Below are 144,179 nucleotides of genomic sequence, written 5' to 3' on the forward strand. Positions count from 1 at the left end.
GTCATGCCTACAGTTTGTACACCCATACAGGTGAAAGGCCTTTAACGACGCTATAGCAATGCATCACGGCTACCTGCTGGTCGACTTAAAAAATGAAACTCTAGAAGACTATATACTGAGGGCTGATATTTTTCCCCCTGAGCTACTAGTCGCTTACACCCCAAAGACCAAATACCGGCCCTATAAAAAGCAGCTTTGATGACTTTTAGAGTTATTTACAGCCATGCCCTTATAATACAAGGTGTTGACCATGTCGGCCCGCCTATACCACAATTTAGCTCTCCTAAAAATGTTTGTTACAGCCAGTCCCCAACACAGAAAGACCATCCTGTGCGCTGCTTCTGACGACTAAGTGGCTGCTATTTCAGAAATAGCCCTAAACACCCTAAAAGGCAACATCCCTCTATCAAGGAGTCAGCTACAGGTTTTGAAGCAGAAGCATCATCTTATCAAGAAGCTCGGTAATAAAAGGGCCTCACTCATTACCAAGAAGAATCTGGTGAAACAGTCTGGGCGTTTTATAGGTTCATTGCTGTGCATAGCTATACACCTAATTATAAGCCTCCTCACGGGACGGAGATAGAGCATACCTCAAAGATGTATTTGGTTCTTAGACAGCAGCTGGAAAATGTGGGTTCTTCTACGGACAACACCTGGGATATACAGCGAAAGGAGACTCCACGACTGGATGTTGAAATTAAAGACATTTTGACCCTGACAGATCTAAATCCGTACGACATAGATAACCTTTACACCCACACCCTTAAAAATGTTCTAAGCTATTACAAGCAGTGGGATGCTGAAAAAAATAAGCTGACTCTGTATACCCCGGACTCTGAACAACAAGTCGAACCATCGACTGCTCCGCAATCCTAGCAGCCTCAACCGGCCCCTGCACACCCTCAGATATCTTTGTTGACGACCTCTTAAAAAATATAAGTCAGAGGCACAGGGGGGGCACGCAAATGCTAATGAGTTAACTATCAGCTTCTAAAAACCGAACATCTTGGAAAGAACAAGGCAAATTTCTCTACAAGGGCCAGCCGGTTGCAGGGTCGCACATGTACGATCTAGACATAGGTCTCACGCGCCCCAAAAATCCTAATGCCTCAAAATGCACTGCGCGGTGGGACCATTTCCTGCAAGCCGCTGCTGAACTCAACATCCCTTCCACGCTAGTGGGTAATAACGATCACCGATGCCTGCTTGAAAGTTTGAAGGCTCCCTACCCCCATTGCCTGCAGGCTCTGACGCACTATGGCTAACCCCGTCTTGGACTACCCCAGCTGCAGTGGATGTACAGCGAAAAAAAACGTTGTACAAAACCCACACATGGATTACACCCTAATGTTTCTACAGACTTTTTTTTTAATAACTGTGCCGTGTATAAACGTGTCTGGTTTTTCTTCATATGTTTCTTCAGCAAAGTTTGTCTATGTAATGACCACCCTGCATAACAGTTTGTAATAAACCCTTTTATAACTGGTCAGCCCGTCTCTGGACTCTTTTAAAAATTAGTTTTTTAATTATGCTGCATGTTTACGCAATGAAATACAGAGTCTGAATGCATGTTTTTTTAAAAACAATGTCTTTATTTTAGATGTTCATCATTAAACATACACAAGTTATAAGCCCTTTCAATTTTGACAAGCTACATATTCTGTTTTAACAGGTCTGACCGAGGCCCTTGTGTTTTCTTTTACAAATTTCACAATATTTAAATGCATTTCTCAGACCTTGAGTAGGAGGTGCACTTTCCCAATATATCCCGGATACTTGAAGGTTCCTAAGATTGGCAAGGCGTTGCTTAAATACACAAAACAGTACTTCGTAGAAAATGAGATATCGGTAGATTCGCCGAGCGTATTATGGGAGGCATACAAATGGTTAGAGAACAGGCCATATCGTTAGTCACGAGTCCTAGGTGGGTACGTAGAGAAAATATGGAGGAGCTGGAAGAGAAACTCCGACAGGCGGAAGAGGCACATGCAGCAAACACCATAGACATCACTACACATGGCCTAGCGCTAGCCTGCCAAGAATTTAAGACATTCCATGCGGAAGAAATTAAAGCTAAACACACAGCCATAAATCATCTGTTATATGAGATAGGGGACAAAACAAGTAAACTGCTGGCTTGGCTAGAGAGACGGGAGAAGGCAAGCCGTTGGATTGGCCAGCTGACAAGGACAGATGGCACCACTACGACAGACCCGCAACAGATAGTGGTAGAGCTAGCCTCCCAATCTGAAATAGTATATACGCCTACGGCTACGGCCACTGTGGATGAAAACCTAGACTTTCTATGAGACAAAAGGCTGGCCACGATGTCACGAACGGAAAGTCTGGATTTAGAAAGGGCATTAACTACAGAAGAATTGGGTAAGGCGCTAAATGCACTCCACACGGGGAAAGCACTAGGGCCCAATGGGCTGCCGGTAGAATTGTACAAAAATGCAACAGTGCCACTCCTGCCCCGACTACTAAATATGTATAACGAGAGTATAGAAAAAGGTATACTACCCAGAGACCAGCGCTTGGCTACCATAGTAGCAATCTATAAACCGGGCAAACCACAATTACAATGCTCGTCTTATCACCCGATATCCCTACTGAATGCAGAGGCCAAGATTTTAGCAAAAGCCCTAGCGTCCCGCCTGCAACCTTACCTTGCGACATTGATTTACCGTGATCACTCCGGGTTCATGCTGGGACGCAATACTGCTTTAAATTTAAGACGTCTACACGGGGTATTGGCCCGGAGATCGGACATAAAGGAGGATGCTGCGATCCTATCGTTAGACGCAACAATTGCATTCGACCTCGTTGAATGGCCGTTCTTGTTTGCAGTCCTCCAGAGGGTAGGTTTTGGTCCAAAATTCTGTGCTTGGATAAAGTTGCTGTACACAGCCCCTTTGGCGCAAGTGGTAGTAAATGGACGTATCTCCAGGGTATTTGCGTTAGGAAGAGGCACAAGACAAGGTTGCCCCCTGTCACCTCTCCTGTTCGCACTGATACTAGAACCCCTAGCAAGTTGGATAAGACAGGACGAAGTGATCCGAGGGATAAGATGGGAAGAGACCTGGGAAGACCGCATCTCGCTTTATGCGGATGATGGCGTGATATACTTGACATCACCGACACGATCACTGAGCTGCCTGCTGAATAAGTGCACTGCATACGGAAAGGTGTCGGGATACACAATTAATTGTACAAAGTCTCTTCTGTATGTAATGCACGGCCCCACACCACAGGTTTCGTAGGGATGTGAGCTACAGGTCACAACCCAGGGATTCAAATACCTGGGAATCTATGTTACGACACAGCAAACATTGTTCATAGACAAAAACCTTATGAAACCACTACTGAAGTTCCGACAAGATGTCACACACTGGAGGGCTCTCCTGTTGACACTTTTGGGCAGGGCTGCCCTCTTTAAGATGTTGGCTGTGAGGGAGTACTAACCCAGGCCACGCCCCTATGGAAGACCCAGAAATAGGGAACTTGTCCAGAACGAAGGGTTCCAAACAATGGGACCTCATTGGTATTAGCAAAATAGGAGACCTATGATCCAAAGGGGAGGTGCTGTCCTCAGCAACACTGCAGGAAAAATATGAACTAGCAGAGTCCGAACTGTATAGATACACCCAAATCAAACACACCCTTAATAGTGCCATTCCTCCAGAGACTCAATTACCGGAGACCGCTCCCCTAGAAGATAGACTACTCACTGACCACATGGACAAGAAGGCTATTTCCCTAACGTATTGTAAGATCATAAATAACTTACCTGACCCAACGACAGCCCTAAGGGAGCGATGGCAGACAGACGTGGGCGACAAGGAAGACTCTGACTGGCATGATGCATTGACATCACTACGCGAAGGGGCAATACCATCAAAACTTAAACTAGTACAGCTAAAGATACTTCACCGCATGTACTACTCACGCACCATGCTACATAAAATTGGCCGCGCACCTGACTAACTGTGCTTGCGAAACTGTGGACTCCCAGGTACATTCTTCCATATACTATGGGAATACTCACGGATACAGATATACTGGGGGAAAATTATGAGTGTGCTATCACAGGCGGGGGGGGTGGAGGTCCTGCCAAACCCAAAGAGATGTCTCCTACATATGTTTGAACCCACGGACTTGACCCTGCAAATGCAAAACTGGGTACATTGGGGATGACAATTGCTAAAAGGAATATAGCAAGGAACTGGGGAACAGATGTACTACCCACATACCAGCACTGGAGAAACAATTTAGATGAAGCAATGATGTTGGAAAGGGCAGTTTTTATACACAGGGGATGCCCCAGGAAATGGACCAAGATTTGGGGGAAATAGAACGAATTTAGGGGATACATATGCAAACCCCCACAAACAGAGTCAAGCCCTGACACAAGCCCGGGATAATGGCAATGGAAAGATCAAAGCCCGGTCCAAGTATCTGACACCATAGCAAGACAGGAGGGGGTGAAAAAGAAAAGTCTGATGCAAGTTTGGTAGGGTGGGACGAACTGATTATCCAGAGAACCAGTATGACTTACTGTAACGAAATTACGGTCAATGTAATGGAGCATGATGTAATGGAGAATGTTTTGATTTATTGTGCAAAATTGAATAAAAGTGTTTTTTTTAAAAACATGGTAGCTAGGGGATAAGCGATCGTCGCCACTTTAGCATCTGCTGCTATGGCGGACCCATCCGCTTTTATGATTTTACAAACAAGATGCAGCAACGTGTTGTTGAGATCCAAGTACATATCCGTGGACCCTGACACAAAAAACTCTATAGGGGTCAGAGGTGTCAATGCGGCTAAAGACGATACTTCCATGAAGAAGCTGTTTTTGATGCTAGTCTGCGGGGGTGTTTGAGTGAACAAGTCTACCACGGATTTGGCGCACTCTCCAGATGCGCAATGTATGAAGGACATGGGTTAGTTTATGATGCTTTTAAAATATTTACTTTAGAGCCGTTTCTGTTCTTCGCAGCTCTCTTTCGTCTTGGAGCTCTTCTTTTCTGAATGCGTTTTGAAGAGCTTCTCCTTTTTAGGTCTCGGCTAGCGTGGCTGCGCACATGCACAGCTTGCTCGGCGAGATCTTATGTTTAGGAGTAGCTTTCAGTAACGGGCTTTAAGCCCCTCCCCTCTTTTGCATTGGCCCCTTCACCATTTATTCTAAACAGTGGCCAGCCATTGGAAAAGAAGTCAGTGTGACGTAGACTTTTCTCTTTTTCAGACATCCCACTTGGACGGCCTCGCCTGCATTAGGGCTGTCGTAAGCGATTTCTTGTCATTATGGGGCCATGTGTTTTAAACACATGGCCCCATAAAGATAAGAAATCAGTGGACCATGCTTGTTTTGATCTGCTTGTTTTCTTTGCTCACCGATGAAGGTATTGCAGTAATTTTGCTCTGTATATTCTAGATCAATTTCTCCTCTCAAGGGCACAGTTGCGGAAAGATATTTGAAAACGGCCCCTTGATAGATTGCGTAGTTAGACGGCGGCGGTGACAAACAACCTAAATCCGCACAAATTAGTTGGGCTGCCAGCAATAGTTTTATACAAAGATGTAAATTATTTTGTCAAAATCAGTCCCTTTCTAGCTTGCTGTTCAGCTAAAAAGAAACCACTTTAGCTCATAAAGATGAACATGTAGCTTTCCCTCTCTGACAAATCTGCGGATCTGCGGACTCAGCGTTCCCAGGGAGGCGTTGGCCTCCTCTTCCCCTGCTCCAGCCGGCGCCATCAGCCACCACAACTACATGCGCCGCACTAATTGTTTTACTGCCACCGGTACATTATTCAACGTGTTGTGTTATCTACTCGAGTGGCGATAATGACTCGAGATACCCGTAAGCAGCAGCTGCTCGCTGCGGTACTCAGCTCCCAGGTCATGGCAGGAAAAAAGAGTCGGGGGTCAGACGGTGATTCTCACATGAAGTTGAGAGGCACCCGGATGGCACCAGGCAAGTGAGAGAGAGAGAGTATGTTTTCAAAAGTGTCACTTGAACTACCCAATGTCCAGACAATTAAACTGTTATAAGTGATTTTGTAAGATAATGGATAAAAGAGTGTTTGGATGGGCACCACTTAAGAGTGTGAGGGGGTGACAAAGTGACTGACTGATGAGCTAGTCACTCAGTGAGCAAGCAGTGATTACGTTGAGAGTGTAGTGTAAACTGAAGAGCCTGAATGAAGCCTTCTGGGTGCGTGCGCCATGATCCAGGCGCACTTTACTGTTCTTTATCAGACAAGTTGTTTTAACAGAAGGATTGGGCATACTCGGGGTAGGTCGAGGGGTTCGACCCACTCAGTGGAGAGGCACAGCGTAGCAACTAGCAGTTCTATCCATATCTATAACATGCCTGGACCCGCCAACATTCCCAGTCGTGGGTCTGGGATGAAAGGTACTTGGCGAACAATTGAATTCTGGGCAACAAAGAAAACTCGACTCACCCTCAGGTCACGGGATGCGAAGCAGAGCATTTACATCTATGAAGACTGAAGAGCAGGAGATGACGGAAGGGGGTCAGTTTCCTAACCCAGTCAATCTTTCTAAACTCGAGGAATCTCCCTAGCGTACCCTTGCTTTATTCTGAGCGCCTGTATCCTTACATTTGTTTATTTGCGGTTTTGTTTATAGTGAACCTAGCCCTGTGACCCATCAGGGCGATTTGAGAGTGATCAGTGACAAAAACAAATTTACCAAATGGGTCCGATTGAGAAACAAAACAGGCCCAGTTACGAAATAAAAATGGCACCATGAGCGAACCAGATAGCTTAATAAGTGTCCCATAGTTGCAAATCTTAGCAGTTTTGAACTTATGAAAGCATGCTGTATAAGGTATTCTGCAAATGTATGTCAGACTGCATGAATCTGTGCTTTCTGCAGGCAATGCTTATTTGATATTGTAGAAATCAACAGTAAAGACCGGCCCAGCAGACCATTAACAGCCACACAAAGGGCAAGAAACCCGGCTCACACAGCGACGTGTCAGGACAGCGTTTCTGGCACTGCCCAATTGCCCTACACAGGTCAGGAACACAACATAACATGCATAAGGAATACTTTCGTTACATAATACGCATGTAGATTGCATCAAAGATGTGACAGAGAGCAATATAAAAGGTGTGCGGAGTGGCTTTTGATAGCCCTGAAGTGCAAACCTGCTTTCGAACTGGGATTATTGACCATCGTATTATTTTCACTATGTACATCGACCCATCTTAACAGCGGCGAGTAACTATTGCCGATCCTCTGGGCCTCTACAATATCACTATACACATAGAGCATATAGAACCCCCCGAAAAACATTAACTCAGGCTTACCATTAGCGATTCGCAATTCCGCATCCGCCAGGCAGGCAGTGGACAGTGTGTCTGGTCACCAAGATTGATTGACGGAGCGTCAGATGGAATGGAGGAGCACCCAGAATAAGAGGAATGGTTGGATGCATGCAACTTCCCAAATTGAACAGGACAACTACAACATACAGTTACAGTATCCTCTTCAGTTGTCCTTATCTTTTAAATACCCTATTGTTGTAACCTTCTATGACTGCGAATCTGTGCGTTTGCTCTCTGCTTCAAATTCATCCCTTCAGCTATTTAATAAGTTTCTTTGCTATTTTTTAAAACTAATGTAATGTACTACTAAGTGTTTATTCTCTCTGAGGGCAGATAGGCAAGTGAAATTGCGTAATTACTTCTGCCCTTTACTGTCTAATTGTTTAGTACTACTTAGTAAGTTGTAGTAAGTACTACATTTCAGTAACCTAACCATCCATTTAGCAAACAACTTCATGCATGCACTTCCTGTATGTCCCTTAAAAGATTAATGGATATCTTTGTATCCAAATATTTGCTTTTCTTCATTTGTTGTTTGTCTATGCTGTGTTTTTTTTTCCTCTCTCCACAAAACTTTCCCAAAACCCCCCATTCCCATCCAATTTTCAAACCCTAACCCTCTTCTCCCAGGCTGTGTGGTTTTCATTGAGTTGTGACTAAATGACAACAATAATTCCACACACTTGCTGGGGAGGATAAGGTCAAAGCAACAGAATATCAATTTCAAGGCTGGTGAAGGAATCCGAGGATATATTCTTATTCTTACTCTGCTTAACACAGACCCATGACTATTTGCAAATCAAATCTGAATTTCATGTGCACCATCAAGTGGATTGTTCATCAAGTACATCCTCCTCCTACACGTGGCGAATGATTACACTGCTGTGTCCTTCACCTTCTGTACTATTTCTTGTAGTAGCCAAAGCCAAACTCCACGCAACTAGTAGTTATACTTTGAATACTTTAGCATTGCTTAGGCTAAATTATGGCACTGTTCTTGTGTACTGTACTATCTATTGTACTGTTCTAATGCTCCGCTCAGGCCACTCAATGTTTTATTTCCTTTTTTTCATATACTGCTACTGCCAGTGTGCACCACCACTACTACTACCACCACAATGATGCCATTTTATCTGCCCTGGATTCAATAGCCAACCATAATCGCCATTTGCCCTGCAGCCAGCCCTGTGCCTAGCCCTATTCTCAAACACGAATCACAGGTAAGATAAGCGTTTGGGGGGGAGGAAGAATAATGGAGTAGAGAGGAGAGACTGACGGTAGTAGTACTAGTAGAGTAGTAGGACAATTGAATTCACTAAGGCTGTCAGTGGCACTTTTGGCAATTAGACAATTTGAATTAATCCGCCAGTTAAGTTTCAGGAAAACAATATGTACAGTTAACCCCGCCTCCCCCACAAATCAGTAAAAAAACGCGTATGCTATGTTTAAGTTGAAATAAATATTTATTTTAGCCCTAACAAAAATGAACTATCCCACAAGAAGACCCGACACACCCCCTCCCTAACCCCAACGAATGTCCATGTAATCAAAGTCCCCAAAGTCCAGAAACCCCAACGCCCATTTCCCACCCCCCCAAAAGTCTTTAAAAAGGGGCAAGGGACAGTCTCTCCTCTACTACCGCCGGCGGTGTCATTTGGCCAGGTGGTCCCGCTGTTCTCTGCGAAGGGCCTTGAGCAGGGTTTTCAGCCGCGCCACCTCCTGCTCAAGGTTGGACACTCTGAGGGTTAAGCGGTGCAGACATGCCTTGCACCTACTGTGGGAGGCAGCTGATTTGTTTGCTGCTTGGCGGTGGCGGGTGGCTGCGGGACCACGGCTCCGTACCGCTGAAGGCTTGCGCTGACTGGATGACCCAGGGTGAGCGGAGGAGGATGCAGCTGTCGTGGATGTTGTTGATGTCGACTGCGACTGCGTGTCCTCCTCCTCCTGGGCCACCAGCCACCGATATTCGGCGACAATTGCCTCCAGCTTCCGTTGCCTAGGCCCGTCTAGCCAGCTCCTTCCTTGCTCGTTTGGAAGGAGCATCGATATGAAGAAAGAAAAACATACTGTAACCAATGCTCTTTGAGATTAACACAAAATAATTCAGCAGAAAGTTGTGTCACAGTAGCACTAGCAACTTGCAAGCACAGTACATAACATTTGTGGCCTGTATCTATCTAACCTCCCACATCGTCGGCCTCTGCTCTAACATTAGTGGGAGTTTCAGGAATTCTACTAGCACTATATGGACTACATTAGACTCAGACAGTACACCAGTCTTCTTCTTCTTCTCTCTTGTTTAGCGAAATTGGTACGTAAACTTGTGGAAGCCGGCATAATGCCAGAGCAGTCAACTTGCACCCGAGAAAAACAGACGCAAGCCATGATGACACAGACTTGCTTTACTGTACCAGTCCAGTACATGCAGGTGTTGAAGCTCTTACTTTTCTATTACGGGTGGCACTGGCCATACTCTGTTACAAGGGCTACTGCTTAATTACTTTAACTTTCACCCTGCCCTGCCCCTGACTACTACAAAAGGAAAATGAAGAAGATAAATATTATGATCATCGATCCCTTCACAGGATATTTACTTACATATTGTTTGACTTTAGGTCCTTTATTTTTTATTGAGTGAACACCGATAGGCCACATATGAATGACAGAGTAGTAATAAAATTATTAACAGAGGTAGTGAGTGGTCCCCGTAATCGCCGGATAGATGCTGTTCTTGCAAACTACTGTTACTAGTCATGGTAGTATTCTGAAAAATTACAACTTCTTTTCCTCTGCTTTGCTACTCTGGCAGGGACGTGCGGTATTACATGCTCTTCAAAGTAACACTTCATCCAGTGACCGTCTCCTCTGTCTACATACACCTATGCTATCTATGAGGAAGATAGTACCATGACCCAGACATCCATCCATTCAAAGTAAATGTCAATCATTCTTCTTAATGTCTCAACTGGACAAACCTTACTTTTTCTCACGGAAAAACAACCTTTTTATTTTATTTTGGAAACCGCCAGCCATGCATCCGTGCTTGACTTGCATTTGAATTTGAACCAAAGGAGATATTGCGCACACATACCGTTTCTGTTTCACCCACCCAGGGTGGGTGAAACAGAAACTGTATGTGTGCGCAATACATCCTTGTTTCTTTCTCCTTCCATCCATCCTTGCTTTAGCCTTCAACCGGCCATGCATCATATTCCCAGCCACCTTGGGCAGCATTCAAAAACACGTATCATTATTTGCCAGTCATTACTTTTAACTCGCTAGTCCTTCCTTACACCCTTCTTTCCGTTTTCGTTCATCCCATCCATCAAGTTCAACTCTGATCTGACTTGGCTACTCGATAAAACTTTCACAGCTGAGTTGAAGTCAAATTTAGAGGAGGCCATTGGTTACTCATTAACTCCCGCTGCTAATGCTATTGCTAATGAGAAGTCAAGGGTGAATGTCTTCTACCTGGTTGACAAGAACTTAGGGCCATATTATCAAGCATGGGCGATATAGTATCGCCGCTTTTATCAGCAGAAAACTGCGGATAACGCGGCGATAATGGGCTTGATGATATGCCCTTGTGAATTCCCATAGAAGCCCAGGTTCTGGTGTTAACCTGGGCTTCTATGGGAATTCACAAGGACATATTATCAAGCCGATTATTGCCGCTTTATCGGCAGTTTCCTGCCGATAAAAGCGACAATAAATTATCACCCATGCTTGATAATATGGCCCTTAGTTCTACATTTGTAAGTCTTCTTAACAGTAAAGTGTACTTGTACTGTACAACATATAAACCGCTGCAGAGAGCCCACTTTGCGGTCTGCAAACTCAATAAGTAAGGAATATAATAGCTTACCACTGCCCGCCACTACCGTGGCATCCCCCACAGCCGTTCCTGTTGGCTGTGGCACCGCATCCGCCCCTGGAGTGCCCACCTCTGCGCCGGCCCCGGCACTGGTAGTAGGCTGTGCCGATGATGTTACGCCTAGAAAATACATTTAATATTTTTAGATGCCTTATAGACCACTCCCTATTTTGTCTAGGAATGAAAAAATGGTACTAGCACTTCATAAACAAATTTAATATTTTGTGACTCTCTAGTCTAAACTACAAATTTCCCTTTCTTCAGGGAAGGGTGTTTTTTTATTTATGCTTGGCCATAACATGTGATGCTACACTTTTTGGCACAACTGATGAATGCTTACTTTTTAACACGCACCATTTTTCTCATAACAGACAGAAGCTTCCCTTCCACGAACAAGAGCAAGATCATCATCATATGTTCGTAATCGTCAACGATTCATGCCCACCAAGTCTTTAAGTTCCAACCAGGTGAGGGCTCTCCCACAATTAATGTGTGAAATCAGCCACTTTTCAGTTTTCAATCCTTTACCATTTATCCTATATGAAATTGATTTTAATAAATGTTTTTACTTTTAATACAGCTTTAAAACTTACATAGACTCTGTGGTTTTTGGTCATTAGTGAGTGAGCGAAAGTGTTTGCAATTTGCAAACATGAGTCCGTGACTCAGAGAAGTCGGGACTCTGACGCCGTAGTCTTATGTTATGGGTTGTATAATCATTGGGGATCATCGCTGCATTCGGGAGCTAAATAATGACTCTGCCACACTAGCTAGTAAGTAAGGTGATTGGGGATTCAACTTCTGTTATGACTGAGGTATGTGGAAGGTCTAACTGCGCCAAATGTAACTTATAACCAATGCCCTATTTCTTGTCCATATTTCTGTATGTGCAGAATAGTCCCTGCAACAGTAGTAGTATGGATCGTCCTCCTATCCAATCAAAAAGTAAACTAGTATCTTATTCTTGGTAGCCATTGACATTTAATTGTTGGGAATTGTCAAAGCATAAACATTTAGAAGACTTCCATGGACATTATGGACAACCTAGAGGACTGCACTCAGTGCATAGAACCATTGCTGAATAGAATAGGAGCTTTGTTTAACACCTTTTGCCAATTGTGCAAGCTTAGCTAGCTACACAGACAGACTAATAATAATCTAGTAGTACCACAGAGAGTCATAGTAGAGGCAGGATCAGAATTTAGAAACAGTCTACAAGAAGATCAAAGACGATTTAGGAAAAAATAGAATTATGAGGAACGTTTGGAAAAAATAGGTGCTGTAAAAGATAGGGAAGTATAATTATTAATTTTAACAGGAAAACTCACTGGGGCCAGCAGAGGAGCCCTCGGCGGACCTCTCCTGGCCTTCCTGTTGTTGTTCCTGCTTCGCCGGCACTGCTACCTCCTCCTGTGTCCTCTTGCCCCTGGGGAAGCTGATGTACAACATGAAAGAAAGACACAAACATGGATGATTATTGTCAACCAAATCAAACATTTCAAAAAAACAATAACAAATTATTTCGGAGAAATAGACATCAATTACACTAAATTTATTGACCTCTCTGCTGTGGTCTACTAGGATCTTTGTATTGCTGGATTCGCGGACCGTCTACTTGGAAAGTTATGTAACTCACTAAACCAACTACAGAAAGGTTCTACTAGGACTGGCAGGCAGCACTCCGCAGCACGCGAAGTGACAGACCCAGTCCGTCATGATTGCAGACCACTAAAAAGTTTCCTACTAAATAACCAGTCATAATAAACTCAAACTATTAATCCACCACCACTATCTCTTCTTAGTGGCAGGAGTACAAAGGAAGGACTGGACTTGAGTCTCTAGTGTCTAGCATTACGCAGTTCTGTAAAGTACACTGATACATAATGATCACCCAGGCCAAATGAGCAAAATATTGAAAACAAGTAAGCATAGTAGCACCGCCAGTGAGCAGTCGAGTACCTGCAATCACAGAAGCTTTTGAAACATAATTTACCTGCAATGTAATCTCTAGTGTCTAGCATTACGTAGTTCTTTAAAGTGCACTCCACTCATACATAATCACTCAGGCCAAATGAGCACAAAATTGAAAACAAGTAAGCATAGTAGCACCACCAGTGAGCAGGCGAGCACCTGCAATCACAAAAGATTTTGAAACATAATTTACCTGCAATGTAATCGGCAGCATTCTTCCTCTTCGGAAAAAACAAACATTTGCAATATCATAACACAGAGCAGGAGAAAACAAAGTAGTGATTAAATAGCTACTACTACTCACCAAGCCCAAGGATCTCGAAGCCTAGCAGGTCGAGCAGGTCTTCCCGGTCCAGGATGTCGGACCACCGGAGCGTCGCCTGGTTGTAGGTGTGCCGGACCCCAGACTCCCGATACATGTCCCGGCACACCTTCCCACATAGCTTGCGACGCTCCCGGAGCCTGTACCCGGTATCGGGCCTGCCGCCTGCCGCCTGCCCGACGGTCTTGGGGAGGTGGCCTGGACAAAGAAAACCAGTGCAGCCACCTCCACCCCGCTGAAGATCTCCCGGGCTGTTACTGCCTCCCCCCTTAAGCGCCCATATGGGAGCCGGGTACGGGGTGCGGGACCCTTCCCCTTGAGGTTCTTCCCGGCTCCCTTTGCCATGGTCCTGGACAGGAAAGGAAAATAAAAAATAGGAAAGAATAGGGAAAAGGTAAATAAAATAAACGAGTTAAAAAAAGTAGTTTTTAAAGTAACCAAAAGTTGAAGAAAACACAAAATATAGATGTAGAAAAATAGAGGGATCGATAATGAGTAAAAAAGATTAAAAAAAGTTCAAAGAAACAAAGGATTGCAAAGATTAAGGGAGGATTGGAAAAGCATGCCCAGAACCATAGCAATGAATGAAAAACAAGATGGCCACGCCCATTGCGACCGCGTGGGTAAGTTTGCGTGATATTTCCCCCGCAAGCACGCAAAAACAGACGAGAACACGCAATTGCGGCCCGCACGTGTGAAATGCACAACGCGAGCATGCAACTGCCACCCGGAAAGGAAATACGCAACGCGAACACTGAAAACAAGATGGCCACGCCCATGTACGACCGCGGTTAACTACGCGGTCGCCGCGCTGAAATAAACCCCGCGAACACGCAAAGCACCCCGCGAACACGCAAAAAAACGAATCCACAAATTCGCACAAATTCGCGGATTTTGGGGACCGCAAATTCACTTTCGCGCGAATTCGTCTACTGCGAATTTGCCAATTTTGCCCATACTTAGATGTAGGGAAGAATATAGGTGAAAGGTTGCAATGTTACCTGTGCCTATATAGGGTATCTATATGGAATATAACAAAACAGCTGCAGAGGTGAGGAGCGTAAAAAAAAAAGAGATGCGTTAGTTCCTAAGACAATGGGGTGGCGATACGACAGTTCTGCTGCACTCAGGAGAAGTGATGTGTTGAATACAGTCTGTAGGGGGAAGTGTTGCATTGATTCCAAGACAGTTCTGGTCCGTGGGTGATGCATCAGGAAAACTTGCTGCACAGTTACGATGTTTGGAAATCCAGGATGCGTTGGCGCTCGATGCGGCATCGTCGAGCAGTGCTGAGTTGGTTTATTCAGCCGTGATACCTCGATGCATCAGTTCCTGCAGCAGTGTCAGGCGCAGCGATGCTTGGAGATTCTTCTTACACAGCGGTGCTGCATCAGAAAAAACAGCCGCAAGAAGAGCTAAGGGTTGAGTATCTTGTAGGTGTGTTGCTTTTCCAGCTCTCAACAGCAGGAGCAACCTCCAGAGGCCCAACACAGTAACAGGCACCTCTTGGCAGGTCAGAACTCTTAGCAAGGAAGTTCAGGGGAGCTAGTGGTGCAGTAAATGTGTGTCTGAGACTTCATAAAAGGAGGCTAACACACACGGGCCCTTAGAGATCTTCCTCAAGCAAGGGACACAGCACACATCAAAGTCCTTAACCTTTCCTAGACAGAATCAGCTACTGCATGCCAACCCCAGACAGCAGACAGCAAAGGGGCTGTACCTCTCCTCTAGTTTTTCCAGCTCTTCCCCTTGGCGAAGGTTCCTCTTGAATTCCATAAATGATCTAAAGTTCTGGGGCTTAGGTCTATTACTTTTACCCCAAAATATATTTGTTCTCTTTGTGCAAAGGTCTCTGAGCCCAGTCCAAACCAGTTCTGTCTTCTCTGGTGCAGCTGCCTGGCAAGAAGTGGAGACAGCATTGTGTAAGGCAGATGGGCCCTATTCGGGTGCAAGGAAAATCTCCTCCCACCACTCTAAATGGAGACCGGGTCTATTAAGGCCAGCCCTGACTCATTCAGGAAAGGAAGGACACACATCAACTCCCACAGTGGCTGTCTGAGAGCATTCACCTCCCCAGACCGTGTCACTCCTAAAGCAGACAGTCAGTACACAAACAGGCAGAGGCACACAGAATGGTTAAATAAGAAAATGCCTACTTTCTAAAAGTGGAATTTGCTAACACAATTTAAAAAACATATTTTTTCAAAGATGTGTTATTATATTCTGAGTTCAGAGAGCCTAAACTTTATTTCTCAATCTAGTCCCAATGGGAAGTTATATTTATAAGATATAAATAAACTCCCATTCTATTCTTTGGGACAGATATCCTTTTCAAAGTAGAAAACAAACTGCACTGTAATTCACTACCAGGATATGTCACACACACCAGTACATGTTCTACCTTTAACATACACAGCACCCTGCCCACAGGAGTACCTACGCTAACGGAGCATGCAAAGTTTGCACTAATTCACCCTTTGCAAATTGCACGTAGTACAGTACCAAACCTGTGCTTAATCACATAGCATAGCGTAGCGTAACAGTTAAATCAACAATATCCTCAGATGCTTTGCAAAAGCAATTTTACATGCTTAAAAGCATATAACCAATTCACAAAAGTGAACTTTACAATGAAAACATTATGCAATGAGCGTGCTGATGATTTTGTGGTCCCCCTAACCTCGGGGGAGGACCAAGTAGATGCCTTGAACAGAAAGAGCATAAAAAAAAGAACATTTTGTTGAATTTCAGTGGTGGTCCCATCATCTTAGGACCACCCCAAGCACAGTTATTGGCAAAAAAACAAAAGCAACCAAAGGCCCTGCAAAGCATTATGGGACGAGATTAGCAGTGGGCAGTGAATATTATAGTATCCAATATCAAAATAATTCTACAAATAGCTGCAGTTCACTTGTTGTTACTAGATGTCCCTCACGAGTCAAATGCAAAGCATTGAAATTATTCTCACATCAAGCAGCAGTTCCACTGGTCGTCCCTAGATGTCCCTCACGAGTCAAATGCAAAACCATTGAAATCCTTTCATCAAGCATTTGCATTTGACTTGTGAGGGCCATCTAGTAACCACCAGTTGCACTGCAGCTCTTTGTAGAATTCTTTTGATATTGGATACTATATAATATTCACTGCCCACTGCTAATCTCATCCCAGAATGCTTTGCAGGGCCTTTGGTTGGGAATGTTTTTTTGCCAATAACTGTGTTTGGGGTGGTCCTGAGAGGATGGGACCACCACCAAATCGTTCAATAAGATGTGCTTTTTTGTTTTCAAGGCATCTGTTTGGTACTCCCCCTAGGTTAGGGAGGATCCCAAAATCATCACCTCTCCCACTACTTGTTAATTTTTCAGTTTCACAATTGTGAAAGTACTATATGAATTTCAGCATATAAAGATAGAGATACTTATTATATCATAACTGGCACTGAACGGTATGCCTTTTGTAATCATTCTGCAATTTTATCATAGTGCTGACAAGTACACAGTGTCATCAGCTACCCTATGCAGACTACGTGTACCACGTGAAGTTAAAAGTATACTTCGTGAAGCTACGTGTAGTGCTGCTACGCAAACTTCACCCAGGCCTACGGCTGTCTGGCCCGTGCGGTCCTACTTCCTGAGGTCCCGTAGCAACCCTCTGCTTTCCCACTATTACAGAATCTGAAGTCACAAGTCTCATTATTACAGTGGCCTGCACAGCTCTCTGGTCCCACGCCTGAGGGCCCGTAGCAACCCTCTGCTCTCCCACTATTACACAATCTGATGTCACAAGTCTCATTATTACAGCAGTCTGCACAGCTCTCTGGCCCCCCTAGTCCCAAGGCCGACATCCCGTAGCAACCCTCTGCTCTCCCACTATTACACAATGTGATGTCACAAGTCTCATTATTACAGCGGCCTGCACAGCTCTCTGGCCGATGTGATCCCACAGCCTGAGGTCCCGTAGCAACCCTTTGCTCTCTCACTATTACACAATCTGATGTCACAAGTCACATTATTACACCGGCTGCACAGCTGTGTGGCCCCTGTAGTCCCACGGCCGAAGGTCCTGTAGCATCCCTCTGCTCTCCCACTGTTACACAATCTGATGTCACAAGTCTCATTATTACAGCGGCCTGCACAGCTGTGTGGCCCCTGTGGTCCCACTTCCTGAGGTTCCGTAGCAACCCCCAGTATTCCCACTATTACACAATCTGATGTCACAAATATCATTATGACAGCGGCCAAAAGGGAAGATTAGGGACTGGCAAGTGGGTGCACTTGCCAAGTCGACATGACAGTGACAACTGCGCACAGACACTGCAGTGGCAGGTCTGGGTTACCTTTTAAGAGCTACTCATGTGGGTGGCATAATCAGTGCTGCAGGCCCACTAGTAGCATTTGATTTACAGGCCCAGGCACACTGAGAGCACTTCACTAGGGACTTACGAGTAAGTCAAATATACCAATCATGGGTAACCAATCATGTTCACATTTTATACAGACAGCATTTGCACTTTAGGACTGATAAAGTGCAGGTCAGGAAAACATTGGAGGAAGAAGCAAAATGTTTGGGGATAACCCTGCAAAAAGGGCCAAATCCAATAGTCACTCATGTTTCAACCCTAATTTCTTAAATGATGCTGAACTGATTTACACCAACTCACACTTTCTGAATAGATATCTAGCTTTCTGTAAATTTGGTGTACTTCTGTTCAGCCGGTTTTTCAGTATCCATAGCTAAAATTTCTTTGGGCAACTAGCATGGAGAAAACACATTTTGGGACCCCTTTTTCACAGCCTCCCACTTGAAGGAACACTCCCAAACTTTCCTGAAGGGGCCTGAGATGGATGAATATTTTATTGGAAACGTTTGCGAAGATTCATCAAATAGCGCCAACGTTATTAGCAAAAAATAAAGTGCTCCTTTTATAAAAACTCTGACCTAACTAGAACTACTCTCCTTAAAATATCTGTCATTCCATCAAGCAAACCCTACTTTACCTGTGTTCAACCATTTGGTAGCTTAACACAACATCTGGCAGGCTTAACTTAGAACCAAAGTGGAAAGTGCAAAACTCTAACAGAGTACAAATACAACACAAAAAAAATCCCACACAAATTTAGAAAAAAGTACTGAGATGTAATACAGTCTGTGGTTGGAGTCTTTTCTCTCCCTGAGTCTCTGATTAGGAGGCCAGCCAACTAGCCCTTGGAACCCTTGTCTACACTGTCCTGAGCCACTGACCTGACTCATGGGGTACCCTCCTCCTCTCTTGTGGACCCCTTCTGTGTAGCACCTTACCTAAACTTGCTCAGAAATGCATCCTAGTAGGCAGACAGTACCACCATATGGCCCATCCCACTAAGTGGATCAGACTTCTGTCCTCAACCCAAGGAAAACTCTGCCCATAAGGATATAAACAAACTGTGGCCACTGACAGATGTCAGTGTCAAGAATCAGAACCTGAATCCTTCACTGTGAGGTGGAAGCACCAAGCGGGGACATGAATAGGCCTTTCTTCCAGCCTTGGAGATGGCAAGGAGCTCCCTATAGGCTTCTGAGGATTCTTTAACCTCTGTGGTTTCTCAGAGTGGGAGGCAACAGCCACAGGTGTCAGGCACCCTCCTTCTACTCTACCTCCCCGAGTCAATAGCTGTTGTGGTGGAATATGACTCATTACAACGTGTAATAATAACACCCATTTGTCGTGTTTAAGTAAGAGGTAACATAGGAAACTTGAAAATGGCGTAATATCCCGCGTGTGGATTCTGAGTATCAGTCACAAAATATGGAGATACAACAAGAGTTGAATAGATGTTTAAAAATAGATTACAATGGAGAAAAAATTAACTATTTGCCAATGTGGCCCAATACAGCTGTGCGGCCGGTTTGGGGCAAGAGAATGCCCCACCCAATTATGTTGTCAGTAACTAAGGTACCCATTGGGCATGGTACCTCACTGACAAGCACGTATTCTTGGACAATTGTGGATAAATATAGATAAATATAGAGAAATATGAAAGTAAGATGTGCACCCCACCACTTCAATTGAATGTTCTAATACCACGCATGCCATTACACGCGGGCATTACTAAGCATTGCAATTACAACGACATGCCATTACATCGCATAATTTTAACATGCATATGCTCTTACCACGCATACCATTACAATGCAAATACATGCGTGGTAAAGCTATACTCATGGTAATAGTATGCAATGTAAGTGACACTACTCTGCCCTGCGCTAATCCTTACCTTAGTACCCCTGCACAACCCTCCCTCACCCCCAGTACTCTCCCTACATTAAGACTACCCAGTACGACCCACTGACACTACCCTAAACCCAACAACACTACCCTGCACTACACACACACCACGGCACTACCCTAAACCCTTAACCACTACCTCCAGCACGACCCTCCCCAACACCCAGTCCACTCCCTACACTTAAACACTACCCTGCACAACCCCCTGACACTACCCCAAACCCTAAAAGACTACCTCCTGCATGACCCTCCCCGACCCCCAGTCTGCTCCCTACACTTAAACACTACACTGCACGACCCAACACTACCCTATACCCTAAAATATTACCCTGCACTACACACACCACAGCACTATCCTAAACCCTAAAACACTACCTCCAGCATGACCCTCCCCTGACCCCCAGTCTGCTCCCTACATTGCCTCCCTACCCTGCATGACCCCCGACACTAACCTAAACTCAACAACACTACCCTGCACTACACACACACACCACACCACAGTACTACCCTAAACCCGAAAACACTACCTCCAGTATGACCCTCCTTGCCCCAGTCCGATCCCTACGCTGAAACACTACCCCCAGCACAACACTCCCTACCCCCAATCCTCCTTACCTCTCTCCCCTCATGGTTCCTCTCTCCTGGTTCCAGCGACGTTTGAGGGGCGGTGCACGTCGTTGTGAGTAAATGGAAGAGCTCCAGTTTCCTCACAACGTTGTGGATAGCCATTACATCGCAGGCGTTGTGAAAGCTCATGCGATGTAAAGGTATGCGTAGTAATGGTATTACGTTGTTACATTGCATGCGTTGCTTGCGATGTAATGGTATGCAGTGTTAAAGCTGCGCTGTAATGGCTGTTTAGCATTGTGGTGGGACCCAATGAGGGGTCGGGACAGACAGGGCTCCATCGGACCTCCCCCTCAGAGACACCAGAGGCCAATGGGAACCCAAACCATGAAAATGTGTGTTAACTTTCCACTGCTAACTTTGCCCTTAAGAAACCTGTGTACCATGAATAAATCCTATATATCAAACATAAAACAAAGATCAAACAGATGAATCCTGTCACCTCAATCTTAAGACAGAGATAGAGCGCTTTAAATGGGAAAGTTGTCAGTCATGTTTTTATATGATTTATTTGTACTTGGTTATCAATGGCCATCATTTTACTATTTTTTAACACCATCTGTACCATTTATTAAACTAGTGGTGGTGCACAGACTACACTTCTCAAAAGTGCACCAGCGCTAGAAAAAAAAGGAAAGGAATGCGATTTATATTATTAAATATGGAACGTTTGTACTCTTTCATGCAGTGCTGCAAAGCAGCAAGGTGACTTCTGTGTGAAAAACTTATAAATATCAGCTCAGGGGTATGGAGCAGGCTGGAGAGTGTGCAAGAAGGGCTCTTGGCAACTGGGGCACCGTTGTCCTAGGAAGCAGTATTAATCACTTCCGGGTTGGGGCAGGCAATATAAACACATGAACTTACTTCCCAGTTTTTGTCCGCTTGGTCGCTCCCCCTCCCCCCATGTAAATCCCCGGCTCCACATTGGCTGTTTAAGCTTCTCTAATTTGGCACACTCAGTCCTGTATGCCTATTTCTCTTGTTCTATTTAGAAAGGCTCTCTCCTGATTGTTTCTTCAGGGTCCTAGGACGATTTCTGGTGATCAGCTGCTGGGCTTCTCGTGGAATCAGGTCACTCAATGTATCTGTCTATGTATATTATTGCCAGTTCTGTTGCTTTTAATGCTCAAGTGTTTTACTGACCCCATCAATTACTGCAACACAAAAAAGCACACTGAAACCAAGCTTTGTCCAACATGGGCCCAAGAGGGCCGGGTCCTTGCCATATTTTTAGAACAACTTTGCCTTTGTGAATCAGTGGGCATCTGACGTAGATACAGGAGGGCCAGATCAATGCCAGATTTGAGAATAACCACATACGATATGTTTACCCACAATTATTACACATATTGATGTTTAACCAATGGCTAGTATAATGTTGAACATCCTGATATATGTATTTTGCATTTCAATGAATTGCACATAAATGTGTCTAATGTAAATATATCCTAATAATCTGTTGTGGAAATGTTCTTGATGAATAAATGTTGAATACTCTTATTTTGCCTCTCCACTCCTGTTGTAAAAGTGAGCACAGCTCAATTGCCCCAATTTTACTAGCTGAGGAGAGTAAATAACTGTAGTCCCATATATTATCTACAGATGTCCGATGTTTAAGAGAGATGTACCCTTGGGCCAAGAGCCACTATGCTCACATTTTGGCTAGTAGTATATGCAAATACCAATCATCACCATTCGTGTCCCCAAAAGTGAGAGGTCCCCCCGCCGGTCCCCTGCCCCTTCGCTGTGTCATTAAAAGTGACAGGTCTGGCTGCAAAAGTGACATATCGGTGTGTCCTTAAAAGTGCCAGCTGCTTGTCCTTAAAAGTGACAGGCATCAAGACCCTGGAAATACAAGGGTGTGACACAGGGTTTGTGTCAGAGTGTGAGCGCTGAGCACATGTTGAAGCCCATGCTAGGTTAGCAGGTCATTTATGGGTGTGTATAAAAAGTGTGTTCCTGTAAGAGAGAAATTTCTAGGTCTGTTTAAAAATGAGGGCTGGCGTGCGGTGGCAGTTGGTGTCTGAGCAGGCATCCGCCAAGTCCCCCAACCGCGGGCAGCATGGCTGTCTAACTCATTGGTTTACGGTGCAGAGATTTTTTTTAAAAGGGTCTTTCTTTAGAATCAGATGTTGCAATTTGAAATGTGTTACTGCCACAGAGCTGGAGTCAGAAAACTAACCATTAGGCTCACAAGTCACAACGTAAAAACACAAGAACAAAAGTCACAAGTCACAACGTGAAAACACAAGAACAAAAGATCAGTTACCCCGACAGAGCGCCGTTGAGAACAGGAAAAACTAATTAGCCAGTTCCAAGCTTCCCACGAGCCTTAAACTGTATAGTACACAGGTTGTTTATAAAACATCAGTCCATCCCTCCAAGGAGCAGGAGTCCCAAACATAGGTGATTAGGTAAACAGGCCTGTTGGTTTAATTAACAAATGTCAAATGCTGAAGTGCGTATCTAACAAAAACAATGCAGTGGTCAGAAACGTATTCGATAATGACCCTCACACGGTCATACACCATGTCCCTAAAACTTCTGCTGGAGTTCTTCCCAAAATAGGCCGCAGGTTTAATTAACATCTGTCAAGGGGGGCAAAATGGCACATAACAAAACAAGGCAGTGGCCGGAAAACATTCTAAACAATCTGCGCCATAAAGGATGTCGCCCTTTCAATTAGCATGCCAGTACCCTAACACTTCAGGCGGAGCTCATCCCACAACTGGCCTGAGGTTTAATTAACAGTTGTCAAAGGTTAAAATGTCATCTAACAAAATGAGCCAATGGTCAGAAAACGTTCCCAATAATGACCCCCACTACAATGTTGTACTACCAAAAATGACCCGTACTACAAGATTCTAAGCACTCCCCATCCATAAAGAGGGCATCCTTCCAATTAACATGCCATGACTACACTTCCCAAAAGTGCACTAGCACTAGAAAAAAAAAAGGAAAGGAATGTGTGTATAATATTAATTATTGCATGTTCGTACTCTTTCTCTTTCACGCAGTGCAGCGCAGCAAGGTGACTTCTGAGTGAAACACGTAAAAATATTAGCCCAGGTGTATGGAGCAGGCTGGAGAGTGTGCAACTGGGTCACCCTTGTCCCAGGAGGCAGTGTTAATCACTTCCGGGTTGGAACATGAACTTACTTCCCAGTTTTTGTCCCCTTGGTGCCCCCCTTCTCCCCCCCATGTAAAGACCCGGCCCCACATTGGCTGTTTAAGCTTTTCTAATTTGGCACACTCAGTCTTGTATGCCTATTTCTTTTGTTCTATTTAGAAAGGATCTCTCCTGATTGTTTCTTCAGGATCCGATGCTTGGGGCGATGCTTGCTGATAGTTGTCCAATACCCTTATGTATGAGGTTCAAAAATAAAAAATAAATGTTCCCGAGCCCGCTTGATGCAGGCACTGCTCGGGTTTCTGGCAGGGTCTTGCGTGTTGCTGGGGGCTGTGAAGGGTTTGAGGCCCCGGTAAGTTTAAAATAAATGCCTCATAGCCCGTTTGCGGAACGCGCTGCTCAGGGCTCGTGCGGCAGGGGGGCTCCTATCGCATGTGTGCGCAATACCCAGTTTTTTTTTTTATTTAAAGACCCCCCGGAACCCGATGTGCTTCCCGCTGAGCTCCGGGGGTTTGTACGGCAGGAGTGGGGGCTCGGGTGGCACCTGTGGGCATAGGCACGAGGCCCGGTATTTATTTTAGAATTGTAGTCCCCCGGGAGCCCACTGTGCTCCATGTGGACCTCTGAGAGTTTGTGCGGCAGGGGTGGGGGCTCCTTTGGCACCTGTGGGCGCGGGCGTGACACCCATTTAAAAAAAATATTTAATCCCACCCGGAGCCCGCTGAGCTCCACACGGAGTTCCGCGGGTTTGTGCGGTAGTGGTGGGGGCTCCGGTGGCACCTGTGAGCGCAAGGCCCATTTAAGCCCCCCGGAGCCTGCTGTGCTTCATGCTGAGCTCCGGGGGTTTGTGCGGCAGGGGTGAGGGCTCCGGTGGCACCTGTGGGTGCGGGAGCGAGGCCCAGTTTTTCAAAAATTTAAGCCCCCCCGGAGCCCGCTGTGCTCCATGTGGTGCACTGGGGGGCTTGTGCTGTAGTGGTTTGGCCTCCTGTGGCCTTGGGGCAGTGTGGGGCCTGAGACCCAATTTTTTTAAATTGAAGCTCCAAGAGTACGCGTGTGGAAGGTGCTACTCTGGGGGCTGGGGCCGATGGTGGCATTTCAAAGCAGCCCACGAGGGTCCCAATGGCGGCTGCAGTGGTGTAGGGAGCTTCCCCCTCTGTGGCTGCTGCAGGAGGACCCGCCCCTTCAGTGACATCACTGGGACTCCACTGACGTCTTTGAAGTGGTGGGTCCTTCCGCAGCATCCATGGAGGGGAAGCTCCCTGTAGGGATTACCCAATGAAGCAGCATTGTTGGGGTGTCACCAGGGCTTTAAATGGAAGCTTTTTCAATATTATATACACGCCTTAGTTGCTGCTCATTTATCTTTTGCAACTACCAACCAGTGACAAAGTCAATAGTCCTACCTTATACACCTACCAACCAGTGACAAAGTCAATAGTCCTACCTTATACACCTAACAACCAGTGACAAAGCAATAGTCCTACCTTATACAACTAACAACCAATGGCAATAGGACTCATGATGTTACTTGTTGTATCATATATCTGGACACATTGTCAGAAACATTTCATGCAAAAATAAATAAATAAATAAATAAATATATTCTTTAAACGTGAATGGCCACCCATAGCGTAAGAGCTTATTTATTATGAAGGCATCAGATACCCCAATTTTTGTTTCCTCTGCTTCCAGGTTAAAATAAAATAAATAAATCAATTTCTGGGTAATTCCTGTGATTAATACACATTCTAGAGAAGGATATATGATTTTGTATAGCAGATGCTTTGAGGATGCATCCAATACCCATATGTTTAATTTGCAAGCTGTAAAGAATGTGCACAACGCCATAAATGCACAGGTTTTGTTTTCAATTTTGATTTTTATGTTTTCCCAAACTAAAACCAGGACGTTTAGCTGTGGGTCTGACATGTCATGCCTACAGTTTGTACACCCATACAGGTGAAAGGCCTTTAACGACGCTATAGCAATGCATCACGGCTACCTGCTGGTCGACTTAAAAAATGAAACTCTAGAAGACTATATACTGAGGGCTGATATTTTTCCCCCTGAGCTCCTAGTCGCTTACACCCCAAAGACCAAATACCGGCCCTATAAAAAGCAGCTTTGATGACTTTTAGAGTTATTTACAGCCATGCCCTTATAATACAAGGTGTTGACCATGTCGGCCCGCCTATACCACAATTTAGCTCTCCTAAAAATGTTTGTTACAGCCAGTCCCCAACACAGAAAGGCCATCCTGTGCGCTGCTTCTGACGACTAAGTGGCTGCTATTTCAGAAATAGCCCTAAACACCCTAAAAGGCAACATCCCTCTATCAAGGAGTCAGCTACAGGTTTTGAAGCAGAAGCATCATCTTATCAAGAAGCTCGGTAATAAAAGGGCCTCACTCATTACCAAGAAGAATCTGGTGAAACAGTCTGGGCGTTTTATAGGTTCATTGCTGTGCATAGCTATACACCTAATTATAAGCCTCCTCACGGGACGGAGATAGAGCATACCTCAAAGATGTATTTGGTTCTTAGACAGCAGCTGGAAAATGTGGGTTCTTCTACGGACAACACCTGGGATATACAGCGAAAGGAGACTCCACGACTGGATGTTGAAATTAAAGACATTTTGACCCTGACAGATCTAAATCCGTACGACATAGATAACCTTTACACCCACACCCTTAAAAATGTTCTAAGCTATTACAAGCAGTGGGATGCTGAAAAAAATAAGCTGACTCTGTATACCCCGGACTCTGAACAACAAGTCGAACCATCGACTGCTCCGCAATCCTAGCAGCCTCAACCGGCCCCTGCACACCCTCAGATATCTTTGTTGACGACCTCTTAAAAAATATAAGTCAGAGGCACAGGGGGGGCAAACAAATGCTAATGAGTTAACTATCAGCTTCTAAAGACCTAACATCTTGGAAAGAACAAGGCAAATTTCTCTACAAGGGCCAGCCGGTTGCAGGGTCGCACATGTACGATCTAGACATAGGTCTCACGCGCCCCAAAAATCCTAATGCCTCAAAATGCACTGCGCGGTTGGGACCATTTCCTGCAAGCCGCTGCTGAACTCAACATCCCTTCCACGCTAGTGGGTAATAACGATCACCGATGCCTGCTTGAAAGTTTGAAGGCTCCCTACCCCCATTGCCTGCAGGCTCTGACGCACTATGGCTAACCCCGTCTTGGACTACCCCAGCTGCAGTGGATGTACAGCGAAAAAAAACGTTGTACAAAACCCACACATGGATTACACCCTAATGTTTCTACAGACTTTTTTTTTAATAACTGTGCCGTGTATAAACGTGTCTGGTTTTTCTTCATATGTTTCTTCAGCAAAGTTTGTCTATGTAATGACCACCCTGCATAACAGTTTGTAATAAACCCTTTTATAACTGGTCAGCCCGTCTCTGGACTCTTTTAAAAATTAGTTTTTTAATTATGCTGCATGTTTACGCAATGAAATACAGAGTCTGAATGCATGTTTTTTTAAAAACAATGTCTTTATTTTAGATGTTCATCATTAAACACACACAAGTTATAAGCCCAATTTTGACAAGCTACATATTCTGTTTTAACAGGTCTGACCGAGGCCCTTGTGTTTTCTTTTACAAATTTCACAATATTTAAATGCATTTCTCAGACCTTGAGTAGGAGGTGCACTTTCCCAATATATCCCGGATACTTGAAGGTTCCTAAGATTGGCAAGGCGTTGCTTAAATACACAAAACAGTACTTCGTAGAAAATGAGATATCGGTAGATTCGCCGAGCGTATTATGGGAGGCATACAAATGGTTAGAGAACAGGCCATATCGTTAGTCACGAGTCCTAGGTGGGTACGTAGAGAAAATATGGAGGAGCTGGAAGAGAAACTCCGACAGGCGGAAGAGGCACATGCAGCAAACACCATAGACATCACTACACATGGCCTAGCGCTAGCCTGCCAAGAATTTAAGACATTCCATGCGGAAGAAATTAAAGCTAAACACACAGCCATAAATCATCTGTTATATGAGATAGGGGACAAAACAGGTAAACTGCTGGCTTGGCTAGAGAGACGGGAGAAGGCAAGCCGTTGGATTGGCCAGCTGACAAGGACAGATGGCACCACTACGACAGACCCGCAACAGATAGTGGTAGAGCTAGCCTCCCAATCTGAAATAGTATATACGCCTACGGCTACGGCCACTGTGGATGAAAACCTAGACTTTCTATGAGACAAAAGGCTGGCCACGATGTCACAAACGGAAAGTCTGGATTTAGAAAGGGCATTAACTACAGAAGAATTGGGTAAGGCGCTAAATGCACTCCACACGGGGAAAGCACTAGGGCCCAATGGGCTGCCGGTAGAATTGTACAAAAATGCAACAGTGCCACTCCTTCCCCGACTACTAAATATGTATAACGAGAGTATAGAAAAGGTATACTACCCAGAGACCAGCGCTTGGCTACCATAGTAGCAATCTATAAACCGGGCAAACCACAATTACAATGCTCGTCTTATCACCCGATATCCCTACTGAATGCAGAGGCCAAGATTTTAGCAAAAGCCCTAGCGTCCCGCCTGCAACCTTACCTTGCGACATTGATTTACCGTGATCACTCCGGGTTCATGCTGGGACGCAATACTGCTTTAAATTTAAGACGTCTACACGGGGTATTGGCCCAGAGATCGGACATAAAGGAGGATGCTGCGATCCTATCGTTAGACACAACAATTGCATTCAACCTCGTTGAATGGCCGTTCTTGTTTGCAGTCCTCCAGAGGGTAGGTTTTGGTCCAAAATTCTGTGCTTGGATAAAGTTGCTGTACACAGCCCCTTTGGCGCAAGTGGTAGCAAATGGACGTATCTCCAGGGTATTTGCGTTAGGAAGAGGCACAAGACAAGGTTGCCCCCTGTCACCTCTCCTGTTCGCACTGATACTAGAACCCCTAGCAAGTTGGATAAGACAGGACGAAGTGATCCGAGGGATAAGATGGGAAGAGACCTGGGAAGACCGCATCTCGCTTTATGCGGATGATGTCGTGATATACTTGACATCACCGACACGATCACTGAGCTGCCTGCTGAATAAGTGCACTGCATACGGAAAGGTGTCGGGATACACAATTAATTGGACAAAGTCTCTTCTGTATGTAATGCCCGGCCCCACACCACAGGTTTCGTAGGGATGTGAGCTACAGGTCACAACCCAGGGATTCAAATACCTGGGAATCTATGTTACGACACAGCAAACATTGTTCATAGACAAAAACCTTATGAAACCACTACTGAAGTTCCGACAAGATGTCACACACTGGAGGGGTCTCCTGTTGACACTTTTGGGCAGGGCTGCCCTCTTTAAGATGTTGGCTGTGAGGGAGTACTAACCCAGGCCACGCCCCTATGGAAGACCCAGAAATAGGGAACTTGTCCAGAACGAAGGGTTCCAAACAATGGGACCTCATTGGTATTAGCAAAATAGGAGACCTATGATCCAAAGGGGAGGTGCTGTCCTCAGCAACACTGCAGGAAAAATATGAACTAGCAGAGTCCGAACTGTATAGATACACCCAAATCAAACACACCCTTAATAGTGCCATTCCTCCAGAGACTCAATTACCGGAGACCGCTCCCCTAGAAGATAGACTACTCACTGACCACATGGACAAGAAGGCTATTTCCCTAACGTATTGTAAGATCATAAATAACTTACCTGACCCAACGACAGCCCTAAGGGAGCGATGGCAGACAGACGTGGGCGACAAGGAAGACTCTGACTGGCATGATGCATTGACATCACTACGCGAAGGGGCAATACCATCAAAACTTAAACTAGTACAGCTAAAGATACTTCACCGCATGTACTACTCACGCACCATGCTACATAAAATTGGCCGCGCACCTGACTAACTGTGCTTGCGAAACTGTGGACTCCCAGGTACATTCTTCCATATACTATGGGAATACTCACGGATACAGATATACTGGGGGAAAATTATGAGTGTGCTATCACAGGCGGGGGGGGTGGAGGTCCTGCCAAACCCAAAGAGATGTCTCCTACTTATGTTGGAACCCACAGACTTGACCCTGCAAATGCAAAACTGGGTACATTGGGGATGACAATTGCTAAAAGGAATATAGCAAGGAACTGGGGAACAGATGTACTACCCACATACCAGCACTGGAGAAACAATTTAGATGAAGCAATGATGTTGGAAAGGGCAGTTTTTATACACAGGGGATGCCCCAGGAAATGGACCAAGATTTGGGGGAAATAGAACGAATTTAGGGGATACATATGCAAACCCCCACAAACAGAGTCAAGCCCTGACACAAGCCCGGGATAATGGCAATGGAAAGATCAAAGCCCGGTCCAAGTATCTGACACCATAGCAAGACAGGAGGGGGTGAAAAAGAAAAGTCTGATGCAAGTTTGGTAGGGTGGGACGAACTGATTATCCAGAGAACCAGTATGACTTACTGTAACGAAATTACGGTCAATGTAATGGAGCATGATGTAATGGAGAATGTTTTGATTTATTGTGCAAAATTGAATAAAAGTGTTTTTTTTAAAAACATGGTAGCTAGGGGATAAGCGATCGTCGCCACTTTAGCATCTGCTGCTATGGCGGACCCATCCGCTTTTATGATTTTACAAACAAGATGCAGCAACGTGTTGTTGAGATCCAAGTACATATCCGTGGACCCTGACACAAAAAACTCTATAGGGGTCAGAGGTGTCAATGCGGCTAAAGACGATACTTCCATGAAGAAGCTGTTTTTGATGCTAGTCTGCGTGGGTGTTTGAGTGAACAAGTCTACCACGGATTTGGCGCACTCTCCAGATGCGCAATGTATGAAGGACATGGGTTAGTTTATGATGCTTTTAAAATATTTACTTTAGAGCCGTTTCTGTTCTTCGCAGCTCTCTTTCGTCTTGGAGCTCTTCTTTTCTGAATGCGTTTTGAAGAGCTTCTCCTTTTTAGGTCTCGGCTAGCGTGGCTGCGCACATGCACAGCTTGCTCGGCGAGATCTTATGTTTAGGAGTAGCTTTCAGTAACGGGCTTTAAGCCCCTCCCCTCTTTTGCATTGGCCCCTTCACCATTTATTCTAAACAGTGGCCAGCCATTGGAAAAGAAGTCAGTGTGACGTAGACTTTTCTCTTTTTCAGACATGCCACTTGGACGGCCTCGCCTGCATTAGGGCTGTCGTAAGCGATTTCTTGTCATTATGGGGCCATGTGTTTTAAACACATGGCCCCATAAAGATAAGAAATCAGTGGACCATGCTTGTTTTGATCTGCTTGTTTTCTTTGCTCACCGATGAAGGTATTGCAGTAATTTTGCTCTGTATATTCTAGATCAATTTCTCCTCTCAAGGGCACAGTTGCGGAAAGATATTTGAAAACGGCCCCTTGATAGATTGCGTAGTTAGACGGCGGCGGTGACAAACAACCTAAATCCGCACAAATTAGTTGGGCTGCCAGCAATAGTTTTATACAAAGATGTAAATTATTTTGTCAAAATCAGTCCCTTTCTAGCTTGCTGTTCAGCTAAAAAGAAACCACTTTAGCTCATAAAGATGAACATGTAGCTTTCCCTCTCTGACAAATCTGCGGATCTGCGGACTCAGCGTTCCCAGGGAGGCGTTGGCCTCCTCTTCCCCTGCTCCAGCCGGCGCCATCAGCCACCACAACTACATGCGCCGCACTAATTGTTTTACTGCCACCGGTACATTATTCAACGTGTTGTGTTATCTACTCGAGTGGCGATAATGACTCGAGATACCCGTAAGCAGCAGCTGCTCGCTGCGGTACTCAGCTCCCAGGTCATGGCAGGAAAAAAGAGTCGGGGGTCAGACTGTGATTCTCACATGAAGTTGAGAGGCACCCGGATGGCACCAGGCAAGTGAGAGAGAGAGAGTATGTTTTCAAAAGTGTCACTTGAACTACCCAATGTCCAGACAATTAAACTGTTATAAGTGATTTTGTAAGATAATGGATAAAAGAGTGTTTGGATGGGCACCACTTAAGAGTGTGAGGGGGTGACAAAGTGACTGACTGATGAGCTAGTCACTCAGTGAGCAAGCAGTGATTACGTTGAGAGTGTAGTGTAAACTGAAGAGCCTGAATGAAGCCTTCTGGGTGCGTGCGCCATGATCCAGGCGCACTTTACTGTTCTTTATCAGACAAGTTGTTTTAACAGAAGGATTGGGCATACTCGGGGTAGGTCGAGGGGTTCGACCCACTCCGTGGAGAGGCACAGCGTAGCAACTAGCAGTTCTATCCATATCTATAACATGCCTGGACCCGCCAACATTCCCAGTCGTGGGTCTGGGATGAAAGGTACTTGGCGAACAATCGAATTCTGGGCAACAAAGAAAACTCGACTCACCCTCAGGTCACGGGATGCGAAGCAGAGCATTTACATCTATGAAGACTGAAGAGCAGGAGATGACGGAAGGTCAGTTTCCTAACCCAGTCAATCTTTCTAAACTCGAGGAATCTCCCTAGCGTACCCTTGATTTATTCTGAGCGCCTGTATCCTTACATTTGTTTATTTGCGGTTTTGTTTATAGTGAACCTAGCCCTGTGACCCATCAGGGCGATTTGAGAGTGATCAGTGACAAAAACAAATTTACCAAATGGGTCCGATTGAGAAACAAAACAGGCCCAGTTACGAAATAAAAATGGCACCATGAGCGAACCAGATAGCTTAATAAGTGTCCCATAGTTGCAAATCTTAGCAGTTTTAAACTTATGAAAGCATGCTGTATAAGGTATTCTGCAAATGTATGTCAGACTGCATGGATCTGTGCTTTCTGCAGGCAATGCTTATTTGATATTGTAGAAATCAACAGTAAAGACCGGCCCAGCAGACCATTAACAGCCACACAAAGGGCAAGAAACCCGGCTCACACAGCGACGTGTCAGGACAGCGTTTCTGGCACTGCCCAATTGCCCTACACAGGTCAGGAACACAACATAACATGCATAAGGAATACTTTCGTTACATAATACGCATGTAGATTGCATCAAAGATGTGACAGAGAGCAATATAAAAGGTGTGCGGAGTGGCTTTTGATAGCCCTGAAGTGCAAACCTGCTTTCGAACTGGGATTTTGCAGGGTTACACAAATTCACATTTCAATATATGTCATACTGTTGTTCAGTTTATTTCTAAGAGCTCCCAACTTGCACCACAAAGGGGCCCTAAGTACGGGGATATAAACCATCAGTCAATCTCACCATGCGTGGAAAAGAAAAAACATATGACATATGGCAAAAAATTCTGTCTCATAAAGGAAGCAAATGCAACCATGTCCATGACTTAGTGAAAGTACATTTCGTAGTAGATCAAATCTGTTGTCACAGTAAAACCAGATCACATCTGTTATCACAATAAACGTCCATTTCAAAGAGGAAAAGGGCGTCTTTGCAGTGCGTGTGTAGCAGAGTAAACATAGCTACAAATGACAATAAGTTCAAAAGGCCCACAGGAAAGTAGAATAAAAGTAGTACCTCAACCACAACTCGATCAGTCGAAGGACAGCAATCAAGCTGAAACAATCAGTACTTGATCCATACTCTGGCCAAAAGAAGAAGATGTGCAGCCAGCACGCACAGGTCAATTAGAAGGCAGTGCTAATAGTCACAATGAAACCAGCAAGTGTTCAGTAATGGGTGGGATGCAGGTCTCTTGTTTTATACAATATATCTTGCAATCCAGTTCATGTGTTGTCACATGTGAGACCTAAAAAAGGTACCTGAAAGTGTGATGTGGTTGAATGCAAAAAGCAGCACTTTTATTCTGAGTCACTGAGAGAAGCCTGTGTCCTGTATTACAATATTACTCAAGATACAATGTGTCAAGTGCGAAAAGTCCCCTAGATCACTACTATATTAAACAAGTATTGAAAATGCAATAGGACTCGCCTTTAATTAAGTTAAAGCCATTTGCTTTGCTAATGGTATTGTATAGCAAAGCAAATGGCTTTAACTTAATGAAAGGCGAGACCTATTGCATTTTTAATGCTTGTTTTATAGGGGGCCGGAGGGCCCCTGCGTCTCGAAGCATGGCGCTTCCTTTTAACAATCGCACGCGGTGTGTACACCAACCCCGTTCTGTCTTGCGGCTGTTTGTTCATGCGATCTGCAACAGCCTAAGTAACAGACCCGACCACATCTTGGGCAGTGTTCCTAGCAGCCGCCTTAACATTCGGTTTTGCAATTTCATAGCCTCTTCTCAAGAATAGCATAGCTCTTCTAAACAGACTCCTGAAGAAGCCCCCTAAACCCCCCCATACATAACCGGCGACCCTTGAAAGAATGGAGGTCCTCCATATACGGCTTGGTTTCTGTAAAAGTCCCTGTACATAGCAGGGTCCCCGTATGTTTTGTCGACCACCATGAGGCCTGCTTAATAACCGCTGTCGTGTCTCAGTCTTAAATGAAGCTTAACAATAACTGTCCCGTATTTAAAGGCCAATCTGATCAACGTAGATCATAATTGGAATAGTGTCAAAATGTTTTTTAGAAACGTAGTCGGGTTTATTAAATTGATTATTGACCATCGTATTATTTTCACTATGTACATCGACCCATCTTAACAGCGGCGAGTAACTATTGCCGATCCTCTGGGCCTCTACAATATCACTATACACATAGAGCATATAGAACCCCCCGTTAATATCGGGACAAGCGTGATCCTGTTCCACCAGACTTTTCGCATGCAACACGGTGCCTAAAACCCTTCTTAATTTACCGGAGCTGTTAACCGTCGTGCCGCGACTCAGGGCTTTAAAAGACACATTCTTTCTGACATTATCTAGCAACAGATAAACATTTGCATATGTTTGGATGCTGCCTATGGATTTGTTGATGGCGTCGACAACACTTGAAACGGTTGAGTACTAACCGTACGGGATGCCTGCGTTCATGTTCACATTGTCCTGATCACACTTTATGTAAAACTTTGCTTCGCTCAGTGTAAATGTATTCCAAGTTCTAGGGTATTGGATTTCTGTTAGGGCCACCTCCCAATCCCCTTTCAGGTCGATCGGCTTAGCCAATTTCAGTGTGTAATTAGAAATCTGATTGTCCGGGAAAATTTCCTTCGAAGCGATGGATGGTAAGGTAATATAAAAGGGCGTTGTCTCCATCTTATCAGCGGTTTAGAGATGGTCCTTAGCTCACACATCCTTCAGGGAGCTGGCCAACACCCAACTGTTACATTTCTCCGGCCAGCTCCTCCATTTGACATATGCCTGGCTGTTAATCCCTCTACCTTTCCTTTTCAGAACCTTTTCAATCCTATACACACGATTCGGATCATCAGGTACCATTTGTAACTCTTCCTTGTAAAAGACCCCCGACACCTCCTCCCCATTGTAGTCCTTTAACCTATAAATATACAGCCCTTCTTTAAGCTCCACACTTTCCACTATAAATATTTATTCGCTAGAAGTCTGTTGGTAGCCCTTTGTAAAGATACCTTTCAATTTTGAAATGCTCACATGATCACCTTTTTTAAAAATAGGCTTCTTTACCTTTGTAGCAAAATTACGCCTGTTTACCGTTCTCCAAACAGATAAAGAATTACTCTGAGTCACCTCTAAGGGGGATGTTTTGACGGTCCGATAATAACTGGCATTATATACATCTTAAAAAGCCTCTAGTACAACCATGTATCTGTATGTGTTGTTGGCCGTAAAATACCGCCACATCTTAGACTTTAAAGTTCTGTTAAACCGTACTACAACCGCTGCTTTTACCTCCATGTGTGTTACAAAATGTAGAACACCTTGGTGATTTAATAATTTCTGAAATGCCTTGTTTAAGAATTCTTTACCAGCGTCTGTTTGTAGTTTTTGAGGAATTCGACCCTTCTCAAAGATGGCTTTAAAAGCAGCTGTGACGCTAGCCCCACTTTTATCGCGTAGAGCTTCTGCGTAGGCGTACTTGGACACCACGTCTATGACGGTTAATATATAACAAGCGTCATTGTTATGTTTTGCTATATCTTGAAGGCTGATTTTTTCTGCTTGCCACTGATAATCTATTTGCACATTAACGTTTGTAGGACGTCTCTTAAAACGTCTTCTGGCCAGTTTATGGAGTGAATACGCCTCCTCTCCTGATTGAGGATTAACACATAGCCACCTTACGGTGTGACACTCCACTAGTTTTATTCTAAATACACGTTATCCTGTATCGTTACATAATACCTTAGTTAAGTAGTCATCGGGAGGCCAAAGCCCCTATTTTTCTATTTTTTTTTATACATATTACATATCTTTCTACGAGTCTTTCTACCAGCTTTCTATCAAAAGTCGTGCACATCTTCTGCATACCAGGTAGTTTTAAGCTCGGATCATCGGTGTATCGTATATCAATGAGAGCAGCGGTCAAGATCCTCAACATGGTGGACATCTTTCTTTTCAGCCTGCAACCCGTACACAACCCTTAGCAGTTTATATACCTTGTACGGGTCTAACAAACTGCAAATATAGCGTATTGTTCTTGTTCTGTATGATTCACACAAACATTTGTGAGCCGCTTGCTGTGGATCATTCATTTAGTGGCCGTGACAAAGGCTGTAATAGTCACGCTTGACACAGTGTAGTACCACAGCCGCGGCGAAACCCTTAACTTCTTGCCTCTCATAGCAGGACAATCCTTCATCGTCCTTTTCACACATGCCGCCGGGAACGGAGGGGGGACCTGTCACTTTTGGGGACACGAATTGTGATGAACAGTATCTGCATATACTACTTAGGCTTCTACTAACAGCAGGCAAGGCACCACTAAATGAAGCAATGGTGCATAATGTATAGAAGTGAGACATGTTATGAATGCAAATTACACTGTTGTAGCAGTATGAAAATACCACAGTGTCATTTACATTATTTGCTGACAAAACCTGTACTGGAACAAGTGTGCTCCACATTGGAAGCCTCTCATGCCACTTTTCGGCTTAGGGGCCAACAGATATATCCACTGATGTATCATTTTTCTCTGATTTTTGGTATAAACGCCACAAAGATTATATTTATGAAAGTGGTTAAATTGTGCCTAGGCACTGGCAGCTCTATAAAGGGGTCTGTGAGCCTTTTCCACCACTGCAGTGTCTGTAATTTTGCCCTCAGCAGACATGGATTAAGTGCAGATGATTTCCGTCAGTTCTTTCAGAGAGATGACTTGTTACAAGATCTCTGGTAGGAAGACAAGTGAAAGTTAAGGGGAAGAACATTCCCTACAGTTGTCTCAATTTGCTGGAAGTGGCAAACACTGGACATTCAAGGACAGGTATAGGGACTCTTGGATAAATCCCCTTCTAATGCTAAATATGAGTTATAATATGGACTTTCCTTTAGTATGAGCCTTGCTTCAACTAAAGTGTCTCGTCTTATTCTAGGGTGAGGGGGTCATAGGAAACCATTGTGGTTCCTCTCCTAAAAAAAAATGGAGTCGACCCCATGATTTTTCCCAACTACCGTCCCATCCCACTGCGTTCTAGAGGGCCATGTAGCTAGATGTCTGTCCAACTTCTTGGAAGAGTCTAAAAACCTTGACCCCCATCAGGCGGGTTTCTGGCCGGCACATTCCACTGAAACTGTAATATTGGCAGTCCTGGACACCCTCCGCGATAACGCAGGCAAAAGTTCCCCTCAGGCACTGCTACTACTGGATTTTTACGCTGCCTTTGACACGGTCGACCACATCATTCTGGTAGACTGTGTCAGGCAAGCCGGCATCTATGGGGTAGCCGCTAGTTGGCTCACTTCCTTCTTGGAGGACCGATCCCAGGCCGTCCACAAAGGCCACTATACTGCCCCCCGATGCAGAATTGCATGCAGCATTCCACAAGGCTCCTCCCTTTCCCTTCACCTCTTTAATCTTTACATTCTCCCCTTAATCAAGTCCCTAGAAAAGAGGAAGGCTATGGTTTTCAATTACGCGGATGACCTGCAATTGGTCTTCACGGTCGACAACTCAAATAGCTCAGCCACCGAATTTCAGTCCACCATGTTGTTCATCCAACATTGGATGGACCTCAATCATCTCAAGTTAAATCCTGGCAAGATGGAGCTAGTCCTCACTGGGGATGGCCATACGTTCTGGGGCCCACACTATTGGCCACCAGAGCAAGGAGCTCCTCCCACTCCCTCGGCTAAAATATTAGGTGTTACCTTCAACAGTGATCTTTCACTTAAAACACAGGTTGGCTTGGTCATCTCTAAATGTATCTTCCAACTGCGGAAGATCAGGAAGATCTACCACTTCCTCAAGCAGGAAGCCTTTCTACCCCTGCTTTCAAAAGGGCACGTCAGGGAGGACGCAGATTTGCTACCCTCGCCCCTAGACTGTGGAACTCATTTCCCCTTGAGATCCGATCCTGCACTGACCTTCTGAAGTTCAGGAGGTCCCTCAAAACCTGGTTATTTATACAAGCATACAACGGATGTCTCCACAGGTAACGGACAGAGCCTATTACAGCGCCTTGAAACCTCCCAGTGAATGTGCGCTCTATAGGTTATTCTTCACATTTACATTAACATTAACATTGACATAGGAGCACAGAACCAGTTGAGACAGGGTAGGGAGGTCTTGCATACTATGTAGGTGAGGGTATATTATTATAATAAAATTCCTACCATGAAATCAGTATTTTGCTATGCTCACAGGCCCCTGGAATGGTGCTACTGGGAGACTAGCTGCTTACATGTACACAAGATCCACATTTAAAACTCCCTCACTGTATTTTTTTCGGTAGCCAGGAGCTCCAGATCCTACTCTTCTCCAGATAAGTAGTTTTAGTTGCTTGTTGCTGGGTAGGAGATTGTGGCTGGGATTCCCACCTTCTTCAGTACTCGAGACTATGGAAGTGATTCTCAGGAGTGAGACTAGCTGCTTCCTTTCCACTGGGGTACTGAGGAAAAAAGAGCAGTTTAAAGTAAGAATTAGGAATCCCACATGCACTTGACATTTGGCTGTGAACTAAAAGAAAGGTGCATCTTGGAAGAAGGCATCAACAAGTCCAGTGAAAGTGCACTCTTGCCTGAGGCTGTCGAGGAAAGGTCTTCTTGATGATCACCTGCAGGGACCCAACTCCCTCCCTCCCGACAAAATAAATGAAAATGTAGGCGTATTTGACACGATTTGGTGGGACTGTGTCGGGATCGCAGTAAAATGTGGCCTGCCTCCCAGAGCCTCATTAGACCCTGGGAACCCAATCCCCTAATGCTGGATTCATTTTAAAGGGGAGGGGGACACCCCGCTCAAGCTTATTATGGCCAGAGGGACCTCATTCCCTGCGACCTTCTTTAATGTGGGTGGGTGCCATGGTGCCAACCTAAGGTACCCATATCACGCTGGTGGACCACAGGGGAGGCCCAGGGTCCCAGTGACCCCAGCTGGCTTCATGCATGCTGCGGTAGCCAGCATTGCTCCGCCCCCCAAGGTGCAGCTATTTATGCTGCTCCATCCTAGCAGGAGAAATCTCTTTTATTGTTTCCCTGCCCGCACTGATGCAGGGAGGGAAAACAAAATAGATTGTGCCTGCTCCTTGCGTGGCCTTTCATGGCTTGATAAAACTGGAGTAACGCAAGGCAGCGCAAATGATTTCCTTGCGTTAATCTACCCCAGGGTGGAGCGTGGGTGCTCCCATGCATCCACCATGGATGTTGGCGCATTCCCATTTTTACCATAAGTGGTAGACCTGGGAATACATCAAAATGCTGCGCCTCCCCAGGTGAGGCGTAACAAGGAGAAATAACTTTATTTCTCCTTGAAATGCCTGTGAGGACTGTTTGTGTGCAGGAAGGTGTCCCTTCCTGCACAAAAACAATCCTGTCTACAACACAGACAACCTTGCACCGTGACACAAGGGTGCTTGTGTTGACAATGGGCAGCCAAAGGTGCACCAGCGCTATCAAAGAAAGGAAAGGAATGCACTGTATAATGTAAAATATGGCACTTTCCCACCCTTTTTCTTTCACTCAGCGTAGCGTATGGGCGCAGGTGTAAGGAGCACGCTGTAGAGTGTGTAAGAATGGCTCTAGACGACTCGAGCACTCCTGCCACAGGAAGTAGTGTTAATCACTTCCAGGTTGGGGCAGGCAGTATAAACACATGAACTTACTCCCTAGTTTCTGTCAGCTTGGTTCCCCCCCATGTAAAGCCCCTGCTCCCCATTGGGTGTCAAAGCTCCACTCATTTGACGCGCCTAGTCTTGGATGCCTCTTTCTTTTGTTTTATCTAGAAAACGTTTCTCCTGATTATTTTTTCAGAGTCCCAGGACGTTTCCTGGTGATGAGCTGCTGGACAACTCCTCGCTTTTAAATTGATGTAATCAGATCACTCAATGTATCTGTCTTTTTATCTTATTGCCTGGCCGGTTGCCTTCATTAGAACATTTGCTCAAGTGTGTTACTGACCCCGTCAGATCTCAGTTGAAGCAAGCGTAAACTTGAAATGTGTCCTCCTTTCGGGTTTCGTCTTTGCAGAATAAAAGATGTTTCTGTAATTTCTTTACCCTCACTCCTATTTTTCCGCAAAATAAACAGCTCTCAGGTGTTTGTTTCGACCAACCTCTGGATCCGTCTTTGCAACGAAGTTGTGGGATAGACACCAAAATCCATCTGGGTTCCTTATGCTGCAACACATGCTTGTTAAAATAATTTCGCCAAATGAAAGTAAAGAAGACGGCAATACAGAGAATGCATTTTCTTGTACTGTATTGAATTGTATTGCATTGAATTTTGTTGTATTGAATGGTGTTGTATTGTATTGAATTTTATTGTATTGCATTGTGTTGCATTGAATTGTATTGAGTTGTATTGTATTATAGTGAATTCTATTGTATTGCATTGTGTTGCATTGAATTGTATTGAGTTGTATTGTATTATAGTGAATTCTATTGTATTGTATTGTGTTGTATTGAATTGTTTTGTATTGCATTGTATTATATTGTATTGCACTGAATTGTATTGAATTATATTGCAGCTTTCTATAGCACTTACTACAGGTGTGTGGTTGGAAGGATGTTGTCTTTGTTTTCATCCTATGTGCAAAGTGTTTGTCAAATGAAAGCCCAAAATTAGAGTTAGAAGCGCTGTCTCCAAATACATGATATATGGGGACCAATAAACGTAATATATACATGCGTAAATTACGTTTTGTCAAAGACAAAATCTAATTTGCACTAGTGTAAAGTTTAGTTAATTTGCCTGCTTTTGTTGATATTGACATAAAAGCGTTTTAACAACATTGTCATGGGCAGTAAGCACTATATAAATGCAATTACAATACAGTACTATGTCTGTATGACTAACCATAAAAATAATCTAGACGTGATTGTATACAGTGGGCGGGAGCACTGCTCCGAACGCTAATTTAAAACATTATGCAAGCCATTGTTTTTCTTTTTTTTTAATTAAACAGAGAAAAGCATCCATAATACAGCGGTGGTCCATGTGCCCTGCTTGGAGAGCCGCCATCTCAGCGGGGTGCTGGGGTTAATTGCTTCCAGGGCTTAGTTAAAGAATCATTTGTATTCCTTTCACAAAGGGTGTGTAGCAGAGCAAGAATGCGCGCAGGCTTGTAAACACAAGAAGCCACCCCTGTTTCTACAGGGACAACCCCATTAGCTGCATCTCCTAAACAACCTCCTGGCAGTGGTCCCTGTGATGGGGAGGGTGGCGGCGGGTCTGCGCATCATTCCCCAAAGATGCCAAGCTGTACCTTGTCATTACACATTCAGAGTCCAGGCTCTTTTTTAGCAAGAAGCAGGTGTCTTTGTCAACATGTTTTTTTCGTGTTTGGAAGTTTCTGTGTTAAGTTACATTATTTTCTAAAGTAACCACCTCAAATGACATTAGATGCAGAGACTCCAGCTTTCACTCTTACAATTACGGGCTTGAACTCCCAGCAGGCCAGACTAAGGGCCAGATGTAGGTAATTTTATTTTACCACTTCTTAAATACCGAATCATACCGAATCGGTATTTAAGAAGTGGTAAAATAGAGGGGGGGAGATGTAGGTATTTCTGAATCGGTAAATACAAAATCGTTAAGATTCGGTATTTACCGATTCTGTAAATACCGAATCGGTAATGCCCATTGATTCCTATGGGCATTGAAGCCCATAGGAATCAATGGGCATTACCGAATCGGTATTTACAGATTCGGTAAATACCGATTACAGCAAGGGTGCAGGGGGTGTCACTTTGACACCCTCTAGCACCCCAAATACAGGCATGTGTGCCATGTGGCACACAGACATGCCCTTAGGGCATGTCTGTGTGCCACATGGCACAGGTGTGCATGCACAGATGTGCATGCACACCTGTATTCGGTATTTTACCACCCAATTGGATTGGGTGGTAAAATACCGAATTCTGAAGGCCTGTAGCACTGTCAACAGTGCTACCTACATCTGGGTTTTACCGAATCGGTAAAATTACCGATTCGGTATTTTACAGATTCTGTAAATTTACCGTTTCGGTAAATTTACCGAATCTGTAAAATATTTGCCCCTACATCTCGAAAACCAATTACCGGTCGGTAACGGCCGAAATCGGCCGTTACCGACCGGTAATTGGCGACCTACATCTGGCCCTAAATAAGGTAACTCTGGAAGTGCACCTTCGAACAAAACTTTAAGGATAAGATTGGATTTTAGAATATTAAATACAAAAATAGACAAACTAGGATTGGAAAAATTGTTAAAAGCAAAGATAGTAAAGCGTATTTGCATACATGTGTAAGTAAGTTATTTATCTTTTTAATCAATTGTGTATTTGCAGTTGCCACAAGAGTGAAAAGATACTCCAAAAGTTATGATGGGAGCCTGAACGCATCGAGGGAAAATCAGTGAAAGACTCTGTAGGAACAAAAGCACAGTGTAGCACCCACTGAAAATTCTCATGTGTGTTTCCTTCTCTTTGTGCTCCTGCACCGCGTGGTAATGATGACAAAGAGATGTGTCAATGTGTGTGTGTGTGGTATGGTATGTAACCCTGGGCTTAGTTCACATAGTCGCACTACGCGTAGCTGCATGAAGTGCACTTCGCACTATACAAGCTATGCGTAGCTACACGAACTGCATAGTGCAGTAGGGAAATTGCTGTTCGCACAGATTGCACAGTGCTGGATGCTTGTCCGCACTGTGCAATCATTACAAACGGCATCTTGCACAGTGCAAGCAGTCGTTTTCTGCCGCTCGAGTAGATTTGTACTCACGAGCAGTGAGAAACCTGATCTCCCTGCATTGAGAATCTCGCCGGGAGGTTTATTTTCCATTCTCGCGATCGGCAACTTGATGTTGCTGTTCAAATATGAGGAAAAGGTCTCACCAGGATGTAATTTTGCTCGCTCGTGGTCGCCAACTTGACGTTGAGGACTGCGGGCAAGCAAAAAATGTCCGCTACGCTACAAGTTTTTGCACTTTGCTATGTGCAATTCGCGTAGTTGCGGAAAGTACGCAAGCTAGGCGAGCGTAGCATGGTCCTACGCCCAGGGTTAATGGTATGTGTATGTTTGGGTGTGTATGTGTGTGTGTGGGTGTGTGTACGTGTGTGTGCATTATTTTTTTTGTATCATAGGGAAATTATTCAGGCTTTATATTGTAATGTATATTACATACCTACTCCTCTTTTTTTGCATTTTATTTACATGAATTGTTTTTATGTAGTCCCGAGGTTCCTGTTCAGCTGCTTCAAAGCACTTTTTTTTAAGTTTAATGCTACATTTATTTGCATGGTGCTCACGGCAAGCTAAACTGATTTAGGTACTTTCGAAGCAAGTGTTACTGAAGGAGAAATGCTATGTGAGGTCTTGTACCAAATGTGTCCGTTTTCAAGCTGATAACAGGGTCCCTAGGCTATAAGTTTGCGCCCCCCTCCCCTTGAATCGTTACTTTAGTACCATTGTGAGGTCTTAGACCCTGATTTAGATTTAGGTGTCCTCACATCACCGGCGATGAGTGGGGTCTGCTTGAGGTTGCGCCGCTAAGCTGTTGAGGTACATTTATTTGTTCAGCTTGAGATGGGTCTGCTCAGTAGAGAAGATGTGTTGATTCTGCTGGTAATCACCTTAGACCCACTTCCAAGGGTCCAGCATTGGGTGGCACCAATTGGCGGGAGAGACTTACATATGACTGACTCCAGGGGTTTTCTATGCATGTAAACTATTGTGAAGTAGTTGAGCATTTGTTAACATGAGAACGTGGTCAGACATTTGTGACCTCATGTATGTGTGTCTCCTCTGGCAGCAAAGGGTTGCCCTCGACAATTGTGATAATGTTTTAGGAAGTGTATGGTATTTCTGAACATCTCTTGATGTTACCACAACAGCCTCCAGATGCTGGCTTCATCATGGTACCATTGTCAAAGACACATAGGAGGGTAGCTTTTGATCACAGAATGAGTACCTTAATTTCTCAATAGTTAGGAAGTTCTGCTGTCTCACCGTTGATGTGCTTGTTTGTCTCCGAGGCTGGTATGGCTGGGTAAACAGCCTACAGGAATACATGTTAGATTCTTGTCCCTCTTATCTGTTGAGAACTGAGCTAACTGCCTATTTCAACGTTCAACCTTTGAACTCAGTGAAGTTTCTAATTCAAACTGAGGGGCTTATTACAAGTCTGGCAGTCCATGGACAGCCCGACTCGCAGGGACGTTGCAGTGGCGGTCTGCCTACCGCCCTATTATGACCAGGACAGTGCGGGTGGCGCAAAGGTCTTAAAGCTGCAATATGCTTGTCAGGACCGCTGCAGCCCTCCCAAGTATATTATGAGTTTCCTTACTGCCACGAAAAGCATGCCTGTGAGGAAGCAAAGGCGGTCCCCTGTTGCCTCTGCACCATGAGTGCATGCCGGGGGGCACCTGCTGTGCCCCCTATGTGCATGCACTGCCAGTTCCTGCAGGGCATAGACTTGATAGACGATGCCCTGCAGGAACTGCTTTTGACATTACATTGTGGTACCTTTTTCAAAGGCATCAGAGTGGGACCGCCAAATAACCACACGCCAGAGTGCAAATAAGTAGTATTCGGGTTGGTGGTCTTTAATGGCTTTGGTGGACTAGGAGAGAGGCGACAGCATGCTGGCCCTGCTCTGAGACTGCCAAGGTAACAATAAGGCCCTAAGCCTTTAGCTCAACACTATGAATAGATTGGTGAGGAGGCAATGGAAGCTTGATTAGAGTACAGTAGAAGGGTCCTAAGGATCTGAATGGTAATATCAGGCACTAATACACCCCATTGCTAGTGATATTTGCCCTGATGCTGAAAGTATCGTAGAGCCAAATATAGAAAAGGGGACAAATAAGGGTAGCAAACTGTATTGGTATGCCTTTTTTTGGATATTAGTAGACCTTTTATTTCAATTGTATATTTGCAGGTTGTTACGATGGGTAGGCGGAAACATTGGGTAAGGAGAGATTCGAAAAATAGGGTGTTTTTATTCCCTAAACACTGAAAACCACCTGTTAGAGATGAGATCTCTGGTTGGCTAGGGCAAGCGCCTGAGCCAGCCAGAAACCGCCACTCTAGACAAGGCAAGGGAGTTACACACCGAAGATAATCCCTGCTCACCCCCTTGGTAGCTTGGCAGAGCAGGCAGGCTTATACCTGAAGCAATGTGTAAAGCGACCCTTCCCCACCAGGGGCCACTACTGGGCTTGCCCGAGCATGCAGAGAAAGGCAGAATGCTTAAATGGCAGGGCACTTCACCACTGTGGTCGGGTCTATGTGACCACAGGCTCAGCCCCCCTCACTACTCCTTGGGTGGGGCAGAGCCAGGTAGGGTGCAGCCATCCAATCAACAAACCAGCTGTTCTCTGATCCCCTTTCCTGTGGATGCTGCTGCAGGGCACGGAGCGACGTCTCCGTCGGCCACATGTGGGGCTCCCCTCGTCACAACTGAGTCCCGTCTGGAATCAGACACAGGGTTGCCTGACTTCTGCTCCGACCTCCACCCTCTGCTTCATTGTTGGCTTCTCCTTACAGGCGCCTGAATTCCTCGTCGCGTTAACTGCTGCTTTCGTCGCCCTTCAAGCCTGAGTTCCCTTCTCGGGCTCAGCATAGAAATGAAAATAAATGCCCACAACACGCTTTGGGGTGTGACAATGTGAGCCCACGCCAGAGGCTCACACTAAATGACTCCTGAAGTGCTCTCCGCGCTCCGCTGCAGCAGGAGCCAACTTCTCTGTACAAGTGGTTTCTCTGCGCTCCCCAAGGCGCGCTTAGTAAAATGATGCAGCCCAAGAGAGCACATGCACTTTACACTGGACAGCAGTGATAAAGGGCCCAGAGTCCTAAAAACACCAACACCAGGTCAGAAAAAATACCAGGAGGAGGGCAAAAAGTTCAGGGATGACCCTGCAAAAAAGGGCAACTCCAACACCACCCATGCTTGATGCTTGATTGCCCATGGCTCTTTGGACCACAAAACCAGGTACAACAGGTTGGGGGCACCATTGCTATATTTTGAAACCGTTGCCAAGCCTGAAGCTGTTTGTCTACAAGTTCAAAGTAACCCCAAAGAGAATCCATACTAGCCCAAAGACAACCTGAAGTTGCTACTTTTAAATCATGTAATCAGAGCCTTCGGGAAACATTTTCAAGCATAAATCTAATTTCTATTCAGCCCAAATATGTAGAACTCACAGTACTTTAATTATTAACTACTTTTTAAATATTTAAAATGGAGATGTAGAAAAGGAAAAATGGTCACACTTCTCACAATGCGATGCGAGTCCTATTTTTCCGAATATAATTTGCAGAACCTGTGCAGAACGCTATCCTTGCATAATGGATTCAAAGAAGAAGCTAAACTGGGGCCAGCAGTGCTGCCAGAAAGGGCTTAGCATTAAATCACTAAGAGGGGCATTCTGGAAAGAATTGCAAAAGCTTCTTGATCAAAATAGAATATAGCAGCCACAGCACGTGCAGGTAAGAGCCTTGGGGCTCAGGAGCCGGGCTGGTGGGTTTGGGGATTCGACAGTTCACCACGAGGGAACATTAAATAAATAAATAAATTATATTTCCTCGTCTGTTGAAGTACCCCCCTCCCTGCCCCATCGCCTTATCGCTCTTACCTGCACAGGCCTAAGTTAGAATAAAGCTTTTTTTTTTAAATTAAATGATACTTTATCCCAGGACTTCACCTCGTGGAATTCAGCCACTATGTTGGGGTTCTCTATTAGATTAGAATATCAAAGCAGCTCAGTAAATGGTTCGCTACATGCTTTGCACTTGCTTTTCATCTGATTACGTATGGGACTCCCACATTTGCGGCCCGTTGTGCGGCACCACCTGCAGGGCTGCATCTGTCCAGCTCAGCAGCCGTAAAGTGCGCTTTGTAACGGGACACACAACACATTCTTGCTGCCGTATCGCCTCACGTAGAGGGGAATGGCAGGGTGTGTGGACTATGGCCTGCGTTAATTATGTCAACTGACAATTTGCCGCCTGCACTGCAGTGCTTAATTAAATAAAGCTGTGTATGTAGGTTTGAATTGCGAGTGGACACTGTGGGGAGGGCCGCTGAGGTAGGGGGGCACTCCCATGAGAAAAAAAAGAACAGCAATCACAGTGGGGATTACCCAGACATCCAGAATGTGCTGGGGGCATATTATCAAGCAGGTCGATAGGACCAAGATGTGGAGTGGTGTGGCTCACTGGTTAGAGGCGTCAGACCCGTAAGCAGAGGACGGCCCGGGACCAGGGTTCCATTCCCGACGCGGCAGGGTCGTGGACCAGGGTCAGCGGGCTCGATATTTCTCGCCTCGGTGCCTACTCCAGTCAGGGACCACACTCGGCAACTCTGGGCATTGGCCTGCCTCATCTCCACAACGGCCCCCCAGACCGCCGGGGATGCTTGGTCGCATCTTAGAGATACCCATTAGGGACCATCTCTCAGGGTGAGCCAGGACGGGTTCCCCAGCGGTCGAAGCGCAGAGATACTCCTCCGGGAGTTGATTCTAGCGCTATATAAACCCACAATTAAATTAAATAGGCAATTATCGCCGCTTTAGCGGCCGTTTTCGGCCGCTGAGCGGTGATAATTCTATTGCCCTATTAGCAAGCTGTCGCAAACTGATGTTAGCGACAGCTTTTAGGCGAAGGCGATCGGTTTGGGGCCCGCTTTGCATGTCAGTGATGTTTATCGCTAATGACATGAAAAGTGGGCGTACCCAAGCCGTTAGCGACTGAAAACAGTCGCTAACGTAGCTAACGCCTATTAGCAAGGCAGGCGTAGCGATGGAAATATACACGCTAAGCGCGAATATCTCCAAATACTAACACCTGCCCCGACCAGTGCTTAGCCATGTTATCCAATGGGAGGTGGATAACATGGCTAAGAGCATTTCGTCGCTAATGCATGAATATCGCTGTATTCTCAGCGATATTCACGTATTTCGCCGCTATCGCTGGATATTTTAGCACAATGGAGAAAAATGTTGCTAATAGCATGTTTTCTCCGCTACCATATCCAGCGACAGGCAGCGATAAAAAAAAAATGTGCTAAGCGCATTTTGCGATAAATATCGCTATTCCTTGGTAATATGCCCCCTGGTGTTTTTCCTGCTGTGAAAAGTCTATAAATCACTTGGAAGTACCTACACTGGACAGCACAGTAGGTGAGTGCTGCTAGTAGGCGATAGAGTGGGGGTGCATACAGACCACATTTTATAACAGGAAAGTCGGAGATGTTGGTAAAAGGAATCTTAGGGAAATGTATTTTTCCCATTAACTTCTATTGTAGCACGGGATATTTCAGATGCGAGACAGCTAAAAGTAAGACAAGTTTGGCTTCAAAAACCAGAAGTCTCGTCCTGAAACTGGTCTGTTGGCATGTATATGGGTGTACGAGAGGCAGGCAGGGCCCAGTCCTGCACACTGTAAATCTCAGCACTGGAGGTGGGCTCGTCTGGGAAGAGCCTGCAGAAGAGCAGAGAGGTTCCTTCTTGGGACTGTCGGCATGATAGATCCGAAGCCGAATGGCAGTGATGATGTAGTCTCCATTTTGCTCCTCTACTGAGAGGGTCAGTCAAGCCACACATGTCTAGCAGAGCTGTTATTTGTAGCTAATGAATGTAGAAGAGACACGGAGGTATGTGAAAACCAGCACATTACTTCTTCTGATAACAGGTGCCCATGTGTGATAGGCAAATGGCACTAATGCTTTATTCAGCTGTCAACCTGCTAAGCAGCTGGATACCCTCTGGTGTAAATAGTGCGCTACACAAATCAATATAATATAATATAACATAACAATTCCATAACCTCAGCATATCTAAAAAATTTGATTGTTTTATTAATTTGTGTGTTATAAGGTATCAATATTTTATTGTTAATATAAAAAAATGTAGATTCCTGGTGCTTTTGTAATGTATTTGCTAAATTGTATTTACTTTTTTAATTATTGGTAGGTAGTTGACTTTGTTGAGGAGCAGGATAAGAAGGATTTAATATATATTTTCTAATATTTGTCACTTTTTTCCTTAATACTGGGTACTCTGAAACACTCACATACAACTGAACCCTTTGGTGGTTTTCAGAAAATGTCTTCACGATGTATGGTATTCCTCTATAATTATATGTACTTTATGTCATTACATACTGTATTTCTCCATGTGAACTTCCTTCTTCTTCCTCTAAAATCGGATGTTTATACATCACTATCATAGGGAGGCTCTGTAAGCCTCTGTAAAGCCCCTGTAAGCCCAGCCCCTGTGGATATATTATTGTTTTTGAGAAGGGGTCATGCAGCCTCACTCCGAAGCCTCAGGATGGCCCTGGAGACCCATGGTGTCTTTATGGTGTAATGGGCATCGGGCCCCCCTCCCTAAGCCTTACACTGGCCTGGAAGACATCATCCCCAGGGCCTAAATAGAGTAAGGCTCCTGGGTCATTGAGTCCATGAACCTAGCAGAGCTAACCATATTTCTTTAAGCCTTCTAAGTAGGAGCTGAATGCCCTTTAGCTGGAGTGTTTGGTACTATGGCTGCACTGTGAGGCCTGGAAAATATTTAAGAAAGAGTCAAAGACATGTTAATGTTTTCTTACAAAAATACTTTACTGACGATATTATGTGAATATCTCTATTATTAAACATCGCAATGTGTGCGTTTATAAAATATACAATTGACTATAGTTATTGATGACCTTTTCACAAAGTCGATAGGCGCTGAACCCAACACCACACTGTAAATGGCTATAGATATGTTAATACGAAATCATAGAAAATCGTGGAAAAAACAAAGGTTAAAGTGACGCTATAGTTAGGAATTGTAATAATATCTCAGTTGACATTAAAAAAGCCTTAAAAATTCAATAGATAAAAACAAAAGGTTAAAGCGACGTTATAGTTAGATGGAAATGTCAATTCAAACGTATCATAAGTTCACCGGTTATAATTCTCTTCAGTAACTACACCTCATACCCTAAAGTAACTATAACTAGCACCCTTGCCATGCACTGCTCATTACCTCTCATTTTACACCAATCATGACATGATCTATGACATAATTGATAACAATACTGGGGATGGCAGGGACAGAAGTTGAGATAAATATAACTGTTGATTTTTTTAACATATATATTACCTACTGGCAACCACCAGTAGATAGGGATAGGTAGGACATAGTTTCCATAGGAACAGCTTTTTTTGACTTGCCTATATCATTGGTGCCATTTGACCAATCTCCATGAACGTTTCCAAAAAAAGTGTCTAGTTCGTTCTAGTTCTCCGTGGTAAGTTTGGATTGATTTGTCAGATGCAGGGCAGAGGAAAGGGGAGGGTTAAAAAAAAGTGCATTTACCATGTTAATTCAGAAAGCAATTTTAGACACAACTACAGCCCGAACTGCTGAATGGAATTACATCAAAATTGGCAGAAATCTAGCGCTTGATCCACAAAGTGGGCTATTTGTGATTTGGTGTAAATCTGTTCAGTAGTTCTGGCGGTATAAATTAAAGTATATTTAGTGTCTCGAATATTTCGCAAATATTGATAGTTTCAGCTGAGTCTTAAAAAATGCATTAAAATAGAGAAAAGGGGGCAGGGCAGAAATACCCTGACCCCCTAGTCTGGTTGCTGGAGTCCCCAAGGTACCCCGTCAGGTAAAAAAAGGATTTTAAAAAACATTTTTGTAAAATATTTTTAACAAAACAAACGTGTCGTCCCACGTTTGTTTACTGCTTATCCCCCAGAAGGATCAGGTCCTGGGGCATTATTTATATATATAAAATTGGGAGTTGGTGCACGTGCCTCACTCCCCATGATAAATCTTGACCCCGGGTACCTCCATGACCCAGAGGCAGGCAAATGTCTTTTAAAGTGGAGGGGGTCATGTTGTCTTCTCCATAATGAGAGCTTTAAGTGCTCAGGGACCACTACCTCCCCAGGGATTTATAAAAAAAAATCATAGGAGGGCCACTCGGATGTAAATCATGTGTCCATAAGGACCCAGGGGACCACCACCTCCCCAAGGCTAGAAACAAAGGGGCAGATTTACAAGCTCCTTGCACCACTTTTGCGTCATTTTTACCATGTTAAAAATTACGCAAAAGTGGCGCAAGTGGCTTGTAAATCTGCCCCTAAATTTAAAGGTGGTGGGGTCCGTGCCGAATCCCTCCTGGGCAATGTACGGCCTGGACCACCACCTACCTCGGGCGTTCTAAATGTTTTAGAAGGAGGGGGATTGTGTTGCCCCTCCCATGGGCTGTTATTGGCCTCTGGGACCACCACCTTCCCGGATGAGGTCCTTGAAAATGAACTGGGGAGCATGGCCCCCCTCCTGGAGCCATTAATTGCCCTGGGGACTACCACCCCCACAGACGACTCCCGATATCCCAGGGTGCCCAAACCCTGGACATAGCTGTTTGCTCTCTCTTAACAGGAGCTTTGACGGGTCCCGCCATGTGAGAGCAAATAGTTAGTCTGCTACCAGTGGGTGGGAGCAGGAAAAATATTCCTTCTCATGGGAGCAGACTTTTAATCTGTTTCATGCCCACAGTCAAGAAAAACATATGAAAGAATTGCTTCTGCAGGAAGTGAGTAGCATTTTTAGCTGCTCCCAACATAGAAGAACAATGCCGGCTCCCACTGGAGACGGGGAGTCAGCAGGCTACCTCTAAGGTCCCCAATGTAGCACACTTGGTGTCCTGGCTGAGCACCAGGGAACTAAGGAGGGATGGGGTCCCCAGAGTGGAAATAGGCCTTCTGAGAGGCACCACATAGCCCACGTCTTCTTATAATATTTGACAGGCCCCTGGGAGATGCGGTCCCCAGGGTCAAAAACAGCCTAAGGGGTTGTGCAGTCCCCCCATTAATTCTTGGCCAGACCCTGGAGGATGCAGTATATTTTCTCAGCAATTCCACATTGAAGGACAAACTGAAATGCTTCATGGAGGTGAATGCATCATTGACCTATTGGAGCGCAATCTGTAGTGACTGTGATGTGTGGGTTCTTGCTATTTCTTAATAGGTGAGTGCAGAGTCCATGGTTCTCCCTTTCAATTACTATGAGTATTCAAATGTGCAAATTACGTGGAGTCTTTGCTCGTTTGACCCTGTCCATCTTAGTAGTATGCAAAGATCTTCCCGCCTTTTGTCAGGATGATGGACAGCTTATCAAAAGGCCCCCAGTTCGTTTACAGATGTCTCTTGATGCAGTGGAGTGTGAGGACATCTCCACCACACAAAGAAGCAATTCATATAGTTAAGAAGAAGGACTCTTGTTTGGTGTACATTTATCTCTTTGTAATATTTTTGTCTTCCCTATAGGAAGATTCATGTTATCACACATTTCTGGATAAAGACATACGAGGAGCAACTCACGGACCTACTCAGAGACTCACACACCAACTCCAAGACCCACTCAGAGACTCACAGACCCACTCAGGGATTCATACACCCACTGAAGGACTCAGACACACACTCATAGACCCACCCAGACAATCATGCACCCACTCATAGACTGACTCACTTACTCATAAAGGCACTTACAAACTCACTCAGACATTTTTACACCCAGTCAGAACTACTCAGACACTCATGCACCCACTCATACACATACAGACACACTCACAGACCCACTCATGTACTCACTCATATACTCACTCTCAAAGGTTACAGGTGACAGTTAGGAAATAAAATTAAAAAAACCTTGAGAACTCACAAGAAATACCAAAGGTAAAGAACCACAGAAATTTACTGAAAAAAACAAAGATTAGTGGACGTTATAGTTTGGAAAAAGAATTGAAAAAAACTTAGAAATTGACTGTAAAAGACAAACTTACAGGGACGTTATAGTTAGGCTCATACTTTACTGTGGCTGTATGGGTGAGTGAGTGGCTGTGTGAGTAAGTGTATGGATAGGTGAGTGGCTGTTTCAGTGGTTGTGTGTTTGAGTGATCGAATGTGTGAGTGGTTTTTTGGATCAGTAAGTGGGTGTGTGAGTGGGTGTATAAGAGGTTGTGTGGGTGTGCGAGTTGGTGTGTGAGCGGTTCTGTGGATGTTGTCATCAGTGATGTGACTGACCATGTCATGAGTGATGTAATGGGTGATGTCATACAAAGTGCATAGCGGGGGTGGGAGTTATTGTTAGCTCAGCTAAACATAACAGCTGAATTTCTCTAGTTTTTTACGAGTGAAATTTGAACCTAACTAAAAAATACCTGTGACCTTTGTTTTTTTCAGTGAATTTCTAAGGAAGTTTTTAATTCTATTTCCTAAGTATAACTTCCCTATAACCTTTGTTTTTTTCAGTGAATTTCTAAAGTTTTTTAAATGCTAGTAGTTAACTATAACGTTTCTGTATCCTTTGGTTTTTTCAATTTCTAAGGTGTTTTGAAATTCTATTTCTTAATTGTAACGTCCATTTTTTTGTGAGTGAACCTGTAAGATTTTCATACTTTCTTTCTATAATTGGATATTGTGTATTATATTTATATAATACACCACTTATTTTTTGATTTCATATGTCTTTATCAGTAATACATTAATAATTGGTTTTATTTTAAAACGTTTTGTAAGTCGGCACACATTGTTGCACTTACAGTGGAGATTCTGTCATCAGTATATGGATTTCACATCCTAAAAAATACACTTACAGACATTTTTTTAAATAAAGTTTAACTCTAAGGGGCACATTATGATGGCGGACGGACCTGAGTCTGTCCGCCACCATAGAGTAGGAGGGAACCTCCGCATGGCCTGCGGAGGTCCCTCCAGTGCAATTAGGATGTGACTGCCACCCTGGCGGTCACATCCTCTATTTTTAACATTGCGGCGGGTGCGGCTTCAAGCTGCACCCGCAGCAATGTTAAAAATGCACGCCTTGCATTTGTATGTAGACAGTGGTAGGCACCGCGCGGTGCCTGCCGCTTTCTGCATACAAATGCAGGGGGGTACCATAGGTACCCCCCATGTGCACCCCCCTTCCCCCCTTCACCTAGGGGGCCCGCACTGGCTATGTTGAATCCAGTGGCAAAGTGAGCAAGGACCCACGTCTGGGCATACCCTTCCATCTTAGGGCGAAAAAAGCGATAACCAAAGGGGATGATGGACGGAGTGTTAGAGCAAATCAAACACTCACCCCAAGCCAACTGTTCTGGGATTAATCCATCATCATTCTTTAGCTCACTCCACCACCCCAGTTCAGACATGGCTAAATGCAAATCATTCTGACCCTGTGTCTCATGGTTACAGTACAGCCGGAACTGCCAAGCCATGTCTTCCCTGGACCGGAAATAAACATCCTGGGACCGGTTTCGGGTTCATAACCCTCATTAGCCAGGCTATCTTGAATCCAGTTGCAAAGTGAGCAAGGGACCCACGTCTGGGCATACCCTGCCAACTTAGGGTGAACAAAGTGATACCAAAGGGGATGATGGACGGAGCGTTAGAGCAAATCAAACACTCACCCCCAGTCAACTGATCTGGATTTACTCCATCATCATTCTTTAGCTCACTCCACCACCCCAGTACAGGCATGGCCATATGCAAATCAGTCTGACCCTGTTCTGATGGGAACAGTCCAGCCCGAACTGCCAAGCCATGTCTTCCCTGAACTGGAAACAAGCATCCTGGGACCAGGTTTCGGGTTCATAGCCCTCATCAGCCAGGCTATCTTGAATCCAGTGGCAAAGTGAGCAAAGGACCCACGTCTGGGCATACCCTGCCAACTTAGGGCAAACAAAGCAATACAAAAGGGGACAAGGATGAGTGCATTAATAATGGCTGGGTGAATGAATGACTGCATGGGGATTGCCTGGGTGAATGGATGAGTGCATGGGTAGTGGATGAGTGAATTGAGGAGTAAATGGGCACTGCCTGAGTGAATGGATAATGTCTGGGTGAATAGATAATGTCTGGGTGAATGAATGAGTATGGCTATTGCCTGAGTGATTAGATGAGTGCATGGATAGTGGCTAGGTAAATAGATGAGTGCACGGGTAGTGCCTGGGTGAATGGATTCAGGAAAGACCTCAAGATTTCAGGAAAGACCTCAAGACCTGGCTCTTCAAATGCCCCAAAATTGAGTTGCACCCCCCCAGCACCTTGAGACCCTAACGGGTGAGTAGTGTACTTTACAAACCCCTAATTGATTGGTTGATTGATTGAATGGATGAGTAAAAGGGTAGTACCTGGGTGATTTGATATGTGCATGGTTAGTACCTAGGTGAATAGATGAGTGCATTAATAATGCACAAGTGAACGGATCAATGCAACAGTAGTACATGTGTAAATGAATTAGTGGAAGGGTAATGCCTGAGGGAGGAAGGTAGTGCCTCGGTGATTGCATTAGTACAAGGGTAGTGCCTGAGTGATTGGGTGAGTGCAGAGATAGTGCCCGGGTGATTGGGTGAATTAATGCATAGTGCCTGTATGATTGAGTAAGAACATGGATAGTGCCTAGGAGATTGAATGTGTTCGTGTGTAGTGTCTCAGTGAACGGATGAGTGCTTGGGTAGTGGCTGAGTTAATGGAAGAGTTCAAAGATAGTGCCTGGGTGATTGGATGTGTGCATGGGTAGTTCCTAGGTGAATGGAAAAGTGCAAGCATTGTGATTGGGTGATTGTATGAGTGCATGGATAGTGCCTGGGTGATTTCAAGAATGTATGAATAGTGCCTGGGTGATTAGATGAGTGCATGGGTACTGCCTGGGTGATTAGATGAGTACCTGTACGTGAGTGTATGAGTACATGGGTAGTGCCTCAGTTAATTGATGAGTGCAAGGGTTGTTCCTAGGTGATTGTGAGAGTGTGTAGATAGTGCCTGAGTGAGTGGATGAGTGCATGGATACTGTTTGGGTAATTGGATTAGTGCATAGGTAGCACCTGGTTGACTATATGAGTGTGTGGGTAGTGCATAGGTGACTGGATGAGTGCAAGAGCAGCGCCTGAGTGATTGGACGAATGCAAGGGTAGTGTCTGGGTCATTGCATGAGTACATGGGTAGTGCCTGAGTGAATAGATGAGCACACGTGTAGTGCCCAAGTGAATAGATGAGTGCAAGGGTAGGGCCTGGGTGATTGGATATGTGTGTGGGTAGTGCCTGAGAGAATAGATGAGGGCATGGGTAATTGCTTAGTTGTGTGCTATGCGCATGAGTAGTACCTGGGTGAATACATGAGTGCATGAGTGTTTGGATGAGTGCTTGAGTAGTGCCTGAATAATTAGAGAAGTGCATGACTATTGGCTCAATAATTCAATACATGCATAGATACTGGTTGGATGATTAAATGAATGCAACATTAGTGTTTGGATGATTGCAGGAGTGCATAGATAGTATATAGATGATGTATAGAGTACATGGAAAGTGCATACATGATTGTTTAAGTATATGCATAGTACCTAGCATATTGGATGAATGCACCAGTAGTGTTTGAGTGATTGCATGACTACTTTGTTCCTGCCCATGTATTTTTGATTCAGTAAACAGGTAGTGCCTGGGTGTTTAGATAACTGCATGGGTAGTGCCTGGATAATTTAATGAGTCTATCAGTAATGTGTGGCTGATTACATGGGTGCATGACTAGTGTCTCAGGGCCATATGTACGACCATTGGCAATTGCAACTCACAAATTGCACCAAATTGCGATTGGCATTTTGCGAGTCACAATTGCCAATGTACAACAGTGTCTGAGACACTCTTTGCGATTCCCAATGGAGTGGCAAATTGCATGCCTCATGCATACTATTGAGGCTGTCACAATTTGCAACCCCACTGGGAATGGCTGACATTCCCAGAGAGCAGTTTTTGTTTTTGAAATGCAGCACGCTTTCCTTGAAGGAAAATAAGATGCACTTAAATAAGATACACTTAAAAAAAAAGAAACTTTTTGTTTAATTTTTTAAGGGCAGGTAGTGGTCCCTGTGACACTGCCTGCTCTGAAAAGATCTTTAGGCACCTATTCACAAATGGGAAGGGGTCCCCTGGAGACCCCTTCCCATGTGCAAATGGTTTATCACCCTCTTGAGAAGGGTAGTAAACTGCGAGTGTTTTACGACCGCAATTGCGGTCACAAAATATTCTTACATACTCCCTACTAGGAAAAGACGCCCTCGGAATGTCCCCTCCCAATAGTGAGTCGCTAACCCTAGTGTGGGAGTCGCTATTTACTTAGCGATGCACAAAATAGGGTAGGTGCATGGCCCACAGTTTTTTTGCATGCGCAAACGGGTCTAAAACTCATTAGTGCATGCAAAAATCTGTCATACATCTGACCCTCAGTGATTCCATGATTCCATTGCTAAACCTAGAGAGATTGGATGAAAGTAAGTGTACTGCTGGGGTGATTGTACTAGTGCAAAAGTATTCCCTCAGTAATTAGATGAGGCTGAATAATAGGTTTACTACAGTAGTATTCTCTACATGATTAGATTATTGAATGAGTAGTACCTGAGCGTTTGCATGATTTAATGCATGTGCCTCACTATTTCAATGACCTCATGGGTTGTAAGTGTATGCTTAAATGACTGCATAGCTTCTCCATGAGTGTTACAATGACTGCATAGTTCCAGCCTTGTAAATTGCATAAGTAAATGGTTACTGCTCGGGTGATTAGATGAATATATAAGTAGTACCTCCATTGTTGACTGACTACAAAATTTCTGGCTGCATGATTTCAAGAGTACATGTTTAGTGTCTATGTAATAGAATAACTCCATGGATACTGAATCACTCGTTTGATGACTGCCTCCCTGGTGGTTGGGTGATGGCATGGGTACCTGACTACTCCCTGACTGACTATGAAAGTTTCTTCATTACTGTTATATATATAAAACAATTTTTAATATATATCTGACTCATTGGTTATCTCCTTCTGTTACTACCAAACTACCTATTTTACTATCCATGTGCTTTTCTACTGGGCTATGTGTGAATGAAGTCTAGTTATCACACTTGGAATGTCATTGCAAACGTAGCTCTCTAGCAGCATACATTGCTTTGTTACTGAGCATCCACATGCATCAATACGTTTCTAAAACAGAAAACAAGATTTTTCGAAGCACAAAACGTTTTGTGAATGGTTTAGCTGCATAATTTCTCAAATACTTCTTCTGCCTCTAAAACATATATTCAGCATTTTTCAAACAAAAGTTACACATCGAATGAAGCCAGGGCCGGACTGGGAACCAAAACCGGCCCTGGCAAAGTGCTTGGCCGGCCCCCAAGAGGGGGGGGGGGGAGTTTGTGGTGCCAAGCTCTTTACCAGGGCCGGTTTTTGGCCGATTTTGTTACAGGGACGATTTTGCAGCTATGCTGCAAAACAGGCCCTTAACAAAAACGGCCTCCAGGGGCCCCAAACCGGCCCCCGCCTGTGCGGCGCACCGGGGGATTGCCCGGTGCCCGCTACGGCCAGGTAACTCCCAAGGCAATCTGCACTATTAATCCTTCTCAATTTCAAACAAACTATGTTTGAAGAAAAACACTATCCTCTCCACATAAATGACATTTTCATAAGCTTTCCTGAATGTAGATTACCATGTAAACATATATGCAATTTCATAATATATGTACACCTTCAAGCAATCTTTCTAAAAAATATACAACTCTCTGTATCTTTAAGTAAACTCCAAAGTCTCACTGTATATATAGCTATGTGTAACCACTAGAACCATATCCCACCATCTAAGCATATGCAAAGCAGCTGGATAAGGCAAAAACCACATTGACAAACACTTCCCAATACATACCTAACAAGTATTACTTCTTCCTAATTCATATACAGGCGGACAACATGTTCTCATCTTTTATTTGTGACTACACTACTCGTGTGATATATCTTTTCTTATCACTGTAATACTCTTTTTAATTTATGACACTCCCATATACATCTTCATTTCTAATGCAATTTTTGCAAAGAATGAAAATGTTATATACATACCATTGAATTCAGTTTGTATACTATATGGTTGTTTTAGCTCTTTGTGGACAGTTTTGACACTGTTATGTTTTCTAAAAACTAAGCACAAGAATGATAGACCACTCTCATGCAAAGCAACCATAAAATAGCAACCTCTTCAGCTTTACACTCTCTGAAAGACAGCAATTGAAATCATGTCTTTCATTTTAGACGTCAATATCTCCTCTTGAGACTGGTTAGTATTTCTTTACCTTTTCCCTCTCTTTCAAAATGAGATTCCTATCTATGTGTTTTCGTGAAGTATTTGCCATGATCGCGGAGAAATCGGGAAAACAAATGGGAGTCCAAACCTATATCTAGCTTCATTTTTTTAAATTTGAATACTACACAACAGTTTATTACATAGTCCTGAGTTGGAAATTAAATCTTGCCATTACTTAAATTGTGTCATCACTCCTCAACTTAAAAAAAAATCTATCTCTTTAATACCCTTCCCCTAATACACTCTTAGCTCAGTGTACGTAGCAACCCAGTGCAACCCGTAGATCACTCGTTCATAACACATTCTAGAAGGAATATGCTTCTTCCGAATAAGATACAGCAGTTCTATTTTACTCCATAGATTCAAAAGCATATCAATGTCTGTATGGTGCTGAGACAGAATATCGAGTTGGAAATGTCGACTTACACAAATATCGGGTTGGAAATATTGTGATTCAGAAATAAGGACAGCAAGAATATCGCGGTCAAGAATATCAAATTTAAGGTAAGAAATATAATTTAAAAGAATATAAAAGCCATTAATATTGTTTGCAAAAAGATAGATGTTTAAAATTTTGATTTTTAATTAGTGTTATGTATTTTAGTTTGTATTTTGGATGTATTTGATGTATTTTTTTGTAAGAGTATTGTTTATGCTTTTAATATATGTGGTACTTTTTTGGTAGTTATGAATCTTATTTTAATTAAATTTAGCATTTTTGCGTTACGTAGCGGGTTGTGGGTTTAGAGTAGAATAGGGTAGGAAGGAATTTAATTATAATAAATTCATGAATATTTTGTGTTTATTTAATTTATATTTTATTGCTTTAATTGTGGGAAGTAATTTATTTGTAAATAATTATTAATTGGTTGTTAATTAATTAATTGTTAATTAATCATGCTAATTGTGTAATTTCTCTTAGGTGAATGTTGTGGGGTTTAGAGCGGTAAAGGGTGTGAAGTAATTTATTTTATGATTAATCAATAATTAGTTGTTAATTTATATTAAATAATTTATTGAAAGCCAGTTATGGAAATTGTGTTATGAATTTTAGGTGCAGGTTGTGGGGTTCATAGGGTTAAAGGGTAGGAAGTTATTTATGTTTAATAAATTAAAATTAGTTGTTAATTTATATTTACTAATTAATTAATAATTAAATATGGTAATTGTGTGATTTCTTTTTTAGGTGTGGGTTATGAGGTTTTTGGGGTAAAGGGAGGGAAGTATTTTTTTCAACTAATTAACAATTTGTTCTTAATTAATATTAATTAATTGATAGAAAATGAATTACAGAAATTGTGTAATTAATTTTAGGTGAGGGTTGTGAGGTTTATATGTGTAAAGGGTGGGTAGTAATTTATTTTTAATTAATTAAAAATTAGTTGATCACTATTATTAATAAATCAATTTATGTTTTATTAGGGCATTTGTTTATATTTTTTGTGTGTGGGTTATGTTGTTATAGGTTTACAGTGTGGGGAGTAAATACAGCTTACTTACTTTATAATTAGTTGCTAAATACAAGTAGTCAAATATTTATATAGTTTTTTAATTCATTTTGGTTTTTATATCTTTTTATAGTTAAAATGTTATGCTTTTTTAATTTTGAACTGACTGGAGTGAGAATGGTAATTGTTACTCTTCTGCAATCCAACACTTTCCCTACTGTTGCACTCACTGGAGTGGGAATAGTAATCTTTACCCCTACACTCTCCAACATTGTCCCTGCTGTTACACTCACTGGAGTGGGAATAGTAATTTCCCTCACATTGTCTTGGTGTACTTTAATATATGCCAAAGACAGAAATGGAAGTAGTCAAATCAATTCTGTCCACAGATTGACAAAGCCAGGAAACATGTGTATACAACTGTTTTTGCATTCCTAATAGACCAACACATGGGCTGTATCTATAACAACAATCTGCATTTTGACATGCATGAAATGTATAAAAATGATGGGGTGCACTTTACAGATGTAGGCAACAGGGTGTTTCTAAGTAACCTAAAACTCGCAAATACATTGCGAGAACAGAAACTTATTTCAAAGCATGTTTAAACTAATATCTTTATAATACATTTCTTTAAAAAAATATCTTCCAGATCTATTTCCAGTTTTCATTCAGGATGTTGCGACGTCGTTAACCACGACGATTGATCCTGTTCTGTAAAGTGAAAACACATACATGCACACACATTACAGTATTTTATAAGTGTATTTCTATAACAACCATCACTAAAACCTATTTTATATTTCACAGTGACACCAGATATCGCAATGATATCAGTAATCGCGATCCCCACAGATACGTTGCGAAAGCGGAAAGCAAAAGCAGGATTTCAATGGCCACAGCCACATTCAAAAATTATAACTATATAATTAATTTTAACCACTTGGCTGCTCTGGGGTTTTCCCCTCCCGTGCTGCAGATTTATGTTTCCCATTATACATGAGGAGTTGACCTTGTCATGAGCACAGATTCAGTGTGCCTCATGACGAGTTCACCTTGTCATTAGCATGCATGTGGTTAACTGTCACAGTAGATAAATCACTATATAAATATTTATCTAAAAACATTTTTCAGAATCTAAATATCTCTATAACAATGCGTACTATTGATTCACTGATATTTTTTATATTTCCACCAATATTCTCAATGCCGATGGTTGTCGTGACGCCCCAGCAATGGTACACATGGGGGTCACGCTAGGAGTCGTAATGTTGTGACGAATATCAAGCGCGCTTATAAAAAAATTTGGACACATAACTTGTGTTACTAACACCTCCATTTCTCAACCATGGGGTCAGAGTATCTCCACCCTGACCACTTATGTGGGCTTTCATAAAGATTTTCATCCCCAGGGACCCATTCACAACAGATAAAATGGTGACCGCAACTTTCTATTCAGGTTGCGTCCAGCCAGTCAGAGTATTCCTGTTGGCGCGATTCATCGTGAAACCTTCATGAAATATCTACAGCCAGAGATATAACTATAATTTCCAGCTTACATTTCTCAAATACTACTCAACCGATTCATACCAAATAAGCAAAAGGCACTTTCTTGAACCGACATCTACCTCCTTGCCAAAATTGGTGTATATCTGTTCAGCGGCTCGAGCTGTAGAGGTGGCCATAGGTTCCTATGAGAATTTACGATATAAACGCAACCTTATTTTACATTCCAAATTCTCTGTCCCACCTGCATGGATTACCCCCAAACCTTCCCTATCAATAAAACCCTCAGTGACATTTTTTTGGCAAAATTTCAGGCAGATTCGTCTAACAACACCATAGTTATAGGCAAGTTAAAAAAAGCTTTTCCTATGGAATCTATGTCCTTACCATAACTACGTGCTGGTGACCGCCAGAACGTAATATATATACACTGGCAAAAACAAAATGTTACAGAGACGTTATAGTTAGGATAACATTTAACTCATACAAATCCAGAAAAATTGAGCCAATATAGTTAGTGAGCTAACTATAATGTGTGCCCCCACAATGCACTGCTTATGACCTCAGCACATATTACATCACTCATGACATGGTCAATTACATCACTGATGATATCACTGGTATCATAATCTACAGATTCTCTAACTCACCCGCTCATAACCCAATATAACCTTTCATACACCCACTCCAACTTACACATTACCATTCTCAAAACTACCGAAACACCCATACCAGTACTTACCCATCCACTCAATGATTTATAGGTCGACACACACTTCCACTCAGTCATCCATACAACCGCTCATAATTCAACTCACTCACTAATACAGTCTTTAATATATTTACTCATCTACCCATACATCCATTTATACACTCTCAGTCACCCAAAGAGCTACTCACATACCTATTCACTCCCCTATAGAGTCCATGACGCTGCCACTTACTCACCCATACAGATATACACACACACACACACTCATACACTCGTGCAACCTCTAGTGTATGTCATGCAATTGATACCAAAATGCAATGTTATCTTGATAACATTGCATTTTGGTATCAATCGCATGACATAAACTAGAGGTGTTATCTTGATAACATTGCATTTTGGTGTCAATCGCATGACATACACTAGAGGTGGCACGAGCGATCTACTTAGAGTTCTTCAGTGATGCTTATATTGCATCGCCGAGTTACTATATCAAAAAGCGGATATAAATTCATGTACACAATTTGTGTAACCTAAACCAGTATCATGCTATGGTATATCGTTGTATGAAATGTCATTATTGGTATTTACCTTGCACCCTATAAAATGGCCAACACATGACTACGCAGGGAGAATGCAACCCGCCGCTCTGTGTTTATTCTTTACTTTTTATCAGAACGATCAGAACCCCATCTTCATAAACACCCTACCATTCCACCAGAAAGACATATTGTGTCCTCCATAGGTATTGTCCTTGAAAACATCTAAAAATATGTCAATCAATTCCTTAAAGAATATGTTACTGAATAATCTTCCTACGTGACACAGACACCAAAGACTTTCTAAACAAAATAGTAGGTCTACTTTGGGAGGAAAACTATTTTCTCATCACCCTGGACGTGAATTCATTATAAACCATCATTGATCACGTTCAGGGGATAGAAGCCTGCATGCATTATTTAGGCACCAGACACAATATATACTTGGAACATACTCGCATGCTAGCGGACATGATGATTTTATGTCTCAAGAACAACATTTTTATGTTCGATGGGGTGTTGCATAAGCAGGTGCGAGGTACGGCCATGGGTACGTGCATCGCGCCGAGCTTTGCGTACATCTTTCTAGGCAAATGGGAGGAAGAGATCCGCCTAGACATGTCCCTAAGTACAGAGTTCGAGTCAGTAGTTGTGTGGCTCAGACATATCGATGGTTTGCTAATAGTATGGAAAGGTACTTAAATTGAAGTAATAACTTTCATCAATAAACTTAACAACAATCAGTACAACATTGCTTTGAATCCCAATATCAGCAAAAATACTGTAGAGGTCTTGGACTCTAAAATTAAAGTTATTGAAGGGAATGTGGTTACCAGCCTGTGAAGGAAGGAAACGGCTGGCAACAGTCTTCTTCATGCCCTCAGTGGCCACCCTGAAACTCTGAAATGGAGTATTCCACATGGGGAGCTACTGAGGGCAAAACGAAATTGTAGCACCAATGAGACATTTTTGGAAGAAGAAAAGATCATGTTTGAAAGATTTAGACAGAGAGGATATCCCGAATGGGTCTTGAATAAGGCACTTGGTAAGATAAACGAGGTCAGCAGAGAGAAATCACTAGAACAGACTAAAAGTAACAAGAAAACAGAAACAGGTACCAGAGTGATTACTACCTACAATAATCAATCTAAGAAAATACAGAAAATCCTGGCAGATAATTGGAAGATTCTACAGACTGAAGCCATTGTAGGTCAAGATGTAGGTGAAAGACCCTTAATCACCACCAGTCCAATAACTCATTACTCAGATTCTTTGCAATCGAACAGAAAGCTCTAGGCATAAGAGGTGGCAATAGAGAATTGTCACTCAGACAAAAAGAATTGAAATGGATATTGGAATTAGAGTCAAAGTTCCCGGTAGGCCATAATCTTGATGAAGAATTATCCTCACACCTCCATGTTGATTTATTAATAATTAAGGAAATCTTGTATTGTATTACTATGGTTATATGATACTGTTTAAATGTATATATATCTGTTTAGTTGAAGAAACAGTATTAATCATGTCTTTTATTTGTGTTCTTCTCATTCACAGGAGGAAAGGAAGGGACCACCACTTTGCATGGTCACTTCACGTGTTCCCTACCCTTTTCTTCCCCGGGCTCAGGTGAACACTGACTACAGATAAGAGACTTTTAAACTTTCAAACTTGATGTAATAGTTGTATTTTTCAACTTCTTATTTTCCTGCACTTATTTCACCAATTTGGAAACTTGTGACATGGACACTACGGGGGTCATTACCCCCGGGAAACAGGAGCACCTGCTGAGGGTGCGGTGGTCCCGCACTCTCAATTAAGAAGCGCTCGCCACACTGGCGGGGGAATGGTGCTTGTGACATTGCGGCGGGCGGTGCTCAAAGCTAGATATTGTTACAGTGTAATTACAAGCCAAGTACATCATGCCCCTAACCTTACAAGTATTCCCCTATTCCTACTGATTGTGTTATATACATATTTACAAGTGTACCCTTAGTTCCTCCTCCATATTCAACCCAGTTGGAACTTTTATGGCCATATCTATAATGTAACGGGACTCTAGTCTTCTAAGACATTTCTCTCTGTCCCCACCTCTAGGGCCCCGAACCACATGGTCCAAACAGAAATATTTCAGTAGCTTCTGGTTGCTGTTATGATGCAACTGAAAGTGTCTCGCAACCGTATATTTGTTGTCATTGTTCTGAATGGCTCTCTAGTGTTCTAGCATCCGAATCTTCGCGGCATGTATGGTACTGCCCACGTACCTTAGGCCACATGGGTAGACCAAACAATACACTACAAAGGCTGTGTTGCAATTCATAAATTTTGAAATAAGAACAGGATCCCTACGTCCTGGAATCATGTAAGATGTTACTTTACTGCTATTAGCACAGGCCTTGCATTTGCTGCAGGGGTAAAAGCCTGCTAAACCTAGAATACCTCTTTGAATTGGTGGCAGATGACTTTTAACTGACTGATCTTTGGAGGGATCGTGTTTTTCTGAAAGTGAGAGAAGCGTGTGATGTAATATCACGGCCAATGATTATTTCTGATTTGAGTATACTCCCGTTTGACTGTTTAATTTTCCTAACATTGTTAGCTGCACTGGAGTAGTTGGTGATCAGCCTAAAGTGGTGTGTGCTCCCTGCTACTTTCTTTTTAGGGACACCCTTCAACAGATCTGTTCTACTTTTAGTCTCAGTTTTCTTCCATGCCTCCTTCAGAATTCTCTCCTGATACCCTCTCTCTTAAACCCTTCCTATACTTTCTACAGCCGCCTGTTCATAATCCTCTGGTCTGTTACTATTGCGTTTTATATGCAATAGCTCCCCGTAAGGAATGCTATTTTTCGAGAGCAATGGGTGGCTACTTCTTGCGTGGAACAATGAATTCCCAGCTGTTGGTTTTCTAAACAGTACCGTTTGGATTTTGTCATCTGCCAATAAAACCCTTACATCTAGATAGGTGACCTCTATAGAGCTAATGTTACTAGTGAAAGTAAAGTTCAAATTATTAGTATTCAAATGGACAATCGCTGATTCCGTGCTACCTCGCCAGATAACAAAAAGGTCATCTATATATCGCCTCCAGCTAATGGTTCTTTCAACCCAGTGATGGCATGAGTCCGCCCATGTGGCCTGTTTCTCCCACCAGCCCACGAAGAGGTTTGCGCAGTGGCGGCTGGTGGATTTTGAAAGTGGTGTTGCGAAAAATGTAATACCTTAATGTAATAAGCGAGCGAGCGAAGCGAGCGCACCTGAACCGCAAGAAAATTTTGAAAAAAAGGGATTCAAATGTTGGGTTTTACACCACATATTTACTGCAAATTTTTGAAAAAATAGGGATCCAAATATAGCAATTTGAAGCGAAAGAAGATGGTAAACAGAGAAATGCTTGTTTTAAGAGCACTGTTTTCAAGTGTTTCCTAGACCGAATAAAATTACCTACATGGGGCAAGTCATCTGGAAGAGAGATCCATAGGACAGGAACTTGTACCGAGAAGCTACTGGCTCCCTTACTTGTCTTTACCAATAAGATTAGGGATATTTTTTTCGAGCCATTCCATTCAGGACCTTAATGCGGATACAGCAGGTCTTAAACTGGATCCTGTGTCTGGCTGGTGGCCTATGCAGGGACATCAATAAGGCAATGACATATGTGATCAGTGAGTCTACATATCAGACATACACTTATACACAACAGAGTAACAAAGTCCTGATGTTCATGCAAAAGCTCAGCTTTACAGCTTCTTAAGCTTCACACTAGGTATAGTTTTCTGCGAGAAATTTCGAAGTTACAAGAAGAAATGTTTGGCAATTCTCAAATCTATAAAAAAAATCACTAGACACCATGTAGCACAACAAACCAGAACATAACACCCAGCAAAGCATATGAACACATCACAGCTCAATAAATTATCACAATTCAAAGGCATACCACTGCAACCCATTACAACATCAGAGCTCAAAGCAACTTGTAACATCATAAGACACATCACACCACCACAGAGCAGCTTGTCACAGTATCAGGATGTACTGTTTCAGGCTCCATTCTGTTTTTATAAGAATCACAATCATAGTAAGTACTGTACAACAACACTCACTAGTAAATTAGCATGTCAAGGTAATGCAAAGCAAAACTCAGAATCAATAGTAACATCAAAATATTATTATTCATTATTATTTAGTGCACGAAAGTATATATTTGGAACGCTTCCACACTACTAAAACCGTAGCGAAACAGCTCATCAAACCAGAAAGCCATTCTCACAAAGGTTGACTGGTAACCCTTCAGCTGATTATTGCTCTATTTGTGTGTAATTTAGTACTAATGTGGTCAAACCTCTGCCCAGTATTAACATGTGCAAAAATGACAACAGTATGAAGTAATACTATCAGACAATGTGCCACATTAAGCCACATAATTTGCCTTTTCTTGGCACATAGTTTAGTCAACGCAGCCGCATTATTTAGCCCTCCCCTGTTGCAAAATTCCGGGGCCCTTGAATATAGCCAATAAAGGTGGGAATACCATGGTCTATGTCCAAAGAAAACATTGCTAATTGTGTGCAGTTCTCAGTTGTTACCCCCTAGTCCTTTCTTATGCACACTGTTGAAGGAAATTGTACACATGTTAATACAATTCATGTTCAATTTTCCTTCATAGTTTTATCCTGGATCAGTTCGCAGAGAAAGCAGATGACAGGCTGTTCAAACAGAAATCTCCAGCTGAGACAGCAGCATTTGACATCAAACCCCCTAGCTCCATGGGCAATAACCCAACAAGGGATCAATCAGAAAAGTAGCATCAGAAATCTTTCTCATAATCTCATTGACATAACCTCGATGTATGGTTTGATATTGCATTGGATTCTTGTTCTGCAGAGACAGCCTTGCAGGTGGCAGGTGTTCTTCTGATTTATGTCATGTCTTGATGGATGGCCACGTGCCTTTGTGGTCTAAGAGGTTATTGCGTTCATGAGGCTGTCACGTTTGATTGATCCATTCGAATGTGGGCCAAACCAGGGGTTAAAAATGGGTGGCGGCCTCCTTAGAACCATTTTGGGCACCGACACCTATGTGTTTTCCAAATTAACCACTGCTATTTGCTATTCTAGGTCTCAGTAAGAAAATAAAAGTGAGATTACGGAAATGTTACACACAAAGGAGATCAGTGCCAGCGCATCCAGTGACTGGCAGAAGTAAACAACATGCGTCATTACTTTATTCACCTTCACACCACATGTCAGGGAAACAAACTTTCATAGTCTCGTTGTGGTCACGTAATGAACAACATGGGGGTTCACTCGAGCTGATAATGCAATGCGATGCAGTGGTTGCTTAACCTACAGATCTAATATTCCCTATTTCTCTTAATACTACATTGCTACATTCAGCATTTAAAATAAACTTAAGGTCAAACTTCACATATCTGGTTGCAAACTGCAGGCCCAATATCTGGATTATCTGAGTGGAAAACTTTGCCTTTCATCTGTCAAAAGTGGATAAAACATTATAGACCCATCTGAATTAAGTAGCAATCACTGAAGTTCTAAGAGACAATTTTTTAAAGAATGACTTGAAGAGTCACAATGAAGGATGGTAGGAGCACTGTATGCTCCGTAAGCCAACACATTACACATACAACACCTAAAATAAGAGAAAAGGCCATATTGAAAACAGTAAAAGCATAATGACCATATTATTGATCCTAGACGGATGTACGCTGAAAGCCACCCATCCTCATCACCACTCCCAGAATTGGTTTGCATAATGTTGTAAATCTGATCCCTACTGTACCTTTAAAAAATCTGATTGCTTTGTCTTCACCTATGCCTCATTTCTATTAAAGTAACTATTTTCTGTGTAAAGCACTGTATCACTGAGCGATGGGTTTCATTGGTGCTATATAAAAACTACTACAATGATTGCCAAACAACTGAGTTGGAAAAATAAATAAGTAAACATGCATTTTTTTTAAAAGATGCATGCGATTCTATAAGTTTTACCTCAAAGAACTTGTGTTTTAATGTGCTGTGACTTATTCTTGGTTTTCTTTTTCTAAGAAACAGTAAAGAAATCAAAGTGCTTTGTTTAGTTGTGTCAAAGGGCTGCTGCACAACATTGCAAACCAGCGCCTATGGGGCCTACAAACGCAAAATCACAGTTAATTGCACAGATCTAAGGGGACTTTAACCCGGGCTGGAAATGTGTACAGTACAGGGCAAGTACACATGGAATGCGAGGATAAAAAGGCATCAGACCTGTGGAAAAGTAAATTTTGTCATGTTCTGTGTCCCTACGCCTCATCCATCATATGTTATGTGTGCATGACCAATATGCATATGTACTCCCCATGTCTGATTAATGACGCAATTACGGTTGTGTCCACCTCTAGTATGCCAGTTTCCAGTCCTCGTGAATACTACGAATATCAGGCCTATGTAAAATAATGTTGCCACGTTTCCCAGTGTGCACGTTATTTCATTATAAAGTCCCCGTTTCTAGGCCTCAAAAGGGCCCGGACATCAGATTCAGCTCCTGTCTCCTGAAGCCTCGCTGAGGAGCGATACAGCCCCCACCTGTATCCTCGACCCTTCACTTACTTCCTGCCTCGCAGTGCCCGGTGCAGCTTGGCTCTGCCTCTGAGTCTGCCAAGGCTATGTTATAGTTCCAGTTATCAGTTCAGTCCTCCTTCTCTGCATTCCTAAGCTACTGAACTGCATCAATAGTTTCCGTCATTGTCTAGCCTTCTCGGCTCCATGTTTAGAGAAATACTGCATTTAATGGTCATTTAATATTCTTCATCACGCACTACATGTAGAATAATGCATGGTCCAGTCTAGAGTCAGTTAGCTTTTCCCCTCATGACTTCTAGTTTATATCAACATGTTCTCTAAACATCAGATACTAGATAGGGTTTAGGTACATGTCGCTCCGACCCTCCAGACTTTAGTCTCTGCTCCTAGCACAGAGTTCATAGCCCCCAGCTTCTCCTAGTAACACGTCATTGCCAGTTTACGCGCACCACCAGGTTAGAGGTCCCGGCTCCTTAGGTAGCCCCCTCCTATGTTTCCGCCCATTCATGACATATTCTGTTACGTTTGCACCACATGTCTATGTATACGCCCAGTTACACCTCTTTTTACTCTTATCTTTCGCGACTGCTACGCGTCACGCCTTCTGCTCCACCCACTGCTACGCCTACTGCAATGTAATGCTATGTGTTCGCGTTATGTATATAAACTCATGTATTGTTATTAAAAGTTAGCGCACTCATCCCAGACCCAGCCCCAGCAGCTGCTGGGCCTCTTTTCCCCTGCTGGGCCCCTGTTCCTATGCAGGTCGTCCTGTTCCTGTCCTTATGCTGTAATAAACCTGCAAACTCCTACTACCTCGAATCTTGACTCTTATTTATTGAGCTATCTGTTATGATATATGCCTAGTCAAAAATAGGGTATTATTTATTTATTTACCACATAATGGCGCCCGAATAGGGACTTGCCCTTTCCCCACGCGTCGGTGAAGCCACGCCGACCCCCTGACCCTCTGCAGTCGTGACGGAACTCTTCTGCGCAGTGGCAGATATTTCTGCTCAAGTATCCCTCAGGCCCACGGAGGAGACGGAGGAGGCGGTCCAGCATCCGAACGAGACGGTGGAGGAACGCGGCGAGTCCCGACCAGAGTCCAAGCCAAGAGTCCAAGGTCCGAGGTATCCGGAGGCCCACCCGTAACTGAAGTCCGAAGTTCGTCGCCCGTCCAGTCCAGTCCGAGGCCTCCCGTTCTTGCTGCCCGGTGAGTACCATTACTGGGGTAGTATCTAGACAGGGTCAGTCTAAATTGACTCCTGGTCCGTGGGTTGGTGGTACCCAGGCCCACTAACGAAGTGTTCACCTAGGTGGATACGGGTCTTGATGCGTCCCTTTATGGGACCGGTATGTTCCGTACTGTTTCAGCAGTGCATCCAGTAACTCTAGTCTGTTCCGTTCTCGAGAAATTCTGTTCTGTTTCTGTTCTTAGTATTCCAGGTAATATTCTGTCCGAACTGTTATGTTCTGATGTTGTTCAATGTATTTCCAATGTCGTGGTATGCCTGAATTGTTTTCCCAATTGTTATTGTTCCTCGTCTATTGTATTGTGTTCCGATTCAAGTTTACAATGTCTCTCTTTTCGAGACTACGTCAGTTAAAAACTAGAAAGGGTTTGTTAGAAGAAGCAGTTCCTGTCCCGCCCGGGGACAGTCCAGGTCATTTTATGTATCAGAAACATGGCATAAGCGCCATATTGTATCTAGATTTATGGGTAGATTATACCAAACAGTTAGAAGAAAAGTATAGATGGCCCGTATCGGGTACATGGGATGCCGAATGCATCATGCGAGTAGAAGAAGCATTATGGAAAAAGAAAGCCAGACAGTCACAGAAAGATGCCATCGAGTTATGGCGCAAAGAAGCTCATAAAAGAACCGAAAAAGAAATCAGAAAGTCAGAATTAAGTAAAGAATCCTTAGAACGAGCCCAAGAAAGAGAATTAATCGAGATAGGTGAACGAGTCAAAGCCGAACAATCAGACAGACAGAGGCATGCCCTTATTAAGGGTATGTATCCTCTTCTTGCCGAAGGCTTGCCAAAAGCGACCCCAGAGGCATCCAGTAATTTCCCGCCACCATTAGTTCCGACCAAGCTACGTCACAAACCGACCGCAGCTGATATTTTTATTTCGTCCTATCTGGACGACACAGTCCCCGAGTATGCAAATCCTGTTCGCGCTCCGCCAGTCCCTGTAAATCAGGTAATTCCTGCTCCCCCAGATACCGGGGTGCCCTTAACAGCTCCCCCGGGTCAGCCCGCCATACAAGTCCAGCCCACATTACAATTACCGACCCTGCCAGGACGAAAAGCATCAGTCGATGATTCCAGTTTAGGGGCCGCAGGGGGAGGTCTTCCTCAAACCCCGCCGCCATGCAAACGTTTATCAGCACTCGAATTACATGCTCAAGCATCACAGCGTACTCCTAAAAGTAATAAGTCTGTTACAGAGATCAGGCAAACCCTTGGCGAATGTGCCTATGACCCAGTTCCAGGCGAGTTTAATATGGTTTTATACTCAGTACGCGTAAGGAGGGTGACCGAGTATCTAGTCACCCTACCCAATATGAAAGAAGATCTAGACAGAATATATCGTTTCATCCGTACAGGGGATGATCCAGAAAGTATTAGTGATGCCATGTCTCAAAGGAAAGCCGAGATTCAGCGTATGATATTAAAGTTCTTAATTAACTGTCTAATAAGAGAACAAGATTACCCGTCTAAAGATCCAGCCGAAATGAAAATCCTGACAAAGTGGAGTGATAATATAGCCGAAGGAAAGCACAATACTATTGGTGCCATGGAAAGTATGTACAAGAAAATCCGTAGAGAGATAATAAAGATACACGAACAGCGTAAAGCAGCACAAGTAAGTGAGAAAGAAAGTACCTCTGATCCTGAAGAGGAAGACGACGAGAATACCGCCAGAATAGCGTATGTAGGAAAATCTAGATTTCCAGATCGCCATTTACGTCTAGAACACAAGTCTATTTTCCATCATCCCGCACCAGAACAAGGTTCACTAGAACAAGTATTTCAAGCTACCGATCACATTCTGAAATCACGAATCGGTTATAGTGAGTTAAGTACTATGCATGAACAAGAACTAGTCCGATCAGCAGTCCGATGGATTACTGATTCTACCACTTTTCCAGACGAAATAGTGGCACAAATGTTTCTGAAAATGCCCCCAGCCGAGCAGCGACTGGTGGGTATGTATATGATCCAGCACCTCATTACTTTGTATGAGGGTCAGCACTCTGATCCAGGTCCGTTACATGATATCATGAACGAGTTACTCCAGTATAGATGGAGAGGTCTAGGTACCGATTTAATTAGTGTCATTCTAGAACAGCGTCACAAATATAGAACGTTTCTGAACCCGCATTTTGTTCATGTCTCACCCCCAGAAAGTAAATCATTCTACATAGACAGACAGAATCCGTTACGAGAAGTCCACCCAGTTAAAGGAACGGGTGGCGAAATGCAGCGAGTGTTTGTATACACTCCAATCACAAAGATGGAACTCCTTGAAATGAAGAAATTAATTCCCTGTCATGACAAAGATCCAGCAGGGTTCCATAGAGAATTAAAAGACATGCTCCGTATGGGAGAATACACGTACCCAGATATCATTAAAATGTTAAAGGTCCTGTTGCCCGCAGGGGTGTATGAAAAGCTAAAGGAAAAAGAATGGGAGGTGGGAGAGAAAAAGATCGATTGGGCAGTTCTAGAAGCTGAAGACAAGGCACGAGTACCAGGTACCGGTCTTGGAGATAAATGTAAAGAATTACCAGAATTATTGATTCAAGTTTTACCCAGATTATTGACAACTAGAAAAGAAGACTGGGATGCAATCTCAGCCTGTAAACAGAAGCAAGATGAAGATATTAGTGATTTTTATTCTAGATTTGAAAAATGTTTTAGTATCAACAGTGGTCTCAAGACAAGTAGTGAGTCATACCCTCACCTTTTCGTTACTAAATTAGTCGAGAATTCAAGTCCACCAATTAAAAACCGAGTTTTGAAAGTCGAAAGTACCTGGCAAGCTAATACTCCGTCCCAGATGCTCCAGATGCTCCAGTACCACCAGAATAGAATCAGGGAAGAGCAAGAACACGAAAGAAAACGTATGAAAGACACGAAAATGAAAGTGCTAGTTGCACAATCTGTTCCTCAAAACAGTCAGAAGAGGGGTCCGAATCAAGCCAGTCATCCTGCAGCTCCCGTTAAAGGGAACTGCAATTATTGTAAACAGCCAGGTCATTTTATAAACGAGTGTGCAGTTCTGAAACACAACATAGCTACTGGTAAGACAAAAGAAAGACCACGTCCGCCTAGACAAGAACAAGTTTCACAGACTTCTCAGTCACAGAATGCACCACATACAGTTACAGCGCCGCAGCCTATTGCTGCAACACAGCATGTTACATCGCAGATGTACCAGTATGCACAGTCTGAGTATCCAGAGTATCAGCCATACTCATGAAACAGCCTAGAGAGGGAGGTAGGCTTGCCTCTCATCGAGATACCTGTAGATCAAGAAGGTCCCTATGTTCACAGCCAAGTATTAGGGAAAGACAGAAAGTTTTTGATTGATACAGGGGCAAGTAGGACCACAATTAGTCATTCCGAAGTTCCAGGGGCTCCGCTCTCAGGCTCAAGAAATGTTTCCCTTGGATTTTCAGGAAAGCCTATCGTTAACGAGATATCAAAGCCAGTTACTCTAGAAGTAGGTCCATTGTCCCGTACTACTGATCTGTTACTTACTAAGTCATGTCCAGAAAATCTATTAGGCATTAAAACACTGAAAGAATTAGGTGCAGTTATTTGTTGTTCCCCAGAGGGAATACGTCTGTTCCTACGTGACTTTAAGGGTCACTATGTATTACGAGATTTTGATTCCAGACTGTCTAATGTTCCGCAGCATTTATGGGCGCAAGGTCCAACTGATGTAGGTTACATGCAAATCACACCCTATCGTGTGACTCTCAAACCAGGTGTAGTGTTACCACGAATCAGGCAGTATAGATTGCCACCCGAGGCTGTAGCAGCCTTATCCAAAATTATTGACGAGCTCATCGCTCAAGGAGTAGTTGTAGAAACTGACTCCAATGTATGTAATTCTCCGATCATTCCAGTCATGAAACGTACTGATCCTAATGCACCCCCAGTATATCGATTAGTGATTGATTTACGAGAGCTTAATAAATGTATTATTCCACAGTACCCAGTTGTCCCAGACATCTCTTCCCTATTGACAGCCATTGATTCCGAAGCCACGTTCTTCACAGTAATTGACCTCAAGAATGCATTTTTTAGTGTTCCAATTCATCCAGACAGCCAGTTTCTTTTCGGATTTTGTTTAAATGGAAGGAGCTATATGTTTACACGCGCTCCTCAAGGTTTCACAGAAAGCCCTAGTATTTATAGTCAAGCACTTAAGAGACAACTAGATAATATTCACATGCCAACTGACACTGCCCTGCTCCAGTATGTCGATGATCTACTGATCACAGCCCGTTCTGAACGTGACTGCGAGAGAGCGTCACTCACGGTTTTGTATTTCCTAGCCGAGATGGGGCACAAGGTGTCACCATCGAAGCTTCAATTCTGTGTCCAGCAAGTGGTATACTTAGGACACTTGCTGTCCAAGAGGGGTAGGCAGTTGACACCAGACCGTATCCAGTTGATAGCGAGTCTTCCCCAGCCCAGAACCCAGAAGGAGGTACGTGCCTTTATCGGCCTTACTTCTTATTGTAGACAATGGATTCCCCAGTATGCATTCCTAGCCAAGCCACTGATACAGTTAACGACACAGGAGGCAGCCGTATCGACTGTTCTCCCTTGGACATCTGAACATACACTTAGTTTCAACGAGTTAAAGAAAGCCCTATGCCAAGCTCCAGTTCTAGCTACACCGAACTACAGTAAGCCTTTTACACTTTTCGTTACTGAACGCGAAGGTACAGCATTATCTGTTCTCACACAAGATCAAGCAGGACAATACAAGCCCTGTGCTTATTTTTCTAGCACACTAGATCCAGTCGCCCAGGCGTTGCCTGCGTGCCTCAAGTCAGTTGCAGCCACAGCACTAGCTATTAGACAAAGTGATTCCATAGTCTTAGGACACTCCTTGACAGTACAAGTCCCACATTCAGTAGAAGTTCTTCTAAACCGAACACAAACTCAGCACTTGACAATTGCACGTTTAACAGGTTATGAATTGACACTGTTCCAGCCACACATAGTAATTAGACGCTGCAACATCCTGAATCCTGCTACACTGTTACCATCAGTTAATTCAAATTCTGCCACACACGACTGTGTGGAAGTAGTCAACATTACGACAAAGCCAAGACAAGACCTGACAGACATTCCGTTACCAGATCCTGACCTGACACTTTATGTGGATGGCTCATGTATGAGAACTAGTACAGGAGAACTAGTCGCCGCGTATGCAGTGACTACTGACACCGAAGTTATTGAAACACACCGTATTGACACCCTGTCCGCTCAAGCAGCAGAGCTAGTTGCTCTGACACAAGCCTGCATACACGCCAAGAATCTGAAAGTTAATGTTTATACAGATTCACGTTACGCATTCGGAGTTGTACACGACTTCGGAGTGCTCTGGCAGGAGAGAGGTTTCATGACTTCTCATGGAACCAAGATTCAGCATGGTTTCCTTATTCAAGCTCTGTTAGATGCCATACATTTACCGACATCTATTGCTATCATGAAGTGCAAAGCACATACGAAAGTTACTGACATTATTTCCCAAGGTAACGATCTAGCAGATCGCACAGCCAAGCTTACAGCACAGACTCTAGACATTCCAGTTAACATGACACATACTCCAGATCCGATTACATGTATGACAGTTAAGGACCCTACACAAGATGTCATAGATATCCAGTTACATGCTACTCCCGATGAAATCAAGAAATGGTCCGAACAAGGAGGGGTCCAGACAGATCAAGGATGGTTAACAAGGGGTAGAACCACATGGTTTCTCCCCGACTCTATGGTTCAAGTCATCATTAATACCGCACATAGTCCAGCACATTTAGGAGAAAAAGCTATGTTAGACAGTATCCAGAACATTTGGTTCAACAAGCATTTACGAGCTGCAGCCAAGCAGAAAGTCCGTACCTGTATGATATGTTGTCAGTTTAATCCAGGTAAAAGTGTCCCGGTGGAACAAGGTGGTTTCCAGCCTCCTGACCACCCTTTTGAGGTCCTCCAGATGGATTATATTCAGATGGAGCGATGTCGAGGTTTCAAGTATGTCCTTGTAGTTGTATGCGCTTTGTCCAGGTGGACAGAAGCATATCCAGTCCCAGATTACACAACCGCGACCACTGCCAAGCAGTTGGTTCGTGAATTCTTCCCTCGATATGGACTCCCTAGAGTCGTATATTCTGATAACGGCCAGCCATTCTCCTCAGAACTAATGAAGCACGTTTCCCTGTTGTTAGGGTACCAGTGGAAGTTCCATTGTGTACGCCATCCTGAAGCAGCCGGTCTAGTTGAGAGACATAATCAGACTCTGAAAATCCGAATCGCCAAAGTATGTAAAGATAAGGGTGTGGACTGGCTAGTAGCTCTGCCAGTCGCTTTGTTTTATATGCGCATGGTCGCACATTCCAGATCAGGTCTGTCCCCGTATGAGGTCGTATTCGGCCGCCCCCCTAACATGTGGGGTACTCCTAGACCCCGAAGTATTACTGATGTTTCATGTAATATGCTGACAGATTACCTAGCTTCCTTGATGTCTGCCCTCAACTCATGTCGTTCACAGGTTGCTGCCGCATTTCCAGACAATACCGAGGTGGCACCGCATGAAATCGTTCCAGGATCCATGGTGATGGTCCGGAACTTTGACAGATCAAGTCCGCTGGAGCCTCGATGGAAAGAGCCCCGTCAAGTCCTCCTCACCACCCGTACAGCCGTGAAGTTGGAAGGCCGAAAAGGATGGATACACCTTTCTCACGTTAAACTTTTTAAAGGACTGAAACCCGTCTTTAAGAACATTTCCCAGGATTTTAAGGACTGCCAAAATATTGCTCTTAAGGACTGTCCCGCAAAAGACATTGATACAACCCCTCCCTTGGTAGAGAAAACTCCGCAGCAGGAGTATAAGCAAAAACTCCGGTCTAGTAAAATAAGTCAGCCAGTTTGATTGTCTAAGTCCTCCCCTAGGTGAAACGGTTAGACTGTTTCTGACATGTATAAAATAGACCCCCATAGTGAGAGAGTTAGTAAAAACTCAATTCAATGTATCGTTTTTCTAAGTTTCATATTATTCATCAGCATTATGATTTCCTGCACCAGTTATGCCTTTTTCCTATATTTCCCAGTTCTTCATGTAAATAAGTCTGCTAATGCTACAGCAGAGCACACGTTTAGTGATCTGCCTCCTCACGAATATTCATATCGCCTCGCTATGCGTAATAATTCTTTTATCCGTATGTTACATTACTCACACCAGACCAGCAATGCCACTAATTGTTGGGTGTGTGGTCGACTCCCCCCTTTCCAGACACCGAAGGGAGTCCTGCCACTCTTTCCTTATCCATTCTCACATAATGGTTCGTGTGGAGCATGGTCCACGTTAACGTCATCCTCAACAGATATGTCTTTTCTTAATAGCACATGTTTCCCAGACAAGCAAGGTCTCCCCCACAGAACAGGTTTAGATCTAGAAAATGAAGTGTATAATTTAGGTAATTATTCGTCGAATTTCATGGTCCTGAATGTTCAGTCTGATACTACTCCAGACTTACCCGCTATTTCAGTACTACCAGTCAAAGGCGAATTATGTGTCCGAAATAAGGGTTCCGTACACGTAGGACATAGTGAATGTACTACTATTGTCAAGTATAGTGACAGTGGGAAATCTATTTTTAAAGCTTCACGTCATTCTTATTTTGTTTGTGGTCAAACCGCATATGTTCGTTTGCCCCTCGATTGGGAGGGAACCTGTTACATTGCCTTCCTACTGCCACCTGTTTTCCTAGCCCCACCTGACTACCATAGGAATTCCTTCCTAGTACATACTAGACACAAGAGAAATCTCCCGATTGTCGACTATACTGAAACTGCTGCAGAGCAATTCATTGATATTGATAAAGGTGTGTTCCCTTATTTAGGTACAGTTGTAAATAGTAAGTTAATCCGTAGGTTAACAAGAACCCTTGAAGCTGTAGTAGATGAGACTGCCTCCGCTCTAGGTAACTTAACTGAAGAGCAATCTGCTATAAGGTTTGTCGTTTTACAGAATCGTCTCGTCCTTGACGTCATACTGGCCGATAGGGGCGGGGCCTGTAGAGTCATCGGATCTAGTTGCTGCATTTTCATTCCAAATAACGCGCCGTCTGTTTATTCAGCTATAACCAGACTCCATAAGATTGCCCATCTGTTACACCAGAATCCAGGCACCTGGACATGGTCCGGTTGGTTCTGGAATATAATTTCCGCATGGGGATGGAAAGTCTTGTCCTTTCTAGGTATTGCAGTAGCGATCATATTCAGCTGCTGCCTCTGTATACAATGTGGCCCTGCGATTTGCGGCATGTGTGCTACCTCTTGTATTCCTAGTCCCAAGCCCCGTTCTAAATCTCGTTCCAAGATAATTCGAGACGAGCAAATGATACTGTATGAAATGATAGATGGTATCATGAATATTGATGTTTCCTGATGGAAACGTAGTGACAAGGAGGGAATGTGGAAAAGTAAATTTTGTCATGTTCTGTGTCCCTACGCCTCATCCATCATATGTTATGTGTGCATGACCAATATGCATATGTACTCCCCATGTCTGATTAATGACGCAATTACGGTTGTGTCCACCTCTAGTATGCCAGTTTCCAGTCCTCGTGAATACTACGAATATCAGGCCTATGTAAAATAATGTTGCCACGTTTCCCAGTGTGCACGTTATTTCATTATAAAGTCCCCGTTTCTAGGCCTCAAAAGGGCCCGGACATCAGATTCAGCTCCTGTCTCCTGAAGCCTCGCTGAGGAGCGATACAGCCCCCACCTGTATCCTCGACCCTTCACTTACTTCCTGCCTCGCAGTGCCCGGTGCAGCTTGGCTCTGCCTCTGAGTCTGCCAAGGCTATGTTATAGTTCCAGTTATCAGTTCAGTCCTCCTTCTCTGCATTCCTAAGCTACTGAACTGCATCAATAGTTTCCGTCATTGTCTAGCCTTCTCGGCTCCATGTTTAGAGAAATACTGCATTTAATGGTCATTTAATATTCTTCATCACGCACTACATGTAGAATAATGCATGGTCCAGTCTAGAGTCAGTTAGCTTTTCCCCTCATGACTTCTAGTTTATATCAACATGTTCTCTAAACATCAGATACTAGATAGGGTTTAGGTACATGTCGCTCCGACCCTCCAGACTTTAGTCTCTGCTCCTAGCACAGAGTTCATAGCCCCCAGCTTCTCCTAGTAACACGTCATTGCCAGTTTACGCGCACCACCAGGTTAGAGGTCCCGGCTCCTTAGGTAGCCCCCTCCTATGTTTCCGCCCATTCATGACATATTCTGTTACGTTTGCACCACATGTCTATGTATACGCCCAGTTACACCTCTTTTTACTCTTATCTTTCGCGACTGCTACGCGTCACGCCTTCTGCTCCACCCACTGCTACGCCTACTGCAATGTAATGCTATGTGTTCGCGTTATGTATATAAACTCATGTATTGTTATTAAAAGTTAGCGCGCTCATCCCAGACCCAGCCCCAGCAGCTGCTGGGCCTCTTTTCCCCTGCTGGGCCCCTGTTCCTATGCAGGTCGTCCTGTTCCTGTCCTTATGCTGTAATAAACCTGCAAACTCCTACTACCTCGAATCTTGACTCTTATTTATTGAGCTATCTGTTATGATATATGCCTAGTCAAAAATAGGGTATTATTTATTTATTTACCACAGACCCATTATTTAGGCTTTGGCCTATTGTAGCTCGTATTAAGTCTCCACCCCTAACCCTGTGTGTTTCTTTGTGTGCTTATGCAATAAAAATGTCACAACATCTTAAAGATTCTCTGGCCAGTAAAGGCAAGCAACTATTACTTGTTGCTTTACAGGTTTTTGTTTATTTTTTTTTGCAGTTTTATATGGTGTGATATCAACCTGAAATTATTGTCGCTTTACATGAACACCAGCTATTACAGAACAGCATATTCATTTTTGTAGCCACAGGGAGATTAAGTAATGTGCCCAGACTCACACGATCTTGATATAGCGCCTAAAATAAACGTATGAAAAGCAGGTCTACTGTATGGGATTACAACTCCAATTGTGTGAAAATTACCCCTGTTCAAGCCGAATCAGATATGACCTGCAGATAAAACTCCTCCTTTTTGAAAATCAAACAGGCATGGGCCATTAGAATAGGTCCTGAGCCCTCGCCAACCCTACAACAACTCCGGCAATGTGTGAACCTCAACCTGATCCTACACACCAGAGTTAATAAAAATCGATTGTTGTGAATGGCAGCCTTCTGCCAGTAAAACTGAAAGTTGAGGCCAGTAAAACTGAAGCTTGGTAGACCACAGGCGGCACTGCAGTAGGCCTGCTTCTCACCCTTCCTGGGGCATGAGGTTCGATAGCAAGGCTCAGAAATGCAGTATGTTAATTAGCAGCAGGCCCTGAAGTAAGTGAAAGAGAGCAAGAAGGGTGTGTTGATGAAAGGAAACACATTGAGGCACACAGGAGGAGAGGATTAAAAGAAGGTTTATGCCAATGTCCCATACCAAGAGATGTGTAGGAGGGACTCAATTACATATGCCTATAGTTAAGGCAGGTTTGTGCAGGCATAAGTTAACCCCCGTAGTCTGCCTGCCTATTATTTCAGCAGCCCAACTGTAACTGGTGACTGTGGCTCGGAGGAAGGCATGTGGAGGCTCCAATGCCCGAGCCAAATGGAGTTTTTGTCCATGAAAACCCCCCACCCCACCCACCCCAAACCCCCCATCCTACCCACCCCAACGCCCCCAAACTCTGACAGGAATATGCATCCAGACATCACGTGCGTACTCGGCATTGTAACATAACTGGCTCTAATCTATTGTACAGCGCTCTGACACCTTCGGGTAATGTCAGGCTTTATAAAAATGCACTAAATAAATAACAATTGTGGGGAACGAGGCTTTGATGTTTTACTCCATGCCAAAGGCATGCAGCTGATTTGAGCCGTACAAGCTGCTAATGACCAACCTACTGCAAAGTGTTGCTTTTCACTCGTAACCTGCCCTCGACCAGCAGCATTCTTTCTCCCAACCCTCATTATTTGCGTGTTCTAGTTTTGTAAACTGGGGCAAACCTCTCCAGCCCGAGGTGGTTGCTCCCGGGCCTGGAAGGCCCCAGCGCCATGGCAGTAAGCCTGTCATAGGCTGCTGCATTCCTTTTCAGTGCACCCTCATTTACTACAATCTCTTCACGGCAAACTGATAAACCCACTCACCACGAAGAAGCTCTTGCTGCATCTAATGGCGGAAAGGAGCTCCATTTTCGGGAATACTTTACCTCACCATCCCACAAGTACTTGGCAAGGAGAGACACAGCCGATCTCTCTCTGGTGCCGTTCTTTGTCCTCCTCAGCAGCGGCAGTAGCCACAGTAATTCCGCCAACGAACCACCTCCTGTGAGCCTGGGTGGTTGGTGTTTGGTGTACATGACAACGGACGCAAAATCTGCACGGCCCCACTTTGAGGTACAGGCACCATCTAACCACAACTATCACAGTGCACATCCAGCAGCAATAACTTGAAATGTGCCCTGGCCCGCGCTCCCACAGGCAGTAGGAGGGAACTGACAGACACCGTAATTTGATTGGTCACGGTCAGGGCAGGGTGGGGTTAACACTACAGTGACGCTTGTTCAGCTATGATTGATGTGTAGCCCTGGCTCTGCGGAGCTGAAGCCGACAGCGCCCAGAGCTAGCTTTATTGGCGGGGGAGGTCCTTCAGCAAAGACTTCAATGGCTTTGCCGAGCAGGTGACGTCACAACCCTCGGGGCTATGAGCTCCTCAGCCGGCAAATCTGTGTTGCTGGCGCATGCTCAGAGTGCATGATTTGTGCCTGCCATAAACCTGACTTGCGAACGCTGCCTGAAGTCATCAGACAGCCCGAGTCGGTTTACTGGCACTTTGGCACAAAGTTGTTTTCACTCGTAAATGTAGTCACAATTGTGCAATAAAATAAAAACACAAATTAGAGGGCAGAAAAAGGACGAGGGTGTAGCCCCTCCGCCCATATAAAGGAACCGCCACTGGGTTTGTGTAGCTGGGGGCGAAGCAGGGCCCCATGGCAGTCCCCCGTTTCAGTCTGTATATTTGATCCTGAAAAAAATATATTATTGTACAGGCAAAACCTTAGAAATTCGATTAGTATTTCACTGTGCTCTGGAAATTTCTGAGGGCGATTTCTTAAAAAAAATTGTATGGCAGCAATCCCATCTTCATGGGAAATGCTAGTATATAGACTAGCTATGTCAAGGGTAATCATCAGAAAATCGGGTTCCCATGAGGCCCCTTCAATGTACCTCAAAAGTCCTTGGTGTCTCTCGTGTAAGAGGGTAACTCAAGTACAAAAGGGAACAAATAATGATCAATGAATTTGGATATATTCTCTAAGAGGCCACCAATTGAGGAAATAATCCGTCGTCCCGGTGGGTTGCCCGCATCCTTATGCACCTTCGGCAAATTATAAAAGGTAGGCAGTCTAGGGTGGGATACTTGTAGAAAGTTGTGTTCTTCAGTTGAAAGCATGCCTCTGGTTCGCCATTTCAGAATCAATTGTACGTACTGTACAATACTTTCCATGTACTCCCCCACAGTTATGGGTGAATAATTCATACAGTTGTTGAGCTGAGAAAGAGCTTCTTTACAGTACTTTATTCATGTCTGCAGCACCACATTTCCACCCTTATCCGAGGGTTTAATTACGATGGAATCATCCAACTTCAGGTCCTTGACTGCCTGTCTCTGTGCCTGGGTAAGATTTCAAAGTAACTTCCTTTGTTCATTTTCATTCACTCTTAGTTTACAGAGATCATGTATCACTTTCTCGTGAAAGAAGTCAATTGTATCTGTTGGTGTCTGAGGAAGAAATTTCGAGGCAGGTCTGAAAGAACTTGCTTCTCTTTCCTGGTGAGTTGCGAGACTAGTCACTGCATTCGCACCTTCCAAATTCCTCACATCAGAGGTGTCTCCTTCATTCCTTAATTCCTCCAGAATTGCAAGTAGTTCCACCTCTTGCTCATTAAGCTGATTGGTTGTAGCAGACAATACTTGCTCTGGATTCTGATCCCTTCTTCTTGAAGAATTTGAAATGTTTGATTTTTCTCGTAAATGTAAAGATATCATTTCTCTTTTGGACAAATTCAGATTTACTGGTTGGGCAGAACGTCAACCCAAATTGTGGTACCAACTCTTCAAAATTGGTAACTACCCTTGGTATGAGGTTAATGGTGGTCTAAGGAACGCTACTTACTGCCTGTATTTCGGGGTTCTCTTCAGTCGGTGTAGGTGCCTGCTCCTTTTTTTGGCCGGGCACCCCCCACCTCTCCTTGTACGTCTGTGGCTGATTTTTCTGGAGGTCTCCCTTTGCCCCCCCCGTAGCCATTTCTGTCAGATAAGGTCAAACTGCTCGTAAAAATGGGGAGGTGCTGGTAAAAACGTACATTTTTATTAAAATATTCATGTTTTGTTTTAAAACTATTCAAAGCTTATTCATATTTCTAAATTATTTAATATGGTCAAAAATATTTTCGTTCATTTACATATTGTGTTATATATTTACTTTTTGTTTAATTTGTTTTAGTTTTTGTATTTTTTTACGTTTTCACTTATTATGACTATTTGTATTATTTATCCATTATTTGTTATTTATTAGGTACTATATAAACTTTTTACAATTTTTATATGTCATATGTGCAAATTTTATGTAATTTAAAAAAAGTTGAGTAATATTTTAGATGTTATTAAAATGTTAAATACTTTAAATATGTATATTTACCTTTGAAATTTTTATAGTTTTGTCCATTATATTTTTGTTGCCAATATTTGGTACTTGACGTTGTATGTATGTAAAATCACTATTTTAGTCCAGTATAATTTTGCAGTAATGTTTGTATCACATTATTTTTTCTCCTCACTATTCTGTCATAAAAGTTGTCTAGTGGCAGATTCGTGCTGTGATTTGCATCTGTATACTGCAACCAGCATTTTAGTTTAAAATTGGAGTGGGAAGTGCCATTCAATATGATTCATTTATTGTCAGCTCTTCGGTAGTGCCCGTGCTGATTGGTTCAAAACGTGCACCCTTTTTACCAGTGCCGTTCAGGTCAAAATCAGCTCATACAACTTATTTTTTATGCTGTTTTGTGTAGTTCTATTAGCACAGTCACACAGTTGTCAGCACAAGCTGCGAGAACAGGGCGAGCATGCCTTTCCACGTCATGATTGGCTTGCTTGTAGACCACGTGCCAAAGTAGGGTGACCAACTGGCATTGGTGCAAATTCAGGACGGTGAGTATAAAAATTCAGGACAAAGGGTCAAAATTCAGGACACAAATTCAGGACAGGAGGTCAAAATTCAGGACAAAACTTCAGGACAATAGGTAAGTTTTACAGACACATCAGAGGTCGCGCAATAGTATATAAGTAAGCCCAGCTATTTCCAAACATATTCAACCATTTGCAAACTTATCCATCATGTATCCTTCCATCTATCATTTCACTCATCCTTCCCTTCAGCCATCCCTTCATCCATCCTTTCACTCATCCATCCATTATCCATCCATCCACCCACCCTTTCACCCTATCCATCTGTAAACTTATCCATCCAATCTTCATCCCATCAATCCATTCACTCATCCATCCAGCCATTTACCGTTTCACCAATCCAGCCATCCTTTCACTTACTAATCCTTCCAGCCATCCACTCTTTTAGTCATCCATCCATCCTTCCTTTCTCTCTCCATTGACCCTTTCACTTAGCCATCCTTCCTTCCATCCATCCATCCACCCACCCATCCATCCATCTACTCATCCACTCAGGAACCATCCATTGACCCTATCACTCATCCATCTATAATTTCACTCCTTCACACATCTATTCATCCTTTTGTCCATCTACCCTCCCTTTCACTCACTCAGCCATCCTTACATCCACCCCTTCACTCATACGTCCATTCATTCACCCTTGCACTTATCAATCCATCAATCCATCCATCATTTCACTCATCCACCCACCCACCCATCATCCACCCAATCATCCACACACCCACCATCCACCCACCCAGTCATCCATCCTTTCACCCACCCACCATCCAATCCACTCATCCATCCTTTCACCCACCCACCATCCACCGACCCACTCATCTATCCAGCCTTTCACCCACCCACTCATCATCCATCCATCCTTTCACCCACCCACTCATCATCCATCCAACCATCCTTTCATCCACCCACTCTCCATCCATCGATCCTTTCACCCACCCACTCATCATCCATCCATCCATCCTTCCCCTCATCATCCATCCATCCCTCATCATCCATCCTTCTACCCACACACTCATCAGCCATCCATTCATCCTTTCACCCACCCACTCTCCATACATCCATCCATCCACCCACTCATCATCCATCCATCCATCCTACTCCTCATCATCCATCCATCCTTCCCCTCATCATCCATCCATCCTTCTACCCACCCACTCATCATCCATCCATCCTTTCCCTCATCAGCCATCCATCCTTCCCCTCATCATCCATCCTTCCCCTCATCATCCATCCATCCATCCTTTCACCCACCCCTCATCATCCATCCATCCCCTCATCAACCATCCACCCTTCCCCTCATCATCCATCCATCATTTTACCCACCCCCTCATCATCCATCCATCCACCCCTCCCCTCATCATCCATCCTTTCATCCCCCTCATCATCCATCCATCCTCCCCCTCATCATCCATCCATCCTTCCCCCTCATCATCCATCCATCCTTCCCCTCATCTACATCCATCCCCTCATCATCCATCCCTCCTTTCACCCACCCACCCATCCTTTCACCCACCCACCCATCCATCCATCCTTTCACCCACCCATCATCCATCCATCCTTCCCCTCATCATCCATCCATCTTTCCCCTCATCCATCATCCAGCTACCCTTCCACCCATACATCCAGCTATTTACATTTTCTCTCATCCATCCTTCACCTCACTCATCAATCCATCCATCCTCTCTCATTATCCAACTATTCAATCTTTCATTCATCCATTCACCCTTTCACTAATTCATCCAGCCATCCACCCATCCCTTCACTTACTTACTCGCCCACCTTTCCATATTAATTTTGAGCTGAGCACAGGGGTGGGCATGCAGTATTCTCGTATCATCTTGGGCTCCTCGTCCCCTCCTGCACAAGACAACGAGAAGACAGGCTCTCTGTCCAAAATGCCATCCCCCACTGTGATGTACAGTACTTACAGGAGATACTCTAAGAGAACTGATTGAACTGATTGTCCTCCATACTTTGTTAATCAGTGTGGGTGTGATTGTGTCATTTCTTTATTTTATTACATTATAGACTGCATGTTTGAAGAACCGAGGTTTGCTTACAATTTAGTGACAGTAATTGAGCTCTGTGCTGTGAAGAGAACCACGTGCTGCCTCGGTGTAATCTGGCAGAGTCTAGGATGTTTGGGGCTCTGGGCAGAAAGGGAATGTGTGAGGCCCCTCTAAATTGCAGTGCCATGACGCATTCAGGGCTGTTTGCATCTGAATTGAATGGATGCCCCCCCTCCTCCTGAAGCTGCAGCTCCTCCCGCTCAGTCACCTTCGAGCACCTCTTAACAGGTCAAGTCAAGTCAAGTCATGAAATTTGTATAGCGCACTACATACCCAGAGGGTTTCAAGGCGCTTAGGAAAGGGGGGAGGATTATTTGTCAAATATCCACGTTTTAAGCTGCTTTCTGAACGCTAGGTGATTCTGGGTGAGGCAAAGGTAAGCGGGGAGTGAGTTCCATGTTTTGGCAGCCAGGTATGAAAAGGATCTGCCTCCCATGGTGGTCTTGTTGATGCGAGGTACAGTGGCGAAGGCTTGGCTGGAAGAGCGAAGTTGGCGGGCGGGGGTGTAGAAGGACAGCCGAGAGTTGAGGCAATCTGGTCCGATGTCGTAGAGCGATTTGTGTGCGTGGGTAAGCAGTCGGAAAGTGATCCTTTTATTGACGGGTAGCCAGTGGAGGTCTCTCAGGTGACCAGAGATGTGTTCGTTGCGTGGGATGTCTAATATGAGCCTGGCTGATGCGTTTTGGATTCGTTGGAGTTTCTTCTGGAGTTTAGCGGTGGTGCCTGCGTAGAGGGTGTTTCCGTAATCCAGTCGGCTCGTGACCAGAGCATGGGTGACTGTTTTCCTTGTTTCGGATGGGATCCAGCGAAATGTTTTTCTGAGCATGCGAAGAATGTTAAAGCAGGAGGAGGATACGGCGCTGACTTGTTTGTTCATTGAAAGTGAGGAATCTAGGATGACGCCTAGGTTCCGTGCGTGGTCTGTCGGGATGGGTGCTTTTCCGAGGGCTTCCGGCCACCAGGAGTCATCCCAAGCCGAGGGGGATGTGCCTAAGATGAGGACTTCTGTTTTGTCTGAGTTCAGTTTCAGGCGGCTTTGTTTCATCCATTCTGCGACTTCTTTCATTCCTTCGTGTAGGTTAGTTTTGGCGGTGCTGGGGTCCCTGGTGAGAGAGAGGATAAGTTGAGTGTCATCCGCGTAGGAGATGATGTTGAGATTGTGTCGGCGAGCGATGGCCGCAAGGGGGCTCATGTAAACGTTGAAGAGGGTAGGGCTGAGTGAGGATCCTTGTGGTACGCCGCAGATGATTTCAGAGGCCTCGGACTTGAATGGTGGGAGGCGGACTCTCTGGGTTCTTCCATTGAGGAACGAGGTGATCCAGTCAAGTGCTTTTCCTTGGATTCCGATGTTGTTGAGGCGTTGTAAAAGGGTGCTGTGGCAGACTGTGTCGGTCACAGGTCATCAAGGGCTGGAGGTGTGAGGGGCGCCGCTGTGCCTCTCGAATGCTGCTGGGTATCTAAGCTTTGAAACAGCATCGGAGTCAAAGAGGGAGGTGGGTGGAAGCTGTGCCCGGTTAAAATTACGGACAAATAGCCTCCGTTAAAGAATCCTTCATGGACAACGGACAGACGGCCGAAATTACGGACTGTCCGTGAAATTTACGGACGGTTGGTCACCCTATGCCGAAGCGCTTTATATTCGACATCGTCTTTCGCAAGTAGTTCTTGCCCAATTTAAATGTTCCCTAGTGCCCAGCATTTCACTATAACAGCTACAAGTTAATCACCACGCCGCATTTTAATTGCGCGTTTCTTTCAGGGACAAGATGGTTGACTTTCAAACAGAAGTTTGCATGGTGTGCAACTATCGATAGTGCAACGGGTGCAGTGACACCGGGGCCCAAGAGGCCCAGTGCACCTCGATTATAGCTGCTTTTTTTATTATTAAAACAGGAGACCAGAGCCTATTTTTTTTGCTTGCAAAAGGGCCTGCGGAACCTTTGCCACAACACTGCAGGTTGGTTTAATTGAGATTTTTTTTTCCGCTTAGCGCATCACAAGTCAGTTGACGGGCTCGCGCTGCCCCTCCGCAGCTATCATCTCTTCCCGCACGTCTTTCCCAAGGAGAGGAATTAGCAAAAGTGATGACGACATATTTCACAGGCAATGACTTTTAAAATGCTTTATTTTTCCTGCTCATCGCGGAAGTGAAGGCGGCGAGAAAGATGGCTGTGGGACGCGGGCCGGCGTCTGCGGAGATGCATCATGTGACCGTGGCACGAGCAGCAGCTTTTTTATTCCCGCCAGGGGTGACCTAAAAAAATCTGCCTTTATTTCGCAGGCTCGATTCTTCAGATCTGTAATGATGCCCATTACCAGCGCCCGAGGATTAAGTGGAACCGAGGAATTGCCTTTTTTCTGCTGGTAGAATGTTTTATGAAGACCCAGCACAGATCTATCAGTTAACTCTGGCGCCTGCTTTCAAAGCAGTTTTGTTTAGAAAAAATATATAAACACAATTCAAACGGCAGGGGGCTTACAGATGAGATGTTGCTGTTTTTAGCGAACTGAACAAGAGGTGGCCTGCAGAAAAAAATAGCCCTCAAGCTCCTGGTGCGTCAGTGTTTCACTGTCAGGACAAAACCTTAAAAAAAATATAACTCTGCTACGTAAGCATGATGAAATCAGTGTGTAAGGTGCTCAGATATATCCCAAAGCACTGGATGAGTGATCACACCTCTTAAATGCTGTATTAAGATACATTTTAGGTTTAGCTGAACAAGTAAATTGGACAAGGAGGGTCTTTAAATCAGTCCATTCAGCCATTGGTTGAAGAAATTGTCAGCCTCCTCATCGGCTTAGTAGTTCCAGCCCATACAACGGGTGTATGACAGAGGCGCGCATGGGTAAACCAAGTGTGCCTCTACTATGCAGCACCAACAATGAATGCATCTGAACAACGCACTCCTTTACAACGCATGCCTGTATCACGTAATTTTGTGGTAAAGGCATGACTGGCAAAGGGGTGTGTGGTAAAGATTACTCCCCAACCCCTCCGCCCGGAGCTTTAACCCCTTCCACGCGGGACAAATTCCCCCACGGTGCGTGGGGGAGGTGGACCGCGCACAGCACAGCAGTACTCATGACGAGCCCAGCTCTCCATGTTGCACAGCGGAGGTGTGCTCATGACGAGTTGAGCTCGTCATTACTCCGCCTCCTCCTGTGGAACATCCGCACAGGAGGGGAATTAGCCCTGCGTGGGCGTTCCGCAGCAGTTATGACGAGCTCAGCTCGTCATGAGCACAGCTCCACTGTGCCTCATCACGAGCTGAGCTTGTCATAAGCGCCGAAGGTGTTACGACCGACCCTCCCTGAGCCCTAAACACAACCCAGACTCCCCCAAGCCCTAAGCACTAGCCTGTCCCCCGTGCTCTAAACACTACCTGACCCTCTGAGCCCTAAACACTACTCAGACCCCTGAGCCCTAAACGCTACCCCGATCTCCCCTGAGCCCTAAAAAGGACCCAACCCTAAACACTATCCAACCCACCGAGCCCTAAACACCACCTGACACCCCCTGAGCTCTAAACACTACTGACCCCCGTGCCCTACAAACTACCATACCCCCCATAACCCAGCCCCACTCACTTCACCGCATCCTCTCCCTATCCTTCCTGTTCCTAGGGCCGCCCAACCCAGCATCTAGACCAATCATTGCCTTAACCACGCATATGCATAGTTAAGACATATGCATGGTTAAGGCATGTGTGGTTGAGCTTGTAAAGATGCCTAATACTTTTATCTTGAGAGTACTGACAACCCTCAGTTCAACACACCACTCCTGTCTCTGAATCTGTCTCCAGGCAGCTCCCCTGCTGTGCCTTATATGGTGCTCCTACCAGCTTGTTTTCTTCCTTCCTGTGAGTCTTTTGCTGGGCCATGTGCTTCTGGACTAGATTGCTCAAGTCTGGGCCCCTGCTTAGCTACGGGTACTTGCTAGGGTTTGGCCTGTGGAGTGTCCCCAGCAGATAAGTGGTAGCCCTTTCCCACTAGCGGTTTGTTGGCTGCTGTGGGGTACAACTGGGAGCTGGCCAGTCTCTTTGTTGATGCATGAGCCGGTGGTTTATTAGGCCCTGCTGGCCATCACTGACCCTATTTGGACACTTCTGAGATCAACCTGCCCTGACTGCCCTGACTGGCTTTCATGTCTTCCATGCTGGCAGCCTAATAACCAGAAGGTGGACCACTGCATAGCCCGAACCTCTCGTTCTCCTGCTCGCTAGGCGGCCATGGCGTTCTTTGCTGGCACTGGTTCGGCAGAGGACATCACCTGGGGCTGGTAGTATCCGCTGGTTGCTTCACAACAGAATTCTTGATTGGGCTGCTTCCTCCAGATTGCCATGTTGGTATGTAGTCATTCCTACTGATGCCATTAGGCTATTTCCTTCCCAGATGCTGGAGATTCTTTGTTTCCTGAGATTGCTGTACATGGACCCTGAAAACGAGTTGGATCTCTGCTTCTCCACATGATTCCCTCCAGATACAGCTTCCTCCAGACAGCTGTGAGCTCCTTCAAGAAAGAGACTGGTTGAGTGAATAGATGTCACATCTTCTCAAAGCACCTCAGAAAAATGAAGCCCCTTTAGCTGCATGGCTGTCTGGCCATTTCCTTTGCATCCTCAAAGCCTTCTTGTTCATCTTGCCCATGCTGGTTGGGGAGGATGAGAAGGTGGTGACACTACTCCTATGGACAAATATATCAAGATTATTGATTTGTATTCCCTTTTGAAATGTCTCAGGGAGACCTAGAGCTCCCTAGTGGTGAACCTGAGATCATACCTGATGGTGGGCTCAATTTCACTGACCATTATCAGCTAAATGCCTATGCGCCCTGCTGCCCAAAGTGTGCATCGATGCTGTTTGCGTTGACAGGGATTGCACCAATCTCACTTCCAAGAAAGGAGTATGTGTGCATTTCATGTCAGACATTCTTAGATGCTCTCTCTGCTACTGCTTCAGGTGGTATCCCACCAAAAAATCAGGGCATTCAGTATCATCCTGCAAAACGTTGTCGATGGAAATTCGATTACCAAAACATCGATTGTGGCCGAAGGTCTGGCGGTTTATGAACCCTCAGATGGCAAGACATGGCCAAATAACACATATTACTCAATATGTATTGTTTTATATCACATTATTTATATATTTGTCTTTGATAATCTTTGGAAAGGTTTACAGCATTTGAGCACCATCCATTAAACATTCACTGTTTGCCTGAGACGTCAGGTATGTCTGTCAATATTTCAAGAAATGTGCCTTTTTGATGGGCATAATGTGCCTACATTTAAATTGTGTTTTATGCAACAATTGATAGTTTATAAATAACATTTTAAATGCAAATCCCATTACAAGAAAATGAAAACATGAATTCTAAAATGTGTTTTATTTTGTAAATATATTGACACTGCAGAACAGGCTCAATGAGACATATAAAAATGGAACATAAAATGCACTGTGGAACGTTGTCATTTCCTGCTGACAAGGGTCTGCATTTACATAGTGCACTACATATTTTATTTTCACACATTGGGGAACATTCATTGATAGATGCTTGCATCAAGGATAAGGGTCCCTAGAAAACGAATACTGATGACGTAATCAACATGTGCTAAATAGGCAATATGTACTCTGTCCAGCCGGACAGAGTTTATTTGAACATTATTTGTAGTGACCGAAAATTACCAAGTGAGGAACAACCTGCGACCCACACAAACAAGACAAAAACAATAATAGGAAGGAGAGGATTCAGGCAAAGAGAAAAAAGGTCTGTTTTTTAGTAATCAGTAGACAGACTTGATTGTGTGAAAGTACCATTGTGCATTACATTCACAATATTTGTAGCCATATGGACAACACCCAATGCCAAGACCTCTGGGATGAGCATGAAACCTACTTCCACCTCAAGACCAAAACACTCTACAACAACTACGCCAACCATCCATCAGACGCCACTGCCGGACCCCCCGCGCCCCACCGACACACCAGCCAGCCCACCATTGCCACCTGGACGCCGGTCAAAGCCGAATACACCGCCTCGACCATGAAAGATATCCACTCGGGGGCCCCCACCAACCCCTGCCCTCCTCACATGTACCGCAGCACCGAGATTGCCCTACTCACCTCTACAGACAACATCCACATCCTGCTAGACCAAGGCCACTCCGCAGCCCTCATCGTACTCAACCTTTCAGTGGCCTTCGACACCGTCTCCCACCGCACACTCATTGCTAGACTACATGACGCCGGCATACAAGGAACAACCCTAGACTGGATCCGATCATTCCTTACCAGGATGAAGTGAAAGGATCAGACTGCCACCCTTCTTCTCTGTTCCCACGTTAATCACCTGCAGAGTCCCACGCTGCTAACACAGCAATTATTTCCCACGGTAGACAGCGATAAGAAAAGGCATGCTAACAGCGGTTAGCGCTAATTATCGCCTTTTCTTGCTAATATCCCCAATGTCTCTTTTAAACAATACTCGATCTTAAGTGCAGGGCCTCAACTTAGTTGCAGCTACTGACGCAATAATCTGTTTAAGGTAGTATTGCAGGACTGTGAAGATGTTCCTAGTGGTAGTGGTAGAGGATAGTTGACTGTGATTGCTTCCCAGTTATGTATTCAGGGTAGGGAAATGAACAGTTTGTTAGTGAGAGATCAGGAATAAGGGTAGTTCAGGACACCTGTGCATGTCATTGCTGCCCAGCTGTGGCGAGTGTCAAAATATTGAATTATAAATTGCTCCCCGGCATCAAACCTCTCAGGGGTTGGCCGCGAGGTTACATTCTATGCCAAGAGGAAGTATACAAAGATGTGTGCAGGTAATAGACAGTTGCGTGAAGTGCAGTGAAGGCGGGTCCCTCCTGATGACCCTAAAGGCAGCCTCAGGTGTGCTGTGATATTCAAGAAAAGTATTCCAATGATTGTACCAATGCTAAATGGCATATGGGTAGAGGCATTTCGTAAAGGCTAAAACGTGGCGCAGTAGTCGCCCTTAGGATTTAAAGTGCTGTGAAAGTCCTGTGGCACGGTGGAATTGTAACTGTGAAAACTGAGAGGGTTGTCTTTAACTGGGGTCCCAGGGTCATGTGTCATCTGAGCGGTGCTTCGTGTGCTGCTGAAAGGGTAATTGGCCCTGTCAGTGGCCATGGCAGAAGGAGCACAGCTTCCCTCTCCATCTCTGAGGGGATTTGGATCTCCCTTTCTCTCTTCCCTTCGGATTTTGCTTATAAACCAGCCTGTAGCGCCTCTTGCTGCTTCCGTCCTCGCTGAGAGCACGTGGAATCAGTGCAGGCCCCTGGAGCCGGGCCGGGGCCACCACATCACAGGCATAGTCTCGAAGATCCTAGTTCAACCTACTAGTAGTCAATGAGATTCTGGTGACCCATCTTCTATTGGGTCTTCTGGTTATAGTGAACAGTCACTACTACATCTTGCCCCTCTCTCTGCTGCAGCAGGTATCATTCAATTTAATGTATGTAAACTAACACTCCCAGGCATAAATTACAACAATAACGCAATAGAGTGAACAAACAAACTACTAGAGTATCAAAAAATATACATTTTTAATTCAAAATAAGATACAATTATTAGTGATCAGTACATTGATAAAAATTAATAAAAATACTAGACTGATATATAAAGATTTCACAAAAACAATCAATTTAAAAATCAAATTAAGAAATCAAGGAGGTTAGGTGGTATCCGGTCGACGCGTTTCAACATAAAAATGTCTTCATCAGGACATTTACCATCCAATTTCTGTAACAAAGGTAACAACAGAATTTCAATGATGTTACTCTAGTAGTTATAAGTATGTTACATATTTCTATCCGTTATATACATGTTTGTTATAATTCTTGATGTACCGCTCATAATATATAGAGAACACCTACGTATATCTTAGTCATTAAGTGCATTCATGTCAATGTCCAAAATTCATATTTATAATAGATAAAACTTCATACATATTGCTATTGTTTAAAAACATTCATATGATAGTGGGTAATTCTCGCTCCCTTCGGATGCAAATGATTATAGCGTAAGGAATTAGCTAGATATCTGTTCTCCATTTTATACATTGCACGTAATGCACATAAACCAAAACATTATTTTCTTTCGTACATGTCTTTTTTAGCCCGACACAGTTCCCAATTACAATGAATTCAGAAAGGATAAGAAGATAAAAAGATAAAGAAAGAAAGGAATGAGAATAAGATAATAGGAGAGAATTAACCGCCACAATTAAACCATTTAAGCCTGGCCTAACCATGAATTGTATCTAATATCTCGGTTAGGGTGCTCTACCTGGGGGTATTTATGGCACTCACATGTGCACTTAACTTGAATGAAAGGATCATATACGTTTTGTTATCTTACCTAAAATCAGAACCATGAACTCTGTGTGCAGATCCTCTGTGTTTCTAGCTGAGCGTTTTATCCACAGAGTCCCGGAGTACTTTATATCGGTTATGTTTCACAACTTTAAAAAACTTGTATTCAATAAAATCCTAATGTTAGGATGAAAAAAGGGTGGGGGAGGGGGGAACCTGTTAGCATAGAAATAGATAGATTACCCTATTAATCTCAGCAACGTGCTGAGCTATCAGTTTTAAATACAACTCACCAAGCTCTAAATAAGCCGATCATATCCGGTCGCTGTCTATTCCATGAAACCAGCGATAAGTTATGATGTTCTTCAGCTATGTTTATACGTTCCTATAAGGCAATGGGGAGCAATCAGTTAGTCCCTAAGGAAAACATACACTATGAAAAGGTACACTAAGGCATACTGAACCTAACAAGTCTTTTAAATGCATGTCGTCATGCCCCTGATTTCGTTACATCGTATTATGCCTCAAACCTCTTACCTAGTTATTTTCCTTTTTCAGTACTTATTATTATTCGCATTATTTCCAAATGTGTGCGTTTTTTTCAGCCTTAGTCTTGTCTTGCGGTTCGAGGTAATTCTTCCTATAGTATATTTCTTATTTTTTCTGGCAGGCACTCGCCACTCCTAAAAAATACAAGCGGAGGGTCTTAGTATTTGTGGGACTCACGTAAGCGCAGGTTTAGACTACTCCTAACGCATGCTTACCTGCAGTATATCCAATGAAAAGAAATGATGTCCAATCCTGCCAGCTAGTCAGGAATAACAACGGAAGGCAACCCCAGTCGGTAAGACGCATGCGTTTGTCTGCCTTCTGCCGGTCTCTAAAGTACGACGGTGGGGGAATTTTTCTTAAAAACACACTCGCTACCCTGAAATTGTAAAACGGAAAGTCTTAACGTCTGTAAAATAGAAAAACGGATTCTACAAAGATCTCAAAAACTAACTATTCCGCGCCTGTGCTTACCTGTAGGTTACACGATGAAACAACGAGTGGTGTAGAGTCCTGCCGGTCGGTCAGGAATGCGAGTAACAGCCGCCCTAGTAGGTCGATAGGACCTTCTTATATAACGCAGCGTGTCATTGGTTCTCAAAGTCCCAGATACTCTTAAAGGGGAAAAGAACCACGAAAGGTTCTGAAAACTTTATTGACATCCTTAAAGGGGAAAGTCACAATTACTGAAGCATATATAGACAGTAATTTAAAGACATTACTAAACTCTCTGTTACGGGGAATTCCGTGGCATTTATCATAAAATAGCATTCTGCCAAGGTAAATCATTATTGAGGCCATGGCTGAATGTCTTAAGAGAAAAAATCCAAAAAACCTCACGCTTTTTTCTTATTTTCTCTCCTCCCTTCTTATCAGGTATCCGAATCTTCTCCAAAATGCGCCACCGTATGTCTGATGGAGCATGTTTGAATTCAAGGAAATGTGAGACAAGAGGGGCAGTCTGTTTCCGAGTGTTTATTGCTGACCTATGTTCAGTAAGTCGAGTTTTAATCTTTCTGGAAGTCTCGCCCACATATCCTAGGCTGCAGGGGCATACAAGTAGATAAACTACATTGCTAGTATTGCACGTCCACAGATCATTGGCCATCATATTATAACCGTTTAGGTGAAAGTTCTGTCCTGGTATGATGCCCTCGCAGGATTGGCAAGAGCCACATCTGGAAGTGCCCTTGATAGGGTTGGCGCCTTGTATTGATTTTTGGACAAAAGGGGGTCTATCGAGAGTACCAGAGTATCTCGATCTTACCACCAGATCTTTTAAATTCTTATTTCTCCGGTGCGCATACATCGGTTTCTTGAGCTTGGGTGCAGTTGGCTCAAGATTTAGTAAATGCCAATTGGCGTTCACTATCTGTCTGATGGTTGCATTTAGTGTGGAATGTCGTGTAACACACACTAATTTTGGTTCCTCGACTGCGCTTTTTGGTTTAAAAAGGGCTTCCCGATCATAGTATCTTGCCCTCTTGTAGGCCTCTCGTACTAGTCGGCGAGGGTAACCTCTGTCCAAAAATTTTTGTTTCATTTTTTCCGATTGTTTATCATAATCCTTGATATCCGTGCAATTTCGTCTCACCCTTAAGAACTGGGAGAAAGGAATCCCATCCTTCTGGCTCCTAGGGTGATAGCTCGAAAAATGGAGCAAAGTGTTCCTCGATGTAGGCTTTGAATATAGATCCACTTCCAGTACATTATTCCTATTCTGGATATATATGTCCAAGAATTCGACCCTAGTGGTATCCACATGGGCAGTGAAACGGAGATTTTCGTCTGCCAAATTAAGCCACTCCAAGAATTCTCCCAGGGTCTGTTCCCCATTAGTCCAGACAAAAAAGATATCGTCAATATATCTAGACCAATGGGAAACAGACTCATGGAAGGGGGCTATCTCGTTGTATATATTACGTGACTCAAACAGGGCCATGTATATATTAGCTATCGAAGGGGCCATGGCCGCCCCCATGCTTACGCCCTTAATTTGTTGGTACATTCGGTCTCCGAATTGGAAGACATTTTCCTTCAAAACTACTGATAGACAGTCATAGACAAACTGCTTGTCACAGGGAATTTTGTGGAGATCTATGAACCACATGGTAGCATCCAGTGCTCCTTTTTGTGGGATATTACTATATAATGCCTCCACATCAAGTGTGACCAATAGGTCCCTGTTTTCGTTAAAGCCAAGACTCTCAACCTTCGCAATCATTTCTCCCGTGTCCTTAATATACGACGGGGAGAGAGCAACATAAGGTCTCAATATGTTGTCTATATATTTACAAAGTGCTTCCGTCGGAGTACCAATTGTGTGGATAAAACGCTCAGCTAGAAACACAGAGGATCTGCACACAGAGTTCATGGTTCTGATTTTAGGTAAGATAACAAAACGTATATGATCCTTTCATTCAAGTTAAGTGCACATGTGAGTGCCATAAATACCCCCAGGTAGAGCACCCTAACCGAGATATTAGATACAATTCATGGTTAGGCCAGGCTTAAATGGTTTAATTGTGGCGGTTAATTCTCTCCTATTATCTTATTCTCATTCCTTTCTTTCTTTATCTTTTTATCTTCTTATCCTTTCTGAATTCATTGTAATTGGGAACTGTGTCTGGCTAAAAAAGACATGTACGAAAGAAAATAATGTTTTGGTTTATGTGCATTACGTGCAATGTATAAAATGGAGAACAGATATCTAGCTAATTCCTTACGCTATAATCATTTGCATCCGAAGGGAGCGAGAATTACCCACTATCATATGAATGTTTTTAAACAATAGCAATATGTATGAAGTTTTATCTATTATAAATATGAATTTTGGACATTGACATGAATGCACTTAATGACTAAGATATACGTAGGTGTTCTCTATATATTATGAGCGGTACATCAAGAATTATAACAAACATGTATATAACGGATAGAAATATGTAACATACTTATAACTACTAGAGTAACATCATTGAAATTCTGTTGTTACCTTTGTTACAGAAATTGGATGGTAAATGTCCTGATGAAGACATTTTTATGTTGAAACGCGTCGACCGGATACCACCTAACCTCCTTGATTTCTTAATTTGATTTTTAAATTGATTGTTTTTGTGAAATCTTTATATATCAGTCTAGTATTTTTATTAATTTTTATCAATGTACTGATCACTAATAATTGTATCTTATTTTGAATTAAAAATGTATATTTTTTGATACTCTAGTAGTTTGTTTGTTCACTCTATTGCGTTATTGTTGTAATTTATGCCTGGGAGTGTTAGTTTACATACATTATTTACCCTGTCCCAGGATACATATCTGTACCAGGGGGTCCTTGTTGCTCACATACTATCATTCAATTTAATTACATTGTATTGTTTCAGGTGTAAGCTATACAAAATCAGCCAACAAAAGGAAAAAAAAAATTATGATAAATAAACATGATTTAGGAAATTTTGAAATTATGATTCTTAAATGCATCAATTAACAAATTAAATGCAGCACCAATAGGCTGCTTCGCCTTCTTACCGAGTTGCTCTCTATGGGCCAGATGTAGGTATCCAAATACCGGTCGGTAACGGCCGAAAATACTGATTTTCGGCCGTTACCAACCGGTATTTGGATACTGAGATGTAGGGCATTAAAAAATGCAGATTCAGTAATTTTACCAAATCAGTCCTTTTACCGAATCGGTAATTTTACCGATTCGGTAAAATTAATAATTCGATAAAATTAAAGAATCTGCATTTTGAAATGTAGGTAGCACTGTCAACAGTTGTATAGGGCTGTAAGGATTCGTTATTTACCACCAACTATTAGTTGGTGGTAAATAACGAATTCCAATGTAAATACAAATATGTGCATTTACATCTGTGCCATGTGGCACACATACATGCCCATGTATGTGTGCCACATGGCACACAAGCACTAATCAGGGGTGCAACAGGGTGTCAAAGTGACACCCGGCCACCCTTGACTATTTCACACTTTTACCGATTCGGTATTTACCGATTTGGTAATTGACATTCATTCCTATGGGCCTCCATGCTACAGGGCTGTAAGGATTCGTTATTTACCACCAACTATTAGTTGGTGGTAAATAACGAATTCCAATGTAAATGCAAATATGTGCATTTACACCTGTGCCATGTGGCACACATACATTGCCCTAAGGGCATGTATGTGTGCCACATGGCACACAAGCACTAATCAGGGGTGCAACAGGGTGTCAAAGTGACACCCTGCCACGCTTGACCATTTCACACTTTTACCGAATCAGTATTTACCGATTCGGTAATTGCCATTCATTCCTATGGGCCTCCAGGCCCATAGGAATGAATGGCAATTACCAAATCGGTAAATACCGATACGGTAATTACCGAATCTTACCGATTCGGAAAAAAATACAGAATTTTTACCTACATCTAATTTACCGATTCTAAAATACCGATTCTGTAAAATTCGGTATTTTAGAATTGGTAAAAAAGATTTACCTACATCTAGCCCTATATTACCAATCAAGCATACCAAGTAAGTTGCTGCAGGAAAAAAATGGCTGTGTCCGATCAGTAGCATAATGCCAGTATATCCTCATGGCTCATGATATTGTAGCTCTTAAACAGCGATAATAACCCATCGCCTGCGTAACCAGATGGTTTTCCACAAGAAAAGGGGAAAATTTGCAAATGTTTCAGTTCCACTCATCTTTAGTGTCGGTGTACATTTCAGTTTACAATATAAGAACATATTTCCAAGAACAATCAATCTAACTCGTAAGTTCCAATGGATTCTTGTGGCAGCTGCCTGGCCTCCAGGGTGTACAAGCTCTGGTTGGTGTGCCAGAGGTTGTGGGGGTGCCTTAGCAGAGGCATGCAACCTCTCTGTGTGCAGAAAAAGTACATGACTATCAGGTTCGCACATTGGGGCATATTAGCTACGATTTATTGCCACATAAGCGGTACTTTCTCTGCCGTAAATGCGGCGATCGCTAGGTATCGCCCGCTAAAGCCTAAATGACTATCGCCATCGCGCAGAAGTTAGCGGGAGTTTTCACCGCCGTTCCCTGACACTATCGCCTGTTAGCGACGTACTACCAACACATCGATAACAGGCGATAATAATCAGGGATAGACGGCGATAACTAAACTCCCGCTAACTGGCGGTGGCGATATTTAACACTAGGTATTGATAATATGCCCCCCGCTTGACATAGTTTGTGGCATAAATTTTCCCACATCAGTGCACCCTGCTCCCTCCGGCCTTCAACTATAACCTCTATACTTAGCCCAGACACCGCATATCTTTTCACCTTCCCATGGGCATCGCCGGCTCTGGTATATCACCCGTTCTGCCCCATATCACCAGTCAAGGTACTTCTTCCATGCGGCGAATGTGGAGGGTGTCCCTGCTTCCCATGCTCGGGCGATGTTCCTCTTGGCCACCCGTCTCACCAGAATTAGCCAGGTCTTGGCCCATTGCAGCCACATCGTTTCTCCAGTCATGCCCAAAATGAGCCACCTTGGTTCAAGCGGGATGTCGGCACTCACCACGTTCATCATTACTCGAGTTATACCTTCCCATTATGTTTGGATCCTAGGGCATGACCACAGTATATGAAAGAAGGACCCTGTCTCGCTGCACCCTCGCACGCATTCATCAGTCTCGCAAGTGCCCATTCGGATGTAAGCTATTCAAGAGGCATAGGATCTATGGAAATTCAGAGCTGAATCAGCCGGAATCTTCCCGGTGGGGGGGTCTGTAAAGCTTCAGCCCAATTGTCATCTTATAAGAGACCCACGTCGGACTCCTAAGCTTCCTGCAGTGGGCCCAAACAGTCTGGGCTGTTGTTGATCAGTTTCCGGTATGTCAGAGAAATGGCCTTATCAATCATGGGATCTAGGAGTAGTCGGTAAATCCCTTCACTATTTTTAATAAATAAGAATGTAATCAGTGTTACCGTCTTAACCTGAGGAGGTTACATTTTAGACATATCGGTACTGGCAATTTCCAAATTCTATGCAGATTCACGAAACTATGGAGGGATCACAAATTCAGTTAAAAAACAAAGGCATTCCAATGAACAAGGGTGCTTTTTCTCTTCTTGCGCATTGCAAGGGGGTTGTACACAGGCTCCGACTAAAGGGCAAGTTTTGTGGGCAGTTGCTGCTATGCAAGATGAAGGACCATGTGGACAAGGGTTTGGCCACCCATGGACGAATAGATACAGTACTTCACCGCAAGTCTGTCACTGTCCACAACCGCAACTGTGCATGACAGAAGGACATGCACAGCAATACGTAGCTGCTCATGGTTGGTTTGGCACCGGGAACTGTTGCATGTGGAATATGATTTAAAAAATTTTTTAAATCGGCATTCGTTGAAAAAAACAGGTTCATGTGAAGTTATGGTTAGACATCAAGCTTACACATTAACATATGTATAAAAATAATAAATTTACTTAAAAAAATATCTTTAAAATGCATTTGTTCAAACAAATTTAAAATAAAATGTGCAATATTGTTAGGTCCAAATCATTAATTCGTACAATAGCCATGCATATGCATAACTCACTTGCTAAATATAATGCTCCCGACCTCATAATTCCATTGCCAATAAATTACAATACCGAAATTGAAAGTGCATTGAAACAACAACACATACTCAAACCAATAAATGATACAATATTCATAGTCATCTCTCTCAAAGTGGTATGGGTAATCTGATATGTAGTCTCATCATTAAACTCAATTACAACATTTGCAAATTTATAGTTGGGGTGAGGTCCAGTGTGGTACCCTGCAAGAGGATTCCCTGAGCAAGGTTTGAGGCAGAGCACCGATGGAGTCATTGCCCATGAGCCGTATCAGCTCTGTGACCACCACATGCCAAGAGAGGAACGCTGGAGACTGAGCTGTGAATTAAGTGCTGTGAGGGCCTTGACAAACCTGTACCGCTCTGCTTCAGATACCCCGTATACTAGAGAGGGTCACTAGTCATATTATTACTGCTAAATCGCTGGGACATGTGACTGTCTCAGTGTAGGCATTTGTACCAAGAATGTCTGCACCCATGTTGCCCAAGTACCAGAGCAATCCCATATGTCAGGAGTGGCTGCCAGTACCAATGTGCCAAAGAATTCGGTTCACTACCCAAAGGAGAGACTGAGGCTACTTTTGCCAGTTGGACCCACACTGTGAAGGAACTGCACCTGACTGACCGGAGGGCTGCTGAGAATGCTGTGAATGATATTGTACCCTCACTGGGCTCCAGTTGGGAGTGAAGAACAAGTTCCCCCATGCTGGAAACAGCCAACTTACTGTGTTTTCGTGAGTTGGGAGCTACTCTGACAACTGAGAAGGACTCTGGCAGCACGGCTCAGGAGAGAGAGCTTTTTGTGCCGCTGGGTGCTACTCTGCGGACGGTGAGTGGCCCGACATTCTGTGAACTGAGCAGAACTCGCAGGTACTCACTCCAAGGGCAACCACTACTGTGCCAAACTCCTCCGTGCAGTGAAAGTGGGCAAGCTGTGAACAGGGCCAATTGGGGCCCGGGTGCCTCACTGCTGATGCTATTGCGGAACCATAGATGCTTTTGACTAGAATACTGAAGAATCAAAAGAGAATTCGTAAGTACAGCTTAATAGTGTGCATTACCTGGTTGTGGTCACCAGTGAATGGGGAATGTAGTGTCTTGTGAGTTAGAAATGACTGGACCCTTTTTGTCCCTGATGGACTCTGTTCTTGTGTGTGGTGATAGAATTCATGCTGTAGCATGTTCAGTTAACAATATCACTGCTAGGCCTTTCCCCCCTGTGCTAATCCTTTTTGGCTATTTAAGGTAGTTTGGGCTTAGGCCCCTGTAACTTATTGTCCACATGAGGTATTCTCACCAAATTTGCATCCTGCTCCACCAAAATCACGGGGATTTTAAGTGTACCCAGGGTTTGTAGATACCCATGGAAGAAAATTAGCCAAAATACAGGTACATTTCTTTTTTTTATGGGGAAATAGTACTGCAGAACAAAGAGTCTGTTTTTACCCTGCAAATGGCATCAACAAAGGGCTTGTGGTACTGATATCACCATCTTCCCACCTTGCATGGACAGGCAGACGTTTGTCGGAAAACTAACATTTTCTACACAGTTTTGGCATTTTACTGCGACATAGCCTATTTTTGCTACTTTTTGTGCTTCAACCTCCTTCCAGTTAGTGGTAGAAATGTATGTGAAATCAATAACTGATATCGGAAAGCTAAACATTTTGGAAAAGTAGACAAAATTCTAAATTCAGCATGGGGTCATTTGTGTAGATCCTTCAAGGTTCTTTCTTATAAAAACTAACAGTTGAAAATAAGAAATATTGAAAATGAGTCGAGAAAACAGCCATTTGTGCCAACGTTTTCACCTGCAACTTATTCTAAGTATGACAGATTTTTTAAAGCAATATACTGTTACATTTGTTCGACCCTTGTGGTTGTGGGGATTTATGGGGCTTGTCGGTTCACTAAGAACCTGAGGAACCCAGAACCTATAACTGAGCTGCGTCTTGCGATGGTTTTTCATTGTGTACTGGGTAAATAGCAATTAATTTGGTAAAATATAAAGAGAGAAAAATAAGTATCATAGACACCCATGTATTCACGAAATGGGAACCAAATATAGAGTTTAGAAGCAGTAGTTATTTGTACATCTCCGAAATTGTGGGTACCCATACTAGCATGTGAACTTATAGGATATGTTTGAAGGTGACTATTTTTTACACATTGTTTTACATTTGGAAGGCAGAAATACATAGAAAGTCAATAGGTAATAATAGTTGCTCTACAATTCTGTGTTTCCCTAAGTCTTCCGAATAAAATGGTACTTCACTTGTGTGGGTAGGCCTTGTACCCATGACAGGAAATGGGCCAAAATACTGTGTGAACACTGTACATTTTTACAGTGAGAACTGACCTTTTTTTTTTCAAATTTATTTCAAGTTGTCTAGCTTTGGATTTTGAACTCTAGCTCAGCGGGCAACTAAGGAAACCTCGCCAACCTATACATTTTTAACATTAGACACCCAGGGAAATCTAGGATGAGGTGACTTGTGTGGCTCTCCCAGGTTCTGTTACCCAGAATCCTTTGCAAATCTCAAAATTTGCAAGAAAAAAATGTCCTCACATTTCTGTGATGGAAAGTTCTAGGATATGCTTGGATAGACAAACTTCTTCCTACCCCAAATTCTCCCCAATCTCCCGATAAAAAAGGTACCTCACTAGTGTGGGTGGGCCAGGTCAACATTATCGATCCCAAAACGACATGGTTTTGCAAGGGGGGGGCACCTGGGTTTTTGTCCCCGGGGGTCGGCGGTCATCTAGGGAAACCTACCAAACCTACACGTTTCTGAAAACTAGACACCCAGTGTAGTGCAGGTAGTTATGGCTTGAATGGACCCCCTAACATTTTCCTACCTAGAATCCCTTGCAAACCTCAGATTTAGCTGAGAAAATTCTAATCTTCCCACATTTTTGTGTGAGAAAGTACTGGGATCACTGGGCTGACACAAATTTCCTACCACCCAGTGTTTCCCCAGGTCTCCTGAGAAAACTGGTTCCTCACTCGTGTGGGTGGGCCAATTGCCTATGGCTGGGAAGAGCCAAAACCATGTAGAGATTGTGGGGGGCCCAAAGTGGGTGCAAAAGGGCTGTTTGTTTATACGCTTTTAGGCTGACGCTACTTTGGGCACCAACACAAGTGAGATATCATTTTTCTTGTCAGACCAAGGGGAATGCTGGGTAATAGGAAATGTGTGCCTTGACGGTGATCCTACAACTTACCCACACAGAAACTATTGGAGAAATGTGGCTTTATAAGTAAATTTGAGGTTTGCGGGGGATTCTGGGTAAGACAACGCTGGGGTATCCATGCAAGCCACACCACCAGCCAATAGTCAGTACACACACATCACCATCCTTGCACACTGCCAACTAAGCGACATTCACGTACACTGCAAGCCAAATGCTATCAGTGCACACAGTCAGCCAAGTTATATCCATGCACACTGTCAGCCAAGCTTCATCCATGTATTCTGCCAGCCAAACACCATCCCCGCACACTGCCAGCCAAGCAGGGCCATACTGGGAACAGTAACCAGCCCTGTCCCTGGAAGGGGGCCTGCTAGTAAAAAGCACCACTCCCGCTTTTGCTACAGTGGCCCGATATTGCAGCACTGCTGCAAATTCAGCCCCCAGTGACAAAACTGCCCCCCACAGCCAGAAAACCAGCCAACACTCTCCGGCCCAAACAGGAAAATGCCCGCTATGGCAAGGATGGCCCTGCAGCCAAGCACCACCCATACAATAACCAGCCAAGCACCACTCCACTTACGCCGCCAGCCAATCGCTACTCCACACTCACCAGCAGGAAAGCGCCAATCTACATATACTGTCATCAAGCGCGAGTCCACCCACACCATTAGTCAAGTGCAGGTCTACACGCTGCCATCAAAATGCTTTTCAAAGGTCAGTACATGTAGACCATCAGCCAAACTCCAATTTACACACACACAAACTCGCCCTGGTTTCTAGTGGTTTTCAGCCCCGGCTTGGGTGCAGATGAGAATATAAATATTACTGATATAGCAAAAATGTGTGTCGAAAAAAAGGGAGCGACCCTTGCCTGTGGGGCTACTCACTGGCATGTCCATAAATATATACCTGGTGCCTAGTGGGATTTCTGCCCCCCCATAGGAGGCAGATAAAGGGCTATTCCCCCAATCTGCCTTCAAGGGAGAGAGAAAGCCTTTGTTGGCAGTGGCGGCATGAGCCTGCCCATTCCCGGCAGCCCCCAACCCTATGCATAAAAATAAAACAATCCCTGGTGCCTAGTGAGCTTTCTGCCCACCCGGGGGACAGATCAGGGCTATTGCTCCATTGACCTCCAGGGGGGGAAGACTGTGGCATTTTTTCTGGGGGTGGGGGCATTGGCATTCCCATTTTGGGCAATCCCCACCCCTAAATAAAATAAGAAAATCAAATCCCTAACATCTAGTGGGGTTTCTGCCTCCCTCCCGGTTGGCAGATCAGAGGCTATTGCCCCCATCTGCCTCCCGGGGGGGGGGGGGGGGGGAGAAAGACTGTGGAAGATTATGGGGGTGAATGCATAGGCATTCCCATCTCAGGCAGCCCCAACCCCTAAATAAAATATGAAAAATAATCCCTGGCATCTATGGGGTTTTCTGCCCCTGTTGTATTTTTTTAGATATAGATTTTCCATTCCACATGAAGGAAAATAAATGTCCTGCCATTGGACAGATGTCCAAAGGCTGCAGGAAAGAGCACAATTTTGTAACGGTTTGCAAAGTGAGAGAATTATCAAGAGCGTCATGTAGAAAAAAAAATGGAGGAAAGATTGTGTGTCATGTCGATTAAACATAGTGGATGCCAGAAAGTTCGAGAGATGTTCCATGTGTTCCTGTATGGGAAGTATTTCACTGTTGTCACCGATCACCAAGTATTGCATTGTTCAACATTCGGCAAACGTAAAGCCAAGATGCCGCATCGTATTGAGAGGTGGAGTTTTTGACTAGGATTTTGATTATATGATTGTGCATCATCCAGAAAAATATCAAAATCCTGCCCACTACTTCTCACGTGCTCCAATACTGTGTCATGGCACCACTTCTAAAGCGGCCCATGAAATTTTAACTTTATTGTGAAGTCCTGTTTACCTGTTGCCATATAAGTCGAGCAAATAATTCCTGCCATGAGCACTGAGAGAGGTTTTCAAATCCTCAGAAATTATTCAGTGGCGGTTTCTACCTTATGACAATGTTGTATTGACCCAGTAATATTCTGGCCCCCCTATTATATAATACAAACCGCTGTCAACAAACACAACATGCGTTGCTCAAATCAATAATATACATTTACATTCTAGGCCACAGCAGTAATCCTTCAGCCGCGGCATCAGGGGCTCTGAAGGGGGTGAGGCTTCAGTGACAATCAGATACAAGTGGTGGTGCGGGTGGCAACGAGTGCACAGCACAGGTGCGCATATCGGGTTGGACGAAGAATTTCTCTGGCAAGTCCAACATGCTCACTAGAGACTTTGCTCTGCCTGGCAGTGGCTGCACACTAAGAGAGCGAGGGTTGGTCAAAGCCGCCACCACCAGTCTCCTAATGAGCTGCGAGATCCCCTGCTCAAGCCAATCCTGGCGCTGCTAGCATGCTCTGCTGCTACAGCAAGCAGGCAGCGTCTGGATTTTCTGAGAGACGGGTTGCCACACCTACTGTGGGCCTCTCATGCAGTTTTGTGCGTGCGAGAGGCACCGCGGAGGTAGAAGGTTCAACCCCAATGGAGCAGGGCCGGTTCTAGGATCTGCGAGGCCCTGGGCTAAAAGGGAACCCACGAGGCCCCCTCTAATTTAGATAAGTGGCCCCCTGCAAGGAGACCATTCACAGACACTGTGGGGGGCCCATTGTCCAGCATTTTTGCGCCCCCACAGTTTTAACTTTTACTCCACAAGCATTTCTCACACCTTCAGTCCGATGGCTGTGAGAATTGATTGTGGTCTAAAAGTTAAAACTGTGGGGGCGCCAAAATGCTGGACAATGGGCCCCGAACAGTGTCTGTGAATGGTCTCCTTGCAATTGAGGGAGCGTCTCCGTCTCCCTCCCCTATGCCTCCGTACACCATCCATGAGAGGCCCAGGGAGGGGGCCCCCCTCCAATGGACCTTAAATGCAGGCGACACCTTTCTTTGTAATAGATCGCCAGAGAAACAACAGGACTCATCACTGGTGCGTGGCCCCATGCTGGTGGGCTGAGTGCGAGGCCCTGTGCAGCCGCCCACGCTGCCCATGCCTAGCGCCGGCCCTGCAATGGAGTATAACTAATCACTGTAATGGCTTACTGAAAAACTATACAGTGATTTGCCATTTCCGTTGCTGAGCTATTCAGCCAGCCTATCTGTGCCTCCCACTACCTCTCGCGGAGAATGACGAGCACACAGCTAGCCTTGTGTAGTTAGGCCAGGCTTGGGTCACATTTGTCCTGACCTGCCAGGTGCTCACTGCGGGCCTTGATCATGTTCACTGCCCGCGCCCGTCACCAAAATCCCTAGTGGAGATGCCAATGAGGTAGTCCAGAGAAGTAGGTGCACCGTGCCAAAAAATGTATTGAATTATTGCTGTGGAAGGGCCAACGAAGTAGGCTAGTGTATGTATGTTTAGTGGTGGGGGAGAAGCAATGCCAATTCTTTTGTTTGTTTTTCGATGTGTGTGTGCCTGGCTGTGACTCAATTGTTGATTTTACCGTGCGTGCAGGTTTAATAATAAATTATACAGCCGCCAGTGAATAAGAGCAGCAGCGGCCGGCAGTGGGAGTACCTGCAGGGCGGTGATGGGGGGAGGGGGAGGGGCAGGGTGGGGGGTATTAATGTATGGATAATGGACTTTCACAGGTAAGTAAACATTTAAATAAATAAAACAAATTTTGTTGCGTGCACTGCACCAAATGCGATGCAGTGTGCGCAACGAAATTCGTTTTATTTATTATAGAAAAAAGGTATAGGGGCATATTATCAAGACCGTTATCGCCGCTTTAGCAGCCGTTTTCGGCCAAAAAGCGGCAATAATTTTATTGAAGTATTAGCAAGGACACGCTAACAGGCCTTAGCACGTTTTTCCTTGTGCTAGCACCTGTTTTACTAATGCCTTGCTACACATCACTAATGAGATGCAAAGTAGGCGTCCCTCACGTAACTTTATGGGAATACATCGCTAACGCAGCTTCGAGATATTTACAACGATGCCCTGGATCCACGTAGCGACAATTAAAATCGTGCTAAGCCCCCATTAACGCTGGAAACTAATGTCTGCAAAATTCCTGACTTAGCTATATTATCCCGTAGGAGGTGGGTTGTCAGGCTAAGTGCACCATGTCGTATTATCAAGGATTCACCTATCGCTGAGTTTTTATCGCTGGATTTCATGCGATATTACCGCATTTCCCCGCTATCGCTGTATTTATTATCGCCTTGGAGATAAGCGTTAATAATAGCGCAATATCTCGGCGATAAAATCCAGCAATGGGCGGTGATAAGAAAAAACGTGCTAAACTAGCATAGCCCCATATACTTTTAACTCACACCTCACATCTTTAGCCAGTTCTATGGCCTGCCTTTGGTTTTTAAATCCATCTTTTATTTTCAAATAGTGCTATGAGAAACGCAAGACTATCTGATGCTTCGTGAAAAGTTACAATTACTTGGCTAGCGCACAGTTTTTAAAGTTTGTTGCGGGCCAGTAAGTTGGGCATGCGGTTTGAAAGTCTGAAAGCAGATTTTTCACCTCCATTAACCTCCCCCTACCACCTTTGAAATCAGTTGACATTCAAACAGCCAGTTTTATATGCATTGCTACATTGCAAAGCCCTACATTGGTGAGGGTTGAAGGAAATACTTGTTTATGGTAGGGTATGAATTACACACTAAGGGGCATATTATCAACGGGCAGCGATAATTATCGCTGGCCGTGCTTAGCGATAACTTTGATATCGCAGGCTTTCTCTGGAATTTATCCCCCTAGTAGCACGTTATTAACAATGCGTTTCTCCAGGGCGATAACAATTTCAGAGATAGCGAGGTTATCGCTGTTTTGCAGGGAACATATCTGGTGTTCCAGTGATGTTCTCTGCGAAACTGTGATAACCTTGCTGATACGACCCACAGGGTCATATCAGCATAATCCACCCCAATGTTTGGGATAGGTAAGTCTGGATTTTAGCAGACGTCAGTTTTTGGAGAAAACAGCGGTATTCTCCAAAAACTAACGTGTGCTCAAATGCTGGGGCAGCCTTGTAAATATCGCAATGTAAACATCAGAGATATTTGCAAGGTAGTCCATCCGGGGTACGCCCAGTGGCGCCCACTTTGCATCTCATTGGAGATGCAAAGGGAGGCGTTGGGAAAAAGGGTGCTAACATGCAATTATGCATGTTAGCACCCCCTTGTAAATAGGGTGATAGTTTTATCACCGCTTTTTTGGCTTTTTAAGCCAAAAAAACAGAGATAAAGCCCTTGTAAATATGCCCCCTAATTGGATCAGAGGCCCTTAATCGTGCAAAAAGGAAAAGGGTGCACCTCGATCAACAAAACAATTACAGTGTGCACTTTCTTCACTTACTATGGACCTGGGGGTTTATAAATCTCCAAAGAAAGGTGAGGGTCTTTTCATATTTTTTATCTTTATGAACCACTTAGATGCACAGAAGTTTGTTTTTAACCCTATTATCAATGCAACATAACTATTTTACACTCTTCATATTACTTGAATAATACTAAATGGCAGTCGAAAACAGCACCCCAGTCTTACTTTTTACATGAGCCAATATTTTAATTGTGACCTTCCGTAAAAAAAAAAGGCTAGCACATTAAGGACAATGTTTTATCTGTATCCAGAAAAATAGTCATACATTTATATTTGCCAATAATTTTAACTTTTCAATTTACCTTCTAAATGCACTGTCTGCTCTTTAATAGAGAAATGTAGGCTAATGGGTGTGTGTTCCAGAGTTTGCAGCAACTCCTTGTCACATAACCCAAGCAACAAATTATATGGTATACACTAGAAAAAACCTAATAGAAAAAGAGTTGAAATTTCAGTTAAACATGCCTTCAGATGCACCCTTTCAAATACAGGCACAAAATGTAGAAAATGCTCTCATCTTCGCCCAGACATAATTGAGTACATGTAGTGCAGTACTTGTGTACACATGCAGTATACAGAGACAATGGATCAGACGTGTGTAAATCAGTGCATAGTAAATGTTACATAAGACAAAGCAGACTGGGGAACAACCTTTACAACGAAGGTTTTACAACGTGGTACTGTTACCACGCAACTTTTACAACGCAAGTCGTTACAACGACTTGCGCTGGGGGGGCGCTCCAGGATAGTAAATACTTTAATTTACTATCCAACTCCTTACCTACTATCTACGGGGACTAGAGTTGGAATAGTAAATTAAAATATTTACTATCCAGTGCCCCCCAACGTAAGTCGTTGTAAAGACTTGCACTGTAAAAGTTGCGTAGTAACGGCACGCGTTGTAAAAGTATGCGTTGTAACGTCGTACATCCAAGCAGACTACATGGTGCAGGCATATCATGTCTACAATACTGGTAGACATTATAGTTTAAGACTAACTGTTTGGTCTGGCCCAGCACAAAGGCATTATTTAAAACGTAACACCGTGGTTGTGTTAACTTTACTAATAATAATTAATATCTACCCATATGAACCATTTTAGCAACATTAGGATAATGACTGGAGCAAAAAATCATAATGCTCTAGCCTATGCCTTGCAGTTTGTATGCAGCTCTTTTGATGACAGTGAGTGGTTCTCTCTGCCATGATAGGCTTGTAACATTTAAACTGCAAGAAACAATAACATCTCTCTTACAAAAGCAGTAACCCGCAGAACTATCTACATTATATGAACTTTTGTGATCTGCATGGTACACATTCGTTGCATATTAAACATCTGCCCATTACCATTGCCTTGGGCCCAGTTCCAGAACGAGAAAGTATGTGGGAGGTATTGGGTGAAGCGTGAACTTAGAACCCCCTTTCACCTAAACTGATTTTCACAGGGATTGCTTGGTTGACTAAATTGTTTTTTTTTTCTTTTCACCACCTGGTAAAGTCTGGCAAACCTTACCTAATTTTTGGGCAAAGAACAAGAGGACCCAACCTACTTTGCTACTCTTGCACCCCTACAAACACAACAACCCCAGCGTTTAAGGTAAGGAAACTGTCATAACTACACTCTCAAAATTGATTTATTAACCGTCTTGCTTTCTCAAATTTGCTTGAAAATGCACCATTTGCCCACTCTTTTAAAAAAAAAAATGTATGCCGGTCGGGTTCCCTTGCTACGCTCCCTCGCCACAGTGCACTCACGGCTACTATTACACCCCAACACTTTCATATGTCACCAGCCCCCAGTGAAATTATTACCCATCAGTACCATCATGAGCTAAAACCATAGAGATAGCATTCTCAATCTCTTCATGATGATCTCGAATACCAGAAATCCAAAAATGTGCAGAAAGAACTTTGCCAATTGTCATCTTCTTATTAGGGTCGAGAATTGTCATACCCGAGAGACTGAGACGGTTGGTCATTGAACTGGTACATGAAGGGCAATGTGAAATTGTTGCTACTGAACGAGCTCTGCTGGACCCACTGTGGTTCCCTCATCTTCATGAAAGAGTTGAAAAAGAATTAACGGCCTGTCATTTGTTCAACAGTTATTCATCCAAAACCACCTTGCAACAATTAAACATGTCTAATCCCCCAAAGCATGCACAGGAGAAGATTGCAATTGATTTCTTTGGAACCCTTGACAATGGACATCATCTAATATTCATTGTCAATGAATGCTCTTGTTTTCCCCCTTGTGGAAGATTTGTCATCAACTACTCATGACAGAGTCATTAAGCGGTTAGTACGTATTTTTGCAACATGGGATGTTCCTTTGATTTTGAAATCTGCCTGCCAATAGTCGAGAATTGAAACATTTTCTGCTTCGTGCATACGGTCAACTGCCAGTTGTACTACAGGTGTAATCCCTGCCATCTTAATGTTTGGGAGAGCCATGGGAAACAAGTAGCCACAATAGACCATTGGAAGATCTATTGACATTGATAATTTTTGTACTACTGATTCATCTCACAAACGGAAAATGAAGGCCTAACTGGACAGGCGCCGCTGTGCTCAGATCACTGTGTAAAAAAGAGGAAACCGTATCATGCAGGCAGAAATACAAGTCTTATGCTCACCATCCTGGGAAGTCCATTAAGCAGGATTCTTCCAATTTCAAGCACCTGCCTCAACCTTCGCTAACTACAGATGTCAGAAGTGAGACTTATCCACCGGAGACCCCAAAACAGTACCAAAGTCTCTGTCACCAGTGCCAATCATGGAATCCTCACCTGTATCTTCTCAACCTCACATGACAAGAGCTGGGTGATTGATTCAAGCACAAAACGATGAAGAGTCCTGATGTATATATATATATATATATAAATATATATATATATATATGAAATCAAGGCTCCTCCTCAGCACGCTCTGCGCTCGCAGACACCGCTTCCACACCAGCAGAAATGAGGAACGGTTCGTTGGAACGAACCAACGAAGTCATCAAAAGATGTTTTATTACCAAACAGAACCAGCGACGCGTTTCGAGCTAGAAAGGCCTTGTTCACGCTGCAACATGTTAAGAATAATGATGCTTTTTTATATGCTTATGGTGATGACATCACCTCCCCCTAGTGGTGATCACCAGTGCCACATGTGTAACAAATAGTGAAAACATACTGCCGCTGTTAGTCTTTTCTTGCTCATTATACATAGAGACAATACAATTCCTGGTTAAATCCAAGTAATTACCCTACTGCCACGTCAGGATGGTTATTAAAATCCCAAATATCACAGGATACAAACAATCAATAAACCATCAAGAAAAGGGGGCTCGATAAATCATCTCAAATATTATATGTACATGTGCAAATCAATGCATTATAGCAGCAAAAGTTAAAGTGCAATAAGTGTATAAAAAAGTGCATAAGTGTGAGAATATTCCAAAAAGTGCAAAGTGCAAGGGAAAGCCGCATTACCATCAGAACAGAGATACCTAATGCTTCATATTAATCAACATTTTCAATTTCACAAATTCATAATGGACTGCATTATTAAGTAAAAGGTTCTCTAAAATTTGCTAACGGTAAAAACTATGTATCAAAAACGTTAAAAAAGAGAATATGTAAAAATAATATCATATCTCTTATATATATACACTCACACATATCAAGAACAACTATACAGTAAAAAAACCCTATACAGAAGACAAAAAAATATATACATATATATATATATATACACATATCTGCTCTAAATCAGAAAAATACAGTTCAAGTATAAGACTAGACAAAATTCAAACTCAAAAGACTGAAATGTCAGGATAAATACAAAACTGTAAAATACCAATAAAGTAGATGGAAGTATATGTTTGGAAAAAATGCATGTAAATCCTAGAGTCATTGATATATAAACACAGAAGCTGCTCAGCAAAAAATCGGTACAGTGAAGAATAGAGATGTAATCAGCCATGCTGGCACTGGAATAAAATGTACCTCCTAATAGGGAACCTAACTAGGAGGAGAAGGACCACACATGGAAAAGAATACTGGATAAATGCTACAAGCTCAGATAAGCTGCAACCAAAGATATAGATATTTATAAATAATGGTGCATTTCTTCAATATTGTTAAGCCCGTTTGGCCAACGGCTATCGTATATTTATTTTACAAATGGTGAGATGTAGTGTCTTGTGAGTTATAGAGGATGGAACCCTTTTGGTACCTGACAGACTACATATAAAGGTGACGTAACTGCTTGGGTGTGGGGGTAGAATTCATGCTGTAGAATGTTTAGTTAATAGTTACCCGCTAAGGAATAAAAACATGTAATATCAAGCTCCGTGTGTGGTGTGATCCTTTGCATGTACCTGTGCTGCATGGAATAACCCCAATCATTCCTGTGAGCATGTATTTGCAGATATTTTAACTGTAAACGGCATATAATTAAGCAATGTGGCATAATAGCATAATTTTGGGAATTTCACTGCACAATAGTAATGTAAAATTTCCATTATTATGCTAATTGTCTTGGTGTAACTCAAATTTCGCAGGAGTTTAATTGTTACATTACAGTAAATGGATGTCACTCTCATCAAGTCTCTATACCAGGAAAAATAACTCATTAATTATATATACCAACACAAAATACGTACAGATCCTCTTTTCCCACATATGCACACTCTCTATTGAGGTTCTAAATGTGTGTTGTATGGATCATACTACTATGGATTATATTTCTACTAGGACAATTGCCTAACCTATGAAGACCAAGGTCAAATTGTAAATTACTATTGTGAAATAAACAACTCCAGTCTGTATCACAAGAAATGTAGGTCATAAGTTCTCACCACTAGAACACATGGGTGAATGACTCAACACTGAAGTAGGCACTGGTGTGACAGCTTGTTGTACTACTAATCATTACAAATGGCTTAATTATTTCAACCATGTTCACTTTCTGACTGAACGTTGTAGAAACTATAGGTGTCATATGCTTGTTAAAGTTTCTGAGTTTACGCTGCGTGTGGGACCAGAATCAAGGATGTGCATTCCAGCTCTGGAGGAACTGAGTGACAAAACTAATTTTAGGTTAGATTTAGATGTAGCAGTAAAAAGTACATTTTGTAAAGTTTACTTTTCCACTTTAGTGTTAAAAAATCTGGGGTTATTATTAAATCAGATTTTCAAATTAAGCATTTATCTAGATTTTTTCCAGGCGGAGCTGTAAAATAAAGAATTTAAATATCATCTAGACCCATCTAAATTCTAGGAAAGTTTGCACTGTGGTTTAGTTTTTGGGCCAGATGTATGACCCGCTAATTAGCGAGTCTCAAATTGCATTGCATTTGTGACTCACAATTTGCGACGTCTCAGTTACATTTTTTAAGGGCAGGCAATGATATCTGGGACCACTGCCTGCTCTTAAAAAATATTTTCCCACAAACTCACAAAAGGTAAGGGGCCCCGTGGGGACCCTTTCCTCTTTACGAATGGTTTACCATCTACTTTAAGTAGGTGGTAAACTGTGAGTGTTTTGCGGCCGAAAAACATTAGTACATAGCATGTTGACTCACTTTTAGGAAGAGACGCCGCTTCCTAGTAGCGAGAGTCACAAATGCTATTTTGTGAGTCAGTGACTCGCAAAATAGCATTTGTACATGCTATTTACCCTTTTTTGCAGCCGCAAACAGGAGGATCTCCAGTTTGCTGCTGCAAAAATGGGTCGTACATCTGGCCCTTTGTGTTTTATTTCACTGTCAAACCACACTAAGCCCTATTAGATTGTGTTTTCATTTTAGGTCTGGCATTAGCCAAGACCTTTTTAATTTTACTACAATTATATGTAGTGAACTGACACTGGCCTGTTTGCTGCTACCGCGAGCGAGAGCCCTTCCGCAATCTTTCCGCCACCGCCAGGACTACAGTACCCAGCAGCACTCGTGGCGCGCACGCCGCCACCGCGCCTATCAATCGCCAGGAGGCGCTTATAAGGAACACAGGGCTCCGGTGGAGTGGGAACCCTGTTGCAACTGACACTGACCTGTTTGCTGCCACCGCGAGCGAGAGCCCTTCCGCAATCTTGCCGCCACCGCCAGGACTACAGTACCCAGCAGCACTTGCGGCGCGCACGATGCCACCGCACCTATTAAGCGCCAGGAGGCGCTTATAAGGAACACAGGGCTCCCGCGTCACGGGACGCGTGCGGTCAGCGCCGGGCGCAGCCCGGGCCAAGGGCGGGCCCGTCTGAGGCCAGGCTGGGCCACGCTGTTTGGATCTTTGGCCCTGGTTGTTCCTTTCAAGCTGTACTGTTGTCCTAATATTCATTCGAGATCACCCTGCCATAAGGTAATGTGACGCGCATGCTAATAATTGACTGCATTTGCCACTGTTTCAATTGGTTGGTGGCTTTTGTTTGCATGATAACCGGCCAACACTAAATTATAATGATTAAACGGAGAGGGGTGGCTGGGACTTTGGAAGCCTTTATTGTGAGGGCCGAGTCACTCCTCACACATGAGATACAACTGACGGAGAGACCTCACACATGAGATTCAACTGACGGAGAGACGGCTATCCCTGGACCCAGTCACACTACACTCAGCAGCCTCTAATATAACTTGCTTAACCCCAGGAAATACAACACCAGTCAGGGTTGATTCTGTCACTGCTATATTACCCCTGCCACCTGTGGATTCTCCCAATATGTCTGCCGCAGATGTTCCTTGTATTAATACCCGGGGACAAGCAGCGAAGCTACACAGAAACAGCAAACCAGTTGTCCAGCATATGAAAAGGAATAAAAATGCTGTCCTTATCAAACCCAAACCCAAACCCAAATCAAAAAAGAGTGGTCCACCAACTAGTAATATAAATGTTCATGAGATTGTCAGCACAAACTTGGTCAGGACTCAGACTGATGTTATGGCCGGGGTTAGGAGTGAAGTGACTGATATGGGCACCGACATTGGTTGCAACAGAATCTCTCGAAATGATATTGGCCAATATTAAGAATATAATCGCTAAAAATTTTGATTTGCTTTAGGGGAAAGCTAATGGATCTGAACTTTGCTGTGGATAAGCTAAGTGGTGGGACGTTTAATATTGTTTCTAATGATGGGGGAGGACGTAATTCTATAATACCCGTGGCTTTCAAACAAGGTCTTGAGTTGCAATTGATAGCTAATGCTCCCCGCACATACATACTCCCTGTAAAATCTTGTGTATCCTGCGGCCATCGTGAAGACTATTCTGCCTCTAAACATACCCTTATTGGGAGAGTAAAGTCAGGGCATGTAAAGAGCACATAATTCAAATAACTGAAATTTGGCCGTAGGGAGTGTGAAGTGTCATCAGTCTCAGCGAGATATTATTGCAGGTGACAACATTAATGATGTTGGAGATCGCCCTAGGGGTGCGTGTTTAAATCAAAATAATGATGTTTTGAATCTACCACCTGCCTATGGCCCCTATGTGTTTGTTTTGGCCGCTGTCCCAAGTCTTGTTGGAGGTCAGAGGGAGTCTTGGTCAGACCTTCGGAATAAATCAGTTGACTGGCTCAATAAACATAAAGGTTTTCACCCATCTGCAATGGATGAAATTATCATGGCCAGGAGAGTTGGGTGGTTCGGCCAATCGAATAAGAATATTAATGGTGACTGCATTGTTTTCAATTTCCGCCGTATATTGACAACCAGAGAGCAGTCCTTTGTTCAAAATACTGGTATTTGTGCACTTCCCCTAGGCCATTTCAATAAACCATCAGCCACATTAGCTAGCGATTTTGAAGAATTCCCCCTTGTTTACGCATAGATTCCATACACTTTCTAACTAATTTAGATGCTCAGGACTGACAACCAATTGTTATGCCCGAAACACAAGTCTATGAGGAGGAGCAACCTGGTATTACACCCTTACCTCTAACAGATAGGGAAGTTACAGTTACAGTTATGACTAGGGCCAACAGGGGGGGCGATCAAAGTATTTTAAGCTGGAATGTGGTGATGCTTCAAAATAAGCTTGATAATCAGGATTGGCTTTGCATCATAAAGGAACATGACATAGTCATGTTCCAGGAGACCTGGGCTACCGAAGACCTATACATTGAAGGGTTCCATTGTTTTAGTGTAGTAGCCCCAAGTCCCAAAAAGGGTAGACCATCGGGGGATTGGGATTAATGTGGCTGCTGGAGGAAGCTTCAATGTTCTCCCTACAAATAGCCAAAATTACCAAGTTGTGCTTTTTAAAAGATGAGTTTGTTTTCACCTGGTAAATTTTTACAACAATGATTTTTACTCTGTTCCTAATAGGAACTTCATTTGGCTTTTTGACTTTATTTAAAATTTAGATACTGAGCTTAATATGGAGGGACCCTCAGGGATTGTGTTGGGGGGTGATGTTAAGTCCAAGCTCACTAATATGACCCAGCAGAGTGTTCATCTTCTAGAGAGTTTTCAGACACACTTTTATCTCTTAATTTTGTTTCTCACGTATCTTCCCCAACTCACGTCAAGGGGCATATCTTGGACCAGATCTGGTCCTTGAACTGCCCTGTCGACTCCCTTCTTATTTCTCCCTGCACCTGGTCTGATCATCACCTGATTTCTTTTGTTCTTTCTATCAGCTCTCCAGTTAGGGCCCCCCTTCCCAAAAATGTCTGGGTCCGCTCGTGGAGTAGAGTTGACCCGGCGAACTTATCAGCTCTTTTAAGTGCTTCTTATCCCGCCCTACACGGGCTCTCCACCTTGGCTCAGGTTAACAGCATCGAACAATGGCTCTCCTCAGCCAGTGAGTCCATTGCCCCCTTGAAACGTCTGACCTCCAAGCGGGAGAAAGATGCTAACCTGTGGTTTACCGATGACCTGAAAACCATCAAATTATCGGTACGCCGTGCTGAGAGGGCCTGGAGGAGAAACTACTGTCCCATCTTAAGAGCTGATTTTACCACCTTATTAGCTCAATATAAGAATGCCATCTTGGCCGCCAAAACGACCTATTTCTCCTCCAGGATCCTCACAGCCGAGAACCAATCAAGGGAAATCTTCTCAATTGTTCAGAACCTAGCCTTCTCAGATCGTACCTCTCTTAAGCCCTCTCCTTCCCTTGCCCTCTGTCACTCTCTGAATAGCTTTTTCATTGATAAAATTGTTGCCATTAAAGCTAATATCCCTGCACCTTCCCCGTCTTTTGTTGATCCTCAGTGCCCCCCTTCCCAAGGACAATTAAACTCTCTTCCCCTTCTGACCAAGGAATCTTTCACATCTTTAATCCCCCTTGTAAAATCTGGCTCTCCCCTGGACACCTGTCCCGCTCATATACTCCGTCACATTTACATCTCTTGCTCTGATCCTCCCCTTCACTTACTAAACAGTTCACTCTCTCAGGGGGTAGTCCCCAACCCCTTGAAATCAGCTATTATTTTACCCATTTTAAAAAAACCTGGCGCAGACCCCTCGATCCCAGCCAACTTTCGCCCCATTTCTCTCCTACCATTTTTGGCAAAGGTGCTCGAGCGCCATGTCACCAGGTCGCTGGGCACCTTTGTGGAAGAAAATGGGGTATTGGCTTCCCGCCAGACTGGCTTTCGCCCCGCACACTCTACGGAGTCCGTAGTCCTCTCGGTCCTCGACAACCTCAGGGAGGGGAGGGACACCAATCAATTCCAAGCTCTGGTCCTCCTCGATCTCTCTGCCGCCTTCGACACGGTGGATCATACCATCTTACTTTCCCGTGTCGCGGCGGCGGGGATCGGGGGTACGGCCCTGGTTTGGTTGTCCTCCTTCCTGAGGGACCGCACCCAGGCAGTTCGCCTGGGTGATTTCACTGCGGAATTTCGGAAGGTCCTGTGCGGGGTCCCCCAAGGCTCCTCCCTTTCACTGCTTCTGTTTAATCTTTACATTTCTCCCCTCATTTTTTCTTTACAACAAATGGAGGTCACCGTATACAACTATGCGGATGACCTTCAACTTGTCTTCAATCTGTCCTCTTCTTCTGCCTCTATCTCTAATTTCCAGTCTACTATGATTTTCATCAGGGACTGGATGGATTTCAACCACCTGAAACTCAACCCTGATAAGACCGAGTTGGTGCTGACAGGTGGTTGCTCCAGTCCCTGGTCTTCACTTTTTTGGCCCCCTTCCCTTGGTCCCTCTCCGGTCCCCTCTTTTTCGGTAAAAACCCTTGGTATTAAACTCAACTCTCACCTTACCCTTCACTCCCAGGTTAGTTCTGTGGTTTCTTCCTCTTTCCTGTCTCTTCGTACCATCCACAAGGTCTCTCGATTTTTCACCTTTGAGGCCTTGAAGTTGATCATCCTTGCGATGGTCATCTCCCGCCTGGATTATGGCAACGCCCTATATGCGGGTATTCCTGCATATAGTCTCAGGCGGTTGCAGATGATCCAAAACCAGGCGGCGCGGCTGGTCTTTAACCTTCCTAAATCCTCACATGTCACCCCCCTTCTGAAACTTTTACATTGGCTTCCGGTTCGGGAACGTATCCAATTCAAGCTTGCATCTATTACTTACCAGGCTCGATTGGGTACGGCCCCTGCATTTATTTCTTCGGAGATTATCCCCTACTTGCCAGCTAGGGAGCTCCGATCTTCTTCTCAATCCCTCTTGATGGTTCCCCGGTTTCGCCGGAAAAAGTGGGGGGGCTCAAAATTTGCGACCCTTGCCCCAACCCTTTGGAACTCATTACCCCTTGATCTTAGATCTTTAACCCCATATTCCCAGTTTCGAAAGAAACTTAAAGCCTACTTCTTCAGTAAATTTTTTATTTAATTCCCTGTTACCCGACCTCCCTTCCCTGTCTTTCGTGGAGATCTGCCAGTTACAGCGCCATGAAACTGCTGGTGTAAGAGCGCTATATAAGAATTTTTAAACTCAAACTCAAACTCAAACTCAAACTTAATGTTATGGATTTGGTTGGAGGCACTAAGGCAACCAAGCATATACCGCCAACCTTGAGGAGAAGGGGTTGTTGTTCAACTATTGATTTTGTTTTTATCTCCCCCTCTTTTTAAGATCAGTTAAAGGCCGCAAAAGTCATTGCCACGGATCATGGGGACCACAACCCTATTAAAATAGTGCTGAGCTCAGCCCCTAGACCCGTGTTCCTTTTAGAACGCGGAGCCAGGAATCTCACACCTTCAACTGATAATCTAAGACTAATATGGAAGGGTGTTGACAGTGGTGAAGTGTTAAAAAAATTACTTAAGGGTAATATGCATCTTGTAAATTTCTGCCTGTCATTGCAACCAATGCATGCTGAGGTTATTCATGATTTTTCTAAACTTTGTCAAGCCACAACTCTCTACTGTCAAAACCTGCATCCCTGGCAGGAAGTACTCCCAGATGTTTTGATAGAGATTTTACACTGGCCAACAAGAACCTTCATAGAATGTTGTCATCTAATCCAAGATGTAGAACAGACGTTCAGTTGGCAAGGAGAGAATATAATACAGCGATCTCGAATAGGAAGAAAGCTCTCCTATCCGAAAGCTGGGAAACCCTTTCTGAGGCTGCTATAAAAAAGGGCAGTATTTGTTGGTCTGCTGTAAAGGACCTCAGATTGATGGGCCATCTATTAACACCCATTAGTTGTACCATCTCCAGTGAAGCTTGGGAAAATCATTTCTCAAAAATCTATGCAACCCCCCCAACCAGAGACAGACTATTACGAGTCCGACCCACTGGCTACCATAGAGCTAACTATCTCTCAAGTGGAAGAAGCTATTAATCAGAGCATAGGGAATAAGGCACCTGGTTCAGATGGGCTGCCTATTAATTTAATCAAGTGGAAACCAGACTTTTGTGCCCCAATACTTTTGAATGTCTTTAATAGTTTCATTTACGCCACTTTACCTGAAACAAGGGCTAAGAGTATTATAGTTCTAATTTTTAAAAAAGGAGACAGGTCCGAACCTAGTAACTATAGACCAATATCATTAATTGATAATACATAAAAAATATTGGGGAGAGTTTTTTATAGTAAAATATTAACTTGGACAACAGGGAATTATATTTTAGAGCCATGCCAGTTAGGATTCCGTAGAAAGGTGGGTACCACAGAGCAATGCCTTAATCTTAACCTGATTATAGGAAATTTCAACATTGCACGGAAGTCTCCAGTCTATCTGGCATTTATGGATTTGTCCTCAGCATTTGACATTGTTAATAGGCCAAAGCTGTGGACAATCCTTTTGGCATATGGGCTGGATGAGCCATTGGTACACTTTTTAGCGTACCTTCACAAAGATCTTCAGGCGCAGGTGAGGATTGGAATGGGTGGAGAGGTCTACGGTCCTATTAAGGTAGGAAGGGGGTGAGACAGGGTTGTGTCTTGGCCCCCCTTCTTTTTATTATATATATCAATGGGCTGAATAGCTCATTGAAAACTATAACTCATTATGTCCCCTTAATTAATGGTAAACCAATTCCTGTGCTACTATACGCAGATGATACGGTTCTTATAGACTGCACTCCAAATTCTCTGCGTATTATAGTCCATACTTTGGTGAGGCATATGGACGGTTTGGACCTGTGCGTTGATTTAAAAAAATCGTTTTTAATGTCCTGCGGCCCTGGGAAGCGAGAGTTGAGCTCCATTGCAGTAGGTTGCCAGAAATTGACACGTACTTTCATATTCTCATATCTTGGGTTGGTCTTTGCTGTGAACAGGTTCTGGACTGAACATTTTACTCATTCCAGGAGCAAGTTCTCATAGGCCACCATCTCAATCCTCAGCCTTCCCTGCCCTAGGACTACTGGAGCTATCTTAGCTATCCCAAAAATTTACAAACTACAGTCCATCCCTGTGGCTACGTGTGGGGCTGAAATTTGGAGTACTGTAAAGAATTCTTGTATCCAGCAGGAAGAAAATAGGATTGGGCATTCCAATTTAGACCCCACAATATATTTACCATAGAGAACTCAATCTTAACTTTATATCTGATTTTATACCTGCTCCACCTGCTCTTTTCTGGTTATCAATATGGAAGTACCAGGCTGCCTCCGTTACCAGAGAGATTATCAATGATTGTCTCATGTGCAAGAAAGGGATGGATATGCCTTCGTTGAGCGCCATGCAAAAAAGTTAGCATAGTGTTAATAAGGAATGTATTTTATTAGATCCTAGCTTGGCTGAAACTGTGTCTAAAATGGATTTGAGAGATGCTTTTTACTCTCTAATAACACAGAAAGGATACATCTGGAATCTAAGAAATCTACTGTTCTTAGTTATATGACCATCGAACAGTACTATCACCCCTTACCAATATATCTTACCTTCCCCATGAGTCATTGGGAAAGGAGCTTATTATTCCGCCTAAGAGCAGGAACTGTCAGATTTGCACTATGTTTTCCTTTTGGTTACCACTCTAATCTCAATCATATACCATGTCCCGGCGATGGAAAGAGCGATCAATCAATATTACATGTTCTATTTTTTTGTAAATACTATACAAAATATTCAAAGTGGCTTTTAATCCCATTTTTAAAAAGAGAGGGCCTATTAGTCTGGAGAAGCCTACTTGTGCATAGTATCATTGGTTGATGAAGAGTTGAGTACATTCCTTAGAATTTCCGCTAGAGCACGTAAATTGATGCTTGATCCCTGAGATGTTAATACTGTATAATTGAAGGTTGAGATAATGTTACTACATCAGTAATTTTTTTTATCTATTTAATACCAATGAAGTTATTTCTATTTTGTAATCAATTTATTATGGTCATATTATTGTGGATTTTTATATTGCCATGTATCTTCACAACTCTTTAACTGTTATTTTAATTATGATATTGTGCTTTTATGGGTACCAAGTTACCCGAATAAAGTTTATGAAATGAATGAATGAATGTACAATATACACACACAAAGCCACCTCTCTTCATCCATTGGTCTGTTCTGGTGCCATTCACATTTTACTTCCTACCACTGTGGCATACAGAAAGGGACAATTGGTCAGCTTGCTTCAGCCACTGTCTAGTTTCATTGTAAGTGACTGCATTTAGCCCTTTTGCAAGAAGCATAAGGTAGTTCCATTCAGTGCAAGTTTTTTTGTTTTTACTTCATTATTACTTTAGCGTTGCCTTTGTAGAGCCTGATGTGACACAAGATGAGCGCACAGGGCACATTCCAGCTTAATCAGTTCCTGTCTCCTGCCAGAGATGTTGTAAATTCGTTTTGAAGTTGCCCTTATCTGTTCCGTTCTTCTGCAAATTATGTTGTAAATTCCTTTTGAAGTGACTGATGATATTTCTCATCATATGAGTAGCTAACATGAATATAAGCTCATGAGATTGCTCTTCCTTAGCAACCCTGTTTGCCATTGCTTCTTTTCGTCTTTTTTTCTTTCTTTTTTTTCTTTCTTTCTTTCTTTCTTTCTTTCTGTTTTCATTTTTTTTCCTTCCTTCCTTCCTTCCTTCCTTTCTTTCTTTCTTTCTTTCTTTCTTTTCCTTTGTTTCTTGTCTCTTTCTTTTATTCTTTTCCTCTTTCCTTCTTTCTCCTCCTTTTTTTTACCGTCCATTTCTATTTGTCATTCATTTTACTAATGCCATTTTAGGGTCTAGTCACTGAACTGTCATACTCAATACAGTGTTACAGGGCAGAAAGTCGTAATAGGAGCACAAATTAGGTTCAGAAAAAATAGAAAAATCAGAGGTGACCATGCAGAAAAGGCAAACTTGCTAGACTAGGCCTATAAATTGCTAGTGATACATGGACCCAAGGATGGAGATGTTGTCAGAGTTTGCTCTTTTCTAAAGTTACAAAGTCTTGTTTTTCCTACATGGACATCGTCGTTTTCCATGCACGTTGCAGGCCGCTTTTGCTTTGCACACGTTACCCAAGCGTAAGCTTAAAAAAAATTCCTCATTGTATTCTCTCACATCGTCAGCTCATGTTTTTTGTCAATTTCATTGGATTTCGCCTGCACAGCCTAGGCAAGGTCAAACAGCACTGTTTTTTGCTATTCTCTGTGGTCGGACACTAGCACCTAGACATAATAGAGACACCCAGCTATTTTTTTTAATACACATGTTTTGTCATATAACTCGAGATGTGTCGTTCAAAACACACACACAGAACAGAGACTGGCAGACAGTGCAACGGTACTGAGAGAAGAGTGCTGAGTCAGCTGGGGTCTGCTGCAAAACGCAGAGCTCTATAATCACTTAGCTTTCGTCGTGAGGGTGGGTTTAGGTAAATTTGTCAGATAATATGACAGGACTCTTTATTGTATACGATCTAATAGCTATGCTAATGACAATTTTGACCTGTATTTGTTTGCTAGTTGTGGCACAGCCAATGCACATTAGAGCATGATAGTTTATATAAATATTATAAACTTTCCTTGTGCCTCTTTTTTATTTATTGTGGGCAAGTACAAGTGAGAGAGCATTAGGTGGTGACCTGCTACTGTGACCCTGAGAAGGTCGGGAGTGTTGTGTGCTGGGGTGCCAAATCACTTGCAATCAGCCATGCTGTTTCCGCTTTGATTCTGGCTAGGCTGGATTATGGAAACTCCTTATATTTGGGTCTACCAAATAATCTTTTAACCAGACTCCAGGTAGTAATGAATGATGCGGCCAGACTCATTTTTAATGAACCTCGGCATATCAGGGCTACTCCTCTACTTCAGGGCCTTCACTGGCTGCCAATTACCCAGAGAGTCAAGTTTAAGAGCCTCTGTATCGTGCATAAAGCGGTCCATGGTTCAGCTCCTACCTATATTAAGGATCGCTTGACTAAATATGTACCAATCAGGACCCTTCGGTCTACTGAGGCAGGCAATCTGATGTGCCCTAGGTTCAATCTGGTTGGTGTCTAAGGGCGGTAGAGCCTTTTCTAGCACGGCCCCCCGAGCATGGAATTCTCTCCCAGTCACACTGAGGAAGGAAACTAATCTTCTTATCTTTAGGAAGAAACTAAAGACGGTGCTCTTTTTGGAAGCATGGGGGCCACTGTAGTGGGTGGCGTGGCGGTCTTATTGGTGTTATGTGTCCACTATCAGCGCTTAGATACCTCTGGGTGATAAGGCGCTTTATAAAATTATAATAACATAACATAACATAACTTGTCTCTCCGGAATGGTTAGGAGGGCAAGTGAGGCACTGTGAGCTATTCGTATTTGGGCCCATAGATGCTGATGGGGTATGGTGACTCAGTCCCTATATGCCGATGTTCTATAGTTCTAAGCATAGTTCAGTTACTGAGTAGAATCCCTATAACACAGAAGTTACAGATATTTGCCGAGGTGGTGCTTGGGATCGACCAAGCAGAGCTGGTTGGCATGATCTTGGGTGAGTCATGCGCTATGAAAGAACCCATAACATAACATAACATAACATATAACATCCATATTGAAAAAACAGACCAGCAATGACTTGTGTTTAAGTAGTGGGACACAAGAAGCAAAAGATATCTTTCAGAAGCCTTCAAAGGAAGAAGATAGCTCTGACTCCAGAGTAAGATCAAAGTTCAGGATAACCTGTAGGCCAGTTAGAAGGGGTGTTGTGCCTAACGTTGTGGGTCATAGATGTATTAATTGCAATATATGACACAGGCTAGAAATAAATATGTTTTGTCAATTTTTAGCTCATGATGGTCTTGCAGCATTCATTTATCTTTCCCCTGCAGACTATTATGACATTGGCAGGATTGGATGGGTTTAGTTTAACCCAGATTTAATAGGATTTTAGTGTCATTTTCATAATTTTACCAGTTATGGCCGTAGGGTTACATCAGTGCAGGGACCAGGATGTGGTACAAATTGCAGATAAGTGGTGATATGGTCACATCTTTGCGGAAAGAGCAGTAACATAAAATGTCAAAATATTCTGTATCATGGTAGGTGCAGAATTGCATACTCTCAAATGCCATGTAGCATTTACTATGCAACATCATGCATGTCTTCCTCACAGCCATGCCAACTATGCACCCATTTATTTATGAAATCATCCCCCAGCTAATGTCCACAACTTCCAGCCAATATAGTCTTGAATCTATCGTGAAAAATCAACATCACACACTTCCTAGGATTCTCCCTGGTTATAGACAATCTACTCCAATATATTTTCTCCCCACAGTCAATGGCCCGCCTTTCTGCTCCAAATCAAGAATGCCCATTATTAACCTTATACCCACAGGACAGTCAAGCTTTTACTGTGTGTATAATGTCTGATAAACGAAAGGCCAAAGGCATTTTAGGATTGGATAGTGGAGCCCTTGCTTAGAAGTGGCACAGATTTAATGATTCACAGCCTTAGTTAAAAACGCAGTGAATTTTTTTGTCGATGGGTAACGTGCTACTCCGTGGAGATCAGAGATAATTTCAAGCTGAAAGGGCCTGATTACGAATCTGGCGGATGGCTAACTACATCACAAACGTACAAAAGGGGGGTGGTGATGGACGGAGCATCTGAACCAATCAAACACTCACACCCAGTCAACAGATATGGGTTTAATCCATCACCGTTCTTTAGCCCACTCTGCCACCCCAGTTCAGACATGGCCATATGCAAATCAGTCTGACCCTGTGCCTCATGGGAACAGTCCAGCCCGAACTGCCAAGCCATGCTCTCCCTGGACCGGAAACAAGCTTCCTAGGACCGGTTTCTGGCATTTCAGTCGTCTTCAGCCAGGCTTGCTTGAATCCAGTGGCAAAGTGAGCAAGGGACTCATGTCTGAGCATACCCTGCCAACTTATGGCAAACAAAGCGGTACATGCGGTGGTGATGAACGGAGCATCTGAACCAATCAAACACTCACACCCAGTCAACAGATCTGGGTTTAATCCATCACCGTTCTTTAGCCCACTCTGCCACCCCAGTTCAGACATGGCCACATGCAAATCAGTCTGACCCTGTGCCTCATGGGAACAGTCCAGCTCCAACTGCCAAGCCATGCCTTCCCTGGACCGGAAACAAGCTTCCTAGGACCGTGTAGGAAGGTAGATCCCTGACTATGGTTGCCCCCAACTTTTTGCCTGGTGTTTTGCTGGTTTTCTGACTTAGTTAACCTGGGACCCTGCTATTCAGGGCCCCAGGCCTACTGCTCTCTCTGTAAAATGGATTCCATGTACCTTAGGTACATATCTAAATTGGATACTGAGTCACCTTATCAGTCCCTGTACAGTGTACCTTAGGTACCCAGGGCATAGGTGTACCCAGGGCCTACCAGGGGCTGCAGCATGTATTATGCCACCCCTGGCTGGCCATCCAAATCTGACACAACTGGCTGCTTGACAGCTGGGGCAAGGTGGTGTAATCACCCTTTGCTTTAGATATAGTATACCTATATCTAACCCTAAAATGGACACACAGATCTCCTATCAGTCACTCCTATGGCAGGCCTTAACAATCCTGAAGGCAGAGTGCTTGGAATCGTGTGAGATGGTGCTCTGGCATGAGCTGAGCCTGTCTGCGGCTTTCGGGATCTATCCCTTAGCCGTTTCCATGATATCGCATACCATATACTCTTAAGTGCATTATAATCCTCGCGGTTATATGCCAACTCTGGTATCGCTTTATCAAAACATGTCGAGTAAGGTGTCATACGAATTGGAATACTAACCCCTCGCCAATTCTGGCGACGGGGTTAGCATTCCACCCTTCTAGAGGGACACGACATGTATGTAACCCCTAACCCCGGTTAAAGTCAGACAGAGCCTTAGCATCCACAAAATGGATGCTGCCACCGAGACACAAGTCTGCCCTCCTGCTGCTGGGAGTCCTCCCAGAGCAGGAGATAAGGACAAAGGGTTTCCTGCCAGGGGCGGTGCCAGCACCGTCCAAGACAGGATTTTGTGTATTGTAGGTAGGCAGGGCTTCAGAGGAAGGTGACTGCACGTGGCACCCTGGTGCTCACTGTGCATAGGCTGGCTTGAACCAGTTCCAGGGACACTCCAGACCCTGTGCTGGGGAAAAGCCCGCCAAGGAAGTGGGTGTAACCACCCCCCTCCTGGTCCCACCCCTAGGGTAGGACTTAGTCGCGTGCCAGCCCCCTTTTCCCAGATAAAGGTAGAGACTGGCCCCCTTCCAAAACAGATCATCTTTGGAATCAAGATACCACTTTCCACGAAAGGACTTCACGATTTCTTCCTCAAGATTCTCCCTTGTGGCTAAGGAGTAGTCACCCTGCATCCGCAGGCACCATCTAAGAACACTGCGGTCTGCTGCACGTCCTTCCTCCGGAATCCGACTGCCCAGCTCGACGAAACCCGGCTTCCCTGGCACCTCTGACCTCTACCCACCTCTACAGCACAGCTGGGAACCGTGGGTGCGACGAGACCTCGAGGGACCGGCCATCGCCAAGACTGCACGACTTCTGCACAGCAAGCCCACCGAGTAATTTCCTGGTGAGTGCTTTGGGGTCCGAGAAGCCCCCACCCTGAGCAGCTCCAGCACCGAAGAGCAGCCCCCCAGCATCTCCACGATCGGCGTGGGGCCCTTCTGCTTTTTGCTGCTCACCGCGTTGTTTGGCTACTAGCCCGCTGGCTTGTGGCCTTCCGAACGACGCCCAACGACAACACTACTGCTAGTCTGGTTGCTCCAGACTGGCCCTTGCTTCCCTCCATCGGAGAAGTACCCTGGACCCTCCTGGTCCGGCTAAGACGCCATTTTAGGTCCACCGCGTGGGCCTTGCATTTGCCAAGACTTGTTGCCCAATCCTGGGTCCAGCGACGTCGACAGCAAGAACCTTCGTGGGACAGCTCGCACCTCCATCCTGGTCGCCGACAACGCCTCCTGGTTCGAGAGACTGCAGAGCCCAGCAGCGCCCACTCACCTGACTGCGGTGACTTCGCCCGGTGCCATCCTGGTGCCCACTTAATCACTGGCTAGTGATTCAAGAACTTGGTCCCCTCTGCTTTCAGGTTTCCTTCTTCCTTGATCCAGGCTTGGATCCATCGAACTTTCCTTCACTGGTCGCCTGCCAGCAACTTCCTTCTTCCAGGCTCCTGGTCCAGCAACGAGATTCCCGACGTCTTTTCAGACCTATGCAGCTGCAGCCCCTGGGCTAGGTAACTTCGGCACTTCGGTGTCCCAGCATAGCCTCACTATCCTAGGGTCAGGATCCACTGTCGTTTTCTCCCTACCAGGTCGGGTTCGCCCGTGAACACTAACTTTGCCTTTACTAGCTTCCATAGACTTTGTCCCGCATCTCGCGTGCGAGTGCACACTCTGCACCCGAGTCCCCTAGGTCTCCTAGAAGTAATCTAACGATTCCCTAGTCAAGTCCTAGCGATTCCAAAGCCTATTAGTACTGTTACTTACCTGCTAGTAATTCGCATCCCACTTTTGGAGTATATGGTTTTTCGTGCCCCTCGGGCATTTGTGTATAACGTGCTAACTTAAGTATTTTCATAAGAGTTTTGTTGTGTGCTTAGCACCCTGTCCTCATAAAGAGTACAGGGTTGTTGTGATTCTAATAAATACACTGTTTATTTTCATAACACTTGTGTGGTGTCCTTTCACTGGGTGTTCAAGGGGTAATGTGATGGTAAAACAGCTGGCTTAACACGCCCTCTAGAGTCTTAGCCTTAGACTGCTCGTATCCATGCTACTAGGATAGCTGGTCTATAAGGTTGACTTACAACCAATCATCAATAAGGGTTGTTTGGACTGATATATAGTGATCACTAGAATAGTGAACACTGCACATCAGGCCAACTTCTCACATTGGTGAGCAGCGGTTGGGATTTGAGCTTGCTGTTGTTTTACCACACATGCCCTAAGAATATCTTGTGAAAGATCACATAAGTACTAAAGGTACATATAACTTAGCTTAGAATACTCTGAGTTCTACTGAACCAGCTGTTGCAGCTCCTAGGGCCTAGCACACCCTAAACTACAACTCTAGCAAGGGATCAGTAGGCAAACATATAGTGTAGGTAAGTGCACCACTTACACCTCACTAGAAAAGCATGTCTACCCAGGGAGAATCTACTGAGACTCCCCTGGTCAGTGTTGACCCTCCACAGGTCACTTCAAGATATGCAGCTCTCAGTTTCCAGGAGATGAGACAGATCTGTGTCTCCAGGAAACTGAAGCAGGGGCCTAACCCCACCATTCCCTTTCTGATAGGTCTCTTAGAGACATATGATGCCAGAAAGCTTTCTCAGTTACATGAGAACATGCCAGCCTTGGAGTGAACCTCTGGGGATCCAGACCTCCCCAACACTGCTACAACAGTTGAGGAGGAGGAGGATCAGGAGGAACTCTCTGGGGATGAGGTAGACAAAGGTCTTGAGGTAGTCAGAAGGCTAACCAGGGCCAACTTAGACTTACTTGGGCTAGGATCTGGGGGACCCCCAGTACTAACCCGAAGTGGGCCTAACCTTGGAGTTAGGAGAGATAGATCTCTTTCTAGGCACTCTAATGCCTCTTCTCAGGGGAGAAGGAATCCTCCACAGAGGAGATTTACTTCCCCTCAGAGAAGGGAGCATGAAGCTAGGATGAGACAAGCTGAACTGAGGATTGAAAGGGAAGAACTTGCCCTGGCCAAAGAGAAGCTTGCCTTTGCTGGAGAGCAGCAGATGAGTGGGCTAGCTCCCACTGGTGGCAGCAATCTCCCAAGAGATAGAGAGAAGGGTTTAGATACTAAACACCTGACTAAGATAGTGCCCCCCTTTAAACAAGGGGATGACATCCAGAAATGGATGGCTGCTTTGGAGAGGGCCTGCACTGTACAGTGCATCCCCCAAAGTCAGTGGGCAGCTATACTGTGGCTCTCCTTTGATGGTAAAGGTAGAGATAAGCTCCTCACTACAAGAGTGGAGGATGCTAATGATTACCAGGTCCTGAAAAATGCACTGGTTGATGGGTTTGGCTTAACCACTGAGCAGTACAGGCTGCTGTTCAGAGACACCCAGAAAACTCAGTCTCAGGACTGGCCTGACTTTGTTGATTGTGCCACTAAGCCTTTGGAAGGCTGGCTACTGGGTAGTAAGGTTACTGATTTCAAGGGATTGTATAATCTAATTATGAGAGAGCAAGTCTTAAATAATTGTCAGAACCAGTTATTACACCAGCACCTGGTAGACTCTGATCTGACCTCTCCACAAGAATTGGGTAAGAGGGCAGACAAATGGGTCAGAACCAGGATTAGGCCCAAGAACCAAGGTGGTGACCAGAAAAAGGAATCAACTAAGCCTCAAGAGAAGGGTGGGAATAAATCTACAGATCAAACCACATCAGGGCCCCAAAAATCCTCTGAGGGGGGTGGGTCCCAGAATCCTTCCAACAACCAGAAGAAACCTTATTGTTATCCCTGTAAACAGGTGGGTCATTTAAAAACTGACAGCAGTTGCCCAAAGAATAACAATAAGGAAAACATACCCCCAAGTAACATTCCCAAACCTCCTGTTACTACTAGTAGTAATCCCCCAGGTGGTGGGAGTGCCCCCAAGAATTTGGGTGCATTTACTTTGGGAGGTCCTGGGGACTCTGGCCTAATCAGGTCCCCTGACTTAGATACTCTTGTCTGTGAGACTGGCATGGGGTTTGCCAACTTCACAACTTGTCCCAACACTTTGGGCAAGTACAGACAGGAGCCCCTCATCAATGGTATAAAAGTTGAGGCCTACAGAGATACAGGGGCTAGCATCACTATGGTGACTGAGAGTCTAGTCCCCTCAAGGCAACTTTTACCTGGTGCCACACACCAGGTGACCAATATTGATGGAGTACAGAGAGATCATCCCATGGCAGTGGTCAATCTCAGCTGGGGAGGTGTCACTGGCCACAAGAGAGTGGCAGTGTCACCAAACTTGCCTGTAGATTGCCTACTGGGGAATGATTTAGAGCTCTCAGCCTGGGCTGAAGTTGAGCAAGAAACCCATTTTAAAATGGTAAATACCCATGGTAAGGTTAGTGGGGCAGTGATAGCCACAGCCCCAGTCCAAGATGTCCTCCCTGAACAGGTCAGGAGGGTTGTGCCAGTCACAACCCAATCTCAGACAACTTCCTTCCCAGAACAGGTTGTCAAGGCTGTCATGGTAACAGCCCACACCCAAACTGAGCCCCCTCCTGAAAAAGTTGGGAGAGTTGTGATGGCCACAGCTCAAACTCAGACAGATGATAGTGTTGTGAAGCCTGAAACTATGGATCACTCCACTCAGACAGAGAGCATTGAGGAGGAAGAGAAATCTTCCTCCCACCAGACTTTAGGAAAAGATCAGCCTCCTCAGGGAACTGATCTGACCCCTTGTGAAGAAACTGCCACAGAGGTAGTCAGGCCTAGCCTGGCAGAACCCCTGATGTCAGTGGACCCTTCCAAGATGGGACCCAGTCTGGAGCAGGTAACCTGCCCCTCTCTACCCTGCCTCAGTCAGCCCAGGGCTGTAGAGGTCAGGGAGGCCAGTGGTGGACCCCAAAGGGCCCCCTGTCCAAAAGAATTCCCCAATCAGCAGATTAAGGGCACTGAAGCTAGTAGTCCTAGCCAAGTGAAAATAAAACCAACTCCTGAGGGATCCCCCTTAAATTTAGTTAAGGACCTCCCACAGATGGACACTGTTGGGCACAGCCAAACCTGGGACCTGAGGGCCCCAAACCTGACCTGTCCCTCCAGTAGGCCAAACAGAGGGACCCAACCTCCAGCTGTAGGTAGCCAGAGGTTGACCCTGAGAGCCCAAAACAACTCAGTCTTGGAAAGAAAGGCCTCTATGGTGAAAAATGATTGGAGGAAGCTGAGCCCAAAATTAGTGGAGCCTCACTTCAGTACTCCATTTCAGCACCAGCCTTTTACTTTGCCAAAACACACCACAGGTAGAGATTCCCTATGGTGGAGACCCTCAGACACCCTTAGGGTGAGGGATTGCTTAGTGGACCATGAGATAGGGGGTAACCATGCCAGTGCTGGTACTTCCTTATATGGCCACTCAGGCAATATAGGCTTACCTGGCAAGGCTAGCCTTATCTCCTTTCGTTTGGGGAGGGTTATGTAGGAAGGTAGATCCCTGACTATGGTTGCCCCCAACTTTTTGCCTGGTGTTTTGCTGGTTTTCTGACTTAGTTGACCTGGGACCCTGCTATTCAGGGCCCCAGGCCTACTGCTCTCTCTGTAAAATGGATTCCATGTACCTTAGGTACATATCTAAATTGGATACTGAGTCACCTTATCAGTCCCTGTACAGTGTACCTTAGGTACCCAGGGCATAGGTGTACCCAGGGCCTACCAGGGGCTGCAGCATGTATTATGCCACCCCTGGCTGGCCATCCAAATCTGACACAACTGGCTGCTTGACAGCTGGGGCAAGGTGGTGTAATCACCCTTTGCTTTAGATATAGTATACCTATATCTAACCCTAAAATGGACACACAGATCTCCTATCAGTCACTCCTATGGCAGGCCTTAACAATCCTGAAGGCAGAGTGCTTGGAATCGTGTGAGATGGTGCTCTGGCATGAGCTGAGCCTGTCTGCGGCTTTCGGGATCTATCCCTTAGCCGTTTCCATGATATCGCATACCATATACTCTTAAGTGCATTATAATCCTCGCGGTTATATGCCAACTCTGGTATCGCTTTATCAAAACATGTCGAGTAAGGTGTCATACGAATTGGAATACTAACCCCTCGCCAATTCTGGCGACGGGGTTAGCATTCCACCCTTCTAGAGGGACACGACATGTATGTAACCCCTAACCCCGGTTAAAGTCAGACAGAGCCTTAGCATCCACAAAATGGATGCTGCCACCGAGACACAAGTCTGCCCTCCTGCTGCTGGGAGTCCTCCCAGAGCAGGAGATAAGGACAAAGGGTTTCCTGCCAGGGGCGGTGCCAGCACCGTCCCAGACAGGATTTTGTGTATTGTTGGTAGGCAGGGCTTCAGAGGAAGGTGACTGCACGTGGCACCCTGGTGCTCACTGTGCATAGGCTGGCTTGAACCAGTTCCAGGGACACTCCAGACCCTGTGCTGGGGAAAAGCCCGCCAAGGAAGTGGGTGTAACCACCCCCCTCCTGGTCCCACCCCTAGGGTAGGACTTAGTCGCGTGCCAGCCCCCTTTTCCCAGATAAAGGTAGAGACTGGCCCCCTTCCAAAACAGATCATCTTTGGAATCAAGATACCACTTTCCACGAAAGGACTTCACGATTTCTTCCTCAAGATTCTCCCTTGTGGCTAAGGAGTAGTCACCCTGCATCCGCAGGCACCATCTAAGAACACTGCGGTCTGCTGCACGTCCTTCCTCCGGAATCCGACTGCCCAGCTCGACGAAACCCGGCTTCCCTGGCACCTCTGACCTCTACCCACCTCTACAGCACAGCTGAGAACCGTGGGAGCGACGAGACCTCGAGGGACCGGCCATCGCCAAGACTGCACGACTTCTGCACAGCAAGCCCACCGAGTAATTTCCTGGTGAGTGCTTTGGGGTCCGAGAAGCCCCCACCCTGAGCAGCTCCAGCACCAAAGAGCAGCCCCCCAGCATCTCCACGATCGGTGTGGGGCCCTTCTGCTTTTTGCTGCTCACCGCGTTGTTTGGCTACTAGCCCGCTGGCTTGTGGCCTTCCGAACGACGCCCAACGACAACACTACTGCTAGTCTGGTTGCTCCAGACTGGCCCTTGCTTCCCTCCATCGGAGAAGTACCCTGGACCCTCCTGGTCCGGCTAAGACGCCATTTTAGGTCCACCGCGTGGGCCTTGCATTTGCCAAGACTTGTTGCCCAATCCTGGGTCCAGCGACGTCGACAGCAAGAACCTTCGTGGGACAGCTCGCACCTCCATCCTGGTCGCCGACAACGCCTCCTGGTCCGAGAGACTGCAGAGCCCAGCAGCGCCCACTCACCTGACTGCGGTGACTTCGCCCGGTGCCATCCTGGTGCCCACTTAATCACTGGCTAGTGATTCAAGAACTTGGTCCCCTCTGCTTTCAGGTTTCCTTCTTCCTTGATCCAGGCTTGGATCCATCGAACTTTCCTTCACTGGTCGCCTGCCAGCAACTTCCTTCTTCCAGGCTCCTGGTCCAGCAACGAGATTCCCGACGTCTTTTCAGACCTATGCAGCTGCAGCCCCTGGGCTAGGTAACTTCGGCACTTCGGTGTCCCAGCATAACCTCACTATCCTAGGGTCAGGATCCACTGTCGTTTTCTCCCTACCAGGTCGGGTTCGCCCGTGAACACTAACTTTGCCTTTACTAGCTTCCATAGACTTTGTCCCGCATCTCGCGTGAGAGTGCACACTCTGCACCCGAGTCCCCTAGGTCTCCTAGAAGTAATCTAATTATTCCCTAGTCAAGTCCTAGCGATTCCAAAGCCTATTAGTACTGTTACTTACCTGCTAGTAATTCGCATCCCACTTTTGGAGTATATGGTTTTTCGTGCCCCTCGGGCATTTGTGTATAACGTGCTAACTTAAGTATTTTCATAAGAGTTTTGTTGTGTGCTTAGCACCCTGTCCTCATAAAGAGTACAGGGTTGTTGTGATTCTAATAAATACACTGTTTATTTTCATAACACTTGTGTGGTGTCCTTTCACTGGGTGTTCAAGGGGTAATGTGATGGTAAAACAGCTGGCTTAACACGCCCTCTAGAGTCTTAGCCTTAGACTGCTCGTATCCATGCTACTAGGATAGCTGGTCTATAAGGTTGACTTACAACCAATCATCAATAAGGGTTGTTTGGACTGATATATAGTGATCACTAGAATAGTGAACACTGCACATCAGGCCAACTTCTCACAGACCGGTTTTTGGCATTTCAGCCAGGCTTGCTTGAATCCAGTGGCAAAGTGAGCAAGGGACTCACGTCTGAGCATACCCTGCCCGTCTGAGCATACCCTGCCAACTTATGGCAAACAAAGAGGTACAAAAAGGGGTGGTGGTGGGTGACAGATATCCCGTCCACCTTATTACGAGTTCCATTATATTCCATTGGATTTAATTAAACTCTAATATCTGTCACGTTTGTGATCGAGTAACTCGCCTGCCAAACTCGTAATCAGGCCATATTTGTTTTTGTTAATTGTATGTTGAGCCACACTATTAGAGTTGATGGATTCATTCTGTTTCTAGTCCAGAAGAAGTAAGTTGTTATTTTTGTGATTTTTTTTGTAATAGTTATGGAAAATGTTGTATTCTTTATGATGTATTTGAAAAATGGAAGTTAAATGGATATCCATTTAAATGGATATCCATTTAACCTACGACCACATTAGCTACACAGCAACAACTAGATATTGAAAAAACTCTTGACCATTGCGCCCCAAAATTTACTCGGAAACTAGTCACCAAAATTCAATCAGAAAAGTGGTATGGACTGAAATTAAAACTTATGAAAAGAACATACATGGAGACTCGCAAAAACAAGTACAGATAGACTTATATATCTAGCTGAACAAATAACCTATCATGGGGCCTTAAAAGAGGCTAACACCAAATACTATACTGAAAGGATCAAAAAAACTGGTAGTTCATCCAAAGAAATTTATAAAGTCATTCAGGCACTATGTAAGCCCACCACGCTGTCTCAAACTATGGCACCTTTGCCCAAGAATTGCGAATTATTAAACAATTTCTTTATAGATAAGGTTACAAAAATCTACGCAACCTTCACTCCCACTAACAAGGAAGACAATACGGTCTGGGAATATTTAGCTCCTCATCCTGCAGCCCATAGTCATTTAGACAGGCTGCCACCCTATTCCGAAGAACAAGTGGCTAAAGCCATGATATAGGTTAAGGCAGGATCTCCATTAGATCCTTGTCCACACTTCTTTTTCTCCAGTCTCGTGTCAATATTATGCCCCCAGGTCACTAAAGCCCTCAATCAATCCTTAGAGCTTGCATCCTTCCCAGACATATGGAAAAAAAAACTGTTGTTTTCCCCCTTTTAAAGAAACCAGGTCTTGAAATCCTTGATACAGCCAACTAAAGGCTGATTTCCCAATTACCATACCACTCTAAAGTTTTGGAGAAATTGGTTAATAAACAACTCACGACTTTTATTGAAACCAATAGCCTATTAGATTCCTCACAAACCAAATTTAGAGCAAATAACAGTACCGAGGCTACTTTGCTAGCTGTGTCTGATAATATTAGGTCCTTAGTTGATCAGGGCAGAGCCGTAGCACTGATCCTTTTGGACCTCATAGCGGCTTTTCATACTGTGTCCCACAGCAAGCTGTGGCATGGTTCGCATCTTTTCTTAAAAACCGAACTCAGATCATTCAAATGGGTCCTTTTTCTTTCACTGCAAAAAAAGTCAATTAAGGAGTCCAGCAGGGAGCTACCTTAAGCCCTACACTTTTCAACATATATGTTTCTTACCTAGCAGACATCAGCAGGAAATGGGGTTTCGAGATATGTTCCTACGCTGATGACACACAATTGATATTTCCCCTAATTGATAGACTGACAAAAGTCGATGCTAAAGATACTCTCATACACTGTTTTACGGAAATTGCTGGTTGGATGTCCGGACATTGCTTAAAGCTAAATGCGGGAAAATCAGAGATCCTACTTTTCGGAGGCGCTCATGAAATTTGGGATAATAGCTGGCGGCCCCAGACACTAGGCACTGTCCCTGAACCGCGGCAGGCTGCCAAGAATTTGGGCATCATCTTTGATGACACCCTGTCTATGCAGAATCAAGTACGCCTATTGTACGGGAACATTTTTGCCACACTAAAACTTTTCAGACAACTTTTTCCCTGGATCCCCCTAAACTGCAGGATAACGGTGAGCAGGCTGGACTACGGAAATGCACTGTAGGCTGGCATGGCGGACTATCTTTTCACCAGACTTCAAGTGGTCCAAAATGCCGCTGCTAAACTGATATGCAATAAGAGCAATTATAGTACAGCCTCCTTCAGTATGAAGGAGTTACATTGGTTACCAGTATGCCAAAAAGCCAATTTTAGGCTCTTGTGCTATGCACACCGAACACTATACAAAACTGGCCCACGAATCCTACAGCGAAAATTAGATTTGTATGCACCCTCGCGCAACCTAAGATCCCACCATCAGGGACTAGCGTCAGTCGAGCGTACGACTAAAGTCAGGATGGGTGACCGTTCCTTCTCAAAATTGGCAGCGGTTATCTGAAACAAACTGCCATCTGAACTTTGTATGATGGAAGACTACCTAACGTTCAGGAAAAAGCTAAAGACTCGCCTACTTCCCATCTATTAACCATTTGAGTTGAATATCACACTCCTACATGAACCTGCACTTTGCTTTATCTTAGCACCGTAATGTCCCTTGGGATGAATGTTGCGCTCTACAAATACAAATATCATGCAGTAAAGTATGTGTACCATACTATATTTTAGCTGTCCTCGAGCACTATGTTATTGAATGGGTGAGGTGTTGTTAGAAAGCATAAAAATCTACATGGTTTTTGACACGATTATTCATAATGCGTTCTTGATTCTATGTTGGAGAGATCGGTCGAATTTTGCCAGGAATGTGATGAATTACTGGACAGAGGAGATATGGACATGTGGGATTTCAAATAATGTTCCTTATTTAACTCTTCTTTCAGTGCTGTATGGCGAATAGCACAACTATAGATTTAAAATATTATGTAACCTAAATACTGTGGCAAAAATATTGTCCGTTCAAAAATAGCAGGATCATGGTATCTAAGTAAAGAATTTTATGTGCATATATATATTTACAGTTATATCAATCTATCTATCTATCTATCTATCTATCTATCTATCTATCTATCTATCTATCTATCTATCTATCTATCTATCTATCTATCTATCTATCTATCTATCTATCTATCTATCTATCTATCTATCTATCTATCTATCTATCTATCTATCTATCTATCTCTCTATCTATCTATCTATCTATCTATCTATCTATCTCTCTATCCATCTATCTATCTATCTATCTATCTATCTATCTATCTATCTATCTATCTATCTATCTATCTATCTATCTATCTATCTATCTATCTATCTATCTATCTATCTATCTATTTATCTATCTATCTATCTATCTATCTATCTATCTAGATATTTTATATATATCTATATATATGGATATATCTATAACCTACCAGTGGTAGATAGTTATATTATGACCATGTATTAGGTAAAACATGTTTTGACTTGGCTATATCTTTGGCGCCATTTGACGAATCTTCACAAATTTTTCCAAAATCTTGTTGTGTGTGGTAAGTTTTGGGGCAATATGGCAAGCGGGCTGAGTAAAAGTGGGTTAAAAAAATTGTGTTTCCCCTGTTAATTTCCAATGGACTTTTAGTAGAATCTGTAGCCCGAAGCATTGGACGATATTATACCAAATTTGTCAGAAAGAAAGATTTGTTTATGCAGATCACGCTTTCTGTTATTTGGTGTGAATATGTTCTGTAGTTGTTGTTGAGAAATTTAAGAAAATAGAGTTAGTGATATCTGTGGCTGCAACGACTACATGAAAAATAATGAGCTCTTGTGGGAAAATGCAGAGCTCTGATTGGCGGCCAATACTTCAACCAGGAAGTATTGGCAGCCATCTTGGGACTCAGCTTCAGCCGAGTCCCAACAATGATGTTAAAAAAAGAAAAAGTGCAGTGTAGGAATACCCTCACCCCATGCCTCGGTCTTGGGGCCCCCCTGGCACCCGACTATGGCTTAGAAGCATCAATAAATAAAAATTGCAGTAAATTCCAGATATTTACAAATTCGATGAAAAAAACAAAAGAGTGGGCTCCTGTGCTTGCTTTTAAATAACCCCCCAGGTCTGCCAGGTCCCGGGGGAATATCATAAAAATGGGTGAGGTTGTTCATGGGCCCCCATCCTAGAGCCTATGAAGGCCTGGGGGACTCCACCTCCCTGGGGTATTGCTTTTTATGTATTGAGGGGGTGCTGAAGCATCACCCCCTGGACCACCATATCCCCAGGGCAAATGTTTATAAAGTAATGATGTGGGCCGGCATTCCCCCCGCAGCCCTGGTATTTCAAGCAGCTCCCTGCTTACGGGTGTATTCCTGGCTCCTGCAGGAGGCGGGGATCCGGCTGGGACTGTGGAGGCCTTGAACCTCCCCCGCAGTCCCATTGCACTCTGGGTGGCCTGGTGGCACCCAGGAGACATGGCCAGGCCCTGCTGGTATGGGGTCACCCAGGGACAAAATTGGAGCAGAAGGAGGCAAAATAATGCCTGCAACGAGCAGAAAGAGACAAAATAGAGATCAGAAATTAGCAGAAAGAGGCAAAATAAAGGTAATAATCAAGCAGAAGGAGGCAAAATAGGGATCAGAAACGAGTAGACAGAGGCAAAATAAAGTTCAGAAATGTCCAGAAATATGCAAAATTAAGGCCAGCAGCAAGCTGAAAGAGGCAAAATTAAGGTCAGCAGTGAGCAGACAGAGGTAAAATAGAGATCAGAAATGGGCAAATAGGTAAGCAATGAGCAGAAAGAGGCAAAATAAAGGCGAGCAACAAGCAGAAAGATGCAGAATAAGTGTCAGAAACAAGCATAGAGAGGGAAAATACAGGTCAGAAACAGGCAGAAAAAGGATAAATAAAGGTCAGCTATGAGCAGAAAGAGGCAAATTACAGGTCAAAAATGAGCAGAAAGAAAAAAAATAAAGGTCAGCAGTAATAATCAAAATAAAGGTCAGAAGTGAACAGAAGAAAGCAGAAAAAATGCAGAACCCACTCACAGAACAACTCAGACACTTTCACAGCCACTTACAGACCACTTCACTCATGCACCCACTCATAGACAAACTCAGACACGTACACCCACTCACACACAGTCACACATTTATGCACCCAGTTCCAGAACTACTTATACTCTTACAGATCTACTCGGAAACTCACACACCAACTCATAGACCCTCTCAGAGACTCACACACCCACTCACAGACCCACTGAGATACTCATATACCCACATACAGTCCCACTCATACTGTCTCACACCCACTACTTACAAGCCTACTCAGACACTCACATAACCACTGAGACACGCATGCACTCACTCACACACTCAGTGTCAAAGGTTAGTGGTTACAGTTACGAAATGCAAGTTTAAAAACCTTACAAATTCCCTTAAAAAACAGGTGACAGGGACCTTATAGTTAGGAAATAACGTTTAAAATACCATAGAAAATCACTGAAAAAATCAAAGGTTACAGGGATGTTATAGTTAGGCTCAGATTTCACTCCTTCAAAAACCAGTGAAATTCAGCAGTTATAGTTACCTGCGCTGACTGTAACTTCCGCCCATGCAAAGCACAACTTATGACCTCGCTTATTATATCAATCATGACATGGTCAGAGACATCACTGATCACATCACTCATAAAATCTCAAATGACATCACTGATGACATCATCCAGTGATTGTGAGTTTTTTCCAAAGTTTTTTCGTGTTAAACGTATATACTAAGGTGCCACAAAAGTTAATATTTTGTTAGAAAATAATTTGGAGTAAAAATGGTATATTTAACCCTACCCAAGTCCAACTATTTCCATGTCTGACTTACATTGGAGTAGGAATAGTAAATTCAACCCCTCCAGAGTT

Source organism: Lissotriton helveticus, chromosome 3_2 (assembly GCF_964261635.1).
Source record: "Lissotriton helveticus chromosome 3_2, aLisHel1.1, whole genome shotgun sequence".
Lineage (NCBI taxonomy): Eukaryota > Metazoa > Chordata > Amphibia > Caudata > Salamandridae > Lissotriton > Lissotriton helveticus.